Source organism: Vulpes vulpes, chromosome 12 (genome assembly GCF_048418805.1).
Source record: "Vulpes vulpes isolate BD-2025 chromosome 12, VulVul3, whole genome shotgun sequence".
In the NCBI taxonomy this organism is placed as follows: Eukaryota; Metazoa; Chordata; class Mammalia; order Carnivora; family Canidae; genus Vulpes; species Vulpes vulpes.
Window position 1 is genome coordinate 130,377,327 of NC_132791.1, and position 118,813 is coordinate 130,496,139.

Sequence of the window (118,813 nt, forward strand, 5' to 3'; positions counted from 1 at the left end):
TGGTGATACCAGCAGGAACAGTGGAATTCTCGGCAGAAAAGGCAGAGTCTGTGTCTGAACTCTTTGGAGTTAGAAGCTTAATGATTAGCATGATCACTGGTACAGAGAAGTCACTTAATATACATTTGTTGAATGGTCAAATGAATGAATGAATGAATGAATGAATAAATATTAATTTGAGTTAACTTGCTCAATTAAAATTTTCATTTTAGACATCTTTCAGATGATGATATAAGTCAAGAGTGATAGGTAGAATACAGGCTACTTTAAATTTGAAATAGCTAAATGGTTTCTATTCAGCTTGATGAGAATTAATACTTGGAAGGATATTCATTAAAATTTACTTAGATAAATTTCCTCTGAACTTCATTTCTTTTGTGTCCAGACCAGAAAATGATGCCTTTTTAGTGAAACTCTAATATTCTGATTATCTTAATAACCATCACTTCACCAAAGACTAAAGGGTATCATTTTAATTACTTTCAGACAGGGAAGTTATCTGTTTTGTTCAGTACCTAGAAGAGCATGTGATAGAGAGTAGACACCCATTTAACATTTGTTGATGTTAATGAATGAATTAATTGACATATAAATGGTCTGGAAAAAGATCAAATGGAAATTGACTTTTTCCTGAATGAGAGCCCTTATGCTGGGCTCCCTGGGATACTGGAGTTCTGTCTTTTGAAGCAGACATGCTGCCAGGACACAGGATTCAAAATGAGGAAAACAAACTCCATTTCTCCATGGGAGAGCATGACAAAGAACATGAAACCACCTTCAATCCGCCCTACCTGCTGACATTCTAGGAATTACAGCTACCCTGAGAGGTAGGTAGTATCTCATCCACTTCATAAAAGAGGAAATTCTCGCAGCTGCCATGTGATAACTCTTGAGTTTGAAGACATGTTTGTGCATCTCCAGTCTTTTTTACTGCCTCTCTAATAAGATACCATTAAGGATGTGTACAAAATAAAACCAAACAAAATTACTTGATACCTACTTTATGTCTTGCTCACGTGTCTCATTCATGTACCTGAAAGCCATGTTATTTATAGAATTATCAATCAGGGCCTTGTGTTACTTTTTGGCTCCAAATACTATGCCTTTGGGATTTCCCGTCATTGTGTCCACAAAAAAGACATGCATTCCCTAAGCAGTCTGACATGACCCAGACAATGGTTCCTTCACCAGTGTGTGGCCAGTGCTCATTCTTTGAATGAGACTATGCTCACCTGAGTTGACCACACAGATTCCAACTCCAGGCTAACTTGACCTAATAACACTATCACTTTCTCTGCTGATGTGTCCTCTGAAAAAACAAAATAATGTTCAATAATGGCCTACCCTAGCAATCATAATTCCTCCCTACTCCCAAGTCCTGAAGATATTCCATATTTTCTTCCAGGAATCTTATTCTTCCATATTTAGCTTCTTACTTACTTTTAATATTTTGAGCTTCTTTTTCTATTTTGCCAGAGGTACAGATCTAATTTACTTTTTTTCCATATAGTGAACCAATTTTTCCTACAAAATGTTTAATTAACCCAAACTCTTATGGGCCTCTTTCTGAGTTCTATCCTGTTCCTTGGGCCGTTTGTATGATTCTATGTTCATACCGCGTTGTTTTTCCCCACTGTGGCTGGGTAATACGTCTGACTAGTTAGTAGAGTGAGTCTGTGTCCTTGTTGCTTTTCTTTTTTATGATTGTCTTAGGGATCAGGGAATTCCAGCCCATGGGCCAAAATCTGCCCACTGACTATTTTTGTAAATAAAGTTTTATTGGAACACAACAAAGTGTGCTTACATATTTTCTGTCAATGGCTGCTTTTGAGCATTACAGTAGAGTTGAGCAGCTGTATCCAGCCACCAAAGCTTAAAATGTTTAGTATTTTTATAGAAAAATTTTGCTGACTCCTGGTTTTAGTTACTCATAGTAGACTTGAATTCTTCCACATAAATTTCAGAAATATTTTGGCAAGATTCTCAGTTCCAAGTTCTTGATTACAAGCAACAGAAACTGTTTCTATCTGATTTAATGCAGAAACGAATTTGCTGCAGAAGGCATCAGAGTTCACTGGAGCTCTCAGGAAAAAGCCTAGAGAAACAGGCTCAAAAAATGGGCATGCACCAAAGAAGAACAGACGGCAGCATGACAGGGCTACTGCAGGGAGCACCTATTTGGGATGCCAGTGTGGCTGCTGCCATGGTGAAGTCTTCTGAACTCTCCCTGCATCCCTGTACCACTCAAGACTCAGAGCCCTGAGAAGGAGAGTTTTTTGTTCAAGCTAGGATCACATACTCATGTGCTAGCTTCCAAAGAGCAAGGAGTGAGATACCTGGGTGGTTCAGTGGTTGAGCATCTGCCTTCAGCTCAGGGCATGATCCTGGAATCCCAAGATCGAGTCCCGCATCAGGCTCCCCATGAGGGGCTTGCTTCTCCCTCTGCCTATGTCTCTGTCTCTTCTGTGTCTCTCATGAATAAATAAATACAATCTTTAAAAAAAAAAAAAGAGCAAAGAGTGTCTGGCCCTTCTTCCACTTCCACAGAGAGAGGTGGGAGGTGGGTTCCTGCCTTCTACCAGGACTTACTCAGTGAAAGGTTCATTCAAAATATGAGCAGGGCGGGATCTCTCCAAAGGTGGCTGTGACTTTGCTTGAAATTGCATTAAATTGAGGCAAAATTGTTATCCTTATATTCTGCATCCTCATTCATGAAGATGATTTATCTCACTTTTAACTCCGCTTTCTTCATGCCCTTTGCTAGAGTTTTAAATGTTCTTAATGGTCTTGTGAATTTTTGTCTCATAAGTCCTCGATATTTTACAGTTTTGTTATTGTTGTGTTGGATGTTTTGGTATTTTATTGTCTATTATCTTCTTGATTTTATTATTGCTGGTATTGAGAGATACCTCTGATTTTTGTATATTGATCTTATAGTATTTAAACTTTCTTATTACTTCTAAAAGTCTGTTAGTTTTCTTTAGTCTTCCATGTAAATGATCACAATACTTGCAAGTGACAATTTCATCTCTTTCCATCCAATCTGTACATTTCTTACTATTATTCCCTGTCTTATTACTTTGTCCTGAAACTTCAGTGATACTATGCAGAACATTCTGTTACCACCATGTATTCTGGTGTTTTCCTGGTCTTATGCATAGCCAATGCTTTTCAAGTTTTTCCAGGTAAAAAGACAAATACCTTTCTATCCCATTAGGGGAGTTTCTTTTTATTTCTAGTTTTCTACTAACTAAAATTGTAAATAAGGTGCTTTTTCTGCATCTGTTGAAATGTTCCTAAGTAGTTCCTTCTTTAGCTTATTAGTATGTGAATTTACATTAATAGATTTCTTTTCTAATGCAGAATTTTCTCCTTGTATTACTAAAAGTAAACCTTAATTTATCACTATATATTTTTCATCATTACTGAAATCAGTAAGCTAATATACATTAGGGTCCTTGCATCTGTATTCACAAATGAGACTGGACTGTAATCTACTTTTATTGTACTGTTTTTATCAAGTTTTGATATTAGGCTTAAATTGGCTTTTTATTTATTTTTTTAATAAATTTATTTTTATTGGTGTTCAATTTACAAACATACAGAATAACACCCAGTGCTCATCCCGTCAAGTGTCCCCCTCAGTGCCCGTCACCCATTCCCCCCCACCCCCCGCCCTCCTCCCCTTCCACCACCCCTAGTTCGTTTCCCAGAGTTAGGAGTCTTTTAAATTGGCTTTTTAAAAGGAGGTGGCAATCCTATCTTTCTTAAAGAAAAGAAATGATAAAACTAAGGTTATGGATCAATAATATGGGGAATTTTTAAAAGCAAAAATGATTTCTAAAATCACAATTTGTTCTTCAAAAAGGTTAATAAAAACAAAAAAATAACCAGGTGCCCATACTCCCCAATCTGCCCTGGAGGCCTCCATGTTACACCCTCTCCTAGCACAGTTATTCACTGCAGCCCCTTTTAGCCAGAAAATGTCACTGCTGGGCAGCAAAATATTCCCAGGGGTGAACCAGCCATGTGGACATGGGTTTGATGCTGCCTATTAGCTGGATCGTGTGGCGAAGTCACTGGCGTCTCTGAGTTTCAGGTTTTCCATCAGTAGAATAGAAATTGAAGAGTTGGAATAAAGCAAGTAAACTCTTAACTTCTAAACAAAAGTTAGTTGATTCCAGCACCAGGGATCACCAACCCAGAATCCAGAGTACGGAGCAAGGATCCCAGCACCCAGACTCAACCCAACAGAATTCCAGAGCTGTCTGGACTAGAGGCAGGGAAGTATATGAGGCCACACCGTAGTGAATGACTGTCTCTGCCCCAGTTCCTGGCACAGAGCACCTGAAACCCTTTTAATGTCCTAAGTGGCTAGAGCACGAGGAGCATCTTTTGTTCTAATATTTGGTCTTTGACCCCAGTGCATGATTCAGGGCTCCTAAAACTCTTGTACTTTCCTAGTGATGAGTGCATCTTTTACTCTTATGAGGTGATGCTGGGTGGGTGGGATCCACACAGAGACCAAGCCATGATTGGAAGCCCCCCATCATTGTCTTAAGAAGGGAGAAGGGATGAAAACGGAGTTAATGACCAATCACACCTACATGATGAAGCTTCTATTAAAAATATATATACAAAATAAGAACCTCTGGGAGCTTCCAGGTTGGTGCACAGATCCATATATTGGGATGGTGACACACCCCAAGTCCAGAAGCACCATGCTTGGGACCCTTGCAAACCTTGCCCCACACACCTGTCACCTGGCTGCTCATCTGTACCCTTTCTCATGTCCTTTAATAAACTGGTAAATGTGGTTCCCCAAGTTCTGTAAGCTGCTCTAGCAGGTGATTGACTCCAAGTAGGGTGATCATAGGAACACGAGATTGTGGCCAAGTTGGTGCCAAGTTGCAGCTAACTGGGAATCTGCGGCTGGAAACTAAAATGGGCAGTCTCTCAGGACTGAGCCCCTAATATGTGGGGTCTGAGGCAGCCTCAGAATTGAGTTAAATTGCAAGACAGGCAGCTGGTATGACCGAGAGCCAGAGTCAGAAGTGCTGTGTGTGGTCGTGGCAGAGAGACCCAGGAGGAAGCATGGCTGTTTTTCCCATGCCATCGCAGTGCCCACCGCCCCACCACCTCCCGCCCTCCCCACCACAGCCTTGAATACAGGCTCTTGCAACGCTCCATCCTGAGGACCAGGGAAGCCCAAGTGCAGAGACCCCACTCTCAGCTGCCACCTGCCCTGGGGCCTGGGGTCTTCCTTGCATGCACCATCTCCTCACCACCCATACAGGGTGTGATGTTCACACCACTTCAAAGCATCATCTCACCATGTTTGTTTTTCTCTCTTATCTTTGATGTACTAGAAAGTGGAATGGAAAATATTCTTTCTCATCTTTGGTAAAGTCAACCTTCCCTTCCCTAGAGCAAAGAGAACATGTTTTAGACCAGAGCAAGGTTTTTTTTTGTTTTTTTTAAGATTTCATTTCACTCAGCATAATACTCTCCAGTTCTATCCACGTTGAAGCAAATGGTGGGTATTTGTTGTTTCTAATGGCTGAGGAATATTCCATTGTATACATAGACCACATCTTCTTTATCCATTCATCTTCCGATGGACACTGAGGCTCCCTCCACAGTTTGGCTATTGTAGACATTGCTGCTATAGAGACTGGGGTGCAGGTGTCCTGCTGTTTCACTGCATCTGTATTTTTGGGGTAAATCCCCAGCAGTGCAATTGCTGGGTCGTAGGGCAGGTCTATTTTTAACTCTTTGAGGAACCTCCACACAGTTTTCCAGAGTGACTGCACCAGTTCACATTCCCACCAACAGTGCAAGAGGGTTTCCCTTTCTCCACATCCTCTCCAACATTTGTTGTTTCCTGTCTTGTTAATTTTCACCATTTTCACTGGTGTGAGGTGATATCTCATTGTGGTTTTGATTTGTGTTTCCCTTATGGCAAGTGATGCAGAGCAGAAAATAAAATATTTAAAACAACGGCAACAACAAAAGAATTAACAGAATCCATGTAAGTTGTAAGACAGGCTGCCCACCTGAGCCACAAAAGCCCATGTCGTTTCTTTTCTTTCATCCCCATGTGGCTAAATATAGAAGGAAGTAAACTACACCCATTTTTTTCAGAACAATTAGAGACCAACCAGTTCCACCCTATTTACCACTTCCTCTTTTCACCAAATGTCTTAGAAAAGAATATACAAAATCAAATAGAAAATGTCAACTTCTTCAGTAGACATTTATGTATTTCAAAAACATGAGCAATTACATTTTTTAAGGCATTTTGTCTTTTTAAAAAAAGATTTCATTTATTTATTCATGAGAGACATGGAGAGAGGCAGAGACACAGGCAGAGGGAGAAGCAGGCTCCCTGCAGGGAGCCCGATGTGGGACTCTTCCCAGGACCCCAGGATCACTCCCTGACCCAAAGGCAGAGGCTCAACCAGCCACCAGGTGTCCCTAAGGAATTCTGTCCTAACACTGACAGAGTGAAACAGTTAAAAAGCATATTCTAAGAGTTACTTTGCAGGTAGTACAATATCTAATTTGCAAAAAAAAGACAATTTGCAGATAATGCAGTTGAATTGCTGGTTTTCTAACCCATTTTCCTGAAATGGATCTGCTTCTTTGTTATTAGAAACTTCCTGGAAAATGGACAGTAAACACAGGTATTTTTTTTTTTTTTTTAAGATTTTGTATTTATTTATTTGAGAGGAAGAGAGAGTATGGAGGAGCAGGAGGGACAGAGGGAGAAGGAGAAGCAGGCTTCCCCGAGCAGGGAGTCTCCGACCCAGTACTCAATCCCAGGACCTGAGATCATGACCTGAGCCCAAGGCAGATGTTTCACTGACCCAGCCACCCAGGCCCCCTAAATATGTACGTTTTATTTTCATGTTAATTACAAACTTGTCAACAATCTGCACAAATCATAGTGGAGAGATTCTTCCTGTGAACTTCCCCAGGAAGAGTGGTCCCTTGAACCAGGAAAACACACAGGGTAGCCGTGTTGGGAGGGCACCAGGATTTCCATAGATACTAGAGATCTGTCTCCATGGAAGGCGCTAGACTTCTACCCTGGGAATGCGCTAACTGCAATAGGTCTTTCCTTCCCCGTAAACACCTCCTCTTTGATCCTCCCACTGACTCCAGTGGTTATCCAAGTGTGGCCTGGCAGCATCAGCAGCTCTTGGCGATGGGTGAGAAATGCAAATTCTTGAGGCCCACGCCAACCTACTAGAGCACAAACCCAGGGTGGAGCCCAGATGCCATGTCTGAACCAGCCTGCCTGAGATGCTGACCTGTGATGGTAACTCCTTACGGTTCAGAGGTATTTAACCTTTCACAATCCAGGTCCCCTCACGGAGCTGAGAAAGAAAGTAGGGCTGGGAGCTGGCCTGAACTCATGACATGGCCCTGGGGTACAACATGAACAATTTCACAGAACATCTTCAGACCAGGCCACTCTGTGACCTCATCTGAACACAGACAGGAACAGGAACACGTCCAAAGCACAAAAATAACCAAAATGTTTTCCATCCTAGCTAAAAATGAGTGCCATTGTCTCCTAGCCAACTAAAGCTGTAGATTCTGTTTCCCTCTGCCCCAGACCAACACTTAGTTCTGGAACTTGCTGACACCATCCAACCCCGGGGAAAACCCCAGGTCTCAGTAGGACTGAACACAGGCTGAAATCCCTCCTGAAAGGTCCTTTCTGATGAGTTCTGAAAGAAATGTTGCAGGCATGCAGCCTCCCTCACTGCACTAAGTGACGACCCCACTGTCTTAAGAACAAGTACATTCCTGGTGCTGTTTGACTGGATGGTGCTAACACGGGGATCACTGCACACACCCCCGGCCAGCGGGAACTGTGCCCCCCATGAAGCGTTCACCCCAGGCCACCCACAGTAAGTACAGGAAACACAATAATTTCAGAAAGTGGTTTTATGTCTGTTGAATCTAAAAATAGGTCATCGGGCTTGTATTGTGTATACCAGCTATTTAAATTTTATTTTTCTAGCCATTCATAATTGTGCCTTAAAAATGATCAACATTAAATTTTTTTTTTTGCTTGAAAACTGTCTTTATTACTCTTTGATGAACACAAGTCTACCAATGTAAGCCCAGATTAATGTAACTAATTACATGCTAATGATTAGGGACTAATTGCTCACCTCGGTACCCATTCTACAAGAATTAGACACATTTATTGCCACAGTTGTTCACTATGAGTTTTAGGAAGATATAGTTCAAGCAGATAAAGTGTTTTGTTTTGTTTTGTTTTGTTTTTACAGAGAAAAATCAAGCAAGACTTAAAACTGCAAAGTAAAGGGATAATGCCATTGTTTTCATATGTAGAAAGACATGAAATATTAAACACACCTACATTTAAATTAGGAAGAAAGGATAACACTATGTTGTGCCTATAACACACAGTTATCACAGAGACAGTAGGAACCAGGCCACCAGGCCTAGGACAGGATTTTTCCCTCTGCTACAAGGATCGACCTGCCCAGCAGATAGCACAGACGGTGATGGTCAGCTTTCTGTGTCAACCTGCCTGACTGGCCATGGGGTGCCACATTACGCCTTATTTCTGGACGCATCTGTGAGGGTGTTTGGACTCAGCAGACTGCTGTCCCCAGTACAGGCGGGCATCATCCAATCTGTGAGTGACCTGAATACAATCAAAAGTGGAGGGAAGAACTCACTTTGTTTCTTCCTGCCTCACTGCTGGAGCCGTCACATCTCATCTTCCCCGGTTCTCAGGCCTTCAGACTAGGACTGAATTACACATGGGCTTTCCTGGGTCTCCAGCTTGCAGACGGCAGGTAGGGGCACTTCTCAGCCTCTGTGATCACATGGACCAATCTGAACCATGGGCCATGGGCCCATGCCCCTCTGTGTGTATCTCCTATTGGTTTTACATCTCTGGAGAACAAGGACTAAAACACATATAGCCAGACACTCCCTCTAAGTGCGGAGAGAAACATCCTAAATTCTTGCAATACAACCCCCCCCCTCCATTTTCCAGGACAACTATCAAACTACTTACATGTTATTTTATCATCTCTTTCATTTCATTCATCATTATATACCTAGCACAGAGGCTCCTCTGGTAAGGGGTTAAATAGGTGCTGAAAGATAAGTGAATTTTAAAATATATCTGCTTTATTTACTAAAAAGTTTTATTTTTATAGGAAACTATAAAAAAAAAGCCAAAGAAATCATATATAAAGAAATTACATATAAGGCAGCTCCAGGAGTGGCCTCTATACCCTACAGTTGGCCAGACCATAAGGCTTCAGGTTATAACGTATCTGGTGAGGCCGCCCCCTCGGATCTCTGAAAGCCTCCGGCAATGTCGTAAGATATTCAGTATCACATGAAACCGCTTGTCGGCTTTCAAAGCTGTGAACTCTTTTATATCAGCTTCCACTATGAAATATTGACCTTTGGTATCCTTTGTTTCGTCGTCAATAAATCTGTGATAAAGATTTCTGGCCACGGAACTCATAGACTTTTTTGGTTGATGTAGAATCTTGTATTTACTAACTACTGCCTTGTTGATTTCTTTAACAACATCATTAATTTGACAATAGGTTAAGCGGGATTTCACGTGCGCTGGAAGGCCATTAAATTCATCAGAAGTTATAAATGGCATTTCTTTAATACTTCTTTGTTCTTTGGGGGGCTTCTTTGTGGGTGCAGGTTCCTCAACTTTGACTGGTTCTTCAGGGTCAAGGTCTGACACATTAGCTAGGTTCTGGCTGACTGTTATTTGAGGTAAATGGGGAGGAATGTTTTCCTTGAGATGTTCCACATCTTCATAATCCTCTTCAAGAGATTCACAGAGTTCCTTGAGTGAACGGTTGGTTTGCTCTTGATACTGAATCTCCGATTCCAATTTATTTAGAAGTTCATTTACTACGATGATCTCATCTCCTATTTTATCTAACATAGTCTTCAAGGTAGGTTCCTGACCACAGTTTCTCAGGGACAACATTCTCTTGATGTTGCCAATCTTCTCATTGATGTAAGAGCACAACTGTTCCAGATCTGACGATGCCATGGCTTCAAGCCTCTGCAAAGCCGAGGATCGCGACGCGCCACTCCGGGGGCCAGATTCCAAGAGCCCGCCCGGACGCGGCGCCGCAACATTAAATCTTCAAAAGAAAACGGGCACTTTGGTGGCTCAGTCGGTGAAGCGTCTGCCTTGGGCTCAGGTTGTGATCCTGGGTCCTGGGATCAAGCTCATGTGGGGCTCCCTGCTCAGCAAGGAGTCAGCTTTTTCCTTTCCCTTTGTCCCTCCCCTTGTGTGCTCTCTCTCTCTCTCTCAAATAAATCAATAAGATCTTTTTCTTAAAAGGTTTTATCTTTGAATCTTGAGCCACCCATGCATCCCAATCAATAAAATCTTTAAAAAAGAAAAACCAACCGAGTGCCTGGGTGCCTCAGGAGGTTAAGCATGCAACTGTTGATTTTGGCTCAGGCTGAAATCTTGGAGTTCTAGGATTCAGCCCTGCATGTGGCTGCATGTGGCTCCCTCCCCCTCAGTCTCCCCACCCCTGCTTCCACACAGGCACTCTCCCTCCTAAATAAATAAATAAATAAATAAATAAATAAATAAATAAATAAAATCTTTTAAAAAATAAAAAAAAACCACATTGGCTCTTCATCTCCAATTTTTGGAGCTCAATCCCAAAGGGTCCTCTAATACTTTCTCAACACTGCTCTCCCAGTAATCATCTTAAAGTTAAACCCTTTCTCAGTTATCTTCAGCATAGTCTCCTCTGTTTTCGTGTTGCAAAGGAAGCTAACATATTTTGAGCACCTACCATATACTAGTAATTATGCAAATTTAAATACACCCAATACCTAGGAAAGAATTTTTTTTTAATTTTTAAAAAATTTTATTTGAGGCGTGGGAGAGGGAGAGAGAATCTCAAGCAGACTCCTCAGTGCAGGGCTCGATCTCAGTACACCAAGATCATAACCTGAGCAGAAATCAAGAATCAGATGCTTAGCCAAGGCACTCTAAGAATTTTATTTTTAAATTTTCATTTATTTTTAAGTAATCTCTGTGCCCAGAGTAGGGCTTGATCTTACAACCCCAAGATTGAGAGTTGCATGTTCTCCCAACTGAGCCAGCCAGACACCTCACCAGGAAAGAATTCCAAATAAATATTAGCATCCTCTTCCAAAACCTACTTCCCAGTGTTTTTATGGGTAAATTCTTTTAGACATCAAGGAACATATATCTCAAATGTTATTTAGAGAAGAATAAAACAGGACAGGCTTCCTGATTAATTTTTTTAGAGACCATCCTAGTACAGCAAACCTGATCAACATAGCATTTGAATGTTAGCATGCAGCATCGTTAGAACTGATGCTACAGTGATGTGCTAGACCCTTCCTAGAATCTGTTCCTGGGCTGACGTTGGCAGGTGCTTGCTGAGTGTTGGATTGTCCATGCTCATCAGCAGCCACATTCCTACCGCCTCCCCTTCTTTCGATAATAAGCCATCATCCGTGGCTACAGGAGCAGGTAAGTGACACAGGCAGCACTGGTCAGAATTCCTCATACCTCTGGCCTCACTGATGGACCGAGAGGTGTGCCCATGACCCACAGTGAGTAAACCCGTGTTCCCCAGAATGGTTCTAACTACAGGTCACAGCAAAGTGCCTTCTGTCCTTTGTTGTGAGCTGTTAGGCCAGTAACTGCACTCGCCAGTACAGGGAGAAGATCTATCTGACACGGAAAAAATAAATCCAAAATGCAGAGACACTAGAACAAGGGTGAGAGCAGGAGTGCGTGGGAGACTCTCAACCCTGTGGGATCCCTGGGGCTAGGGTGGCCCTGACGCCAGCACCTTCTCTTCCCCACCCAGTGCTTGGCTTCAGTCCAAATGCCAAAATTCCTTCTTTAGTATGAGATAGTTGGATTTCCTTTTCTGTCACTTGGAACCCCAAAGCCCTCCTGAACACAAATCTTCAGGGAGTGGCAGTGGGCAGAGGAGCGAGTGCTGAAGACAGACAAATACACTTGTCCCCACCTTGCAGGTCTGGGAGCACTGGTCCCTGAGCCTCTCTGGGCTTTGTTTGCTGTGTTTGTTTTCAGGGATGGAAAACAGCCAGTCCTTAGACTTACCCGACAACCTTTGGAAAGACAGGGGGTACATCTTATCTTCTTTGCTGTGTCCTCAATACTTAACCAATTCTCACAAATTAGGCCCTTAGTAAGTGTTTACTGAATAAAATGACAAATGAGAGCATAAATCAAGAGCCTAAACACAACACCACCAAGGCTCCCAGCAGGATGGATGGCGTGTTGGAAGCGCTCACCTATCTTGCCCCGTGGAGGCAGAAGCATCTGTCCTCAGGTCCTGGGTGCCCTGTCCCTCCTAGATGAGCTGCCTCACTCACCTTTCCCCCAAAGCATGGTGACCAGGGTGAGGATGGGGGGGGGGGGGTAGGGCCTGCAGTGGTCAACTAGGAAGCTGCCTGCATTCAGGGGCTGCTGGCCACCGAGGGACTGCCAGTGGCTAGGGGTTCAAGGCCAGGAGTGAAGATGGGTGCTTCCAGGAGGGAAGGACAAGGGAGAAATCCAAGAAGACGCCAGGATGACAGGCATCCCTCCCACTGCCACCACTTGCTCATGCCCCTTCAGCTCCAAATAGTCAACCCACCAAGATGTCATCATCTGGGGCCGTGAGCCTATCACTTGAAAACCAGAGTGTGGTGCAGCCAACATCCTCACGGCAATAGTCAGCTCTATGACCTTTCCATACTTTTACTCTCACTTACTTGTTCATCTTTGAAACTTCATAACTTCATCCATTTGTCCAAATCTTGTTTTCTAAATGTCCTTCTATCCTTGATCAGGCGTGTGCATGCATCTCGCTGTGATGGTTCCCCAAGGTCGCTGGCCCTACACCACTGACCAGCAGGTCTGCCCGGCTTTTCTCATGGAGCTCCATCCACTGATTTCATTTTGAAAACAGCCCCCTTGCTTGCATTCTGTCTTTAGTATCACAGAATATGGTCACATCTTAGCCCCGTTGGTCTTTCTTCTCACAGCTCCTCACTAATTTGTCCAGGGTTTCCCAGACTCAAGACTATCTAACCTTTAAAGCGAATAGGTGCTCAAGATTATATGCAATTTTTATAAAATGATCAGTAAAGCAAAGCAGCTAAGAGCATGAATTCTGGATCCAAATGTCCTGGCTTCAAACATTCACTGCCGCTTAGCTGTGTGAACAGTGCTGCTTCCTCGAGGAAAAATGGGGTGATGGTACCAGCACTCTCCTCCTCGGGGACTGAAGGGGCATCTGTGTAAAGTTCTTGTAATGTGGCCACATAATAAGTGCTAGACTGTGTTTATTTCATTAAAATCGTAATTCTGATTAAATGATTGAAATTGTTATTGCTACCCGGCACATGTCAGTGACAGCATTTAGAAATTAGTAACTTTTTAAAAAGGATTTTATTTATTTATTTGAAAAAGAGATTGGTAAATTGAACTCCAATAAAAAAAATATACGAAAGAAAGAAAGAAAGAAAGAAAGAAAGAAAGAAAGAAAGAAAAAGAGAGAGAACACATGAGTAGTGGGAGGGCAGGGAGAAGCAGACACTTCATTGAGCAGGGAGATAGACGACGCAGAACTCCATCTCACGACCCTGAGAACATGATCTGAACCCAAGACAGATGTGGTTGGACGGAGCCCCCAGGCACCCCTAATCAGTAAGTTTTTTGCATAATCCTGGAGGCTTGTGCTTCCTCCGGCTGGAAAAATCTTAGAGAGCCTGCTCACACTCAGGGGGACCTCAGAGAAGCTGGACGTTAGTGCTTCAGAGAGAGAGAATTAATGGTGGACACCCGCTGGGCTGGGCACAACTGTGGGGCCTTCAGTGCACTCCCTCATTTCTCCTCTCCTACGACACGGTGACAAAGGTACCCATGTTGTCCTCCTGTCCTCATTGAAGAAGTGGACGTTCTGGGGCCTCCCTTACGCTGGCACAGGAAGGAAGGACAGACAGACAAGAGGTGGCAGGTGGCACCATGAGTGTGTCTAACTTGGTGGGTGGCAGCCTTGAGTCTCTGGGGTCAGCACACATGCACGTACCCTGAATTCACAGGGGTGGTTCCACGCTGCCATCATCACATCAATCCTCCTAATGTCACCTAAGGGGACAATCGGGCCACCAGGGCTCCAGGGCCACCAGGAGGCTGACCTCCCGACTGTTACACGGAGTCATCCACGGCGACTTCCTTAACCTTGAAGCCGCCTGGTTTCCCTGGTGTTTTATAAAGTATCAGATTTATCTGATGTGGGGAAAATACAAATTTTGTTAACATAGACATTCAGCGAGTTGAAAATTTTATTAGTTTATTATGGTTACATTTATGATTTATAACAAGCATTAAAACAAGACAACATTATATGGTCTCATTCATTTGGGGAATATAAAAAATAGTGAAAGGGAATAAAGGGGAAAGGAGAAAAAATAAGTGGGAAATATCAGAAAGGGAGATGGAACATGAAAGACTCCTAACTCCGGGAAACGAACTAGGGGTGGTATAAAGGGAGGTGGGTGGGGGGTGGGGGTGACTGGGTGGCAGGCACTGAGGTGGGCACTTGACGGGATGAGCACTGGGTGTTGTTCTATTTGTTGGCAAATTGAACACCAATAAAAAATAAATGTATTAAAAAAAACAACAGGACAATACAGAACCAAACAATTGGAACAAAATTACCTTCAAAGAAGTAGCTGGTGTTTATGTTAGACTATAATGCCTCTGTCAGAGCCACACCACGTTTCTCATATGCTGGACAGTCACATAAGCCATCTAATTAACAAGAAATCAGTATTTTAGGCTTCAGTGAAACTTCCCTTTTCTTCTGAAGCGCACTCACTATCTGTGAACAGATACAGAGAAATGTGTGTGATGACCAGGAAGGCTGCCCCCAGTGGGAATGAGGAGCACCACCTCCTTGGGAGCTGCCCCAGGCCTGGCTGGCCCATCAGTGGCTCCCAGCTCCCCATCCCCGCCCCCAGCACGGGCAGCTCAGTGCAGAGCAAAGACCTGCAGGCCCCGCAGCTGACTTAGGTCGGGACGCACCGCCAACACGGGGACGCTGCCGGCAGCTGAGCTTGGGCTGGGAACTGGATGTGCTCATCTCAGCCTCCCGAGCACGCCGCCCGGTCCTGATGCCTGGGGTGGGCAATCCTGCTTCAGAAGGTCATAGGGATGAATGAAGACTTGGTAAGTTCGTGGACATGCTGGGACTGAAGGTCACAGACAGAGGCTCCGATGTGGCCTCTACCTCCTGCGCTCACAGGCAAGGTTCCTGCAGAAGCACAGAAGGTCACCTCAACTCACACGAGCCTCACATGAACCAGCCATGAGACGTGGCTGATGAAACAATTTTAATGCAACCTCAAGACTGAGTTAGCAGCAGTTCAATGCTCGAGGGAAAGCCAGCTGATATGGGATTCTTCCTGCTGCAACCATGTCTCCAACATCCCAAAGGCCATGCCCAATTCCAAGGGAAGTGATCTTTCCCACACAGAGCCTCTCCCTTTTGTTCTGTTGACAGGGTTTTCTCCCACCACAAAAATTCTTCCCATCTCCACTGTCCTCCTGGGGATCCTCCCTGTCCCATGTGCCAGTCCCCTCAACCCCAACATATTTCTATTTCCCCCAAATCCCTATTACAATATATTGTACTTACATTTTTTACCCAATATTTCCATTATTTATTTACATGTCTTATTTATCAAAGAATGTCAGCTGCAAAGCACTGATCAGAGGCAAGTGGTTTTCATGATTTTTGTTGTACTTGCTTCCTTGCACATTTCACAGGCTTCGATTATCATCTTCTAAAGGCCAGTGAGAAACCAAAGTTGTTTCTTTTCTTTCCTCTGACATTATGCACTACGCCCAGCTAGTTGCTCTGGGAAAAGAGCAGAAGTCACTTGTCCACGGCTGACTCAGACATGTACAAGCCACAACAGGAGGAAGGAGACAGACTGGCAAGGAGCAGGAGCCAGCATGCTCTCCAGGCCAGGGGCTGGGCGTTGAAACAACTCTGAGTATATAGATTCATGTACATAGCTCGCATGAGAATTAAGCAACCAAAAATATAAACAAATAATTCCCAGAACAGGAAATACAAATGCCCAAGAAAATAACCAAAGCTGTGCCATCTCCCTTAATAGGAAGGAAAATGCAAATTGAGCAAAATGAGCCTCCATCATTCATTTATCACCCTAGCAAAAGACAAACGGGTCATGTTCAGTGTTGGCAAGAGCAGGAACATACATTTTAAAATGCATTTTACAATACTGATCAGAATTTTTGAAACATATATGCCCTAAGTACTCACATTTCTAAGAATATGCTCCTCAAAATTACTTTTTCCATGTTGCCAGATTTTGGCTGAAGGATGCTCACAGTGCCATGAATTTTTATTAGTAGAAATCAGAGATGACCTACATCTCTGTCAAAATAAGTATGTTTACATAAACAACACATCTATGCTCTGATGCTTCATAGTCATCACACAGATGAAGTATATCTCTTTCTGTGGATATGGAAAAATAACCCACAATATATTGTCAAATTTAAAAAGCAAGTTGCAAAACAGTAACTAGGGTATAATTCCTTTTTTCTGTGGAAAAAAAAGACATATGTTCTAGGTTTCCACATTCATATAAATGCACATGCAAATTTCTACATAACTACGTGTGCAAAGACAAAAACAAACATATAAACAAAAACAGGTCTGAGGGGCAGCCCCAGTGGCCCAGCGGTTTAGCGCCACCTTCGGCCCGAGGTGTGATCCTGGAGACCCAGGATCGAGTCCCACGTCAGGCTCCCTGCATGGAGCCTGCTTCTCTCTCTGCCCCCCTCTCTCTCTCTCTCTGTCTGTCATGAATAAATAAATAAAATCTTCAAAAAAATAAAATAAAATATTTTTAAAAAAACAGGTCTGAGAAGAAAACCCCCCACACCTGTGGTTTCCCCTAGGGAGGTAAAACAGGAAGGGACTTTTTACGCACCTCTGTGTATTGTTTAAGTTTCCTTCCAGCCTTTATGTAAAACTTATGGCTTTTTTCAAATAGAAAATAAGCCCAACAAAAGTAGAGGCTTTTAAAAGTTGTTATAAAATGTTTGAGTATTTGCGGAAGCAGTCATCAAACTTCAGAGACTGCATGCATGAATAATCTCTTTATTTTAAGTATTCTTTAGAACTCTATGCTCACAAAATTATTCACATATATTTGTGTCAGTTACAGAAACCTGAAATCCTGTGTGGTTGCCCAGAACAGTCACTTCCATGTTGTAGATGTGATAAGAAAGGAACTAAAAGAAAAATAAATGTCTCTGACACTTTGCTTTTAAAAAATTGACACCCCAAGCATAGGGCTCTCAAAACAATTCACCTGATGGCTGATTGATGCTCTAGGAGTTGCACATTCATGTGCCACTGGACAGGGAAGTAACCAGGTGAGAAGATTGGTGCAGCCAGTTAGAATGAGCAGGTGAGCAGGTGAGCGCCCTGGGACGTTGGGAGGTGTGCTGCCCACAGCTAGCTAAGAGCTCTTCCCGCCTCCAGCCTGACTGACAGGACAGACGGGTTATCCTGGATCTCCTAGCATTTCTAGAGAAAGCAGACATCAGAATTTTTCGTTGCAATACCCCCAGCTTTTACATTTTAACAACTAATTATTTAAAATAGTAAGTGCTATGCTGGTAAATTGCAAAGGCCAAACAAGACCTGTCTCCCACAGGATTTGACCAGCTGGATTTCCCACTTGCCATATTTGGGTTCCACTGTCCTCACGGAGTTTCAGGGGACTCATTCCAACACATCTTAATGACCCCACATCAGTCCACTCTTCTTTCATCAGCCTTTGGCCATGGAACTCTAGGACATCAGAGTTCAGAGATGGTTTAAAAATATCTCATTGGAAAAAAAAAAAAAAGAAATATCTCATTGGGGGCACCTGGCTCAGTGTGTTAAGTTTTTTACTTCAGCTCAGGTCACAACCCCGGGGTCCTGGGATTGAGCCACAGGTAGTGTGAGTCTGCTTCTCCCTCTCCTGCTGCCCCTCCCCTGCTTATGATCTCTCTCTCTCTCTCTCTCTCTCTCTCTCTCTCTCTCACACACACACACACACACACACACACACACACACACAAAATTTAAAAAATAAATATCTCATTAAAAATCTTTAATTAATCTAATCTCTCATTAAAAATCATTTTGGGAAGCACCCATGTGGCTCAGTGGTTGAGCATCTGCCTTCAGCTCAGGTCATGATCCTGGGATCCTGGGATTGAGTCCCACAATGGCTTCCCTGCAAGGAGCCTGCTTCTCCCTCTGCCTGTGTCTGCCTCTCTCTGTGTCTCTCATGAATAAATAAATAAAATCTTTTTAAAAAATCTCTCATTTTTCATTGTAGTCAAATATAAGATAAAACAATTTTATGTGTACAATGCAGTGGCATTAATTACATTCACAGGGTTGTACAACCATCACTACCAGCTATTTCCAAAAATTTTTAATACCCCAACAGAAACTCTGTACTCCTTATACCCCCACCACCTTGTAACCTCCAGCCTGTTCAAGGCACCTCAACTGTCTGCAGTCACCTATTTGCCTTTTGCATCTGGCTTATTTCACTTCACATGATGTTTCCAGAGTCCATCCACATGGTACCATGCATCAGAGCTTCATTCCCTTTGCTGGCTGAAGCATACTCCACTGTATACCGTCTATCGTGATTTTTTTGTTTTTAGGTGGGCTCCACACTCAATGTGGAGCTTGAACTCATGACCCCAAGATTGAGAGTCACACGCTCCACCAATTGAGCCAGCCAGGTGCCCCAGTATTGTGGTTATAGTAAGAAACAAACATATATTTGGTCTTCATTTCCCTTTCAGGCATGAGAGCTTCTAAACCCTCAGAATTTCCCGAACTGTCAGAACAGTCAAGGTGTCTTTTGTTATGTTAGTGAGTGGCTTTTGGGTAAGCCCCTTGGTCACCTGAGGATGAGAACTAGTTGCCAGGGCAACCAACCAGGAGATTTGGGGTTGGAAATTGCAGTCCCACCCCCTGATGTCAGGGAGAGAGGGTCTGTAGGACCTGTAGGTAAAAATGCCCACCTGCGGCCAATGGTTACATCAACCATGCCTACGTAATGAAGTATGAAGTATCCATCAATAACCAAAGAGGACAGGTTCATAGAGCATCCAGGGTGACACTGTGGGGATCAGGGCGATAGCCATGTCCCGAGATGGTATAGCTCCGTGCCCTCCCCCACCATTCCCACTGATCCTGAGTTCTGTCCTTTTATAATAAGCCAATAATTCAGTGAGTAAAAGGGTTTCCTGAGTTTAGTGAGCCAGTCTAGCAAATTAATCCAACCCAAGGACAGGCCGCGGGAACCTCTGGTTCACAGCCAGTAGGTCCAAGGCACAGCTAAGCTGACTGGCAGCTGGCCTCTTAAGTGTGTGTTTGTTGGGAAGCTGGGACTGAGCCCCTTACTTGTGCAGTCTGATGTTCTCTCCCCATAGACAATATCAGAAGTGAGTTAAATTGGACACCCCGCTGGTGTCTGAGCACTGCTTGTTGGTGTAGGAAATTGAGCTTAGAACATTTTCTATGTGTCTACCATGTTTGGTTTATCTGTTCCTCTGTTGATGGGTTGTTTCCACTTTTCAATGCTGTCAAAAATGCTATGAATATTGGCTTAAAAATATCTGAGTCCATGGGGAATCCCTGGGTGGCTCAGCGGTTTAGCGCCTGCCTTTGGCCCAGGGCGCGATTCTGGAGTCCCGGGATCAAGTCGTGCGTCAGGCTCCCTGCATGGAGCCTGCTTCTCCCTCCTCCTGTGTCTCTGCCTCTCTCTCTCTCTCTCTATGTCTGTCATAAATAAATAAATAAATAAATAAATAAATAAATAAATAAATAAATAAATTTTTTAAAAAAAATATCTGAGTCCATTTTTTATTCCTTCAGTCTATACCTAACAGTAAAATTGTTGGATTATAGAATAATTCTATATTTAACTTTTTGAGGAACTGCCAACCTGTTTCCCACCATTGGTACCATTTTACAAACCCACCAGCAATGCATGTAAATCCCTTATTTTTAAGGTGAAGAAATCAAGGGTAAAACTGGTTAAATAACTTGACCATATTTGACAGAAAGTCAACTGTAGAGCTGATTCCAGAAACAAATATCTTGAGTCCCAATACAATCCTCTTTCCAAGGTTAACACTGCTGAGATGTAAGTCAGATGATTAGGCAAATGGCAGTGATGTCTGCACAAAGACTGGACCATTGGAAAGAGACTCCTTAAAAAAATTTTTTTTCAAATAAAAAAAAAAAGGAAAGAGACTTCTTGGTATATTTGGGGAAAGAATTTGAATAAGCTCTAGATTTTGTTCCCCATATAGAATTTTTAGTCTCTTCTTCCTCAGGTCTAAGCTCTAAGAGAAGATTAAATCATGCTTGTCTCTTGCCTAGTACCTAATTGTAGTCATAGGCACATATTTGATCATTATTACATTTACAGTTCTAAAATAAGGGCTTAAAATATTAATTTAAATGCAATAAGTGTTCGTTTTAGAAAAAATGGCAAATTCACAAAAGTGGGGAAAAAAGATTACATACAGAACCATCTATCAGAAAAATTACTACTAAAGCCTGAGTACTTTTCCCCCCATTTTTTCCCTAAAAATGGTGGTTTTGTTTGATATATATAGTTGGAATTGCAAACTCTTAAAGTTTAAGAGAATTATTGCAATATGGGGGAGGCAAGCTTAAAAAATAGATTAAGGAAAAATAGATACTCAGTTCTAGGAAAGGGCCCAATATACCACTAGCGGTTCCTCCTACCAACTCAGCAGCCCTCCTAGTCTTTTGGCATCCCTTTTGGTGGTATGTTATTACTTAACTGTTTATAGAAAACTTTCATTTATCCAAATATAAGAGCCTCAGAAGCTTGGCCATATCTTATACTATTTTGTTCCTTCCTCCATGCTACAACTACAGTTGATGCTCAGCAAAGAAGTTTTGGATGATTTTCGCTGATTTCATATCACCCTCAAGGTCAACATTCCTCTGAGTCTTCAGTAAGGGGTAACTTCAGTAAGGGCCAACCCAGGCCCTACAGGGCTTCCCACTCCACATTCAAAAATTAGTTCAGCCATCAAAGGCCATTTAAATATCATTTGAGGGGCACCTGAGTCGCTTAGTCAATTGGGCATCTGACTTCTTATCTCAACTCAGGTTATGACCTCAGAGTCCTGAGAGTGAGCCCTGCATCAAGCCCTGCATCCAGCTGCAAACTTAGCAGAGAGTATACTTGAGGTTCTCCCTCTCCCTCTGCCCCTCCTCCTGCTTGCTCACTCTCTCTCTCTCTAAAATGAATAAATCTTCAAATGTCATGTGAATCTTTTGTTTGCCTAACTTGAAGAATACTGAATGGAATTCAACACATAACCCATAATAACACTTCTCCCCCCAGGCCCCAGCGCCCTCTCTCCAAGTCTCAAGGCTACAGGGGACTCAAAGCCCAGTCCCAAAATTATCGCCAAAAATTCTCTCTGAACTCCATCCTTTGTGGTTTTTGGTCTCACTTTTCTTTCCTATTCCTTTGATTTCTATTGCTTCTTCCTTCTAGCCATTAAAGACAGCCCTTTGAGTCTTGGTATGCGTTCTTGCTCTTCCGGGTGACCCTCACTCTTCTGGGCCACTGATCATGTGTTATGAGAGCCCGGGCATGGCGGTGGCACACTCAGCCACCCTCTTGGCAAGAGACACAGGAGTTAGGACTCGGGGGAATATGGGAGGGACTGGGAAAAATCACAAATGCCTGTAATGTATTATCCTGACTTTATTCTCATTACACGATGGAATTCTCACACATTATTTATTTGAGGTGGACTACAGAAAGGTCTTTGGAAAAAATTACTTGGCAAACTATAAGGGTAAGATGATGAGTTTTCTTTGAGGAAGAAGGTTCCTGCATATGTGTCCTCTGCTCTTCAGAGTGTCCACCTTGAGGACACAGCAGACTTGATACAAATGGTTTAACCCTTTGATCTTACCAAGCAAAGCCTTGGGCCTTCTGACCCTTGAAACTAAAAACTTCCTCTGGAGTCAGCTCAGAGGTCCATCTCTCGTGGGTATAATGAGGCCATCACAAGGTACACTCTCTTGTCTTCCACACAGAGAAGTTTTCATTTTCCTCTCTTCTACTTTCTGAATAATTTGTGTGACATTCTCTCCAAATTTTGTAGTCACTTTAGCTCACATCCATGTTATTATCACTGATAATACTTGCCCAATATTGAAATCATGTTGATATAGAGGGTCTTTTGTTGCACTCTTTCAATTTTATTTCCCCAACACTCCAAGGATCCTCCAAAAAACCAGTTTCATCTCTTCAACTATATTTCTTATTTTCCTCTCTGTCCAGTCAGGTAATAGCCACAGTGCACGACTTGTAGGTGAGAGGGCACTTCAGTAACACACAGAGCCACTCAGTGACCTCCTTGACCCAGGAAGACACCAACACAGGATCATGGAAATCTTTGGTTCCACCGGGGGGGCTCTCTGTGTGCCTTCTGGAGGGAGGCTGCTCTGAAGGGCTCAGAAATGACAGAGGGACAGTGAGATAGAGTTCAGAAAGTATGTGTGAATATTCTGGGCCACCGGGTGTGGAGCTACTGCCCACCCACTTACTGAAGCCACAAACTGAGGGCTCAGCCTTAATATCTCTTTCCCTCAAGTACCACATCCAGTTGAATCCACACCCCAAACCCATTTGCTGCTTCCATTGTCATTACATACATAACAGGCTCCTGACCAGACTCCCCGTTTCTACTCTTGCTCCTCATGAGCAGCCTGTGTAACCTTTCCTAAAAATATAAATCGTAATGTGTCGCTTTGTCAGTTCTCCAATGGCTTTCCATCTGCCCCGGTTCACTGGGCTTTGGCCACAGTGGCTTCCTTTCTTGTGCCTCAACACACCAAGCTTGGTTGAAATGTACTACCTCTGGTTTTTTCACATGGCTCCTTTTAAGGACTCAAGACTGTAAGTGTCCCCATTACCTCCTTAGAGAAGACTTCCTTGACTACTTATCCTGAACAACTACCCTGATGTTCCGCATCACACTATGGAGCACTCACTTCCAGGGCTTCCTTGTGGGGCTGAGTTCACTCAATGGCTCTAACTCCTGTTGAGCTAGTGGAGCATGAGCCCTCTTCCTCTCCTTCGAGATAGGAGGCAGGAAATACCCAGCAGGGATCAAGATGACAAGACCTTTATATCAGATCTTTTTGTACTTCCCCATAATGGCTCTTTTATCTTTTGTCGCTATGATTAGCCATGAGTCTTGCTACAGAATGTGCTCGTGGTCCAGGGCAGCTAGTGCTGCCGGGGACTTGCAGCCAGCTCCATGGGAAGGCTCACAGAAGTGAGGATGCTGCTGGGGGGGGGGGGGGGGGGTAGGGGGCAGGTGGCTTTCACTGACCGGGTCCCTGCAGCCTCCTCCAGAGAAGAGCCGAGGATGAGAGCAGGAGCTGACCTACAGCCTGGCACTAACAGCAGTGGAAGAGCCCAGCACCTTGGCCTTGGCCCCTGGGGCTTGTCTTCCTCCCATCCTCAAGGTACAACATAATCCTGTCCAGGTCACATATGGGAAACTAACCACCCCCCAGCTCCCCCACCTCCATCACCCTCACCTCCCCCCTCTCCCGCCAAATCCTTTGGATTCAGACACAGCTCCCTACTCCTTTTTTGTGAAGTCATTCCTTAGTAGTCCAGGAGGAACTCTCTCTAATCTGACTTCCTTGTTTGGGGAGAAAACTCCACCTGTGTAGGAGTCCATTGTTCCTGCTGGATCTTCCCCTTAACTTGTTTCTGGCTTGTTGTATTTTTGCTTATGCTGTTGCCTTAATGTGAGAATCCTACAGAGCACTGAATACAAAATCAATACCCAGTAATCTTTTTGGATTACTGGTACTCTGAGGGAAGAAACAAGAAGGAAAAACAAGAAGCAGAGGGAAGAAGGCCTGAGAAAAGCCGAGGCTTCCAAGCACAGGGAGAGGAAGCAGAGGTGCAGGAGAGGGAGGAAACCCAGGGAATCAGCTTTCACTGGGAACTCATAATCACCATGCATGACATGCTGCCCATCTGCCAGAATGGAAGGCGACAGGAAATTGGCAGGAACAGGGAAATGGCCACAGACCAACTCACACTTTCCTTACATCGTCCCGCTGCCTTGTCATGCTTGCTGCTCCCTCACGATCCCAAAGTCCCGCAAATTCTGATTCCTTCCTCGTGCAAATACTGACATCAACAGACCGGCTTGTACGTGGCTAGACCTGTGCACATCTAACCAGATGACCATTCCCTTATCACCTCTTTTTCTTTTGATGAATAAAAACTTACTGTGGGATATAAGCAAGTTTCAGTGATAAAACATGGAATCTCTATCTCTGTATCTCCTGTACAGTCATAACAGATGCATCATCTGCCACTCTTACTTCCCTCAATGGGATCTATCATTTCATGGGGCAGGTAAATCTGTATTATTTGCTATTTTCCAGCACCTAGCATCATGCCTGGTGTATGACATGTGTTCGATAAATTTTTGGATATCGATTACTTGAATGGATAATGGTTCTAGTCTCTGCTTCATGTTCGGGTGACCTTCAGTCTAAGACACAGACGTGTGGGAAATACAGAATGGACAGAACAGAATTGCTGAGCGAGAAGAGTAACAGAGGTTGGCTCTGCCTCTGTCTACCCAAAAAACCCACACATGTAAATTGAGTGCCTTCAATGTGATGGGACATGTGTTAGATTCTCAGATAGAGCCCTGCTTTTCCATGATCGCATCGTAGTGTCCATCACACTCTGTCAGCCACTAGACTGTGAACTCTGGCAGGACATTGGCCATTGTGTTGTAAGTGCTCAATAGTTGACAAGGCACCTAAATGGACGTGATAGCCTTCTGGGGGAAGAAGACATATCCCATTGTATAGAGTCAGGATCCTTAGTTGAGAGAAGAAAAGCTGACTGTTGCTGATGTAGCAGAGAAGGAGGGCGTTGAAGATACTGGGTGGCTCTCTAGATTGTTGGAAGTTGTAGAGAATCATGACCAAGGCTAAGTCCCAAACCCGGCAAAACTAGTCCAGTGAGAGACAGTTTCTACGGCAGCTCCCAGCCAATACTACACCTGCATCAGAAACTCAATCTTACCTCCACTGAGAAACTGCTGTTGCTGGGAGCACTGCCAACCAAGCCAGTCACCTCTCCTGCTATCCACATCAGCAACACAAGCAACTGCAGACAGGGCCTGTGTCCTCACTCAAACCCAGATTTAAGTTTCATGTGGATGAGCAGGATTGGCACAGCCTAGGTCACCTTCTGGAGCCCAGCTGCAAGGGAGGCTGGGGATTTAAGATCTAAAGCAAGACAAGCTATTCCAACAGTGATGAGTGACCAAAAATATGACCAGTGTCCACTGTATTACAGCAGTACAGATAGGAGAGAAATCTGAAATATGCTCTCAGAGATAGTGTCTGGTTCTCAGGGAACTTGCATCCTTGAGGAAGAGACTAACAATAAGCATATAAATGACCCTAATGACAGATAGTGCTAGATGCTACAAAGACACATAAAACTGTAAGGTGGGTGTCTAAGACAAGCTTTTCTGAGCTGAGTAAACACCTACATGGCATGAGGGGCAGTCAGCAGAGTCCCTGAGGTAGGAACTGATTTGTTATTTCTAAAAAAAATAAAGGCAGCTGGGGCTAAGTAAGTGAACAGGGAGAGGGTAGAAAACAGGGCTGAAAGAGCACTGGGGCCATATGGTGTAGGGCCACGATTCTGGCCTCTGGAAAGTGGCAGGGGAACAGCATGATCATTCAGTATTCTAGAACGATCATGCTGGCTGGCTGCTGTGAGAAGAGGGTGGAATCAGGTGAGCAAACAATCAAAGTATGGGTAAGTGGATCAGGTCCACCTGATTTCTGGGGAGAAGTGAGACATGGAGAGAATTTTGAGAGATGAGTGAAAAGTACCCAGGAAAGGAGGTCAGGAGGCATCCTGGCAAAGGGAAGAGCAGGAGCAAATGCACAACAGCATGGAAGGCCCTGGAATATCTGCAGAATGCTGAGGAGCCTGGTGAGGTTCCAGAGACAATAGACATCTAGGTCTCCTAGACTGCCAAGGCCTCCAGTGCTGCTCTATGTAACTCCTCACTCACCAAAGTAAAGGGCAGTGATGGGGGCAGAGCCAGACACGAAGCTGGGGACAGATCTTCCCCAGGGAGTCCAGGCCTCCCCTAGGACTTCCTACAAGTGCAGGAAGGTCATAGTTCCTTGTCCTTCTACCACTTCCTCCTTAGACTGGAGGAAACTGTGGGCCAACCCAGTCCTGTGCAAAGCTGGTAGTGTGGAAATCAGATAACAGGCAAGATCTAAGGGTGTCAATGTCATTCCCAGGAGAAAATGTCAAGTGACTTCTTGTTTTCTATACTTTCTCATCTCTCTTCTGGAGGCAAGTTATGTTCCAGTCCAGACTCCCAGGGACACATACCCTGAGCCCTAAAGGAAGCATTCGAAGTAGGCTGGCCAGAAGAATAAGAGGAGAGTATTTCAGAAGAGAGAACAATATGCAAGTGCCCAGGAACCAGAAGCACCCGCGTCCACGGTCAGGCGAACCAGGGCTAGAAAGGCCGGTTGGACTCAGGTTGTGAAATCCTTGGCTGATGGGCTAGACAATCACCTGAGCAACTGATTCTCAAACCAGATTCCCCACTTGGGTAAAGAAATCAAAACCTCAATGTGCAGTGTATGCTTTAGTCTGCGTGGATGCCAGGGAGTATGTGCTGGCTGGCTCCCATCCACAGATGGAAATCTTCAGATTGAGGGCAGATTGCCCCATTTAGTCTCTACCATCAATCCTGTTCTTACTGGTAGACTTATCTGAGGCCTAAAAGTCCTATCTGTCCTCAGTTTTGGGAATTTAGCTGCAATGATGTGGCCTTTATATCATAAAATCTGGGTCAGATGTCAAAGATCTGCACATGTAGAGGGTTGCAGGCAGGGGCTCACCGCCATTTCAAGCACCCTGCACCTCTGTCCTTCCGCCCAAAGCGGGACCTGGGCTGCTCTGCACCTCAGCTGTGGGTGTCTCACGTCCCTCCCCCGGTCTGAGCAATAACCAAACGCGGGCCTGGGAAGCACTGCAAGTGAGCAGGGGCTGCGAGGGCTTCGGAGGGACTTGGCCAAGCACTACCCAGGTCAGGTTCTGCCATGCGCGCAGGGCCCGGGGAAGGAGGCCCAGGTGCAGGAGCCGGGGCCGGGCATCAGGTGCACTGTGGGGTACAGGTGCCACTCTGTGCCGTCTGCCCTCAGCGGACAGCGGGTATGGGCACAGTGTCAGCCTCCCAACACCTTTAAGGAAACACCTACATCCATGCCCTCCAGGTCTTTTCCTGCAAGCAGATTCCTCGGGGGCGTTTGTTAGCAGGACAGGCCTTTCCCGAAAGCATCTGGCCGAGCGGGCTTCCCCAGAGGGGCCCACGGCTGTGCTCCGCGTGCACCGGAGCGGAGCGCTTACCGTGCACTTCCCCGCCCCAACTCGGCCTGGGTCACCACAGAGCTCCCGCGACCCCTGCGACCCTGCACAAGCCCCGCCCATCCGAGCTCTGCTCCTCTCAGCCCCGGCCCTCCCGCCACGATCAAAGACTTCCTTCCGGGCCTCGCGAGGCCCATCCCCAGGGCCGGGAGAGGCCGGGAGAGGCCGGGCTCCGGCTCGGCTCAGCTGCAACAGGACCGCGGCTTCCGACGAGAAAAGAAACCCCGCCACCCGCCTGGGGCCTGTCAGTCAGCCAGCCAGGCCCCGCCCCTTCCGGGCCTGGTCCTCCTCTCGGCCCCGCCCCGCCCCGCCCCCTTCCCGGACAAGTCCCGCCCCCGCCTCCTGGCCACGCCCCTCGCAGAGGCCAAGCCCCGCCTCCTCGCCTCGCGCCGGCTCCTCCTCCCCCCGCCCCGCGCTCCGCTTTGCCGCCCCACCTCAGCCCCGGCCCCCGCCGGCCCCGCCCCCCGCCGGCCCCGCCCCCGCCGGCCCCGCCCCCTCGCCGGCCCCGCCCCTCGCCGGCCCCGCCCCGCCCGTCGCCCCAGGCCGGCTCCCGCGCCCTATTTGGGCATCGGGGGGCCGGCGGCGGGAGGCGGCGCGGCGGACGCTGGGTCGGGGAGCCGCGAGGCGGCCGCGTCCTGCCGTCGGAACAATGGGAGTGGGCGCGCGCGGGGCCTGGGCGGCGCTGGTCCTGGGCGTGCTGCTGATGCTGGCGCTGCTCAAGGCGGCTGTGGACAGCGCGGGCCTGGACGGTAGGTGCGGGCGGGCGGGCGGGGAAGCTGAGGCTCCGGCGGGCAGGGAGCCACCTGCGGGTCCGCAGGGGCGGGCCCCCTCCCTAAACCCGCGTGTGGACCCGGGCCGGGGAGCCTCGGATGGGCCCCGGGGAGCCCGGACGCCCCAGGCGCGGGAAGGGGGAGCTGTGGGGCACTCCCCGCCCCGCCACGGGGGCACCTGCCGCGGCGCACCTGCGGCGCACCTGGGGTGGCGGCTGCCGGGGGTGCGCCCCGCGCGGTGGTGCAGCGGTTCCGGGAGCCGGGGGGGGGGGGGGCTCGGGGAAGAGTCTGGGGCGGGGGTTCTCGGGGAGGAGCCCGGGGGGCGGGCGGCTCGGGGAACAGTCTGGGGGGCTGTGAGCCTCATTTCCTTTGGTCAGCGACTGGAGCTGCTGGTCCCCATAATGGCCGGGAAACTACCGTAAGTTATTTTAAGTGACTCGAGTTTTCCCTACTTTTAAGTTCTGTCCACTGAACTGTTTGTTGAGCCTTAGAGGAGTTTTATCCAGGAAAAGATAAAGACCTCAGTTCAGGCACAGCACCCGCTTTGCTTAGAATAATCGGGGTGAAAGAGACAACAATTTTCCTTTGTTTTGCTCATTTTGTTGTTCTTTGGCTTTGTTGAATTGTGCACGTCAGAAGTCGGCTTTGCAGACCCGATTCTGAAATTAAGCAAATCACATCTATCCTATTTTCAACAGATTGTAAGGTGAACAATCTGGAACCAAATCAGTCTATTTTGGTGCTAATTTCAAACCAATATTTTTAGGGGAAAGTCTCCCTTTTTTGTTATTTTGTGAAAGTAAACCTTTTTCTTGTCTCTCTGATGAATTACTGATTAGAGAAACTAAGTGTCCTTGCTTTACTTTTTTTTTCCCTAATAACACAGATTTTTTTTTTTTTGCCCTATTTTAATACTCACTGTTATGTTTATTAAAGTCTCGCTAGAGGTTAATGCTATTTGGAAATCTTGGAATGAATGCTCCATTATAGGAGAGCCTTCATTTCATGAACGAATATAGCCAACATGAGCTGGGATCCATTTCTACCAACTCTAATGTCACTTTGAAATTAGGGTAGAAGGTTCTGTAGAGAATTTCTCAAAACAAGTATCATTATGAAATTCAGTGACTTTTAACAATAATACAAGGGCTTATACAGTATTTTTTACTAGACACTCTTCCTGTGTATTCCCCATTATGCTAATTTAGGCCCACATATCATGCCATTGGATCCTTGCAGTATTATTCTCACTTTATAAATGGAAAAAACTGAGGCTTAAAAATTGCCTAACTTTTTCAATGTAAAACAGCTATTACATGTTTGATTTCAGAGATTAAAATCCCAACTCTCAATTTGCCATTTTGCCACTCAAGCCATTTTAGGTGGTGTTGGCTATTCAAGTAGATAATGCTTAAATGTATAATCTGCTATTGCCCAGAATATTGTAGGAGAAGATAAGAACATGGAGATTCTTTTTTTTTTTTTAAATATCCTGCACAGTCTGCTGTGTAGCTTCAAAAATATCCTTAGCTGGAGGAGTGAGGGAGGTGATGAGCAGGTGAGCAAAGCAGTGAGCAGGATTGATATTGGCAGTGCAGGAAGACATGGTGTGGGGGTGGGGTTATTCAATCAGGACCTTTGGTGGCAAGTGGCCAAAACCCACCTGGAACAACCTTAGTGGAAAGCAGGGACTTTACTTGGTCTGCCACTGGAAGTCCAGGGTGACTTCAGAAATGCACTACCAAGTGTTCTAATAGGGCACCAGGAAAAAAGCCATTTCCACTCCCTTGATTACACCTGTCAGCTCCCAGGGGAGCTGAGCCATTGTCCAAGTGTTGTCAGCCTGTTGGTGGGGATGATCGTAGGGTTCAGGAAGGGACTTCAAGTAGCAGGGACTTTCTAAAGTGAGTCCCAGGCGCCAGGCACCATCACAGTGGGCAGTTAGGAGAGTAAATTAATCTCTAGTCGGTGCCACTTCATGAATGTAAGTTTCTTCTCTTCCATTTAGTGCATCGTTGTATGTTAATACTTAGTCTCTGTCAAGTAAAGCATCATCCTCTTTATAGTTGGATGTCCTGGTATTCTTTGTCTCCTAGGATACAAAACCAGTGCCTACCCACAGTAGGTGCATCGTAATTGATTTGAAAAGGAGAAAGGCTCTAAAAGAAGAAAGGTCCTAGAGCTACAAAGATCATCAGCTTTTGTCTCCTTTTTTCAAGCAAAAAAGGTTGCTGGGACATAATATATCCTGAGTGATGACAGCAGGGAGAGAGAAAGAGGAGGCTCCTGCTGTGGTCTAGGCAGAGGGCTGTGGCACATTGGCCCGTGTATAAGTGCATGGATTCCTTTTGTGTTTGGCGGGGGGGAGGGGTGGTGACACTGAACAATCACCTGCAAACGGACTGGAGGAGAGAATGGGGACACACAGGAATCGAGGATGACCTCTTGGTGTGGGGACTGAACAGTTGGTAATTCCACCACTGAGAAGCCTGGGAGAGAAGCAAGTCCAGGCTCTGTCCAAGTCCAGGCTCTGTCACATACTAGCTAGGTGGCCTTCTCTGGGCCTCACTATCCTGTCACTGCAAAGTGGTATATTCCTGTCTCAGAATTGTTGGCCAGGCTAAGTGAGCTAGTGCAAGTTACATGCTCCCCAGGAGGCCTGGTGTGGTGGAAGCTCTTTATAATACTGGCAAGTACTTGATGCCAGCTGTTGCATACAGCAGGTATGCACTCGATGCCAGCTGCTGCATATAGCAGGTATACACTCAATGCCTGCTTCTGCCTCCAGTAGGCTGGTACACAAAGCCTAGAGTCATCCCTTCACGAATCCCTAAAGTAAGGGTTGCCCTTAGAGGCATCAGTAAAGGGTCATCTCATTCTAGCAGAGTCATGACCTTGATCTTCTTCATGTTTAATCTTCACACCACATCCTTTGTGATAAATGGAATAATTGCATTAAGAGGAAGAAATTTGCACAGGGTAAAGATAGGTCCTTCAAAGTTGTTATTTCTTACCTTGTAGTTTGAGAGGCTTTTGGGTTAGGGAGTGCTACCTTTGTGAATAATACACTTATTCTCTTCCCATATGCTACATATATTCAATATCCCGTTATACAAAGACCCAGATTGAGTAAACCACTCTGAAAAGTTGCTTAACTGGGGCATAGAATTCTTCTGAAGTTTTTCCAAATCTTAAGGTACTAATCAAAAATTAAAAGAATCCTACTTCTATAAAAAGGCTTGCAATTAAAAATGAAAATATATAATGAATATATATTACGTATAAAGAATATAACATCACCATCAGGAAAATGAAAATCAAAACCACAAGGAAAGATCATTTCACACCTGTCAGAATGCTAGAATAAACAAGAAACAACAGGTGTTGGTGAGGATGTGGAGAAAGAGGAACTCTCTTACACTGTTAGGAATGCAGTGGTGCAGCCACTGTGGAGAACAGTGTGGAGGGTTCTCAGAAATAGAGCCACCTTGTGATCCGGCAGTTCTACTTCTGGATGTGTATTCAAAGAAAATGAGGACAGTTATTTGAAATGATATGTGCACCCATGTTTATTGCAGCATTATTTACAACGGCCCGAATATGGAAGCCACCGAGTGTCCCCTGGTAGGTGAGGGGGTCAGGGAACATTACTGGATTATAAAAGGAATGAAATCCTGCCATTTGCAACAATGTGGCTAGAGCTAAAGGGTATTATGCTAAGTGAAATAAGTCAGAGAAAGACAAACACCAGATGATTTCACTCAGATGTGGAGTTTAAGGAAAAATGAACAAACAGAGAAACAAACTCTAAAGTATAGATAACAAACTAGTGGTTGCCAGAGGGGAAGTAGGAAAGCAACAGAAAGTCCTACCCACTCATCTTGTGTCCATGGTATGAAGTTAAGGGTCTCCATGGTAAGAGGCCCCGGGTGCTGAGCATAGAAGGGGCCCTCACAGGTGGTCGGCTGTGCTCCCAGAGCGGAGCTGCCTGTGCAGCACGTGTCCTTGTGTGGGCGCGCGCACTGCAATAGCCAGCCCACGGGCAGTACCGCGTAGGCCCCGTGTGTTCTGCCCTGAAAACCCCGGTAAGATAGTCCCGTGCTCCCTGGCAGTTGAAGGTGTTTCCCAGCAGCAGTGGCCGAGGCAGAACCTGCGTGCAATGCTGTGCCTTCCCGCACGCCCCACCACACCCAGCGGCTGGCGTCCTTAGATGTTGGATGCTTTTTCATCACAGGATGTGTTTTGTTTTTATAAGATCTCTATTTTTTTTTTTATAGGATCTCTAAACACAAAGAATTCAATGCCTTCAGGAAACCACAGTGCTAACCCAACAGGTGAGTTTAAGAAGGTTTGAGCAATAGATGTCACCTGTCTAGGATGCAGCAGGTCGAAGAGGCTGGGCAGGTACAGGAAGCTGTGCCCCGACTTGTGGGCACCATGGCTGCTGGTTCCCGAAGCCCAGTGGCTTCCATCTGGGTGGCCGTCCCAGGCATCGTAAGAGCGGCTGCCGCGTGGATCATCGTTCTCCGCCTCACCCAGTGTGAGTAACTCTGAGTCTTTCTGTCTGAGCATCCTGGGCTTCCACCCTGAGTTTCCAAGCCCATTTTTAGGCGCAAAGTCTTTGTCCGCCGCATGTAGATTAGGAATAGGACTCCCGGCATCTGCCGGCCTATGGGTGGGACAGGCCACCCTCACTGGTCAGTGGGGGCCACCTCCAGGGAGCCTGCCAGAGTTTCGCCTACCGCGTGGCTCCCCTGCCTGCACAGTCTGGGACAGAGGGTGTCCCTTCGGGAGGCCTGAGGCCACAGGGGGAAGGAGGTCCGCAGTCAGCCACCGCATGCGTCTGCTCATCTCCTTCTCTGGGTGCTGAGCTGGACGTGAGGAAACGGCACACGTGCCTGTCACCAGCCCTGTTTGTCTGCCCAACACTCACCAAGTGTCCCTCATATGCCAAGGCATTGTAGGGCTGAGGTAACAAGTTGTCCTGGCCTGGCTCCTGGGAGTCGTCATGGGCTTTTTGTCTTATTTCTCTGTGGGAGAGTACACACAACAGGACACCAGCCAGGGAGCCTTCCGCAGTGCACATTTGGGCGGCAAGAGCACTCACAGTCCTGTGCCCCCTGTGCCACATTGTTGGCAGCATCTCACGCTCTGCCCACCTCACATTCTCACCCTCATCCCCACTTCTCAGCGTCTCTGCCATGGCTCCTGGCTTCCATCTGAATCGAGAACCTTCTATTTCATTCAGCTTTCCTGATTCTGCAGCAAAGTTTTCATCTGGGGAGAAGAGACTAGAGCGGTTGCTGCAAACTGTAATAATGATTATTGCTGGGCACATAAGGGAGGGTTTTTAAAAACATCTTGTTAGATTATTAGGTGTCTTTTACTGAGAGCCTACAATGTGGGAGAAACTTCTCACACATTTGCTAACTGAGCAGTGCTGAGCTGGGGATGGTTTTGCATCACACGGGTGGAGCGAGCAGACACCCAGACTGGTTAGGACCCTGCCCAACATCACACAGCATGCTCGGGATTTGATTCCAAACCTGTGCCCCTTCACCACGTTTCCTGAAACTGTGATATGGTCTTACCTTTGGAAATGTTTTTCAGTGGAGAAGTCCCACTGCTAGCAGTTGTCAACAGTTGTCAGAGATTAACACGGTACTTTGAGATCACCTCCAGGGTCCATGCGATGATTCCAGATGCCCCGTCTAGCACTCGGAAATTCACAGGAAACAAAAAAAAAGAAAGCATTGCCTCAAAACGTTTTCCTAAAGACAGCAGATAATACAGTAATAAAAACTTCGTGTAACACTTCCCACAACCGTTACAGTATTCTTCTTATATCCTCTTTGAATCTTGAAAATTCTTAGGTAACATGTTGAATGTGTGTATTTTTGTAGGACATGGTGCTTAGTATTTTGTCTTTTGTGGTAACAGGCCCTTCTTATGTGGAAACACTGTTTTTGAACATTACCAATTTGTTTGGTGCTGTTGGTCTAATGTGGTTTATTTGGCATCACTTCCAAAATGATAGTCACATTTTTCTTTGGCAAACTCCTATGCTCTGTTACTGGAGGCATACGGGCCTGGGAAGCATGCAAACCGCCCACAGTCCTGCTGGCAGCATTGTTGCTTATTGCTTTTATAGGGCTCACCACGTTGGGTTCGGCAAATGTTCTTTCCCTGTTTTGTTTAGTTTTTGGTCTCTATCTAATTTCCTTGAGAGTGGGACCCATGACTTACTCATCCTAACACTGGGCCTGGTACACAGGAGGGAATGCACGTGTTGGTTAAGCTGAACTGAGGAACCAAGTGCATATTTTACTCCCAACTCACTTTATGGACAAGCCACTATGTGTGGTTTGCAGACATACCTGGTCCATGCTCCAGTGTGACCCATTATTACAGCTGTTTTGTCGTCGTCATTGTTTGAACAGTAGGATGGATACTTGAGGTCAGAGAAGCAGGAGTTGAGGTCACCCTCCTGTTGTACCACTCTGTTATATGTAAGCGTTGTGTTTCCTTTTATGCCCTAATCGTTATCTGAGGATAGCCATATCTTTGACCTTCTATGCAGGGCCTTATTTAGTTTTAGTAATTATACAGAAATTTTTCCACTTGGGGGGTGGACAAAAAGACTACAGGATTACCCAAAATGTAATCATGATTATTGTTGGGTAGTTATGAGAGGAGTTTTTTAAAAATGTGTTTTACTAGACCATTTGCATATTTTCAGCTTATAGAGAAAATAATTTTTCCCACTTTAGATGTAGTCAGAGGGCTTCGATTTTAGGGTCTGTGGATGGATGAATTTATTTTTTACGGTGTAAGGATGTCACATACCCAGATTTTTTTTCATAACAGATTTGGGCAAAGATACAAGAGAATGTGACATGGTTCAGAATGGACAGCATTTCTCATCCGTAGCCAGAACTCTGAGCCAGTAGCTCAAATGCCCTCTCCTTGACCTCTTATCACTGATGCTTCCCAAGAAGAGGAATCCGAGAGGTGGAAGGGATGACTGTCTGGGGGGAAGGCCCTCTTCTCGGGCATAATTTGAACCAGGCCAGTTTCAGAGAAGTCCATTACCCTCAATGTCCCATGTGTACAGAATGGCTTCTGGCATGGTAGCCCACCCTTGGTTCCACCATTTTGGCCTCTTGTTGGTGTGGTTTTATCCACAGATGTGGCAGGACTATAGCAATTTTGAGCAGATGGACTTGGCTTGGGCTCAGACTTCAGCAACTTCCCTAACTGTTCTGAAAAACTCGCTTGTTCTTACAGAACCACATCTGTTTCTCCAGGACTGGTTGTTGTGTTCAACACATGTTTCTGGGATGGCATTTGAAAATGAATGGTAACTTTTAACATCATCAGATGTTGTCTTAAGGAATGCAGAGTGGAAAATCTTGTAATATTATGTTCATTGAACAGATGTTTGTTTTGTCTGCCCACTGCACCAGGCGCTGTTTTAGTCTCGGGCAGGAAGTGGTGAATAAGACAGGTGAGTCCCTACTCCCATAAAGGGTACCACACCAGCAGATACAGACTAAGGAGAGAAACAACTAAGGAACTCGGGGTCAGGTGGTGATTGACAAAAATAAATGGCGTAGACTGAAGATATACACAAGTCAACTGGGAAACGTGGCAAAAGCCTGGGAAGGGCTACTTCAGATGAGGCTGTTGGGGAGCAGCCGCCATCTGACAAGACTATGATGGGAGGGAGGACAGCCCTGTGGATACGGAGTGGAGGACACTGCAGGTAGACAGGTGCCCTGAAACAGGACTGGGCCTCTCGTGTGCAGGGACATGGGCAGGTCATGGGCTGGCACAGTGGTGGCACGAGTTACATCATTACATGTAGGAGAGGAGGAAGTGGAAACCATGTTTCAGATGCACTATGATATTTTGAGATGTCAAAAATATAATAGAGCAGGGGTGCCTTGGTGGCACCGTCAGTTCAGCGTCTGACTCTTGTGACTCTTGATTTCAGCACAGGTTGTGATCTCAGGGTCCTGGTATTGAGTCCTGCATTGGACTCCCTCTCAGTACAGTCAGCTTGGGACTCTCTCCCTCTCTCTCTCTGCCCCTCCCCCATCTCATGCATGCTCACTCTCACTCTTTCTCTGAAATGAATAAATAAATCTTAAATGTGCGTGTGTGTGTGTGTGTGTGTGTGTGTGTGTGTGTGTGTAGTAGAGGAGACCAGAAATGTGGATTCTGGCCACTATGTTCACTTTTCTGGGTCTTTCTTGTGCGAGGCGTAGTAGGGTAGTTAGCTCTCAGGCATTAAAATGCTCCAGTGTTTCTGGATCACTGTGCACCCCAAAGACTGCAGGTGCAATGGTGAGTTGGAACACTCTTGGTGTTTTCTTCACTGAAGCATGCCTCTGTCCTAAACTAGTTGTAGGAGCCAAATGAGATGCTCCCAGTTCACATCAGAAAGTGCTGCTCTATTTTATTGTGATGTGAATAAGAGAAAAAGAACAGTTTGAGGAATATTAGAATGCAAAGGCAGGAAGAACAAAAGACGGTATAGAAGACAAACTTGCACTTGTCTACCCTCCCAGCACCTGCCCCATGAAAGGGTTGACCCTGGGCAGAAGGCTGGCTCCCAGACTGCGGTGTCCCATCTGTAATGCCCGTGAAAGTCAGGGTCATGTACACTGGGGTGCAGGAGGGCCCTTCCAAGCCTGAGCTTGGGGATCCAGCCCATGGGAGCATTTACCTTTTTTGATCCATAGAAAGCTGGTAGGCTTGCTCCGGGCTCCCCCGACATCTGTCAGACTCATTGACGGCTCCCCCCTCGTGTGTGGCAGTACAAGGGGATTTCTCAAGAACGTTCCCAGGTGTACAAAGGTGTCTCTTCCAGAGACATGGATATGCTTCCTAGAGTGTCCCATAGGGGTGTCGGGCACTTACTTGGGCTTTGGCATCTCACCCTTTTGTTCATCTATTATCTTACTTTTTCTTACTATGTAATTTCTTCACAACTAATTATAAAATACAAGGAAGGCACATACGTGATGAAAAATTTCATGCAGTGCATAAACATACGCAATACGTGCTTCCAGCCTTCCTGTGGGCACTGAGCCCCACCCAGCCCTATTCCCAGGTGTGCTGTTACAGCTCAAAGCCCAATTCCTTACTTACACCCAGAGATCTTCTCCTGTGTTTATCCCCGTTAATGGAACCACCATCATATGGTGTCTATAGCCAGAAATGTCACCAGTTTCACATGGATCCTTCCAAAAATTCATGCAAGTATAATTCATCTATAGTATAGACGCTTGTTATTAACATAAATGTGTAATGCTGAGTGTACTATGCTCTGCCCAGCTGGTCTCACCTAAACCTCATTGCTCCTCAAGGCTGATTGCTCTTCCTCATCCTCAGCCACGTGCTCTTCCATGGAACAGATGCAGCATAACGCACTCACCCAGCCCCCTGTTGATGCACATGTAGGTTATTTGCAGCCTTCGCTGTGTCGAGTGGGGCTGCAGTGAGTGTCCTCCCTGGTCCACCTTGGTATACCTCTGCAAGGGCTCTTTTCTAGTGGTGGAGTTGCTGAGTCACATGGTGTATTATTTTAACTGGGTATGTTGCTAAATTTTCTTCCAAGAACATAACACATGTTTACTCCCACTGGCAGTAAAAGGGACCTGTTTCCTACAGACTCAGTGGCACTGGGAAATAGCAAGCACTTTACTATTTGCTAAACTGAGATGTGATTAATAAACATGTCCTATTTGGAGTTAGTCTCAACTCAGTTGAAGGAATCTATTTTCATATTGATTTGGAGGACTTTTGGGGGGTTCTTTTTTAAAAAACCACTTCTTTAAGATATATTTCACATACTGTACAATTTCAAGTGTACAATTTGGTGGTTTGTGGTATATTCACAGATATGTACGGCCATAATCACAGCCCATTTTAGAGCATTTTCATGTCTCAGAGACAGATCCTATAGTGGTGACCCCCTCATCCACCAGCCAAACCCCTGCCCTAAGCAACCACTGATCTGCCTCTGTCTCTGGATTTCCTCTCAGACTTTGATGGGTGTGGAATCCTGTGGTATGTGTCTTCAGTGGGCAAAGTTTCCAAGGTTCATCCACGTTGTAGTGCATCTTGTATGGCCGAATGCTATTGCTCCTGCATTCATTTGTCGATGGACACGTGGGCTGTTTCTGCATTTCAGCTCTTGTGCCACAGCTATAAACATTGGTGGACATGTTTTGGTGGAAGTCTGTGCTTGGGCATGTCACTTGGGAGAGTTGATGGGTCACAGGAAAGTACTGTGCTTAAGGACCTGCCAGGCTGTGCCCACCACTGCCACTGCACCTTCAGTTGTGCCGGCAGCGAATGACAGTGTTGCGATGGTTTGAGTCTGCCTGTCCTCGTGGGTATGGGCGATACTGAGATTTGTAAGAAGCATGTATTGGGTCATTCAGATGGCCAGAATATATTCCCCATGTGTATTTGGTCATCGTCTGTGGTTCCTGGCGGCCAGCTCCTAAACCCATGGAGTTTCCTAGAGTTTCCTAAGCCTTAAGAGTGGTCAAGTTGTTTTTTGTTACACTAATGAGGTGATCCTAGGGCACAGGGCAAAGGTGGGGCTGGACCAGCCACTGGGTTAAATGGTTGGTGCTCTGCCCACCCACAGCCCTCCAAACTCTGGGGGGAATGGGGGAGCTGGAGATTCAGTGGCCCATAGCTAATGACTTGGGCACAACTGTGTGGTGAAGCCTCCATAAAAACCCAGACAGCTTGGGGAGAGCTTCTCATTGGTCAACAGGTAGGGATGCGGGGAGAGTGGCACCTGCTGAGGGCCTGGAGGCTCTGCCCCTTCCCCCTGACTCATCCTTGTCCTCCAGCCCTCCCCCCCCCCCACTCCCCGCACCTGTTCTACATTTCCTCTGGCCGCTGCTTCATGTCCTTAGTCCCTGAGCTGTGAGCCACTCTAGCAAAGGAAGGTAACTCAGGTTACCTGAGGTCATTGGAACCTCTCAGCTGCAGCAGGTGCTCAGAAGCACAATGACTGGGGCACAGGAGGGGGCTTGTGGGTGTTATGGGGGCCCATGCCTTCAGCCCTGGGATCTGATGCTGTCTCCAGGTAGGTAAGTGAGGACAGTTCTCAGACATCCCGCTGCTGTCCCAACAGTTATAGGGACCCTCTCACCCTGAGTTGGGATTGGGAACCCATGTTAGTAGGAAACCACATCTCATTGTGGCTCTAATGGGCTTCTCCTCATGGACTAGTGGGGGTGAGCATCTTCTCACATGTTCATTGGTCAGTGGTACATCATGGAGAGAAGTCTGTTCGCATCCTTGCCCACTAGTTAACTAGGTTGTCCTTTCAGTACCTTGTCTGTGCTGCCTCATTTTTTTATAACTATGAAAATAGCACATAGTTTGGAAATATATTTTTTAAATCATTTAAATTAGTCTCACCGAGTATTTTTAGTTTTTTTAGAATTCAAACTTAACTACACGGACATCGTTTCTTAAAGAGGGAACTAACCCTCTTGTATAAAACCCAACACTGGGGAACAACTAGTTAAAAAATGACAAATTGAGTGTATTCCAAGTTTGGTTAAGAACAGGTTTGACTGCTTTCACCCTACAGTGAATTTGATTTGCTGGAGTTTTGTGCCCCCACCTCCTGGTTACATGTGCTCTCTGACATTTTGTGACATTTTGAAGAAGACAGAATTATTGCTTTGCTCTTCAGTGAACTCGGGCCAGTTATTTAACCTCTTTATGCCTCACTTCCTTCTAGAGGAAAAAAAGCTGGTAAAATACAGGTGTTTCCTGGGACAAATGAGATAATAGGTAGAGCACCTGCCTTTCATACAGCCCCTGGCACAAACTAAAAATTAAATGTGCTCCTCCTTGCTCTCTGGTCACAATGACCTTTTGTTGGTCCCTCCTGTGTCCACCTTCTTTGCCAAGGGGCCTTTGCACATGCTCTTCTGGTTCTCTGAAGAGCTCTTCCCTCTTGCCTCTGCCTGGTTAACACCCATTCAGCTTCCCATTTCTGTGCAAGCTTCTCTGGGTTCCAGACCCACAGAGGACCCTCTCTACCTGATGGTTTAAGTCTGCCTCAGCAAACAAGTCAGCTCTGCCAGGGGCTTGCTGGCTTCAGGTACCATCTCGTTCCCAGTGCTCTGGAGAGGAGAAACATGCTCGGGGAGGAGGAAGTCAGTTTCCAGTCTCCAGCCTCACCGGTGAGATTCCTGGCAGTTCCTTTGTCAAGGTAAATCATGCCCAGCACTCCCCCCAGTGTGCTGGGAATTGGAAGCAGGGCCTTTCCCTCCACGGTGATGAGGAACAGGGCTTCAGTGTTAATGGGAGACTTGCTGCACTTGTGTAACTGTGACCCAGGGGAATGCTGTTTTCTTGGCTTGTGTTCTGATGAAGCCTCCCAGCAAAGCCTGATGTGATGAGCAGGGAAGTAGTCAGATGGACCGCTCAGATTGAAGAGGATGGCAGGGACCTGGCCTGGCTTACCAGGGCCGTGATGCTGAGCTGGGGGTACTGGGGTTCAGCCCGGTGACCTTGTGGCTGTGCCCTGACCTGAAGGAGTGGCATGAAGGTGATTGGGGGCTGGGGGTTTGGGGTTTAATAGCGCCGTGGGAAGCCACTGCAGCTTTTGAAACAAATCTGCCCAAGTGGGATACAGGTCTGGATGGCAGTGACAGAGATGGAGAGGAGGTGCTGGCTGGCTGGACGCAGCAGGTGTGCAGAGGGGGCAGCTGGCAGCTGGGTATTGAGGTTGGTGCTCAAGTGGCTTTTTGGCCAGTAACACCAGACACCTGACACTGTGGGCCTCAGGTTTATCACAAGTGGAGAAGTGAGGCCTGAGGACAGCAGAGAGATGCCTGCAGGATGGAAGGCAGGGGGGCAGTATCCCAGTGGGGACGGCCTCGTGAGGATGACAGGCCACAGGACTGCACTTAGGTCATGTGGGGAGTGAAAGGATGCCCCCGTATTATGCTTCCTGGTCCCAGAGCAAGATGGTGTGTCAGTGTGGAAATCCTGCAGTTTGAATGGTCGGCAGCCCACTTATCAGATATGAATCTGGGGGAATAAATCTCAGACAAGGTCATCTGTTGGTTACATTATTCCATTTTTATTTTATTTATTTTTCTCATTAAACTTTTGTTTTAGTGGGTCTCAAAATTCTGTGACAGATTTTTGGTCAAATTGTTTCCATTAAAAAGTACTGATTTAAAAAACTAATAACTTAAAACTGCCACACACGCACAGAAAAAAACAAATGGGCCACAAAACATTCTCCTTTCCTTCTGAAGGTTTTACGATGCATTATCATTAACCAGTCTTTACTATTAAACTTAAATGGCCAATTGACACACAGTTCTTTTTTTTAAAATTTTTTTGAAGAGTTTATTTATTTATTCATGAGAGACACAGAGCCATAGGCAGAGGGAGAAGCAGGCTTCATGGAGGGAGCCCTATGTGGGACTTGATCCTGGGACTCCAGGATCACACCCTGCGCCAAAGGCAGATGCTCAACCACTGAGACACCCAGGTGTCCCTTGACACAGAGTTCTGAGACCATTCTTCCCCCACTGATTAAGACTGGGGTGGCAGGTATTGGGGATAATATTCATTTAGCCTTCTGAGCTTTCTGGGCAGACTTGGTGACTTTGCCAGCTCCAGCTGCCTTCCGGTCCACTGCTTTGATGACACCCACAGCAACCATCTGTCTCACATCACGAACAGCAAAACAGCCCAGAGGAGGATAGTCAGAGAAGCTCTCAACACACATAGGTTTGCCAGGAACCATATCAGCAATGGCAGCATCCCTAGATTTCAAGAACTTGGGACCATCTTCCAGCTTTTTTCCAGAACGACGATCTATCTTCTCCTTCAGCTCAGCAAGCTTGCAAGCCATGAGCTGTGACAATCCAGCACAGGTGCGTATCCAGCACTGATTTGGCCTGGATGGTTCAGGATACTCACCTGAGCCATGAAGCCAGCTGCTTCCATTGGTGGGTCATTTTTGCTGTCACCAGACACGTTGCCACGACGAACATCTTTGACAGATACGTTCTTGACATTGAAGCCCACATTGTCCCCAAGAAGAGCCTCACTCAAAGCTTCATGGTGCAGCGTTAAAGCACTGTCATCCCAAGGGAATTAATCTCCGTTAACTGTTTACCCCATAGTCTGATAAAGAGAAAACCAGCAGTAGCTTTATAGGTAACAGAATCATTATTGTGAATCATTTATGACTTTCTCCAGAGAAAACAGACTTAATACTGTGTCCTACAGAAACTCCAGTAGCTTTTACCATAGAAATGTATGTATTAAGATCGCCTGTTTCACAGAGACATGAGGACACTCTTTTTTAAATAATTGTAATGCTAGTACTACACTTAAAAGTTAACTTTTTTTATGGCTTTAATGAGGAATAATTGACATTGTGTAAATTTAAGGTGTGAGCATAACTGCTTGACTTACACTGTGAAGTGATGGCCACTCAACACCCATCATCTCATAGATAGAAAAAAAAAGGAAATAATAAAAAGAAAAAATGCTTTTTTTGTTCATATGAAAGAACTTTGAGGATTTCCTCTTAATTTTCCTGCATCTCATACTGTGGTGTTAACCAAGGTACCGTGTGGTGTATTACATCTCTGGTACTTACCTTACACCTGGAAGTCTCCTCCTGGCACACCTTCATTCACCTCCCCCTCCCTCACCCCTGCCATGACCACAAAGCCGATTTCTTTTTCTGTGAACTTGGTTGGTTTCTTTGTCTTAAATTCCACGTGTAAGTGACATCATGTAGTATGTGGCTTTGTCTCAGTTTTCTTAACATGATGCCTTCAAGGGCTATTCATGTTGCTGAAAATGGTGGGAATTCTAACTTTTTTATGGTTGGTAATACTCCATTGTATATATTAACTCGCTCTTCCACTGATGGGCATAGATAATGCTGCTGTAAACGTGGGGCACAGGTATCTTTTGGGCACAGTGATCTCATTTCCTTTGCATAAATATCCAGCAGTGGACTTGCTGGATCTCATGGTACACCTATTCTTCATTTTTTGAGGAATCTCCATACTGTTTCTCCAGTGGCTGGACCACTTCACAGTTCTGCCAACAGTGCTCAAGATTTCCCTTTTATCCACATCCATGTCTTTTTTATCTTACCCATTCTAACAAGCATGAGAGGACGCCTCCTCACAGTTTGATTTGCATTTTATTTTACTGAGTGATTATGAGCATCTTTTAATGTACTTGCTGACCATTTGTATATCTGGTTTGGAAAAATGACCATTTTAACTGGATTAAGGATGTTTTGCTATGGAGTTGTAGGAGTTCTTTTAATAATCTTTTTAAAACGATAGTTGGCATACAAACTTAGCTTCGGGTGTTCAACATAGTGATTTGACAGTCATGTACATTACAAACTGCTCACCACAGTAAGTCTGGTTACCATCTGTCATCAGTTATTACCTTATTCACTATACTCCCTCTGCTGTACTTTAAATCTCTGTGACTTCTTTATTTTATAGTTGGAAACTTGAACGTCTTAATCCCCTTCACCTGTTTTACCCATCTTCCCATCCTCCACCCTGATGGCAATCATGAGCTCTTTCTTATATTTGAGTCTCTTTTGTTTTTTCATTTGGTTTTTTAGATTCCACATTTAAGTGAGATCATAAGGTATTTCATTTCTCTTTCTCTGACTTACTTCATTTAACATAGTACCACTAAGGCCATCCATGTGGTGGTGGATGGCAAAGTTTCACTCCTTATGGGCAAGCAATATTCCACTGAACAATCTATGCTCATTATATATCCTCTATTCATTGATCTATTGATGGACACATAGACTGCTTCCATAATCTTGGCTGTTGTAAATACTGTGGCAGTAAATAGGGATGCAGTACCTTTTTGAGTTATGGTTTGCATTTTCTTCAGATAAATACCTGTAAGTGGAATTGCTAGATCATATGGTAGTTTTACTTTTAGTGTTTTGAGGGACCTCTGTACTGTTTTCCAGAGTGGCTGCACCAATTTACATCACTAGCAATAGTGCATGAGGTTTGCTTTTCTCCATATCCCCACCAACACTTGCAATTCTTTTTGATAATAGCCATCCTGACAAGTATGAGGTGATAGTTCATCGTGGTTTTGATTTGCATTTGCCTGATGATAAGTGACGTTGAGCATCTTTTCATGTGTGTGTTGGCCATTTCTATGTCTTCCTTGGGGAAAAAAGTTTTTTCAAGTCCTCTGCCCATTTTTTATTCAGATTGTTTTTTGTGTTGACTTGAACAAGTTCTTTATATATGTTAGATATTAGCTCTGTACCAGAGATATCATTTACAAATGTCTTCTCCCATTGATGGTTTTCTTTGCTGTATAAAAGCAAATAGTTTGGTACAGCCATGATTGATTATTTTTGCTTTGTTTTATCCTTGCCTGAGGAGACAAATACAGAAAATACTACTAAGACTGTTTTCTCCTGGGAGTTTTATGATCTCAGGCCTTATATTTAGGTTTTTAATCCAGTTTGAGTTTATTTTTATCTGTGTAAGAAAGTGGTCTAGTTTCATTTTTTTGCACGTAGCTGTCCAGTTTTCCAAATACCATTTATTGAGGAGATATCTTTTCCCCATTGTATATTTGCCTACTGTATCTTAGATTAATGGATCATTTAAGCATGTTTTTTTTTTTTTCTGGGCTCTGTGTTGGGCTCCACTGATCTATGTCTGCCTATATTCAGTGCCATACTATTTTGATTGCTGTAGCTTTGTCATATAGGTTGAAATCTGAATGTGGTACATCCAGCTTTATTCTTAGGATTGCTTTGGCTTTTCAGGGTCTTTTATGGTTCCCTACACATTTTAGGATTATTTTAGTTCTATGGAAGATGTCACTGGTATTTGATAGGGATTGCATTAAATCCATAGTTTGCTTCAGGCTGTTTGAGTATCTTGACAATGCAGTATACATCAGAAGATTACAGGTTTGGTTCCAGACCATCGCAGTAAAGCAAGTCATGAATTTTATGGTTTCCCAGTACATGTAAAGTTGTTTACACTATAGTCTATTAAGTGTACAATTGGATTATGTCTTTAAAAATGTACATACCTTAATTTAAAAATATTTTATTACAAAAAGAATGCTAACCATTATGAGCTTTCCAGGAGTTTTAATCATGGATCACTGTAACAACAACAACAAAAAGAGAATGTTTTAACTATTCTGAGAATAACCAAAATGTGACAGACACGAAGTGAGCCAGTGCTATTGGAAAAATGGCACCAGTGGAATTACTTGATGATGTAGTATTGCCACAACCTTCACTTTGTGGAAAAAATTCATTATCTATGAAGTAGATAAAGCAAAGTGCAGTAAAACAAGATATAAATTATTCTCTTCCATGAGCATGGCATATCTTTCCATTTATTTGTGTCATATTTAGTTTCTTCCATTATTGTCTTTGGTTTTCAGAGTACAGTGATTTGGTTAAAGGGATAGTTTATTCTTTTTTTATTAGTAGGATTGTTTTGCTTTTCCATTTATAACTGCTGTATAGGTACACAACCAATTCAGGAATACAAATTTTGTATCCTGCAACTTTATTGAATTCATTTATTTTAATAGTTCTTGGGTAGATTCTTTAGAATTTTCTAAGGATAGTACCCTGTCATCTGCAAATAGTGAAAGTTTACTTCTTCATTACCACTTTGGACACCTTTTATTTCTTGCCTGACTGTCATGACTAGGGCTTCTAGTTGAATGAAAGTAGTGAGAGTGGGCCTCTTTATCTTGTTCCAGATCTTAAAAAGCTCTTAGCTTTTTTACCCATCAGTGTGATGTTAGCTGTGAATTAGTCATATATGGCCAATATTACGTTGAGATTTGCTCCCTTATTACCACTTTGTTGAGAATTTTTTATCATGAATGGATGTTGATTTTTTTTTTGTCCAGTGCTTTTTCTGCATTTGTTGAGATATTTTTATCCATCATTTTGTTAATGTAGTGTACCACGTTGATTTGTAGGTAGGGAAACATCCTTGTATCCCTGGAATAAATCTCACTTTGTTGTGGAGAATGATCCTTTTGATGTATTGCTGAATGCTGTTTGCTCATGTTTTGTGGAGGATTTTTACATCCATGTTCATCAGAGATATTGGCCTGTAGTTCTCTTTTTTATTGGTGTCTTTGGCTTTAGAATCAGGGTAATGCTGGCTTTATTGAATGATATTACAAACATAACTGCCTCTGCAGTTTTTTGGACTAGTTGGTAGGGTGGGTATTAATACATTTTCAGATGTTTGGTAGAATTGGCCTGTGTATCCCTCTGGTCCTAGACTTTAGTTTGTTGGGAGTTTTTTACTGCCAGCTCAACTTCTTTTCTGGTCATTGATTTGTTCAAATTTTTCATTTTCTTCTTGGTTTCTAGGTTGCCCAGTTGTTGGCATAATTATTCACAGGGGTCTCTTACCCCTTGTGGTTTTGTATTATTGGTTGTAACTTGTCCTGAGTTTCTGATTTTGACTTCTTCCTTTTTCTTGATGAATTTGGCTAAAGGTTTTCAAAGAATCGTTCTTGGTTTCAGTGATTTTCTTTTGGTATTTTTTGTTTTTCAGCTTCTCTAAGTATCTGTGTTGATTTGAAATTTCTCCTGCATCTTAAGGTAGGCCTGTATCTGTAAGCTTCCCCCTTAGAAAAGTGTTGACTGTGCCACAGATTTGGGGATGTTTTCCTTTGCATTTGCCTCAGGGTGTTTTTTTATTGCATCTTAGATTTCTTCCTTGACCCACTGATTGTAGTGACATGTTGCTGAGCCTCTACCTGTGTTGTTTCCAGTTTTTCTTGTAATTGACTTCTGGTTTCATACTCTTGTGTTTGGAAAAGGTGCTTGATAGGATTTGTCTTAAACTTACTGAGATTTGTTTTGTGACCCCACATGTGCTCTGTTTCCTGTGCCCTTGAAAGACAGTGTGTCTTCTGTTGTGTTTGGCTGGAAGGTTCTGTCCACATCTGTCCGGCCCATCCATCTGGTGTGTCGTTTACAGCTACTGCTTCCTTGACGATAGTCTGTCTGGGCAATTGATGTAAATGGGGTTGAAAGTCCCCTGCTGTTGCCAGTTTCTCCTTTATTTATCTCAGGAATGTAGATACTAAAATTGCTATAGCCCCTTATGGAGTTGATGCCTTTATCATTATGTAACACCTTTCTTTTGTGTAACACCTTTCTTTTCTTTCAGTCTGTTTTGTGTGATATGAGTATTGTTTCCCCAGCTTTCTTGTTATTTCCATTTGTGAGGACTATTCTTTTCCCACCCTCATGCGCTCAGTGTGTGTGTGTCATTGAGTCTGCAGTGAGTCTCTGAAAGGCAGCATGTGGATGGGTCTCTTCTCCCTTCAGTCACCCTGTCTTTGGACTAGAGTGTTAAGTCCATTTACATTTAAGGAAATTATTGATATGGCAGTACTTGCTGCCATTTGGTTGCTTCCTGATTTTTGTAGTTCTTTGTTCCTTTTTTCTCTTGCTCTTCCCTTGTGATTTGATGAATTTCTTCAGTATTTGGATTTCTTTTTCTTTGGTTTTTGTGAACCGGCATACCTTGAAGGTATAGCAGTTTCAATTTCAGTCTGCCACAATAAAACGAGTTAAATTAATATTTTCATTTCCCAGTGTACTTAAAAGTTATGTTTACACTGTAGTCTATTAAGTATGTAATAGTATTATGTCTAAAAAACTACATATCTTAATTGTAAAGGCTTATTGGTTAAAATACTAGTATCATCTGAGCCTGCAGTGAATCCCGATCCTCTTGCTAGTGGAGGGTCCTGCCTCAATGTTGGTGGCTGCCAGTGGGTTAGTGTGGGGCTGCTGAAGGTTGGGGTGGCTGTGGATTTATTAAAATAAGAAAACAGGGGGATCCCTGCATGGCTCAGCGGTTTAGCGCCTGCCTTTGGTCCAGGGCGTGATCCTGGAGTCCCGGGATCAAGTCCCACATCGGGCTCCCTGCATGGAGCCTGCTTCTCCCTCTGCCTGTCTCTCTCTCTCTCTCTCTCTCATGAATAAATAAATAAAATCTTTAAAAAAAAGTAAAATAAGAAAACAAATTTTGCCAAATTGTTTGACTTTTTTTGCATGAACGATTTCTGTGCCATGCAATGCATTAGATAGCTTTTTATACATATTACACTTTTTAAAAGTGGAATCAGTCCTCCCAAACTTTCTGTTGCTTTATCAACCAAGTCTATGTGATACTCTGAGTTATTCTGAATGTAATATTCTGAAATATTCTGTAATACTTTGTTGTCATTTCAACAGTCTTCACAGCATCTTCATCAGGAGTAGATTCTATCTCAAGAAACCACTTCCTTTGCTAAGAGGCAACCCCTCCTCCATTCAAGTTTGATCATGAGATTGCAGCCCATCAGCCCCATCCTCAGGCTCCACTTATTTCTGATTCTCGTTCTGCAGCTATTTCCACCCTATCTGCACTGACTTCCTCCCCTGAGGTCCTGAACCCTTCAGGGTGCTCTGAAACTCTCCTTAATGTTGGTATTTTGACTTCTTACCATGAGTCAATACTCTTATTGGCATCTAGAATGAGAATCCTTTCCAGACGGTTTTCAGTTTACTTTGCCCATATCCATCAGAGGAATCCATGTCTGGCATAGCCATGGCCTTGTGAAATATATTTCTTAAGTAATAAGTCTTGAAAATAGAAGTTTGTTCTTGATCCATAAGGTGCAAGGTGTATATTGTATTAATAGGTATAAGAACATTAATCTCACTGGACATCTGCATTGGAGCTCTTGGGTGACCAGATATATTGTAAATGAATATTTTTTTAAAGATTTTATTTTTAAGTAATCTTTACACCCAATGTGGGGCTTGAACGTACAACACCAAGTTTAAGAGTCACATGCTCTGCCAACTGAGACAATCAGGTGCTCTAGCACCAATATTTTTAAAGAAAATGGTTTTTCTGAGCACAAGATCTCAGCAGTGCACTTAAAAGAATACAACATGGCCTTTGGATCTGTTCCCCCATCTTCCAGTCATTCGCCAAGATGACCACCACAAAGGAAAAGAGAAAAGACACCTGCTGTGTATTCTTTAGGCCTCTTAGAAAACATGGCATTGTTCCTTTAGCCACATACATGTGAGTCTTCAGGAAGGGGATGCTGTTGATGGGGAGGGAATGGGCACAGTTCAAACAGGAGCACCCCACAGTGTTAGCAACACAAAACTGGAAGAGCCTACAGAGGTTCTTACTGCTGGTGCTGCTGGGAATAGGCACGTTAAGGGAAGATTCTTGCCAAGAGAAGTAATGTACATACTGAGTGGAGACAATTTCCTGAAGTGAGTGAAGGAAAATTATCAGGGAAAAGGAGGAGGCCAAAGAACAGGGTGTCTGGGTTCAACCATAGCACCAGCCTGCTCCACTCTGAAAAGAACACTTTGCAAAAACCAGTAGAATGGAGCCTGAGCTGCTAGAACCAGTTCCCTATGATCATGGCATAATAGGGGTTAAAAAAAAAAAAAAGACCTAGACTATCAAAGGATTTTAAAACTTAAAAATTAAAAGGGTGCCTGAGAGGCTCAGTCAGTGAAGCATCTGCCTTCAGCTCAGGTCACGATCTCAGGGTCCTGTGATCGAGCCCTATGTCAGGGTCCCTGCCCAGTGAGGAGTCTGCTTCTCCCTCTCCCTCTGCCCCTCCCTGCTTGTGCTTGCTTGTGCTCTCTCAAATAAATAAAAATCTTAAAAAAGAAAAAAAAAATTAAAATGATGTAAACAGTTGTGCTCTCATCTAGGCTTTGTTCAACTTCTAGAGTACATGCAGAGTAGATAGAGGATAATTTTCAAGGGCTGGGGATTTTCCCAATCCTCAATGAGCATTGGCCTCAACATAGCCTCACCTTTGCCTTTATCTTAACAAAAGTGGCAGCCTGTCCTTTCAAGCTCTAAAGCCCAGCATGATCTCTCTCCAGCTGTGAAAGTTCTGGATGGGGTCTTCAGTGAAGGCCATTTGTCTATACTGGTAATCCGTTTTGTTCAGTGTAGCGGTCTCCATCAGTTATCTTAGGCAGATTTTCTGAGTAACTTGTACAGCTTTGACATCTGTGCCTGCTGCTCTGCCTGGACTCAGATGCTATGGAGACGGCTTCTTTTCCGAAGCCTCACCAGCCCACCTCTTCCAGCCTCCAATTTCTGCACCTTCCTCAGCCCTCAGACTTTGGATTAGCCTTTGACTTACAGGAGCATTGTGGCTGGCTTGATCTTCCCTTCACACCCTTAGAACTTTCTCCGTATCGACGACGAGATTGCCTTGCTGACTTTCTTACTCATGAGCTCGCTAGAGGAACACTTGTTACTTTTCTGGGGAACTTTCCCTTTGCATTCACAATGTCACTGTGAGGCTGAAAGTAAGGCGTCTTGTGCCAGTCTCCACTTTCAATATTCTTTCCTTATAAGGTGTAGTCACTTCTAGCTTTGGATTTAAAGTGTGAGACCTGAGACCCTTCCTTGCACTTGAATACTTCAGAGCTGTTAGGCAGCAAGAACATTCTGTCTCCTTGAGGTTATTCTAGCTAGAGTGAGAACCAAGTGGACCAGAGATGGATTAACAGGAAATCACATTCAATAACGTCCATATGAAGAATCCACACAGACGGGGAAGTTCCCAGACTGGCACAATGAGGCATACATGTCCTCCTCAACTAAGGAGAAAGGAGTGGGGGTCTGAGTCTTCAAAGGAATGAATGCCATCCTCTGAAGAGGGAAAGTGTGCTGGGCCCCTGCCAGTCCACCATCCCTTGTTCATACCAACATGTAAGCATCTCTGGTGACTGCTCTCTTCCCTAAATGGGCCCTCCAGGTGGATTCTTCTGGCAGTTATGGAGGAGGTCGAGAGCTTTTCCTGCATCTGCTGAGTCTTGATGGCTTTTAACACAAAATAGGCTTCATGGCAGAGCGGCCCATCTTGGGGCAGCTGCCCTGTGGCCCTACAAGGCCACTGTAGTATTACAAACTGGTCTACTGCCAGTACTGTTGTGTCTCAGGGAAGAGGGAGGTTGAGGGGAGGGAGAGATGAGGACAGCCAGTCAGTGCAGCAGTCAGCCCACACACAGGTGCACTCTGTGGTGTCCGAAAAGAGCTAAGACGTAACCTCAAAGATGATCACCATAACAAATATATGGAAGTGTGAAATAATGTGAGAATTACCCATGTGTGGCACAGACACTCAGCGACTGTGTTGGAAAAATGGGACTTAATAGGCTTGTTTGGTGCAGGGTTGCTGTAAACCTTCATTTTGTAAAAAAAATAAAAATAAAAATAAAATAAAAGTCACACTTATAAAGCACAGTAAAGTGAGGTACAATAAAGGAGGCTTGCCTGCATTTGTTAGAGGTTCTGGAAGTTCATGTATAAGACCATGAGTACAGAACAGTCAGTTTCTAGTTGATGTTCTCTGAAGTTGGAACATATTTGAAAAACACTACATTTTTACTCCCTCCACATTTTACATATTTCACATTATATCTTACATCTTTTGTTTTGTATACCTTTGGACTATCCTAGAGTTTATTTTACTACTTTTCTCTATTAACCTTCATGCTAGCTTTTGAAGCAGTTAATTCACTACCTTTATTCTATGTGTGCTTTTGCCAGTGAGGTGTTCTTATTCTGAACTTTTCTCTAGTTATGGCCTTTCCATTCCTGCTTTCAAAAGTCCCTTTAACATTTCTTATAAGGTTGGTTTAGTGGTGATGAACTCCTCTAAAAAAGGTTTTCATATGAGAAACTCATGATCTCTGCTTCAGTTCTGAATAATAATCTTTCTAGGTGGAGTATTCTTGCTTGTAGTTTTTCTTAAAGCACTTTGAATATATTCCTCTCCCTTGTGACCTGAAAAGTTTGTGCTGAAAAATCAGCTGGTGGTTTTTGGAGTATTCCCTTTTATGTGACTAGTTGCTTTACTCTTCCTACTTTGAAGATTTCCCTCTTTATCTTTAAATTTTGACATTTTAATTACTTGTCTTGTTGCGGACCTCTTTGAGTTTATCTTGTTTGGGGCTTTCTGTGTTTCCTGGGCCTGGATATCTGTTTCCTCCCCCAGGATAGAAAACTTAATTATTTCCTCAAATATATTTTCTGCCCTTTCTGTCTCCTCCTTCTGGGACACCTGTAATGCAAATGTTGGTGTACTTGATGCTGTCCCAGAAGTCACTTAAACTGTCCTCATTTTTATAATTCCTTTTTGCTGTTGAGCTTGAGTGATTACCACCACCCCGTCTTCCAGATCTCTGATCCATTCTTAGCTCCGATTGGTCCTATATTTTCATATTTTCTGTTTCTTTGAAGTTCTCTGTGTGTTTATCCAATCTCCTAATTTTGGTGATTATCTTTTGACTCTCACTTTGAACTCTCAGATGGATTGCTCATCTGTTTCATTCAGTTATTCTTCCTGAGGTTCGGTCTTGTTCTTTTGCTTAGAACATATTCCTGCATGTCCTAATTTTGCCTAACTCTGTGTTTACTGCTTGTATTAGGTCAATTAGGTACATCCCCTGATCCTGAGGGAGTGGCCTTATGGAGAAGGCATCCTCAGGGCCCAGAAGCACAATGTGTCAGGCTGTCAAAACCAGGCCCTCGAGAGCTATCCCCAGTGTGGGCCTCATGTACTGCCCCCACTGTGGCTAGGGGTGAGCTGATGGGCAAGGCAGGAGCTGCTTTGGAGGCTGCTGGTCCCAAGGCCCCCCGCTGTCTATGGTGGGTGGGGGACACCCTGAGAGGGTGCTGGTCCTGTCTGAAGCCATGCACTGATGCCTATTACTTCATTACACTCCCTAAAAATAGTCAGCAAACTTCCTGCATGTAGAGCCGGGTGCTTTTCAAAGTGTTGCTTCTGTGCTAGGTCTCCAGATGAGTAAGTCTGAGTGCAGGCTCCTTAAGAGTGGAGTCTTGATTTCCTGTCACCCTCTGCTCTCCTGGGGTTAAGCCCTGCTGATTTTCAGAGCTCCCAGAGTGAAGCCCCCCATTCTGCAAAGCCAGACATGACCAGGCCTCCCTCTCTTGTTGCAGGCCCCCAGGGCCCTGCCAGTGCAGGGCTGCCATCCTTGATCTCAGGAAGAACATCTGCATCTGTGACCTCCTGTTTGGTGGTTGCCACACAAGGGTTGTGAGTTCTGACCAGACTGTGTCTCTGTCCCATTTCCCTTTTTCAACATTTCAACTTTTTAAATGTTACTTTTTATCTTTAGATGTGAAAGAAGTGTTCTGCTTCTCTTTGGGTTGTCCTCAGAGAGTTACTCTGTATCTAGCTGCAGCCTTGGTCTGTCTGTGGGAGGAGGTCAGTTCAGGAGCCCTGTACTCTGCCATCTTCATTGGGATCCCTATGTAGTATTTATTTTTGAATAGTAAACCTTTATCAGATATTTGGTGATACATATTTTTTTTCCCCATTACACAGATTGTTTTTCATTTTGTTGTTTCCTTTTTGTACAAGGTTTCTAAAAAAAGATTTTATTTATTTGAGAGAGAGGAAGCACAAGCAGGGACAGAGGGAGATGGAGAAGCAGACTCCCTGCTGAGCAGGGAGCCTGACATGGGGGCTCGATCCCAGGACCCTGAGCCGATGGCAGATGCTCAACCGACTGAGCCACCCAGGCACCTCTATTTCTTTGTTTCTTAATGTAGACATTTATTGCTATAAACTTTCCTCTTTGAAATGCTTTTGTTGTATCCCATAAGTTTTGATACATTGTAGTTCCATTTTCATTTGTATACTTAAATTATACTTAATTTCCCCTTTAATTTCTTCTTTGATCTATTAGTTGTTCAGGAGAGTGTTGTTTAATTTCATTTCTTCATGAATTTTTCAGTTTTACTGCTGTTATTTATTTGTAATTTCATTGCTTTATGGAAAGAGAAGATGCCTGTAGCTTTTGTCTTCTTGAATTTGCTAAGAGTTGTTTTGTGGCTTAACATACGGTTTATGCTAGAAAATGTGCATGTGCTTTTGAGAAGAACATGTATTTTTGTTGTCAGAATGTTTTGTACATGTCTGTCGGGTCCCCTTGGTGTATCATGTTCAAATCTGCTGCTACCTTGTTCAATCCATCTGATCTATCCCTTATTGAAAGGTGGGGAATTAGAATCTTCCACTACTGTATTACTGTTTCTCCTTCTGCCTGTTAGTTTTGCTTTATATTTTCAGGTGCCCTGATGTTTGGTACATAAATTATTACAACTGTTACATCTTTTTAATGGACTGACCCTTTTATCATTACCTAATGGCTTTCTTTTTGTATTTTTACAACTTTCAGTTTATTTATTTATTTTTAAAGATTTTATTTATTTAATTCATGAGAGACACAGAGAGAGAAGCAGAAACACAGGCAGAGGGAGAAGCAGGCTCTGTGCAGGGAGCCGGATGTGGGACTTGATCCTGGGACTCCAGGATCATGCCCTGAGCCAAAGGCAGATGCTCAACCGCTGAGCCACCCAGGCCTCCCTACTTTCAGTTTAAAGTGTATTTTTGTTTACTATAAGTGTAGTAACACCACTAATTATTTGTAGACCACTGGCTTGAAATAACTTTTCTCATCCTTTCACTTTCAGTAGGTGTGTTGTAAGCAGCATATCACAGATCTTGGATTTTTTAAACCCATTCAGCCATTCTGTGTCTTCTGATTGGAGAATTTAATGCATTTCTATTAAAAGTTTATTACTAGGTAAAGATTTACTTTTGCCTTTTCGTTGATTTCTAGCTGTTTTGTAGATCCATTGTTTTTTCATTTCCTGCTTTTCTTTGTTGTGTTTCTTGGTGTCACATATGCTTTGACTTCTTTATCATGTTCTTTTGTGTAATTATAGGTTTTACTTTGTAGTTATTATGAGGCTTACATAAAATATCTTACAATTTAACACCCTGTTTTGAACTGATACAACTTCAATAGAATTCCTAAACTTTACAATTCTACTTCTGCTACCTCTTATATTTGAGGTTATTAATGTTAGTTTACATATGCTTTTTGCATGGTGTAACTTGTAACAGATCTATGGAGTTTTTTGGTGAATTTTTAGAGTAGGATTCTAAATGAATTATGCATCACCCTTACCACAATATAGAATACAATGGCCTATGTTTATTGTCAGATTCTATAAGCATAGACCATTATCATTGAGTTTTATGCTACTTTATGTTTTGGTGATACCTAGCATCTTTTAAATTCCATTTGAACTCCCTTTAGCTTTCCTCACAAGATAGGTCTAGTAGTAATGAATTTGCCAAGCTTTTGTTGGTTCTAGAAATCTTTTTCTCTCTCCTTCATTAATGAAGGTCCACTCTGTCAGGTATAGAATTCTTGGTTGACAGCTTTTTTTTTTTTCTATCAATATTTTGAATATGTCATCCTCTTCCCTTCTGACCTGAAACACCATTGTTGAGAAACCTGCCTGCAATCCTGTGGGCGTTCCCTTGTATCTAATTTCTCTTTTCCTTTGTTTTTGTTTTTTGTGTTTTTTTTTTTAAGATTTTGTTTATTTATTCATAAGAGAGAGGGGGCAGAGACATAGGCAGAGGGAGAAGCAGGCTCCTCACAGGGAGCCTGATGCAGGACTCAGTCCTGGAACCCTGGGATCATGCCCTGAGTTAAAAACCGACACTCACCCACTGAACCACTCAGGCGTCCCTCCTTTGTTTTTTTAAAGAAATCATTCTTTATCTTAGACTTTTGACAACTTAATTAAAGTGTATCTTGGTATAGCCCTGTTAGAGTTTGACCTTTTAGGGCTCCCCAGGGCCTGATGAAACTGGATATTCACTTGTCTCCTCAGGTTTGGAAAGTTTGAAAGCTGTTATTTTGTTTCCTTTGGTGACAAATCAGTAGATTTTTCATGATTCTTGATTTTTTACATGGGTTCTGTGCATTTCAGCCAACAGTCTCCTCTCCTAGTCTTTGCAGGTTGGCAGAGACAACTCCTGATCATTCAGCTCCATCTAGGTTTGTGGAGGCATCTGCTGTTAACCTGCCTTGGGCAGGTGGGACTTGCTGTCTGGGTCTGCCGTGGGTGGGGCCACTGCCCTGGTTCTGCTGTCTTAGAAGGCCGCGTGCCTCTGGTGGGGACAAATGGACAGGACTGCCCCTGGGTTCCCTTCCCAGGTGAGACCACAGTGGGACAGGCTCTGTAGGCGCCTGGCTACTCTGGGTTCTGGGCAGCTTACCGTCTATGCTAATGGTGTAAGCAGCAGTAGATGGGGCTCCAGGCTAGTTTCTCTGCTCTGGGTATGGTAGCAGGACCGTCTCCAGGGCCTGTGCTGAATCAGGCAGGTCATGGAGTGCCCTCACCCGAGGGGCCAGTTTTTCTCTACAGACAGGTGAAACCACCAGCCTTGCTTTTTCCTAGCACCCCTGGAAGCAAGGCCTTTGCAGAGATGATGCAGCTTCCTGTGTCTTCTGTCTGATGTCCCAGGGCAGGTGCACGCGGCTATGAGTTCGTGTTCCAAACTAGTAGAGAACTAGCTCCACTGCCAGTGAGGCCTATGTCCCAAGCTTTCTAGTTGAACAGGGCCACTGCTTCATCTGCTGCTATGCAGATTCCTGGCGTTCTTGTAAGCCTGTTTGGGCTGTCAGAGCTATGCTGTGACTCGGCTCCGCCGCCTCAGCAGGACTGGAGTACCAGTCCTGGGCTGCCCGCAGGAGCCTCCGGCTGCACTCCACAGCACCCTGGGGTAGGATCCTGCTTCCTTGCCCTGGAGGCAGAGCAAGCTCCAGGGCCAGCCAGGGTCTTCATTTGAGGATCCAGAGAAGGCAGAGCTGTACACAGCACATCCCCTGGGGGTACCCTGACTGCTGGAAGTGACCGCCTGGAGGTGGGTAAGCCTACAGGGAGCCTGCAGGTAGGAAATCAGCTTGCCAAGATGCCTGCTAGGCAGAACCTGGGCGGGGGTCCCAGAAAACCCCCTACAAAGCCGGGGAGCTAGATATCCACCCTGGGTCCTTTCCCGCCTGTGGGAGCCTGTGCGGGCCTGGGATGGGGTGATGCACTTCTCTTGCCTGTGTCCTGGGCTCCGCCATAGGCTGTGGTGCAGGGGCTCCTTCGGCCTCACTCTAGTGTTCTAGACTCTGGCAGTGGTGTTTTGTATGTGAACAGTTGTTAGTGGTCGTTCTGGGAGAGCAGTCAGAAGGCCCCTGCCACCACCCTGGAACCCTCGTTCCATAATTTCACACACACAGACACACGGGCAGTGCTGTTTGAATTACTTTTCTGCGATCTGTACTTTAGAAATTTTAGGAAAAGGAGTAATACAGTATTTATAAGTAAAGGAGTAGATTTCGGAAGTCTTTAAAATGAGAATGTCCCTGATCTACCTCCTTTCTTGATGAGAATCCCTGTTTGAGTGAGTAAAGTAATACGTGGCTCCGGCTCCTGTGCAGAAGGAATAGCGGTGGGCTCGTGACATAGCACTGAAGGCCCCATGAATTCTGGGAATCTGGCTGTGTCTGACATTTGTGCCAGTCACGGGCCCTGGGTAGAACGTGAAACTTCTACCTCCGAGAATGCTTTGATTTTCACAGTTTATTTTTGAACCAAAAATAGTCTAGTTGGCTTCAGTATAGTAACACTGCAGCAAACAGACATGGGCATTTATGTTTGCATGCTTATTAGTTTGAGGAAATGTCTTCTCAGGGCCAGAGTGAAAGATTCATGGAGGAGTGTGACCATTTCCAGGAGAGACATCTCACGTTAGAAGCTGCGCACATCTGTCCTGCGGGCATAGTTGAAATGTGCATTCTGTTGGAAGGAAAAATGTTTTAAAAACTGAAGAGAAACCATAAACATGATGACAAAGAACAGGAAAACACAAGAAAGTAGACCTCACCCGAGTTATGATGGTTAGGGTCAGGAAAGAACCGAATATCTCTTGGTGCCTTTTACTCAGATTCCCAGGAGGCCCCGACCAGCCTGGCTGTAGTTCCAACACCCCACGCTGAGCAGTGAGCAAATGAGGTCCCTGCAGGAGGGAGAGGGAGACAAAGTGGCCATTCAGGGCTCGGCTTACACGGCTGTGGGCGCAGCAGGGGCTCTGTCTGGCCTGGAGCCGGTGGTTCCCAGCTGCTGGCCTTCACTCCTTTGCACATGAGCAGCCAAGCCATTGGTGCGCTTCAGGCTGGTGATCGGTCACGTCCCATGAACCCAGAATGTCTCTTTCAGTAGCTTTGTGAACTGTCTTGATAACCAAGAGTTTTCCACATGGGGCAAACATGCAAGAATGAGCAGCCCATCCCCCCATGAGTGTGTTCCCTGGAAACACTAGCTCTCAGCAGCTGTGTGTGCACCTTACATCTCAGCAGAGATTGTCCCTATCTTCCTGCTGAGCTGGCAGGACCGCTGTATCTCACATCTCCTGAGAACCCACTGCCCTGTGGCAGCTCTGTGATGGCCATGGGCCGGTGCCAGCCACCTCCTGTGAAACCCCCATTGTCCGCAGAAGCCGGCGAACAACACCTGACTTAAGTGTGTGTGGGAATGGAGGCTGCATCTGACGCGAGAAGACCTGCGTTAGTCTCTGGGCCGCCCCACAGCCACGAGTGCCTGCAAGAGTGAGGGCGTGCCCAAGGCCAGCAAGTGCGCAACACAGCCCAGAACTGCAGAACCTCCAGTAGGTGCAGGATGCCTGGGGCCAGCAGGGGCTCCAGGGATGGGGGCACCCTCGAGTGCACTGGGGAAGGGTGGGAACACATATCCGCATGGAGGAAGAGGGAGGAGCCGCCACTGGGGAAGGAGCACCCAGCAAGGAGGAGCCTCCCTCTCTGTGCATAGGAAGGTCTTCCAAGGGAACAGGAAGGAACATCCTTCAGGAAATTTTAAAAAGCCAGCCGTGAACAATAGTGTTGGTCAGTGAGTTACTGGATGGCAGGGGTGGATACGTGTGAGTTCCCATCACACAGAACAGTTGTAAACAGAACACATAAAACAAAACCACCAGACCCTGGCCACTGAACTCTAGGGCTCCATCCCCTGCCGGATGGTGAAGCGTTGGCTCCTGGAAGACTCCATGGTGCCTCCTCGGGGAGGGTGCATCAGGGCCTGTGAGGGACATCCCTGACACCCTGGAGGGCCACAATGCCAGCAGGTCAAACATAAGTTCTTGAATGGTGACTGGAGTCACTTGTCTAGGACTCGATCAGGAAACGAGGAACCAAACTGCCTCTGTCCCCGGGAGGCCACGTGCTCATTCCATCTTGATGTTTATGGTGAGTGAGTCTGCTTTCACGGGACACAGCAGCGACAAGAGACCCTGAAATCCCTGCCCGTCTCATTAATTGTGAACTGGCTGATTTTTCCATGATTATGAAGTTAAGACACTTTGTATAACTTCCCTGAGTAGCTGAAACTTCTGAAGTTTTCCTCTTTCGGCAGAAAGCTGACATAAAAAAATTGACCCTAAGTCACCTTGCACCCAAAACACAGTTTTACTTAGATAGGTTTTTTTGGTTTGCTTCTTTAAAATCCTCCTGTATTCAGTTTGTTAATGTGCTAGTTACTGCAAAGCAGCATCCAGCGGGCAGAGCCTTGGAGAAGCTGCCACCCACAATGCCAGCGGTGCTGGATTAGAGTAGGGGGTAGGTCATGGCCGGCAGCAGGAACTTCGTTTCCTGGGGGCTAAGCATGAATAGCCATTAAAACACGAATGGGGGGGACATAAAACAGGCCTGATTTTAACCCACACGGATTTTATGAAGTTTTTGGGGGCAAACTGTAGAGTGTTGTGATGCTTGGTGGCTCATCCCATGCCCTGATGGCACGTTCAAACCATTGGCTCCCATGGACTGCTGTGAGCTTCCTCAGCCTGCTTATCTTACATGGTTTATATGAGCTGACACACGTCCGTGCCTCGGTCTCCCTGCCAAAGCACACAGGTGGCGGTGTGGGGGGCTGCACACATGCACATCACAGGTGCTGTGTGAGCACTGCAGTTGCAAGCTCTCCTGGGGCCTGCAGGTGCTCAGCCTATGCCCAGGAACATCGATGGAACTGGGCCCAGGGGAGGCCAATTTCAGTGAAAAGGCAACAAGAACAGAAGCAGCTCTAATGGACAATGAGCATGCTGGCTGCAGAGCCTGCAGGGTGCTCAGAGCGGGAGGGGGCTTCCAGCTAGCGGGTAGCTGAAGGATGAGGGGAGGGGATGTGGTAGTCAGAGATGGGGCAAGGGAGGCCAGACGTGTCACTGGAGTCACAATGTGAGGGCAGGAAGAGGAACTGGGTCTGTGCTACAGAGGAGGGGCAGGCCGTCCTTACATGCATGTCCTCTGGGAAATGGCGGGGATGGGGGGCCATGTCAGTGGTGGGTTCGATGCTTAGGCCAGGCCTGGGATGGGCACTGCCCATGTCTCTGACCACCATGCAGAAACCGATGCAGGCTCATGTCTTCACTCCCACCTGGGCTCAGCAAACACACTTCGTGCCTCCAGCATTTGCCAGAAACCTGAGTTTCTGAGAAGAGAACTCATGAGCACAGAGCAGAGCCGGGCGGCTCCACACTCACCCTCTCCCTTTTCCATGTAAGCTGGAGGGTGCAATCTGATGACGAAGTCTGAATTCCGAGCACGGGATTCAAGGTCTTCTGTGCCCCAGGTTTGTTTCCAAATCTGTAAAATTACAGTAAAAATATTGCATAGGTCTCAAGGTTTCTTGTGGGTAAAAAAATATTGTCTGTGGAATACTTAGCTTATACATGCTGGCTTATACATGCTATACTCATAATCCCAGTCCTGTGAAACCGTTACATCCTCAGGGGCTTCTAGTCACATGGGGGTCTTTGCTCATAGGCTCGTGGGCTCCGTTGGCTATGCTCTGATGGCCTGGATGGTGGGTCTTACGTTGGCATCAGGCCTCCCTCCAGGGGCCCCACCTCCCTCCATCTGCTGCTTTGAATCAGCAGTCAGCTAGAAAACCACATAACAACTTGTTACCAGTGTGTCTAGAATTAAAGAAATTTTCTTCTGTAGGGGCTGAGAAGTTTTTTAAATCTCAAATGATTCAAGTTTTTAAATTTTTCTTTTATTGTGAATGGGCTTTGAAAAAAAAAACGCAGAATAGGTGCACGTAGTCTTTCAAGCAGTGTAGGAGCACATAAAATCTAAAGACGAACTGGTCCCTTCCTTCCTAGTAATTCCCCAGGAATATTACTAGTGCACATATACCAACAAGTATATACATAGAGTCCCGAAGCTTGCTTCTGTGACTAGAAGGCAGATGTATTGTGTGGTACTGGTTATTGCTGCAGACAGAGCCTGGACTCAGTGCACAGAGACCATGCTGTTCCTGGCCCCTGCGTCAGGAGTTGGGCAGTAGCCAGGTGCTTCTCTGGGGTGGGCCTGGGGTGGCAGTCAGGAGGACGTGAGCTGGGCTCAGGGACTTTCTCCTTAGGTGGCTGGCTGTTGGCAGGCCTCCGTTCCTCTCCTTCTCGTGTTGTTGGAGCATCTTCATGACATGGGGGCACACGCCCCCTAAAGTGAGCAGTACCAGAGATCCCTAAATCCTTAAGAGCCAGACAGAAGCTCTCCTTCACTTAGAAAGAGATCCCTAAGTCAGGTCTCTGTGCAAGGGAAGTGGAGTGGGCCTCACCTTGCAAAGGAAGACCCATCGGAGAACCGCGGATGCACGGTAACCCCATCACATGTGCAGCCCATGTCTTTCGTGCCCATCTCTGCTATGTTTCATGAATAGATGTACCGTGACCTTCTCAGCCCTGCCCTCCTCAGCATGCACCTCCTTGTGATAAGTCTGCAGTGAATGCACACTTGCTGGGGTGGCCATATTCTCAGACACCGAATGGTGGGCTCATCATGGGGTTCCATGCAAGGCCCACAAAGATGGACTCTCTCACACTCGAGAGCCTGGACACACTCTGCCCTTGAGCCTTGTTCTGGGCAGACTGGAGTTAGTCCTTGCACATCATCAAGCACAGAGACAGCATTGCCAAACTAAAGTCCTAAGGCAAAGTTAAATCCTGCAAGAAATGAAGCAGAGGAGTAGGTCTCAGTGAGAATGGACCGGTTAACTTAGTGCTGAGTACAGAAAGCAAGAGCAGAGCCTCTGGCCTGAGGCCACTGGTAGAAAACTTAGACACATGGTCAACTGTGTGACTTGGCTCAGAAATCATGTGAAGTGAGAACATGAAGAAACCAGGACACGTTCAGGATAGTGGTGACTCCAGGGACCGCATCCAGGAGAGCGCTCCTTTCGGGAATCCCTCAGTCAGCAGATTTTCATTCATCAATTCATCAGGATGGTGAGGATGCAGATGGTCCTGTTGTTATCTGTAGCTTTCTGCATGCCTTAGTTTTAGTTACTTAGCTTCTTGCTTGCTTGTTTGCTTAAAAAAATTAAGAGGCCATTTGGTATTAAATACAAAGATGTGTTTATTGATAGTGATTCAGTGCTGTGAGAGTGGTTGGTGGTGGAACAACTGAGGGAAATGCAGGGCTGGGGTTCTAATGGATCCTCATCAGGGAATGAGGCACGAATGCCAGTGGAAAGGTCACCACGGCCCTGCGAAGGTTTGCTTACTGCCTCCTGCAGCAATTTGGGGCATTTCCCTCACCTTGGAGTCCATGTTCTCCTCTGTGAATTGCAGGGAACAAACCTACTTTTTGGTGCTCTTACACAGATCACATGATATTTTTAAAATATTAAACCTGTGCAAAGCACCTGTACGCAGTGACTGGATGCCACAAATGTTCAGCATTTTCTCCCTGTTCAGTTACTGCCTTGGTGGTCCCAAGGCCATATCTAGCATTTGAACAAATAGGTATTTTTAATAAGTGAAAAGTTGATGTTTTTCTTTAGTCTTGCAAGAAAAAAATGTTCATATTAAATATTTTCGAATGCCTTTCTCTAGTGAATTAAAATTATTTGCTAAGTGGCTAGTGGACTGTAAGGTTGTCATGTCTGGAAATTTCTTTTTGCTGACATTTGAGCAGATCACTTTTTCACTCCATGAATCAATCTCTCTTTGTGGTTGCACCTTAAGCTCATTAATGACCAGATTCTCTTGTGGAAGCTGCACGTTGCAGGTGCATGTTCTCCGTGTTTAGAGAGTGAATCTTCCATAACAATGACAGCTCCACTGCACAGCATTCTGGGACTGCAAATAAGGTCATTTCAGAATATTTCAGACAAGGAAATGATTCATCTGGGTGCAAGAAGCTTGTGACCATGATGTGTGTTGATGATGGGGATGTGCTGGTGCTGTGTCCTGGCTGTCAGCTTGTAGGTCAGAACATCAGGACTCTTTGGTGCGTGCCCAGCTGAGGATGGTTAAATATGTGGTGAATTCTGAGAATGTTATTTTTCTGTCTATGATCTATTTGCCAGCATGCTCTTCACCAGCTACTTGATGAAGGCCAACAGCGAGGCAGGGACAGTTACTGACCCTGACCGAAGATTTTCGACTTGGTGACACTGCTTTCCACATGGCTGGCAGCCAAATACAGGGGCCAAGAGAACCGACTCGTAAGCTGGGCTGTCCAAGTCCCAGTTGTCGTGGCCTCTCTCCCTAGTTATGCTCACACTACTGAACCTCCGTGCCTCAGTTTACATCTGCCTCCTGCAGGAATTAGGACTGTGCCCGCTCAGAACGAATACTGGTACATATGCTCTCAAGCTCACACACTGGGCTCAGCTTGGAGAGCTGATTCCCAGTTGGATCCGTGCCCACATAGCGAAGGGGGAATACAAAGCAGTAGCATATGGTGCTTTCTTTCTCTTTGACCAAACCAGAAGCTGTGGAGCCGAGGAGCCTCGTGTAGCTCCGAGGGCCTTCTCAGGGCAGAGAGTAGGCAGGAGACACTGGGGACAGGGTCTGGAGGGACAGGCAGGCACTATCCATCACAGGTATTGAGCCAGTGTCTTCAGGTGTATTTATATATAGTGCACACATGATATGTATTCCTGTACTTATTTCTATATAAAGTTATTCTCTTCCTATAAATGTTTTCTAATTTACTACAGAAAGAAATTTAATTTTGGCACTTAACTGGGAGGAAAACTAAAATGATCGTAGTCACTTAAAATGATTGGAATTGGTCTGATGCTCAGACGGGAATGTGTGCGTGTGACACAGGCGTGCCTCTCGCCCCATACTCCCCTTTTCTCTTCTCGCTCTGTGCCTTCCTCACTTTGCGCTAAGTGGGAGGAGGTAGATGTATGCTTCCCACTCCAGCACACAGACATGTGACACCTGCAGGTCCGCCTTGCAGCTAGCTCATCTCAGGCTTGGGGGGAGGGAGTACCATTATGCCCCCAAGGCTGGACCCGCTGCAGGTGCTTGCCTGAGGAAGAACGTTGACAGCCAGCATGTCCATTCGAACAAAACAGGTCACCGTCATGCTTTATGGTGTGAAAGTATGAGTTCTCCTGTTAGTGCCTTCACAAACTGTTAACACTTAATGGACCAACAAGCAATGTGCAGAGTTAGAGCCTGTGTCCCATGGGGGGCCAGAGTAAGTACTCGGGCTTCAGAACTGCACGGTGTCTCTCTGTGCTCTGCTCACTGTGTCCCCTGTGTGCTGGCAGCCACACACAGCATGGAGACAGACATGTGGCCACATTCCAGGCACACTTGGCTTACAGAACAGGTGGCTGGCTGATGGTGGCCTGTGAGCCACTCATCCACAGGGTTTCTGAGCAGGGAATTAAGCCTCTAGAGTGCAGTGTCCAGTGGGGCAGCAGATCCCAGGAGTGCTCACGGGTGCCTGGGGATGTTGGGGCTCTATGAGGGGTCACCTTCTCCTTGCCCCTGCCCCACCACCTGAGCCCTCACCTCCCAAGCCTTCTGTCCCTGGTGTGTCCTAAATGCTGCTCATGGCACAGCCACTCTCTACCCAGAAAAGCAGGTCCTCTGTGCGGTGACCCTGAACCACCTGTGCGGCCCCCTTTCCCATCCATGGTGTCAGCACACACCCTGCACTCCACTGTGTACTCTGCACACGTGTGTCCTGGTGCACACCCCCCACCCCCATCCCAGGAATAACCTGCTCGGTACTTGCGTCCTCCTGCCCCAGACCCGGTGAACATCCCTCCTTCCTGCCCTCCCTTCTTTCACACTTGAGCTCTTTCTGTTCCCACTGCATCTGTTCTCTGTAGAATAAAATATCGTCCATACTGTGTTTGAATAATAGAAAATACATATCTGATATTCCGTACTAGGTTAAATGTCCTTAGAGGAGTTTTTCTTTGTAACACTTGTAATATTTACCATGTCTTATATAAAACAGGCAACCAGTAAACACGCATGTTTATTCTATAATTAGGCAAAATTTGTAGACTCAAATATTGCCGAATTTAACCAAATTCAGCTTTAAGTAGATAGCATTCTGTTCCTTTATTTTAGGGCTCACTATGAAAGGCTCATTTGTGGCCACTGGTCTATCTGTCCACCTGACCAGTCCACCTTACCATACGCTTGGGAAATGTATTAGCGTGTGTCAGTGCCCAATGCATAGTAGGATGCTCAATGTTCAGTGAATCAGTGGGTGATTGAAATTCTGTAGGAATACGTGAAGATCAAAGTGGTTTTTTCGTATGATGTATACTTTAATTTTTAAGAACAATGAACAAGAAAGCTGAAAAAGCCATCGACTTGAATGCACAAACTTACAATAAACTGTGTCCAGAAGAATCATCTTGAGATGCTTTTCACAGCCGAGCTGTAATGAAGCCGGATGTCCCCAGGTTCATTCTCCTGGTCCAGGTGAGCACCTGCCTTGCAGGAAGCCTCTGGAAGTAGACTTTCAACTTTGCAACCTTCCAAAGTTCTTATGGTCCCCCCCCCCCACCCCCCCAAGGAGACATCTGGGGAAGTTCCTGCAAGGTTGTGTGTGCTCTGAGCTGATGAGATCTCAGAAGTCTGTGTGAACCTACATTCCTATAATGGGTTGCATTTCAATGGCAAACTCCTCTCTGTGCATCCCTTGAGTTTAGCTCACAAGGTGTGACACACCATAGGTTCATTATCAAAAAGTTTTAAATTTTATATTGTGATTTTTAAAATTTAATCTATGGGTAATTGATAAGTGTAAATTTTCTAATGCTTTAGGAACTGACTATCTTCTTAATGTTGATTTTAGCTTAAATTCACAATGGCCAGAACTCATATTCTAATTCTTTAAATCCTTGAAAGTCATTGACTCTTGTTTTGTGATGAAAGTCAGGTTCCTATGTGCTAAATGAACCCTGTGCTCTTGAAAAGTACATGAATTTTAGTTAGATAGAAATGTATGTATTGATTAAGTCAAATTTGTTAGTATTATAAATTCTTACTGATTTTTTAAAAATATCTGCTCATTCTTTTCCCTCAAGTTGTCAAAATTCCAGGTACATAGGTTGTTTGTTTTTCCCTATTGGGTCATTCATTTTTTGCTTCATATATTTTTTCTGATATATATAAAATATACATCCTGCTAGGCTGATCCTTCTATGAAATGTCCTTTCTTAAAACATTTCTGGTTATGACTTAAAGACTATTGCATATGATTATTTATAGTTTCATCACTGTATTTTTTTTTTTTTACGATAGTCACACAGAGAGAGAGAGAGAGAGAGAGAGGCAGAGACATAGGCAGAGGGAGAAGCAGGCTCCATGCACCGGGAGCCTGATATGGGATTCGATCCCGGGTCTCCAGGATTGCGCCCTGGGCCAAAGGCAGGCGCTAAACCGCTGTGCCACCCCGGTATCCCTCATCACTGTATTTTGAAGTATAATTGGTAAACATTATTTGCAGGTGTAGAGTGCAAATTGCAGGTGTAGAGTGCAAATTTGGCATTTGTACAGTGAAATGATCACAATGACTCTCGTTAACATTTGCCATCATTTGTAGTTAAAAATTCGCATCCCAAGAGGAAACTGTAAGATTGAGTCTTGCACCTTTCAGATATTCAGTACAGTATTAACTGCAGCTGCCATGCTGTGCATCACATCCCCTTGACTTCCTTACTTTATAACTGGAAGTTTGTACCATTTGACCCCCTTCATTCATTTTGCCTCCCAAACTCCACTCCTGCCTCTTGCAGCCACCAAAGTATCATGTCTGTGAGCTTATTTTTTTCAATTTCACATGTAAGTGAAATCATACAGTATTGTCAAAAGGCAAGATTTTATTTCTGTTGGCTGAGAAATATTCCATTGCATGTATGGACCACATCTTCCTTATCCATTCCTCTGTCCATGGACACTTAGGTTGCCTCCATATCTTGGCTACTATCAATAATGCTGTGATAAATACAGCAGTGCAGATAGTTTTCAAGGTAGTGTTTTTGTTATCTTAAGATAAATAACCAGAAATGGAATTTCTGGATTATAGGATATTTCTACTTTTAATTTTCTGAGGAACCTTCATATTGTTCTCCAGAGTGGCTGCACCTGTTTGCATTCCCACCAACAGTGCACGAGGGTTCCACTTTCTCCTCATCCTTACCAACATGTGTTGTTTCCTGACTTATTGATTTTATAGCCATTCTGACAGGTGTGAGGTGGTATCTCATTGTGGTTTTGATTTGCATTTCCCTGATGGTTGGCAATGTTGAGTGTCTTTTCTTTTCATGTGTCCGTTGGCCTGTCTATGTCTATGGAAAATTGACTCTTCAGATCCTCTGTTTTTTTAAGTGGATTCCTTCTGCTTTTCCTTCCTGCTGCTTCTTCTGCTGTTGAGTTGAATGACTTCTTTACATATTTTGAATGTTAACCCCTTATCAGGTGATCTGCAAGTAACTTCTCCTATTCATCAGGTTGCCTTTTCATTTTGTTGAAAGTACTTTGCTGTGCAGAGGCTTTTTAGTTTGATGTAGTCCCATTTGTTTATTTTTGCTTTTTTGTTGTCTTTGCTTTTGGTGTCAAATCAAAAAAAAAAAAAAAAAAGCTGTGACTAACATCAGGAAGCTTACTGCCTATGTTTTCTGCTAGGCATTTTATGATTTAAGTCTTAACATTTAAGTCATTAATCCATTTCAAGTGAATTTTTTTAAAATTTTTTTTAAAATTTTATGATAGTCACATAGAGAGAGGCAGAGAGAGATAGGCAGAGGGAGAAGCAGGCTCCATGCACCGGGAGCCCAACGTGGGATTCGATCCCGGGTCTCCAGGATCGCACCCTGGGCCAAAGGCAGGCGCCAAACCGCTGCGCCACCCAGGGATCCCTCAAGTGAATTTTTATGTGTGATGTAAAACACTGGTTCAGTTTGCCCAGCACCATTTATGGAAGACTCTGTTTTCCCTGTTGTATAATCTTGAAGTCTTTGTCATAAGTTAATTGACTGCATGTACATGGGCTTATTTCTGGGCTATCTCTTCAATTGATCTGTGTGTCTGCTTTTTTTTTTTTAATTTTTTTTTTTTAAGATTTATTTATTTACTTATGATAGACAGAGAAAGAAAGGCAGAGACACAGGTAGAGGCAGAAGCAGGCTCCATTGGGAGCCCAACGTGGGAGCCCGACGTGGGATTCCATCCCGGGACTCCAGGATCGCGCCCTGGGCCAAAGGCAGGCACCAACCGCTGAGCCACCCAGGGATCCCCATGTGTGTCTGCTTTTATGACAGTAACCTACTGTCTGGATTAGTACGGATTTGTAATATAGTTGGAAATTAGGGAGCATGATGTCTCCAACTTTGTTCCTTTTGTCAAGATTACTTTGCCTATTTGAGGTCTTTTGTGATTCCATACAAATTTCAGAATTTCGTATCTCTGTGAGGCTTTTGATTGGGATTGTACTGAATTATAGGAAGCTTTAGGTGGTTTGGATTTTTAGGAGTATTAATTCTTCCAGTACATGAGCATGGAATATTTTTCCATTTGTGTCCTCTTCAATTACTTTTGCCAGTGTTTTAAGGTTTCCAATATACAGGTCATTCATTCTCTTAGTTAAGTTTATTCCCAGGTATTTTATTTTTCTTGATGCATTGTAAATAGGATTGTTTTCTTAACCTTGTTTTCTGCAGGTTCCTTATGAGTGTTCAGAAATACAACAAATTTTGTATACTGATGTCTATATCCTGAAACTTAATTGATTTCATTTATTAGTTCCAACAGTTGATTTGGTGGTGTCCTTAGGATTTTCTGTGTATATTATCTTGTCATTTGCAGATGGCAACAGTTTTACTTTTTACTTTTCAATTTGTATTTTATTTTTCTTGCCTAATTGCTCTGGCTGGGACTGGTAATACTATGTTGAAGAAAAGTGGCAAGAGGCGGTATCCTTGCTTTGTTCCTGAGCTTATAGGAATAGTTTTCAGTTTTTCACCATTGAATAGGATGCTTGCTCTGGGTTTGTCATATACAGCTTTTATTATGTTTAGCTGTATTCCCTCCAAATCCACTTTGTTGAGAGTTTTTATTGTGAACAGATACTGAATTTTATCAAGTGTGTTTTCTGCATTTGTTGAGGTATGATCATAAGATTTCTAACCTTTGTTTTGTTCATATGGTGGATAACACTGACTTGCAGATGCTGAACCATCCTTGCATCCTTGGAATAAATCCCCCTTGATCATGGTAAAGGATGCTTTTAATAGATTGATGAATAAAGTTTGTTAATACTTTGTTGGGGATTTTTGCATCTATGTTCATCAAGGATATTGGGCATTACATTTCTTTGCTTGTGGCATCCTGATCTCGTTCTGTTAATCAGGGTAATGCTGGCCTGGTAAAATGTGTCTAGAAGTGTTCCCTTCTCTTCTATTTCTGAAAGAGTTTGAGAAAGATTGTTGTTATTTCTTTGAATGTTGAGCAGAGCTTACCAGTGAAGCTATCTGGTCGTGGACTTTGGTTTATTGGAAGGTTTTTGTTTACTGATTCAATCTCCTTAGTAATAATAGGCCTAGTCTGTTCAGATTCTCTTATTTCTTCATGATTCAGTCTTAGAAAGTTGTATGTTTTTAGGAATTTGTCCATTTCTTTCAGGTTGGCATATAATTGTTCTTAGTATTCTCTCATGGTGATTTGTAATTTTGTGGTATATATTGTGACATTTTTTCATTTCTGATTTTCAGTTCTTTTTCTCTTGGTGATTCTAGCTAAAGATTTGTCCGTTTTGTTCATCCCTTCAAAAAATTAGTTCTTTGTTTCATTGATCTTTTGGGTTTCTTTCATTTTTTATTTCCACTATGATCTTTGTTGTTTCCATTTTTCTATTAACTTGGGGCTTTTTCTCTAGTTTCTTGAGGTATAAGGTTAGGTTGTTTGAGATTTTTCTTGTCTCTAGAGGTAGACATCTCTAAACTTTTCTGGTAGAGCTACTTTGGCTGCATCTCATAAGTCTCGGTATGTTTTACTTCCATTTGTCTCATGGTATATTTTGATTTCCCTCTTGATTTCTTCTTTCAACCATTGGTTAAGTATCATGTTATTTAAACTTCACATATTTGTGAATTCTCTGGTTTTCTTCTAATTGATATCTGATTTCATACCATTGCTGGAAAATATGCTTGGTATGTTTTTTTTAATTTATTAAGACTAGTTTTATAGTCTAATATAGTATCTATTCTGGAAAATGTCCCATGTGCACTTGAGGAGAATGTGTATTCTGTTGCCTTAGGATGGAATGTTCTATGTATGTCTGTGAAATCCATCTGATGTGTGTTATTTAAGGTCAATATTTTTTTTAATTTTTCTGTCTAGTAACTTTTTTTTTTTAAGATTTATTTACTTGAGAGAGAGAACGGGGTGGGGGAAAGGTGGGAAGAGGGAGAGAGAATCTCCAGCAGACTCCCCACTGAGCACAGAGCCTGACACAGGGCTCAGTCCCACAACCCCAAGATCATGACCTGAGCTGAAACCAAGAGTCAGACACTCAACCAACTGAGCCACCCAGGTGTCCCTCTAACAATTTGTCTTAATGAAAATAGGGTTTTAAAGTCCCTGGTATTATTTTCTATTTCTCCCTTTTGGTTTATTAATATTTGTTTTATACATTTCGGTTTTCTATGTTGGATGCCAAAATATATACAAATGTTTTATCCTACTGTTGGATTGACCTCTTTATTTAATGCCCTTTTTGTGTTTTATTACACTGTTTGTTTTAGAGTCTATTTTGGGAGCCCCTGGCTGGCTCAGTTGGTAGAGAATGTGACTCTTCATCTCCGGGTTGTGAGTTCAAGCTCCACATTGGATGTGGAGCCTACTTTAAAAAAAATCCAGTGAAATCTATTTTGTCTGATAGAAGTATTGCTCTCCTGGCCCTCTTTTGCTTCCCATTTACATAAAGTATCTTTTCCACCCTATCACTCCGAATCTGTGTCTTTGGGTCTGAAGTCTCTTTTGGCAACATATGGATGGGTCTTGTTATTTTATCCATATAGTCACTCTTTTCTTTTGTAGAATTCAGTCCACTTGCATTTAAAGTAATTATTGATAGGGGTGTACTTACTGCCATTTTTCTCATTTTTTTTCTGGCTGTTTTGCTGTTCCTCTATTCCTTTCTTCTCCTAATCATACCATGGTATGATGAGTTTTAGTGGTGTGCTTAGATTCCTTTCTCATTGTGTCTGTGCATCTGCTATAGGATGCTGCTGTGTGGTTACCATGAGACTTGGATAGGATATAACAACTTATATTTATGACAGTCTTTTTTAAGTTGATTACATAGTTTGAATAAATTCTAAAGCTCTACATTTTTATTCTCCCTTCCCCCAGTGCTTTATGACTTCATCATATTACATTTTCTATATCCTATACCCCTTAATTACTATAGTTATACTTTTACTGCTTTTGTATTTTTTTTAAAGATTTTATTTATTTATTTAACAGAGAACATGAAGCAAGCACGAGCAGGGGAACAGCAGAGGGAGAAGGAGAAGCAGGTTCTGTCCCAGGATTCTGAGATCATGACCTGAGCTGCAGACAGACGCTTCACCGACTGAGACACCCAGGCGCCCCATATTGCTTTTGTCTTTTAACCTTTGTATGCCTTTATAAGTGATGAATCTACCACCTTTACAACATTAAATTCATCTGAATTGTACCTTTATTCTTTCATATGTTTGCCTGTTACTCATCAGCACCTTCTTCTTTTGGCTTAAAAAAATCCCTTTAATATTTCTTGTGGCCAGTCTGGCTGTGATGAACTACTTGAACTTATGCTTTTCTGGAAAACTCTTCATTTCCAAATGACAACTTTGCCAGATGGAGTATTCCTGTTTGAAAGTTTTTCTTTGAGCACTTAGAATAGATTGTGCCACTCTCTTCTGGCCTGCAGAGTTTATACTGAAAAAATCTGATCATCTCATGGGGGCTTCTCTTGATCATAAGCAGTTGTTTTTCTCTTCCTGCTCTTAAGATTCTTTCCTTTCTCTAATGTTTCATGTTTTAATTATAATTTGTCTTGGTGTGGGTCTCTATGGTTTCATCTTATTTGGAGCTCTGTGTGCTTCCTAAATCTGGATGTCTGTTTCCTACCCCAGGTTAGGGAAGTTTTCAGCCATGATTTCTTCCAGTTTTCTCTCCTTTCTCTCTCTGTCCTGGGGTTCCTGTAATGTCAATGTTGCTCGTTTGATGTTGCCCCATGAGTCCCTTAAGCTGTCTTCACTTTTTTCCATTCTTTTGTGTTTTTGCTGCTCCAATGGGGTGAGTTCCATTGATCTGTCTCCTGCTCAATCTAGTTGGCTGTTGAGCCCCATCTGGTGCATTGTTCAGACCACTTGCTGTGTTCTTCAGCATTTTGGATTCTTCCTGGCACTTTATTATATTCTTTCTCTATTGAAGTTCCCACTGTGTTCATCCATTCCTCTGCCAAGTTCAGGGAGCATCTTTTTAGTATATGTACTGCTGAAGCGAGCGCAGGGAGCATCTTTTTGACCATTATTGTGAACTTTTTATCAGGTAAATTATCTCTATTCCATTAAGAACTTTTTCTGAGGTTTTCTTGTTTAATTTGGAGTATCTTCCTATTTCTTCATTTTCCTTTACTTTCTGTGTCGGTCTATGCATTAGATGAAACAGGCACCTCTTATTCTTGAATGGGTGGCCTAATGTAGCAGAAGAACCGTACCATCTATCCTGCCCTAGCTTGGTTGTCTTTCATAACTCTGACTATTAACCACCATATTTTATGTCTAAAGACTCCCAGGAATTGAGAGTGTGCCAAGCCCTGTAAGTGTAGGGGATAGTCCCAGCACCTGGACTCGGGCTGATTATAAGCCATGTCCTCAGGTACCAGCATTGGAAGCATGCCAGCACACACAGGGACTGTATGCATAAGTCCTGCTGCCCACCAGTCAGGCCATCTGGAGGTGTCCCCTGGGCAACAATTTCAAAAATGTGGGAGCCAGGCAAGTGTTCAAGTTCCTTTCCATGAGATGCCAGTGAGAGTGTGTGCCTGGAGAGAGGCACACAGTGTATAAAGGTGCCCAAGCCCAAGGGAATGGGCCTCCCCCACAGAAGGATGAGTTGTGCTTCCATCTGCTATGTGTGCAGTGCCTTGGGGTGGCAGTCTGTCCAAAGTGCCTTTCCAGTTGTCACAGTCCATGGGACCCAGGAATGCAATCACCCTGGCTACCAGAGCCAGGCCAACACCAGGGGGGCAGAGGCTCCTCTCCTGGAGATACTGGGGAGCTGGAGTGGGGCAGAGGGAGAGAGCAAAGATGCCCATATCCATCTCTAGAGAGGACCCGTCAGGCCCCTAGATGTGTGTTAAATTCCATGTCTGCCATTCAAGCCAACACCTGGACATTAGCAGAGGAGCCTCTGACATAAAGCATAGGCACCTATCACTTGGCTGCCTCTGTGCTTAGTCCCTGGAGTGAGCAAGACTGAGCACATGAGCCCCTTTCAGTCAGGTCCCTGTAGCCAGTGAGTCTGCTGGGCCTGAGCCCCGTCATGCTGGAGGGCCCATGGGCTCGTCTCCCAGGCATAGGTGTAGAGGTGGGGGTACCTGATGTGTGGTTCAAGGAGAGGGCTGTGAGCTCCCTTGTGACTGTGGGTCATAGTGCTGGGGTGGAGTTTATGGTGGGATTGTGTGTCAGCCTCTCCCCCTGCTTCCCTGGGAAGGTTTCAGCTTTGCTCCATGTGTAGGCCTTGCTCACCAAGGTAGTGGTTTCTTCCTGGAGGTCACTGCAGATCCAGTATTGTGGTAGGAGGTGACTGTAGGATCTGCTGCATTGCCATGCAGAGCCTGTTTTCTGGTCAGTAACTGGTTTGTGGTAACCTCTACGCTTTTGCCCTCTGTACTTTCCAAGTTTGCTGTGTCTCATATAAAGATAAGTCGCTTGTAAACAAAGCAGTTCATGGAGATTTTCTTACTGTTGGATAATCTTCACCTTAATGTACCTTCAGTGTGACCTCTAGGCTGGGCCTTGAACAGAAACAGAACTTCACTAGACTGAGATGGGGGGAGGCACTGTAGGTCTCAGGAAGGAGGAGCGACAAACACAGAAATGGACTGGCCGTGAGGGGCAAGGGAGCAAACGCCTCTGTTGCTGGACAGTCTAGAGCACAGGCCAGAAATGATTATGTTCACCCACAACCATGCCTGGCACTATGAGTAAAATGAAAATCCAGGTGTGTAGTTTGCACAGTTAATAACCAGCTAAATGTTTTTTTCTATTGAAAAACAAAATAAGGTATGTTAATTTGGGGGGGCACCTGAGTAGCTTAGTTGGTTAAGTGTCAGACTCTTGATTTCTGCTCAGGTCATGATCTTAGGGTCATGAGTTCGAGCCCCTGTTGGGCTCCCCACTCAGCAGGGAGCATGCTTGAGATTCTCTCCCCCACTTCGTGTGCATTCTCTCCTTAAAAAATAAAGATACACTAATTTTTATTTAATAATACAATGAAGAGTTCAAAATAAATGAAAACCAGATGTTTGATGAAAAGGGAAATGCCTGGGAAGGAGTTGGAAGTGGAATAATGTGACTGTGCTGTTTGGATGTTGCTTGGACTGTGAGCTCCTTGCAGGTAAGAACTGCATTGTCTGTGTGTTTGCAGAGCCTGGGAGCATACTTTCAAGTGGGGCAGGAGTGCGTGGGGGGCAGGGAGCATGTGTGCATGGGACAGGTGTGCGGAGCCTGCACAAGCAAGGCTGGAGCATGCTGGGGACAGCAGGGAGTGAGTTCTGTGCTATGGAGAGCAAGAATCTTGGGGATGAGAGGCATGGCCAGTTTTGAGCAACAAGAGAAGGAAGTTAACTGTTCTTGCAGATGCCCTTGTGACCATGATCCAGGCCTTCTTTGTCATTAGCCAGGGTTACTAATTAATTGGGAGTTGAGCGTGTGGTAACAGAACAAAGTGGGCAGGAACTCAGGTGAAGGCACCGGCACAGCAGGTCATAGTCTGGTGGCCAGGAAGGTGGTGCCCACTCCTGGCTCTGCTCAGCCCCCTGCAGCTCTGGGCCAAGCAGACCCTGGTGGAATGTATTGTGGATATACGAGACCTTAGTCCAAACACCCTGGTTATTTTTCTGCATTTATATAGTTGGCTTTCCTTTTTGGAATTTTATTTTTTTTATTTTTTTATTTTTTTCCTTTTTGGAATTTTAATTTTGAACTTAAGATGTTTAGGAGCTTGCAAAATATATTGGATTTTCAGACAAAGCACAGTTCTTTATGATTATAATAGTTTTCGAATTTTTTTAAGGCCAGTTTCCTCTTAGATCCTATTTTAATCTAGAGTTTTCAGTTCTGTGGATTTTTGGTCCTCGGGTCATGAGAATTCAGACTTTTAAGAACCAGTCTCCCGTGTGTGCACGGGGAGGGAAGACCTCTGCTCTCTAAGAGCACAGCCGGGAGAGAGCTGTGGTTTTGCTGTGTTCCAGAGGACAGAGGTTCTCCGGGGGCCACACGCACGGTTTTCTCATCATTTGCTCAGGCTGCGGGTCGTGTTCGGAATCCCACACACTCAGAGTAACGTATGGCACCACAAACTCATGACCGGTAACTGTCATAGGAAATGAAAAGGTACTCCTATCCTATTTAAAAATAACTGCGATTTAAAAAACCTCATGTGTATTTTCAACTCCAGTTTGAGCGTGTATTTGATGCCCTGATGAAAGAACTGTCACCTTTAACCTTGGAATTTTTAGGTTAAAGGGGAAAGCGGTGTTTTGAGGCTCGAGGCTATCGGGCAGGAAAGTTACTTAACACAGACCTGTAGCGAGCAGCAGGACTCTGTGCAGGGTCAGGACCTGTACTTGGTGTCGGGGAAACAGGCCTCGCTTCTTTGGAAAATTGCCTCAACGAACCAAAGAACCGATGGCCACAGAGCCTGGTCTTCCCGGTGATGCCGCCGTGCTGACCTCAGGCCAGGAGAGCTGCCGGCACCTGCCCCTCAGCTTCCCTTGGGGACCTCCGGGTGCAGCTCCTGAGAGGAAGTGCATTTCCCAAAACTGATGCTCTGGGAGGGAAGAAAAGTCACCGAAGGTCTCTGTGTGGCAGATGCTGTGTGGCATACACCGCCCCCTGGCTCTGTTTGCTAGCCGTGCCCATGCGTTCCCAGTTTCTTTTTTCTTTTTTTAAAGATTTTATTTATTCCTGAGAGACACAGAGAGAGGCAGAGACACAGGCAGAGGGAGAAGCAGGCTCCTGTGGGGAGCCCGACGCGGGACTCGATCCCAGGTCTCCAGGATCATGCCCTGGGCTGAAGGCGGTGCTAAACCGCTGAGCCACCCGGGGATCCCATCATTCCCACTTTCCAGACGAGGCAGGAGCATGAGCGTCCGGTTCAGTGAGGTGTGTGAGGTAACCCGCAGGGAAGGGGCTGAGCGCCCGAGGGGAGCGCAGTGCATGGCTCACCCAGACAACACCCAGCACCCAGCACCCAGCACCGTAGAGTCTCATCCCTTCTGCAAACTTTGTCCTGAGGATTGTGCTCTTACCGCCAACCAGTGACCGAGGGCCGATGGCCCTGGCAAAGCGCACTCCTCTCAGGCGCCATCAGTACCCCCTTCCTTTCCCCTGAACTCGGCACCTGGCGGGAAGCCGAGTGCGTGGACACATCCCCGCCACCCCTCACCCGCCGTCCGCTCACCGTGTCCTCCGACAACAGCAGCCGAGAATTTCTCGTGTCTGATTGAAGCCCTTCCATGGCCTCATTTCATCCATGGGAGTTCTGTGTTTTTGGACAGATGCTCAGAGGAGCCAGCTCCGCCCGGGCGCCACATGGGTGTACGTGACTGTGGGTGACCTGAACCCGGCCCCACTGGCTAGCAGTGCTGGCCCCAACACGTCCTGCCCTCCTGCCCCCTGCCCCCTGTCCCCTAACCCCTCTCCCTCCATCCCCTCTCCCCCCCTTCCCCTGCCCCCGCTGCCCCCCTGCCCATTTCCCTATCTGTAAGGTCCCTCCTGGTGACTCGTTTTAAGTTGATTCCTACGGAAAGATCCATCTCTCAGTTAACATCACACCCTAAGGTACTGGGGATACCGTGGATTAGGATTTCAGCATGCGCCTGGAGGACGCAGTTCATCCCAGAACCTAAGCCCCGACCGCTGTGTGGGCCACGCCCCTTCCCAGCAGCCAAGGTGCTGGGCTGCCTCATGTCCACCTGCTGGAAGAGTCCTTGTAGGTCCGTCTGCTGCCTGGAATGATGCCAGACGCTGACACTCTGTGGTCACCCAAGCTCGGGGATTCTCCCCTCTGCCAGCCAGGGCCTGCTTCAGGATTGGAGGGTCGCTGTGGGCGTGCAGGTGTGGCCGTGGGGATGAGGGGTGGCAGTGGGGACACGGGTGTTCCCAGCTCCTTCCTGGCTCCTTCCCAGCTCTGCCCTGTCCCCCTCACTCCTGCTGATTCTGAGCTGACGGGTAGAGGGTCTGGGGGAGGAAAGCCAGTAGCAGGAAGGCTGGGACTACATGTGGCGTTGGCACACATGCGGTTCCCCCAAGTGATTCCTGGGGTTCCTGCAGCAGGAGCTTCCCCCCTGCCCACCCCCGTCACCCACCCAGCGCCCTGGTGTTGGGGATTGGCTCCCTGCTGGTCACCCTTCTGTGCAGAGCTATGTCCTGAGGCTGCGGACTTGGTGCGGGAAACATGTGCCTCTGCCATCTGCATGTGCAGCCCCAGACCCCTCCAAACGGCTTGTCAGGCCCCCGTCACTGGTGGTGTCCATTTCTTGTCACGTCCAGGGGCTCCGCATGCTGCTGCAACCTGAGGGCAGCCTCCTCTGTCCTCTGCAGACCCTCTCCAGGCACAGACCCTCTCTGTGCCTTGACAGTGGCTGCGAGCTTCTCGGTGACAGCACAGTGTCAGGTATTTGCACGAGTCAGCATTTGCATTGACTGTGAAGGACCACAAGGAGTCCAGTAAACACCGGGGACCGTCCTCGGCATAATTTTCCCTTCGTGATGACAACTTTTAAGTGTTACCCTCGGCCACCCTCATGCACTGTGGCATCGACTCCTTTCCCCTCGCCACCTGTTCCATCCCCCATGACTTAGGAAACCTGTACCTGTGGACCACCCCCGCCCTGCCTCCCGCACCTGCACAGCACTGGTCCCCCAGGGACCCAACCCTCGGGGCCCAGACAAGGACACTGATCTTGGGCGAACTTCCCGGGATTGCCGTGGACGCATTTACACCTCGTGACTCTGTTTGATACAGAACTTGCCTGTTTGGTCAATTTATAGAAATGTTCAGCTGCTTGTTTCTCTAACACACTGGGATTTTCCTAGTTGGATGAACCCACTCCGGCTCCCTACCTCACCCCTGTGGCTCCGTTCAGTGTCTCTGACAAAGGGCAGGAAGTTCACGAGTGGGCTGCCGCCAGAAGCTGGACATGTTTGTTGTTTTACTCTGCGAAGCCCTCTGTTCTGAAGATGTGACATGAACACTGGTCCTTTGCTGTATTTAATTCCACTACAATAGCATTCATGCACGACTTCTTTAAACAAAGGGGAATATTTCCACTCTAAGTGTATTATCTCTACATGGAGAGCATTCAGAGTAGTTCATTTTTATCGTTTGTATCCTCTACTTGGAATAACTGTAATTTGTTGGTCTCTATAGTACAAAAGTTTTCATTTGGCCTTTATTAAAAATTACATAAGACTCTGGGTGAGACCACACAGCAGGGACCCAGAGTTGAGAAAATGTACTAGGAGTTGGAATGGGAAAAGCTGAGAGGCAAATAAGCAGCACCATTAAAATCAGCCTGTACAGTTAAACTGGAAAAAAAAAAGTATTGTAAGTCTTCCAAGAAAAAGTCCAAAGTGACTAGAAGACGGGATGGGGATGTTGGTATAGGATGCAAGGATTGCGGGTGCGGTACAGCACTGTGGGGGCCGAGACCCCCTGGGGAAGGGGAAGGCGGGCGGGGTCACTCCTTCACCCAGAGGTACGGCATCCCCAGGTGGTGGATGGGAGCAGGAAGCCTGCAGTAAGCTCGGAGCCTCAAGACAAATGCAGGAATCCATTCATTCCCAGTAAAAAGACCGAATGAGGGCAGCCCGGGTGGCTCAGTGGTTTAGCGCTGTCTTCAGCCCAGGGCGTGATCCTGGAGGCCGGTGCTCGGGTCCCCCATCGGGCTCCCTGCATGGAGCCTGCTTCTCCCTCTGCCTGTGTCTCTCGTGATTAAATAAACAAAATCTTAAAAAAAAAAAAAAAAAAAAAAAGACTGAATGATAGCAAGACTTCAGTCCCTGGACAGCACATACTACAACAACTGGGGCTCCTGTGGGCTTCCAGGGAGGTCCTGTGGGAGGCAAGCAGGTGTAGTTAGAACCACAGCACAGTTCACGTATACACATGTCTAGCACAAAGGCTTTTTCTGAATGGGAAACAAGCTTTCTTTTTTTTTTTTAATAAATTTTTATTTATTTATGATAGTCACAGAGAGAGAGAGAGGCAGAGACATAGGCAGAGGGAGAAGCAGGCCCCATGCACCGGGAGCCCGACGTGGGATTCGATTCTGGGTCCCCAGGATTGCACCCTGGGCCAAAGGCAGGCGCCAAACCGCTGCACCACCCAGGGATCCCGGAAACAAGCTTTCTTGTTTGGCATTTCGGGGAGTAGTGACATGATGAGTACCTGCTCCTTTCCATGAGACCCCCATGTCAGGTGTGAACCGAGTTGCTGGTTCAGGTGTTGGATTTCTGAAGCCTTCAGAACCGGGTTTAGAAGTGTCCCCCCTAATGATGGGAAATTCTTCCCAAGCAGCCACACTGGGCACCAGCAGGTGGCATCCTATCAAGGGATAGCCTTCACCTCCCAAAGCAGTGTGGGCTCCTCCCCACATCCCACATGGGGGGTTAAGGCACGCCTGCTGGGAACGAGGTAGCTAGAAACCGCATCTTTAAAATCCTTCCCTCCTCCACCCACCAGTCCCATCCTCCACTCACCTGATCCTTGGGACAGGACATAGGTATGAGGTTCAGACAGCATCAGTTTAAGACACAGTTCTTGTCCTGAAGAAACTCTGCCCTCAGGGGTCTTATTTCCTATCTTCACCAAGCTCTTAGCTTCACAGGCAGGCAGGCGGGATCCCACACAGTCGTTCATGGTCTGAGATACTGGCTGCCACGATGGGCTGGCTGGTGGTGGGCTCGGGATCTTCCATGCTGTTCCACCTGTCTGACCAGGAAGGCCACAAAGAGTGGGTACTAATTCCCTGAGTCACTGTTCAGGGGTAACATTTCTTGGATATTCCTGCAGAGAATGTCACCTTTCTGACCTCCAACTATACGAGCCAGTCCACCACCAGCTCCACGAAACTGCTGACCACGCCACTGTCTCCTGTCTCCAAGACGGCCACAGCTACAGCCAGAATCACAACAGCTGGGGTCTCGGCCAACAGGATCTCTACCAGCTCAGGTTCCCAGAACACAACCCAGGCGACGCTGGCCACAGAGACCATCGCCCACAACAGTTCAGCCACAGCCCTTTCTTTATCAGCAACAAGTACGTATCAAAGCTGCCCTGTTTCTGTACTGAAAATAGGTGTCAAATGCCACATTTCTAGTTTCCTGTTGTGCAAAAAATAGAAATGTGGACAGTGGTGTCATATTACACAATCCGTGGCATCAATCCTGGTGGTCTTGTTCTTGTAGAAAAATGAGTTTCTGATTTAATCAGGTCCAAGAGGACTGTAAGGGATGTGCTTTGAAAATGTGTCCTGCTTGGAACTCCTGGTCCCTCGCCACAGACCAGAATTAGGCAGCCTCATCCACTGGGCTCTAAACCCCAATCACCAATTCATGGAGGTTTTACTTCCTTTCTGCTTCCAGTGTTCTGATACAGAACCTGAATGTTAACTTTTAACATATTAAGAGTTCGCTAGTGACTGCACATATCCACACAAAGAGCAGACTTCACAGTTTCCTCTGTTTTTGTAGGTTTCTCTCCATTGTTTTATTAATATGGTTTATGTTCTGAAATCAACTGTAATGTCTCCAGGGCTGTTGATGTGATAAAGCCAAAATAGTTTGAATCCCCTATTTATTCAAAAGGAGAAATTTCAGTTAGAACCATTCATTCAGACTGGATCCATGGTGCCAACACCTACCGTTAGGCCTGAACTCTCCCAGGACCAACAAGGAAACAAACTCCCCAAATCCTGTGGCCTTGGAGGCTGTGGTCAAAGGTTGGGGTCCAGCAGCAGAAAGACCCTGAGATACTAAGGGGCAACCCTGGGGGTGGTGGGGGGTGAGATGTGGGCCTGCAGGTCCTGGGGGGGGCGGTCAGCCCCGGGGTTGGGAGGGGGAGAAGACCTGCAGGTCCTGGGTGGGGGGCGGTCAGCCCTAGGGGCAGGGAGAAGACCTGCAGGTCTTGGAGGGGTCAGCCCTGGGGTGGGGAGACCTGCAGGTAGGTCCTGAGGGGGGGTCAGCCCCGGGGTTGGGAGGGGGAGAAGACCTGCAGGTCCTGGGGGGGCGGTCAGCCCTGGGGTTGGGGGGGAAGAAGACCTGCAGGTGCTGGGGGTGGTCAGCCCTGGGCACAGGAGAGAAGTAGATAGAAATTCAGATTGGCAGCTTATTATGATAATGTTGAAAAGCAACTAAAGCATATTTTTTGTTCTAGTCACACCAACTATTAATTCTAAAGGAAATCCAGGATCAAAATTTGATACTGGCAGCTTTCTTGGCGGTATTGTGTTGACACTGGGTATCCTGTCGATTCTTTACATCGGATGCAGAATGTATTATTCAAGAAGAGGCATTCGATACAGAACCATGTGAGTTTTGCTGGCCAGCACTGGTTATTTCTGTTTTTCCTTAAATACCACAACAAAATGCCAGAACAGGGCCACAGGTTTATGAATTACATTCCCATTAATCCTCAGTGCCCAACATTACCTGCAAACACAAACAATGCCCATGACTGTGAAAGTGCTGCACTGACTCATGTCCCTTTCACGTACCTCCAGCTGTAAGCAGCACCTGTTCAGGAGGCTGTAGAGCTGGTACATCCGGCACTTGTCGGGAGCACGGAGGTACATCCTGGGTAGGAACATGGATTTACAGAAATTCTTCTGCAGTCTCATTTTCTCTGATAACTCATTGTATCAAATATCCTATCATTCTAACAAGGCCCCTTTGTAGGCCTGTAGGTCCTGTGCTGTTTGCAGGGGTCACCCTTAGCTTTTAGTCCTCAGAGGCCTTTGGGGGTTTTGACTCTTACTGGAGCACAAGAGCCAGTTTATTCTTTTGATTGTTGAGGTGTTGTAGGGTGACTCCTGTCCAGAGGACACACATGTGTGTCCCACATGGACCTGACATGTCAAGTGCATTTGAGCTGATTTAACAAACTGAAACAGAACAGGTTCCTTGACCATAGAAGTCACTAACGCTTGGATATGTTATTGCACATTGAGTTTCCAGAAGGGAACACAGCATGAAAGTATTTCTCAAATTTTTCATTGAACTGCGAAACTTTAATAAACTCCCTTTCAAAGAATATCAAGGTTTTGCCAAACTAAAAGCATATTCAGAAACATTCTTTAGATCATGAAGGAAACAGACTAGAGTCAACTTGTTTTTTTGTTTTTGTTTTTGCTTTTTTAAAAAAAGATTTTATTTATTTATTCATGAGAGGGAGACAGAGAGAGACAGAGAGAGAGAGAGAGAGAGGCTGAGACACAGGCAGAGGGAGAAGCAGGCTCCATGCAGGAAGCCCGATGTGGGACTCCGGCCCCGGTCTCCAGGATCACGCCCTGGGCTGAAGACAGCGCTAAACCGCTGAGCCACCCGGGCTGCCCCTCAACTTGTTTTTGATATACTTCTGTGCTTGTAGAAATATTTATAATGTGCTTTTGGTAAATTTCACCAGTTGAGCAGAAGGGATGTTTGATCAGTGTATTTTCATAGTTGATCAGTTTTCATTGATGTAAATGAAGCTGTGAAATAGTGAAGCAGTTCCATTGTTTTCATTTTAGCTTGCCTTCACTACAGAGCATGCTGTCCTGTGTGTGCCTGTGGCATCCTGCTGCCTTCCCCTGGCTTCAGGGGCCCAGCAGCAACCCCTCGGCAAAGGGCGGCAGACCTAGGGGACCTAGGCCCCCACAGGCCCAGTACATGTGGCTCTTCCTGTTCCCCACATTTTAGCATGTCTGAAGTTAGGATGTATCTTAGTCTGTGGCTGAAAAAACAGTGTTGCAGTTTATTTGGCCGTTTTTCTTACTGCATCTGAAAGCCAGTAGTTGCTTTGAAGTTGTGAGGTTCCTATGCAGGGCAGTATTTGATGTCTAGTGGTGAGCACTACCAGGTTATGCGGGGGCAGGTGGGGAGGGTCTGTGGGTGCAGGGATGCTGCTGACTCCGCACGGGACCTGCCTTGGCCCCTTGGCTTCTGGTCCCTGTGAGATGAGCTGATTAGATGAGACAGGCAGAGTCATCAGCACAGCGCCTCATACATAGTCTGTGTTTGAGGAGTTGTGGGTGCGTGATTTAGCACAGCCACTAAGAGGCCAAGCAGAGACTGCCTGAATCCTTAACCATATAGTAAACCAGGCACTTAAGATTTTACAGAAAGAAATGACAATGTGGATTCTAGGGCCTGACATTATTTATTTAAAAATAAGAACCCAAACTGTTTTGACATAAATACAAAACAAAGTAATTTTAACTTTTGATATATTACAGTGATGAACATGACGCCATCATCTAAGGAAGTCAAGGACCAATGGAAGAAGATTGATACAGCCCTGTCAATTAATTTCAGTTATTAGGCCATGCATATAATATACAATGTGCTGTATAAACATGTAGAGATTCCTCCTGGTTACTAAAGGTAAAACAGGTTTGGTTTGGGTTTTTTAAAGGAGTATTTGGAACATATAGTTAATACAATGGTTATAGTCACTTTTAAAAAATGCACAGTAAGACAAGGCCTGCCCTTTCCTTGTATGGCACTGGTCACAGCGGGGGAGTAATTGGCAGACATGGTCCCTGATGGGCGCTGTGCCATCCCAGCATATAAATAAGGGCCTCAGGATGATAACAGAAATGCCACACAGCAAAAATTATAGGAGTTAACCAGCTTGCAAGCATAACTTTAAAGCTTTGTACCTGGTGCACTGCCCCCAGGCCCCAATCAAACTAGAAATGATATCTGGGCTTTGCCCTACTAGGGAGAGCCTGAACTGTCAATGATAGTTAATCTAAGTATTTTTTCCTCTGTGTATTTCAGTAAATTGCAACACTGAACAGTGTTGTAAAGATTTAGTTAGGCTATTGCTGCTGTGAGACTAGCATCACTACTGGAAATTGCTTTATTTCATATGGAACAGTTATTTTCTGTTTAGTGAATATTTTTAAGAGGTGTAAAGCTTTCTGTTCCTAGAATCGCTTAATGTCCTGTAAACTTCCCTAACATAGGCTCCTCCTGTGATTTCCAAACCCACCCCACAAGCTAAGGCTGTGCCAGTCCGTCCAGGGGCCGTAGGACGGCACTACCTACACAACCCCTCGGGCTCCCACCTACATGACCAAATGCTGCATTTTTGTGCACTGTTGATTTTACTCAGATTTGGGGAAATAGCATTTTTATACTAAAAAAACTTTGGATTAAATTTTTAAGACTTTTTAAGATAAGCTTTTATTATTCTTCAGGCCACTCGTCTCCTGGGGGCGGGCATGTGGCTATATTATGGTAGCAGAGAAAGCACCGTGTTGTAAGGACCCCAGGGCCGGTCAATGTAGTTCCTGTTACAAACAGCCAAAACTCGGTCATGTTTGGCAAAAAAAATGGTATTTAGTCCGACTGTATGACCATCTGAGAGAGTATTTCTATCTTAGTAAATTTCTGCTAATCCAGAAATACACTAAAATGTCCTAATGTCCCTCATCTGCACTGAAAAGTATTTAAATGTGACTTGTGATCAGCTTTTGTGTTTCAGAGGATGCTAGGAATTTTTATGTAAAAGCATCACTTCTGCTCACTGTGCATTACGGCCTAGTCTGCTGAGGACCAGGTGATGCCGCAGGCCTGAGATGTGTATTGTAGAGGGAATCCAAGAAAGCCTGGGTGGGTGGAGTTAGTAACAGACCACATACTTGCCTGGTCAGGACCCCACCATTTCTATTTCTTTGCAAAATGATGTGTGTGGGGGGGAGGGGGGGAGGTGTTTCAATTTTACCTTTTTCATCTCCTGTGTTCTTTGTGCTTCTCGGCTTGAGGTCCATTAGAACAATGTAGGCAGGCCTGATTTTGAGCACTCGGAAGATAGGAAACCACTTCATGTCCCTGAATGCCTTTTCTGTGGCGTGAAGACTGTCTTCTCTGTGTGGAAGCTGCACTGCTCACTTCCAGGCCAACCACTGCTCCCCCTAGTGCACATTTCACAGGCATAAACTCACCCTTGTCCTGTTCACTTCGGCAAATACTTGCTTTTGTTTGCGTTGAGAAATGTATTCACTTGAAGATACATTAGAATCCAATCCAGAACTTTAGATAATCCAAAACATGAATATTCCCATTCAGATAAATGAGAGTTGACAATATATTAGTGAGAATTTTGTATTTTTAAGGAGAAAAATTTAAAGCAAATTCCTTTAACTCTTTTTTCCCTTTATTATAATGACCAGCTTTTGGTATTTCATTGTCACTGAGATCTATTTTTAGAATAAAATTTTGTTCTTCATCTAAGAGTTTTGTGTGTGTGGTTTTGCTTCATTTCTTCAAACTCAAGAGAAATGAAAAACCCCAAATAAAGAGGCATATTTTAGGGGTAACACGACACTAGTTAAGTGTGGTTGGCTGGACCAGCAGTACCACCGGGAAACCTGGTGGAAGAGGAAATTCATCAGCGCCACTCTAGACCTTCTGAATCAGTGTTTCAATGATCCTACCTGGGGGTCCTTCAGAGCATCACACCCCTTCTTTATTCTATTGGGTAGAATTATACAAATATCCGCCACAAATGCCTCAAAGTACAGACCAGCACAGTAACATGCTGAGGGCTCTCTCCCAAGCCCACAGCCCCCCAGCATGGTCTGGACCCCTGGGAACCTATGACAGAGCAGCAGGAGACTTGCAAGAAGCAGCTCTTGGTCTGAAGACATCAGACGGATGCTCTACCTGCAGTGCCCAAGCTGTTGTCCAACCAGCACCTCTGCTCGCCTACAGAAGCAGAGGCAGCAGTGCTCTCTGTTCAGGGAACCAGCTGTAGGTCCGCCTCGTTCTGATCTAGAAAAGAACCTCACCACCACAATCTGGCCAGAGCTGAGAAAAGCCCTAAAAGAAAGAGACACATGAGGAACCTACAACTTACCAAGAATGAATCTAGAAGGAATAGAAAATCTCCGGCAGTCTGTGGGCGCTCAGCGGTTTAGTGCCACCTTCGGCCCAGGGCGTGATCCTGGAGACAGGGGATTGAGTCTCACATGGGCTCCCTGCATGGAGCCTGCTCCTCCCTCTATCTGGGTCTCTGCCTCTCTCATGAATAAATAAATAAAATCTTTTAAAAAAAAAATCTCAACAGACCAATTAGGAGTAAGGAGATTAAATCACTTGTCAAAAATCTCCCCATAAAGAAAAGCTCAGGACCAGATGACTTCATTGGTAAATTTAACCAAAGAAAATTAATGCTAATCCTTCCCAAACTCTTCCAACAAATAAAGGAAGGAACACTCCCAGTTTTGTTTTGTTTTTTTTAAAGTGACCTCTACACCCAACATGGGGCTTGAACTCATGACATCAAGAGTCGGATGCTCTACTGACTGAGCCAGCCAGGGCATTCCCCCACCCCTGAAACCATTTTTAAAAGCCAGCATTACACTAATGTACACTACACCAAAGCCAGAAAAGGACACCACCAGAAAACTAGAAGATAAAGTCCCTGATGAATATAAACTCAAACATTTTTTTCTACTACCAGAATTCCGCCTAAAGGATCACTCACCATGCTCACCAGGGATTTATCCCTGGGATGCAGGGATGGTTTGACATAGGCAGATAAGTGTGATGCACAACACTTGTAGACTGCAACCATGAAGTTTAGGTTCTTTCAGAAGAAAGGAAAGCATTTGACAAAATTCAACACCCGTATTTGATTTAAGGTTTTACCATGAGAACAGAAGGGATGTCCTTCTGTACAGTAAAGTCCACATAGGACAGGCCTATAGCCATCATCAGGAGTCAGTGATGGCAGGGGCAGGAGGGAGGCAGAGGGTACCACTCCACACAGCATGAGAAAGCCTAGCCAGACGGTTAATGAGGTAAACAGCATCAGAACTGGTACAGAGGAAGTAAATTTTTTATTCGCACACATGTTTTCATAAACAGAAAATCCTAACAACTCCACCAAAACCTTTTAGAGCTAATGGATACACTCAGGAAAGTTGCAAGATACAAAATCAACATTCCAAGAGCAGTAGTATTTCTATATACTGACAACAAAGTTCCTGAAAAATAGACAATCCTATATACGGCAGCATCAAAAACAAAATACTGGGGATTAAATTTAATCAAAGAACTGAAAGATCTCTGCTGAAAATCACAAGATACTGATGAAAGACACTGAAGACATAAATGGAAAGATAGCCTGTGTTCATGGAATGCTACAGTTCATACTAGCAGAGCCCGTAATCTGTGGTCCTCTTAAACCTGGTGCCCAATGATATGGAACAGTTCATGGAGGAGATGAGAGAGCTAAGGAGGAAAATTAGGGAGCTTCAGTTGATGTACAGTTTGCGCATTCTTATAGGGGATCCCCCTCACCATGACCATCATGACGAGTTTTGCCTTAGGCCTTGAATGCTGAGGTTAGTAATAATAAACTCCCTGCCTCCCAAAGTTGCATTTTCTTTATGTACCCTTTACTGTGAATCTGTGATGTTCTGTCATTTTTCTGATTGGAGAATTCATTTGACTTAGTCTGAAAGTTTTTCTGTCAGTGGGGGAGTTTCACCAACTTGCATGGAAAGATGTTTAGTACATAGTGTGAAGGTAATAAAGCAGTTTAAAAAACAAAAACAAAAACAAAAAACAAAAAAAACCCTGGTGCCCATCCTACCTTTCCAAACTTGTTTCCCATTATTCACCTTCTTTTTCCAAAAATGCTTCATGCATTTTTGTCTTCATATTTCTCACTCTGGAAAATACTTCCCAATATCTCTGTTCTCCAACTCTGCATACTCTAATCCTATTTAATTTTCAATACCCAATTGTAGACACATAGAACAGTGGAAGAGAATAGAGAACCCAGAAATGGATACTTAATTCTATGGTCAACTCTTCAACAAAGCAGGAAAGAATATCCGGTGGAAAAAGGACAGTCTATCCAATACGTGCTGTAAGGAAAATTGGACAGCCACATGCAGAAGAATGAAACTGGACCATTCTCTTACACCAGACACAAAGGTAAACTCAAAATGAATGAAAGATCTAAATGTAAGACAGGAATCCATCAAAATCCTAGAGAACACAGGCAAAAACCTCTTTGACCTTGGCCGCAGCAACTTCTTACTAGTCACATCTCCAGAGACAAGAGAAACAAAGGCAAAAAATGAACTGTTGGGACTTCATCAAGATAAAAAGTTTCTGCACAGCAAACAGTCAACAAAACTAAAAGGCAACCTACAGAATGGGAGAAGATATTTGCAAACATCACTCATCATCAAGGAAATACAAATCAAAACCACCATGAGATTCTACCTCACACCAGTAAGAATGGCTGAAATTAACACCATAAGAAACCACAAATGTTGGAGAGGATGTGGAGAAGGGGGAACCCTCTTGCACTGTTGGTGGGAATGTGAACTGGTGCAGCCACTCTGGGATTCCTCAGAAAGTTAAAAACAGAGCTACTCCAGGCACCTGGGTAGCTGTCGGTTAAGTGTCCAACTCAGATCATGATCTCAGAGTCATGACATCAAGTCTCACGTTGGGCTGTGGGCTCCATGCTCAAGCAGTCAGTGTACTTGAAGATTTCTCTCCCTCTCCCACTACCCCTTGCCCTGCTCACACACACTCATAAATAAATAAATTTTTTAAAAAATAAATAGAACTATCCCATAATCCAGCAATTGCACAAATAGGTACTGACCTGAAGGATACAAAAATACTGATTCAAAGAATACCTGCACCCCAATGTTTATAGCAGCAATATCCACAATAGCCAAGATACGGAAGCAGCCCAAGTATCCACTGATATATGAATGGGTAAAGAAGAGGTGGTGTATATCCAATGGGATATTACTCAGCATTAAAAATGAAATCTTGCCATTTGCAACAACATGGGTGGAGCTGGAGCTATAGAATACTATCCTGAGTGAAATAAGTCAGAGAAAGACAAACACCATGATTTCACTCATTTAGGAAACAAAATAAATGAGCAAAGAGAAGAGAAAAAAAAAAAGACAAACCAAGAACAGACTCTGAACTACAGAGAACACACTGAAGTCACCAGAGGGGAGGTGTAGGTGGGGATGGGGGAAACGAGATGGGGATGAAGGAGCACACCTGTCAAGATGAGCACCAGGTGATGTAGGGAAGTGCTGAATCACTATATTGCATACATACCTGAAAGTATTATCACACTGTATGTTAACTGGAATTTTAAATAACTGACTACTTACTTTTATTACATTATTTGAACAATCCACACAGCACTTAACCTGAGCTTCTATTATGGCTTGGATTAAAATCTGCCTCTCAGAGCTTCAGTATTCCATATCATGCTTTACTTTATAAGACTTCTGCTTGCTCTGACAATGATTATTTTTTTGCACCTCCTATGCCATCCCAAACCCTTCACTAATTAATCCCCATACCTGCCTTCATGCTTTTTCACCTTTAGTGTCTGTAAAATATACCCTAATTGCTCCAAATTCTGCTATAGTATGAGTTATATTCACAACAGGCTCAAAATGGAAAAGTTTCCTCAAAAGACAGTAGATTCTGGTGGAAACACAGACTGTCTGGACCCATCTCGAATGTGGCAGAGATTATATACCAGATTAGGACAGAGAAGAATCTTTAGTTTCCTTGTAACTTTGGAATAGCTATTATGATTTCTGGTTTTATAGAAAAATCATTGGGTATTTACCTATGGACTTGGAAATAAGATCTTCAAGGCCTACGGTCAAGTGACAAAGCACCTGGCCTGTGCACACACATGTGGGATACACTGGCACGCACAGAATACGGGGTGGATTAGCAGGGATTACCACAGGGCAGATTCAAAATCCTGGTGGGGAGAAACAAGATTTCAACATCTCACTTTATATACTTACCCTGGATCTTCTACATGTCCTAATTCTACCTGGCCTTTAAAAAAACAGCAAAAACAGCAACACATGCTCGGACTCCGTTGCAGCTACTTGGGGATCGGACCTCTAGCCCTGCCATTAGCACAGCCCCGGAGAAAACAGACATGCTTGTGTGCAGTCCCTGGTCAGGTCCCACTTCACCTTGTGACCAACAGATGGGAGACACTGACTCTCAGAGAAAAGCTAGGGGGGCAAGGTTGTAAGGGCTTGCCAGAAACCTTAGGACTTGGAGGGGAGTCCCTGGGTCTGGGATCCCGGGCTCTCACCGAACATGTGGAGCAGCACCACCATGTGGCTTACGAGATGCTGCCCACTGTCCTTTATTGCCACCACTGCAGAGGACTCAAAGCTCCAAGGATTCACAGCTGGAGACCTGTCTGGACACTGTTATCACAGAGAGACCACAGGATCTAGCATACAGATCAGCTGTTGTCATGGTTTTCCCATCTCTAAGCTAATCACACACATCCCAGGACACCAACTAGACAGCGTGATCCATGGTGGGTTTGTGGGGCCCAATAAATAACACCCATGTTACCCAAGTTCAGGACCAGTAAGGGATGAAAGCAGTCACCACACACAGATGAAAACATCACCCTTATTACTGATGAAGATGTCTGACAATGACAGACGTGGAAGTCTGAACACCAAACCCCAGAAGGAAACCTCCTCCTTGATGACTGAGCCCCAAGGAGGCCGCAATCACAGAGCAGAGCAGACTGCAGGCACACCGATCCCACGGGAACACCAGGGGCAAGACATGGCTGAACGAATCTCACACCAACCCATCTACCTCCCAAAAGCACCGGGACCGTAAGTGCTGGAGAGATGAGAAGTCTGCGATGGAAGAAACTCCAAGGAGAATACGTGTCCTCCTCCCCTGTCCAGTTCTTCCTGAACCGTTACTAGTCGCCAGTGGTTCTTACATGGGACGGTGGAGCTCCGAGGGTCCTGGACACTCTGGGGGTCCTAAACACTCACATGGGTTGTCTGCCACTCTTACAGGTGTGCAAACACAGGAGTGCAGTCACTGTGGACAGCACGGCCTGCGTCCGCGTGCTGGGCTCACGGGGCCAGCAGCCACAGCCGCCCTGCCCTGCTTGCCTCCAGCACGTTGGAGTGGAGATACGGTCACTTAAACCTGGCCCCCGAGCAGCCGTCGCTTTCATCCTATGGGACGAGATGTGAAGCACATCCAGGTACTTCTGCTACAGACCCAACTGCATTGCTGACGAGCTGCCTTTTTCCCAACAAAGCATATTTACTTTGGGAAAAAAAGAAAAAAACCACTGGCAGCTATAAGTGGCATTTTCTCCGAGGGAGATGAAAACCAACAGTGTTCATAGTTGATGGTAAAAATCAAATTTCTAAGCAAAAATTAAAATTCTATAGAAGCTATATTCTGTGAGCTTGAGAACTTCCCAATTCTTAACCTTGCCCTGATAATACTAATGGGGACATTCATAGATGTGACTTAAGATTTTATTTTATTTATTCATGAGAGGCAGAGAGAGAGGTGCAAAGACACAGGCAGAGGGAGAAGCAGGCTTCGTGCAGGGAGCCTGATGTGGGACTCGATCCCAGGTCTCCAGGATCACACCCCGGGCTGAAGGCAGCGCTAAACCGCTGGGCCACCCGGGCTGCCCTAGCTGTGACTTTTTGACAATGAGTCATGAAATGTGCTAACATGAAACATCTGCACAACTCAGTAAACGAGTGTTTTCCAAATGACTAAGCTTAAGGGGTCGTGCCCACACGTGAGTTAAAGATCCATTAAAAGTGCAAGGTTCAGGGATCTCTGGGTGGCTCAGCAGTTTGGCACCTGCCTTTGGCCCAGGGCGCGATCCTGGAGTCCCGGGATCAGGTCCCACGTCGGGCTCCCAGCATGGAGCCTGCTTTTCCCTCCTCCTGTGTCTCTGCCTCTATCATAAATCAATCAATCAATCTTAAAAAAAAAAAAAAAAACACAAAGTGCAAGGTTCACCACTTAGAATGTGGATGTTTTCAATGATTATATAAATTTACAGTATAAGTACAGCAGTGAAAATGTATTTTCCTTATGGTTTTTAAAAAACACTTTCTTTGCCCTCATATGCCTTAAGAATTTAACACATAATACACATAACATACAAAATATGTACTGTTTATGAGTAAGGCTCCAGTCAATAGTGGACCATTAGTAAAGTTATGGGGGAGTCAATAATTATACAGATTTTTGCCTGTGTTGGGGGACTGGTGCCCCTAACCCTCATGTCATTGAAAGGGTCAACTATGAAAGAGAAAATTAAAAGATCACTGAACAGTTAAAGGATCCCAGGGGCTAGTGGGGAGGAAGGGATGAAGGGGAGGGACAGAATTTAAGGGCAGTGAAACTCTTCTGTGTATTACACTCTCACAACCCTGAGACCATAAGCTGAGCTGAAAATCAAGAGTTGGACGCTTAACTGAGCCACCCAGGCACCCCAGGAACTCTGTACTTTCCATTTCACTGAGAACCTAAAATAGCTCTTTAAAAATATATAAATTTTTTAAATTTAAACTTAAAATTTTAAGACCACTGGCATGATTTTAGATTCCACATTCCAACTACCTTTCAGAAACTACCATTTGTCAAGTTTCCATGTAATACCAAAAAGAATATCCACAATTACCTGAAAAATTCTCCTTCCTTTTCTAAATACATACTCCAGAGGCTGAATTTTCTTCATGTTCTGTAACCAAAGCCAACATATTAAAAAAGATTAGCTGCAGTAGCTGATCTAAGAATCCAGCTGTTTTCTATTAAGCCAGACATCAAAGGGCTTTGCTAAAATGTAAATCGATGCCATTCTTCTAAAGCGTTGACTTGTTCCATGAGAAGTGCTATATTAACATGCACTGCGCAGGGACGCCTGGGTGGCTCAGCGGTTGAGTGTCTGCCTTTGGTTCAGGGTGTGATCCAGGGGGCCCTGGGATCGAGTCCCACATCGGGCTTCCTACATGGAGCCTGCTTCTTCTCCCTCTGCCTGTCTCTGATGAATAAATAAAATCTTTTTTAAAAATTGAAAAATAAAAAAAACATGCACTGTGCATTGCTTTAACGGAGTATTTCACTTTTAACTGAATTAATATTTTAAAAATTTGCTGTAATCTCTAACGTGGTTAAGTATCAGCAGATGCAACCCACATGAACAGAAGCTCTGAGGTCCTCAATATTTAGGACTGTAAATGTTGAAGAGCTGCTACTATGCATTAGCTTTATTTCATGGAGAATAAGGGTACTGTCTGAAATATTACACTTCTAGAAAAAACTTTAGATCTGTCTTCAAGACTACCAGCAGCTAGCTGTCCTTGACTTCTGGGATGGTGGTTGACAAGGGAAGGGCCTGAGCTGCTGACACAGGAAGGCTCTGTTCAGCCCCGGACGTGGTCTCCACGGAGAACGTGGGAAACTGCCAGGGCAGACGCAAGAGCCTCACAATCCCATTTATATTAAGATCAAGAAATAGAGCCATATATTATTTTCAAACATACATTAAAACCCCAAAAGTGTAGTTTAGTAAGAGATTAAAATTTTCAAAAGGTAAGTATTCTAGACTCCCCTCCATCTAAACCAAACGGCTAACCAGGGAATCACCCCCTCCCTAGGGTCTGAAGTCTGCCCCTAACTCCCAACTCCCCCATAACTTTACTAATAGCCAACTGCCAACCAGAAGTCTCACTGATATCACTTAACACATCATTTTACATATCTACTACTATATCCTGTATCACTAAAATACCTTTTTCTTAATTTATTTTTTGGTATTTCTAGACTACACAGTTTGTTTTTTCAAATTGTCACAAATCTCAAATTTCCCCATATATTTAGTTTAAAAATCCAAGTATAGTGACCCCACACTGTTCAACCCCATGTTGTCTGAGGTCCAACCATATTACTCCTAGACCGCCACCTAGATCTCCAGCAACCTACATCCTGTCACTCAGCCTAAATCTGCACATTTACAAAACACGAGTAACACCAATCCTAGGGTCTTAAGGATTAAACACAATAAATACACCTAACAGTGCATCTGACATTCACCCATTGGTTCAACACCACAAATACCTCTTGCAACAGATTCTCATTATTAGAGCAAAAAGAACAAGAGACTGAAACCCTAATCTCTGATCTAGGCAGACAGGACTCGGCAAGGGGATAAAATGTTAATTACATTGCCGTACTTAAGATTCCATGCAATATTTTCACGGAATGTAAAAAACACAGAAATTCTTACACATTATGAAAACTGACTAGGCTGAACAAAGCCTAATAAGGTTAACTTTCAAATAAGCAAAATTAAGATAGTTATTGTTCTTAAGCTGGATGACAGCCCATGCGATTTTTAGAAATATTAATACAGCTTACTGGAACAGCGTGTCCAACCAGCTAAGGAGTTGGGTAGACCCAAGTTCTGATGTTACTTCGTCATCGTTGAAAGGATCGGGGTAATGTGTTTCAAGCAGCTAGCACCTGGGGGCTGTTAGGGCTGCCATAACAAAGCACAGGCTGACTTAAGCAGCAATTTATTTTCTATTTCTGGTGGCTGGAAGTTAAGCGCTGAGATGAAGATGCTGGGGCATACGGTTTCTTCTGAGGCTTCTCACTGCAGCCTGATGCCCATCTCCCTCTGGGTGTGTCTATGAGCTCATCTCTCCTTAGAGAGACACCAGTCCTCTTACATTTGGACTTAGAGAACCTCCTTTTGCTTTGACTCTTCAAAGGCCCTATCTAGAAATACAGTCACACTCTGAGGTACTCAGGAGATCAGGACCTCAACACACAGATCTGGGGGCACAGTGTGGCCCATAACCACAGTGGATCCTCAATATATAGTAGCTATCAATCAAAAAGAAAACAGTTCCTGAGATGATTTAATACCCTCTCTGAATTCCGTCTCTAACGGCAGGGAGATACCTCCCACCAACACAAGGTTGTGCTGGCAACAGCCTGGACGATGCAGAAATCTCCACTCTTCCCGATGTCTTCTCTATATAATGGGACCTAAGGGAGTTTCAGGATATGAAGACACATGGAGTTTGTACTATTTGCTCTTTCTACTGGGCCTCAGAAGTCTGCCATGGACCCAGATCTGGTAAAGGCAGGGATGCTCGGGCCCAAAGAGACACTGACCAGTTAGCCATATCCCATCTTCTCTTCCCACCAACATCAATGCATAAAAACCACTGCACTCTTTTTTTTAAATCCCAATGCAGATTTACCTAATTTTTAAAATGGATTTTAATTACAACGCACGAAGCAACTAGACAGGTATCGCGTCATCTAAAACAATTTCACATTATTCAAGAACACTTCTCAGTAATTTGTTTCATGAATTCCATTTTTTATTTAGCAGCTAACATCTGCGGGCTTATAATGGACAGATACTGCACTTAAGACCATGAACTCATTTAAGGCATGGAGAAAATACTTTGAGTCAGGAAAAAAAAAAGTTTGATGGTACAGTCTCTTTAAAGAACTTTATTGAGATGTTTCTCACAAATTAGAGAAAAGCTTATTTACCAGTAAGAAAATATCTTTACTTTAAAACACAAGTGGAAATATCCCAGAGAATTTGGCACTGTGACCCAGAGTTCCTGGTGTCCAGCTTTTGTCAACTGCACTCTCAAGTCATACTCCAAGCTTCCAGAAACAACACCAAGCCCAGGCACTTGGGACGTGACACTGCAGGGAGCTGGGGCTCCTCCTGTATTGGCACTTGCACACTAACACAGCTTGACAAACCCAAGTCAGTCTTCTCTTTCATAGAAACAAGGGTTAAATAGGACATAGGATACTATGGTTTAGAAACAAGATCACTCATAGCAAAGCAGAATACAACACAATTGTCACAATTAAAGAACCAATAACTTTTTATACTTCAGATGGCTTCAAAGGTTCAACAATATCCTAAAGACTTTTATACAGAAGCTAACATATAGCTGACTTTTATGAGAGAAAGGTACGAACAGTACCCTTAATTATACCCCTGCAGATAGGACACTTTCTTAGAGAAGGGGCGCATTCCTGGCACACCACCAGGTGACCACAAGGAATGAACACGATGGACACTTCTTTGTCCATGCACACTTTACACGTTCTCTCTTCTTGCAACCTCCTCAACTGCTCCTCCAGCGACAGACCTATAGGGAGAACAAACTTCAGTGAAATTCAGTTTCTATTTTAACTCCCATTAAAAAAAAAGGGTAATATTTCCTGTTGTTCTTAAATCTTAGTTTTGTTTTACCTGAAACATCTTCTGTTGGAATATACTTCATGTTCTTGTCCACTGAGGAAAGAAAAATACACAAAAAGTATTTTCTACCATATTCTACCAAATATAAGACTGCTTCACCTTCTATTCATTTTCTTTTCACCTGCTATCTGCTGAACACCACAGATGCTACCTACAGATCAGGAATTACACGGTCATACTAACTGGGCAATAAGACGACTTCCCTTTTTTAGGACTAGTTAAATGTACGGACAGACTATAGTTTGCTAACCAGATTTACCTTGTTTGTCAAACATCAACATGAACATAATCTCAAAGATTTCTGAAATAATTTTACCAAAAACTCACCAAATAAGTTCTTATATAATGTAGAGTCGATTTCTTTTAAACAACTTTTGAAGATGTTGGCAGCAGAGTTTCCTTTAACTAAGACAGTATCAATCAGTTCTCTCGCTTGCAAAGGTATCTGTGTTTTTTGTTTAATGATATCATGTTCCTGTTTATTAATTACATTGGCCTTTAAAAGATTATCCAGGATAGGAAGCACACAAGTCAACTGTTGAAAAAGAGCCATTCTATTCCTCCGAATTAATGACAAATCATCTTCATTTAAAAGAAAGAAGAAAAAAAATCCATTAGATCTTAAAGTGTTCCAACGATACTCACATAGTCACTAACAACCAAACCTACCAACAATTTAGACACTAAATAAATAGGTGCTTGAAAAAGCACAAAATTACTTGTTTGCACTTAAATTTAGAAAACTTCTGGAAGATTCAGCTAAAGCATATCATATAGTACACACAACACACAGGGTCTCTGTTTTTGTCACTTCGAAAAGTGGAGATATTTACATTTAGAACCCTGCTATTCCACAGAAAGAAAGCAGAGAATTTTAAAGACCAGTAAAAAATAAATAAATAATAAATAAATAAATACATAAATACATAAATACATAAATAAATACATAAATAAATAATTTTATAATAAAATTTTATAATAAATTTTATAATAAAATTTTATAATAAATACATAAATAAATAAATAAATAAATACATAAATACATAAATAAATACATGAATAAATACATACATAAATACATAAATACATAAATATGATCTTGTTTCTAAACCATAGTATCCTATGTCCTATTTAACCCTTGTTTCTATGAAAGAGAAGACTGACTTGGGTTTGTCAAGCTGTGTTAGTGTGCAAGTGCCAATACCAGTAAAAACCTTCCACCTCTGTACTTTCTCCCCTATGAAATTAATAATACTGACTCCTATTTGCATCATACCACTTTAGTTATATAAGGGCTTTCGTATAAACTCCCTTATTTGATACAAAAGATCCTGTCAATTAAACAAGGCAGGTAAGACTACTTCTCATTTTCAAATATGGAGGAAAAGAAACTCAGAAGATGAGTGACCTCCCCAAAGTCAGAGAAAGAATCCGTTGCAGAACCAGTGCCCTGGATGAGTGTCCTTTTCACCCTGGGCTTCACCACTGCAGGAGGAGGGGAGGACAGTAGTGGTACTCATCCCGCCAGGCAGGCCTAGGATCCCATGCCACCCAGGCTGCTTCCTGGCCCTGTGCCCTCAGGCCTGTCACTTCCTACATCAATCTACTTAACAAAAAAATGTTTTCAGGTCTTGCACTATGCTAAAATGTTTTGTTTGCAACTTATTTAATTCTCACAGTAACTTTGTGCAATTTGTACTATGATCTCCACTTCATAGAATCGCAACCTTCATAGAACCTGTTTTCTTCTGACAGAGCCAGGATTAAAACACGAATCTGTTTCAATATCACAATCAGACTTTGCATTTTTCTACACGACCACACAATGAGGTTCTCTTAAACCATTTCTATCATTACTTACCAGGTTCAACACAAAATGTCTTCCAGCCTGAACTCCCAATCCACACTGTCTACACACCTCTCACCTCTGCTGGTTCTTTTGTGTACTAGACTCCACACTTCATCCACAGTCCCCAGAGGTAAGCACCATAGTTACCACTACAGCACAGTATCTGACAGGTGTTCATGCTCCATTTGTATTTGCTGAAGGAATGATTTCTCAAGAGACTTGTTTAGGAAGTCTAAAGCTTAACAGGACCTGCATGAACACCACAATCACCTCCCTGATTGGCTCCCCACTGTCTCTGGGCTGGGCAGGGGCTTCTCAAGCCCTAGGACTTCACCACCAGTTCCATTTTTGTATAAGGACCACTTAGCAAGGATCAGGGAGTCAAACACCATGGTGAGGATAAGATTTCAAGGAAATTTTTTAAAACACTGAAAGAAGACCTCCAATCAACTTTAAAGTCTTCCTTTCTTCTCATATATAACAATTTAAATTTGTTACATAGGAGAAGAAAAGCAATATACTTCAAGAAGTTAGGCTAAAATCCGGACTGGCATAAATCACAGATCTTGTTGGAAAATAAACATATTCTAGAAAGCTACAGTCCAGTCTGAGCACTGCCCACGGTGCAGAAGGGGATGTGTGTCGGAGGCTCCTGGCACTGCTGCCAGGAGTTAGTGGACAGACACTGGTGCTCCTGCAATGGGCCACCCAGGCCCATGACCCTCACGGAAATAGGGCGGGTAATTAACATTCCCAAGTACCTGATGCCATTTCTTCAGTTTGCCTTTCCTTCTCTTCCTCCCGGGTCTCATCTTCAGCATTAAGAAGTGCTAACACGATCTCATTAACTGTTCTGTAGTTCTCCCCAGTGCTCAGGATCTTACTCTGCACGGTCTGCCTCACCAGGATCCTACTGAAGCCCATCTCCAAGGCGGCCTTCACGACCGGGGTGTTCATCATGACTGTGTCTTCTGAATGGTTTTCTCCAGGTCCAAAATGGACAACTATTTGAAAAGACATGTACCAATGTTAAATCCCACAAATGTAAAACTACAGAGAAAAATGATGACTATGGCACAATCTTTCCTCTCCTGCTGCTCATATCCTGGTATGGCACATAAGCTTTATGCACCAATTACCTATAATTCCAACAAAAGTATGAATGCAAGAGGATCAAATAAGAATGTAAGAATATGTTATCCTTTTTTAAAATTCCACTTCCCACACTACACCCTGGAACCTACTTAATGAGCGACTCAAAGCACAGGGCTTAGGAATCCATGTTTTTTTTAAATTTCTGAAATGATTCCAACATATGGTCATTTTCAGGAACCAATATGCTACACAACTGTAGGAATGCTACAAGAAAGCAGGGAAACCAACAAAGACTTCATTAAAGGTGGCGTCAGAGTCTGGACTTGCCAGGATACATGAGATCTAGAGAGGTGGACAGATGAATCCGAGAGTAACATAGATGGAAGGAGAGTTAAGACTAGTTCATGCAAAATATGTCTAATGACATAAAAATATGACTGAAGAAGTCATTTGATTTCAGACCATGATATAAAGAAAATCAAGCTGTGAAAAGTGATTAAAATAACCCAGGAGGGAAGAAAACAACTGACATGGTGGAGCAGGGAAGCACTTGCTAGAAACAGGGTCAGCGCTGACCAATTTGACACTTTGGTGGAAATGACAAGAAAACATCATTCTACATGATGCATGACAGCCACCTGCTGGCAAAGTGTTCTAATAATCATGTTTCTCCAAAGCCGCCTGCAGGTGGTCACACTCACACACACACACACACACAGAAAGCCAGTCTGAAGCCACAACATCAGAACAAGCATGTGAATGAATAAAGAGGAGTTATGGGAGTATCTCAAAGAAATCCTGACACATTCAAGAACTAGAGACACAATGGTGAAAGGCAGTCAGAGATGAGATGAGGATAATCCCCAGATCGCATAGTAAAGCCTCGCCAGCTTATCTTTTACTCTACATGTACTAGAATGTTTTCTATACATCTTAAGTGAAGGATGTTAAGACCTGATTTGTTTTCTCAGATGATGATTCTGGCAGCTCTGTGATAAACTTTAATGAGCTAAGATGGAATGAGGAGACCCGCCAGGAAAGCACGACAGACAGTGATGGCAGTTTGCACTGGACTGATAGTGCCAGATGGACATGGAGAGAGGCACACAGATTCAGGCATGTTAGGAAGGCAGGGATGAAAGGAGAGCCAACAGATGGAACACACAAAGAGGAGCTCGGGTGACACCCAACTTGAGTCAACTTTCTGACCTCAGTAGGTGGGTACCACAAACTGAAATGGGCAGACCAGACAAGAAACACGTCTGAGGGAGCAAAGACAGGAGAAGAGGTCTGCTTTGTTCATATTAACTCTGAAACACCCGTTATAGTCAAGTAAAGATTTAAACACAAAGTTGGACATGCCAGCCTGGAGCTTAGGAAATGAAGAAATAAATCTGGGCTAAGTGTTGAGAAGTACTCCATCATTTATGGTTTGAAAAAGGAGCCACCAAAGGAGATTATTCATGATCAACCAGAGAAATAGAGAAAAACCAAGAATATTGTGTCCGGGAAGCCAAGCAAAGAAGGGGTCTTAAAATGGATGCAGGAGAATAATGTTGGCAAGACTACCAAATGAGACGTCTCCCGCTGCATTCTAATGCAACAGCAATTTGGAATCCACCTACAAACGACAGTGCTTTTGTGAAAGCTTTGAGATATAGGTAGAAGATTATGAAACCCCAATGGAACCCAATACCAAGGAGAACTGCTTCAACAAGACAGGCCTGCACTCAAAGGGCTGACTCACCAACCCTGGGCCTGGCCACAGACCCATGAACAGCCCCATATCCTCAGGACTTGGCCACAAACCCTTTCGGCTTGATCCTGTCACCAGCACCCTACACAAAAGAATGAGGGGGACCCACGCATACCTGTGCTCTGGCACACAGACATACCTGTGAGCTGGATCCAGCCACAGTCCAGGAACCACTCGAGGTAAATCCCCCAAATTCAGTCAGAATGTAGAATCTTGAAAGGACCAACCTATCTCCACCGCAATCTGCAAACAGTCCCGCTAGCACAGGGATCCAGGAAGTAACACTCCCCAGGGCACACCTGGAGCTCCTCAAAGGGCCCTCTTAGCCCTGGGTCCCTCAGCCGCAATACAACCAGCAAAGAGACCCAGGGAGGGACACTCATGTCCACACCTACAGCTCCAGCCTCTCCAAACTCAATCAGGAAGCAGTCCTGCCCATCAAGGAACCTAGCAGAGGACACGTCCACCTGTGCCTCCACAGCCAGCTATGCAGACCTCAATCTGGGCTGGAGAACCTCCAACGGCCCTCAGTTCCAGATGCTCTTAGCCACGATCCACGGCCCGTCCTGCTAACCAAGGGACCCATCAGACTCATCTTTTCCCTCAAACTTAACTAAATAGCTATCACATCAGCCTAAATACCCCAGAAATCAACCTGAAGACTGACAGAACAAACTCCACCACTAAAGGGAGAGAAGCAACTACACTGAAGAAGGTAGGAAGTGTGAAGATGTGGGTTGGGGGAGAAACGGGCTGTGGGGAGGAGGACAGGGAGCCCTGGTTGCAAAGAAGGGGGAGAGAGAGGAGCATGGGAACCCACAAGGAGAATGCTTCCCCAAAGTCATGTCTGGGAAAATGAGAGCGGCTGAATTTCTGGAGTTCTTGCAACCAGCTGGGATTAACACCAGGAGTTTTAAAGGTCAGCAGGCTTGGATGGGGTACAGCCTGGGGGGCACTGCCCTACCACTGGAGAGGAGGCAGGCAGCACACAAACAGTGATCTGAAAACCCTGAAAAATGCCTGGAGCAGATGGGGGAAATTATTCCTCTTCTTGGAGAGGCAGTTCTCACACGATGCCTCTCCAGGTACAAAGGAGCCAGCTGGCCCCATTTCCCTCTCCCCGCCCCTCAGCATCATCAAGGAGCGACCTGTGGTAAACAGCGCAGCACCCACACTGGCTGCCTAACCTGCTCTCACCAGGTCCCACACCCCTGCACTCTGCCGGTAAGACCTTTCTCAGTCAGGCTTGCCCCAGTCCCAGAGCAGCAGGCCCTTTACCCTGATGACAAACAGAAACCCTTGCCCACACCACACCTCTCGACAGGGGAGTTCTGCAGGCTCTCAGTTCCAGTGGAGTTAGGGTCAGGTCTCATTTTACAAGCAGAGCAGGGCACACCTCGTTACAAGTCGCCACATTCAGGCCAGGGACCAAACACTGCCCACAGCGGGCAAGCAGAGCCCTGCAAATGACCAGCCTGAAGGATTAAGCAGCCAGAACACAGCAGCAGAGTGCATGGAGCACATACCCGAGACACTCCCTGAATGCCAGGCCCTGGGCACTGCAGGACCTCTTCTTCATTAGACCATTACTCTTGGGAATGGGCAATAGAACAGGCTTTTCTAACACAGAGAAGGCAGAGACAGACAAAAATGCCAAGACAGAGGAATTCCTCTCAAATCAAAGAACAAGTAAGGCCACAGCCAGAGATCTAAGCAAACATGCCTGATGGAGAATTTAAAGCAATGATTATAACGATCTTCACTGGACTTGAGAAAGGAATGGAAGACTTCAGGGAGGCCCTTATTGCAGAGATAAAGTAATACAACAGCATGAGTCAGACATGAAGAATGCAATAACTGATAATGGAAACAGGCTCAATGCAATGCACAACAGGCTGGAAGAAGCAGAGGAATGAATTAGTGATCTAGAAGACAAAGCAATAGAAAATAATGACACTAAATAAAGGAGAATAATCATGGAACACGAGAATATGCTTAGGAAACTCAAGTGACTCCATCAAACATCACAGCATTAGTATGATAGGAGTCCCAGAAAAAGAGGAAAGGGAGCAGAAGGTTTATCTAAGGAAATAACAGCTGGAAATTTCCCTAATCTGGGGAAGGAAACAGGCATCCAGATTCAGGAGGCAGAGAACTCCCAACAAAATCAACAGAAGCAGGCCAACACCAAGACATATTGTAATTAAATTTGCAAACTATAGTGACAAAGAAAAAAACCTTCAAAGCAGTAGGACAAAAGAAGTCCCTAACCTAGAAGGGAAGATCCACACGGCAAGTCACAGATCTCCCCACAGACACCTGGCAGGCCAGAAGGGAGTGGTACGAGATATTCAACATGCATATGGGCAAAATCTGCAGCCAAGCATACTCCACCCAGCAAAGGTATCATTCAGGGTAGGAGAGTTTCCCAGACAAACAAAAGGAAAGAAGTTCATGACCACTACACAGGCCCTACAAGAAATACTATAGAGCACTCTGTGAGTGGAAAGGAGAGACCAAGTAACAAAGACAAGAAAGGATCACAGAAAATCTCCAGGAATAAAGACAAAACAAGTAATAAAATGGCAATAAACACACATCCATCAATAATTACTCTGAATATAAATGGACACTCCCAGTCAAAAGATATAGGGTGTCAAAATGGATTTAAAAAAAAAATCAAGATCCATCTATATGCAGCCTACCAAGGACATCTTTTAGACATAAAGACACCCACAGATTGATAGTAAGGGGATGGAGAACCAACTATCACACAAATGGATATCAAAAGAAAGCCAGAGTTGCCATACTTACATCAGACAAACCAGATTTTAAACCAAAGACTGTAACAAGAGATAAAGTCACTACATCATTATTAATGGTTCTATCCAACAAGATCTCACAATTGTAAATATTTATGCCCCCAACTTGGGAGCACCAGAATACATAAAACAAGTCATAGCAAACAAAAAAACTCACTGATAACAATACAGTAAGAGGAAGAGTTTTTTTGTTTTTTTTTTTAAGAGTAACAGTTTTAATCCCCACTCACAGCAATGGGCAGGTCATCTAAGCAGAAAATCAATGAGGAAACAAAGGCTTTGAACGACACACGAGACCAGATGGACTTACACACATTGCAAGCATTTTTTTTTTTTAAGATTTTATTTATTTATTCATGAGAGACACAGAGAGAGAAGAGGCAGAGACACAGGCAGAGGGAGAAGCAGGCTCCTTGCAGGGAGCCGGATGTGGGACTTGATCCCAGGACTCCAGGATCACGCCCTAGGCCGAAGGCAGGTGCTAAAACCACTGAGCCACCCAGGTGTCCCAAGACAGCATTTCATCTTAAAGCAGAATACACTTTCTTCTCAAGTGCACATGGGACATTCTCCAGAATAGATTATATACTGGGTCACAAACCAGCCCTCAACAAGTATAAAAAGACTGAGATCATACCCTGCATATTATCAGACCACAACACAAAGAAACTTGAAGTCAACCATAAGAAAAAATTTTGAAAGACTACAAGTACAGGGACATTAAACAACATGCTACTAAGGAAAGAACGGGTCAATCAGGAAATCAAAGAAGAAATAAAAGACTACACAGAAACAAATGAAAATGAATACACAGTGGTCTAAAACCTTTGGTATGCAGGAAGGGCAGTCCTAAGAGGGCAGTATATAGCAATACAGGCCTTCCTCATGAAACAAGAAAAATCTCAAATACACAACCTAACCTTATACCTACAGGAGCTGCAGAAAGAACAGCAAGAAGTCTAAAGAGAACATAATTTGCAAATGACTTATCTGATAAAGAGTTAATTTCTAAAACTCAACTCTCAAAAAACCAATAACCCAATTAAGCAATGGGCAGAAGACATGAATAACATTTTCCCAAAGAAGACATCCAGATGGCCAAAAAACACATGAAAACATGTTCAATATCACTCACCATGAGGGAGATGCAAATCAAAACAATGAGATATCACCTCAGACCTGTAAGAATGGCTAAAATCAACCACCTGATAAATAAGTGTCAGTGAGGATGTGAAGAAAGGGTGAATGCTCTTACACTGCTGGTGGAAATGTAAACTAGTACAGCTATTGTGGAAAAGAGTATGGAGATTCCTCAAAACATTAAAAGTAGGACTTCCCAGGGTACCTAGTCAGTTGAGCATCTGACTCTTAGTTTCAGCTCAGGTCACCATGCAGGAGTCACGATGCAGAGATCGTGAGATCTCCTGCACTCAGCAGGAGTGTGCTTGAGATTCTCTGCCTCTCCCTCTCTCTTCTGTAATTCCTCCCACTTGTGAGCACGCTCTCCCACTCTCTAAAACAAATTTAAAAATCTTTAAAAAAAGAAAAAAAATAGAATTTCCCTATGATCTAGCAATCCCACTTCTGTGTATTTATCACATGGAAACGAAATCACTTTCTGAAAAATTTACCTGCACTCCCACATTCATTGCAGCATGATTCACAACAGCCAAGACATGAGTACAACCTATAAGTGTTCATCAGCACGTCTGAATAAAGAAAATGTGGTAATATATGCAGTAGAGTATTATTTACCCATAAAAAAGAAGGAAACCTTGCCATCTGCAATAATATGGATGGACTTTATCAGATGAGTAAGTTCTGAGAATCTAATATAAAGTGTACTGCCTACAGTTGACAATACTGTGTTACATACTTGGAAGCTACTAAAAGAATAAATCTTAAATACTCTTACCACACAAAAAAAACTATGTGAGGGGACGGATGCATTAATGTTACTGTGGTAATCATTTAGCAATGTATGTGTATCAGCCATGCCGCTTTTTACCTTAAACTTAGATAGTGTCATATGTAAATCCTATCCCGACAAAGTTGGGGGAGAAAGGGATGAAGCACTCGACTCTTTCAAATGCTGGTAACAGGTCAAGTGGTAGATTTACAAAGACGGTGGTTCTTGGTGACCCTGACAAGAGTAGTCTGCAGTAGAGTAAGTTCAAGAAGAATGGAAAAGAGCAGAGTAAGCACAGATAAATCTTTCTACACATTTTGTTGTGAAGGGTAGTGAAGCGAGACTACAGCTAGAAAATGATGTCAGCTAGATGTCATCTTAGGAAAAGTCTTCTTAGAACTGATTATGATACATTAAGTTTATATATATCTTGAAGATAGAAAAATTGATGCTATGAGATAGAAGGGGAAGATCACTGGCAAAGCAAAGTTCTTAACAGTGGCAGTAGGTTTGAGATTTGGATGACAAAGGACAAGAAGAGTTGGCCTCAGTTCCTTCATAGAAAGAACATGAAGGAGAGTGTTAAAGATACATCTCAGACTGGTGGCTTGGCTGGGAAGAAATGGTAGTAGTTCTCTTTTGACCATGTTTATTTCCTTGGTGACATAAGATTATGAGCTGTGGGTAAATTAGGGAATAGAGTGTAGAAACTTACAGAGAGAGAATATTAAAGTAATTTTATTAGGGAGCTGCAAAGGGTAGCAGGGTGGTAAGAAAGCTATAGTTATAAATTTAAAGCAAGAGCAGTCAGCCCTGCTATCTTTCCCAGTTCCAATATACAGGAGGTGGTTAAGTACTGATTCCAAATCCTCAACAACCCTCTTGAGTCCTGGTATGTGCTAAGAAATAGTACATGGTTATCTTCATTATTTTGGACACCCTAACATATGTAAATTACATACATGAACTTAATGCCAGATATGACCAATACTAAGCTCTTATCAGATTTATTTCCTGTCCTTACAACTAAAATACTACACACTTGGGACGCCTGGGTGGCTCACTGGTTGAGCATCTGCCTTTGACTCAGGGCATGATCCTGGGGTCCCGGGATCAAGTCCCACATCAGGCTCCTTGCATAGAGCATGCTTTTCCCTCTGCCTGTGTCTCTGCCTCTCTGTGTCTCTCATGAATAAATAAGAAAAAAAATAAATAAATAAATAAATAAATAAATAAATAAATGCCACACACCTAATAAATAACTAGTATCTAGACCAATTCTTAAATCATATATCAACTGGCCCTTTCCAAACATACTAGCTTATAGCAAACTTTTCTTCCTTGGAGGGCTTATTATTAACACTTCTCATGTGGTATTCTTTGAGCTAATCTGTGATGGTTATTTCTCTTCTGCATATGTCCTGTGTCCCCAGTTGGAAGCAACTTTAAGAACAAAGAGTAGTATACTTGCTAGAATACTCTAAAAATGTCATGAATCTTAGCAGATACATAATATTTATTAGTTAACTTCTCAGCATTTTTTTCTATGTCCTCAGGACTCAAAACATAGCTCTATTTATATACTTCTGTGTTTAACATTCTTATAAAAATTCCCATTCTATATCTGGAATATTTCCATACATACTTGGTGGATCAGCATTTTCATCTCCAGGAGTATCTGATGTTGACAAAAGCTATGGAACAGGAGAAAAATTAAGAGGTAAAATAAAAAATCTCAAACAACCTTAAACAGAACAATAATAAGATAAGTTTACCTTAAGTAATGCACACACACTTCGGAAAACTAGGTAATTTATATACTTATTTTGCTCTGTTTTATTTTAATCATCATAAAAATCCCCTTAAAATTTACCTACTTCCAAATTATAGTTCAAGCATTTCTTAGTTTCAGGAAAGGAGGAAAAAATATTAATGGTTTCTCATTCCACTTAAAAGATATTTCAGCTAGATCACTTTCAGGTTCCCAATTCTTAACAAGTTGCTTTTTTTTTTTTTTTCCTGCAAAAGATGGAGGAGGCACTACAGATCCTCCTCCAATTCCACCACAAATTTGTACAGTGGGAGACTGATTTTTCAGAAACTTAAAAGCAAATCTTTTTTTTTTTTTTTTAAGATTTATTTACTTTAGAAAGAGAGCTAACAAGCATGAGCAGGAGGAGGGGAAGAGGGAGACAGAGAATCCTAAACAGACTTCCTGCTGAGTGCAGGAACACTGGCTCAATCCCACAACTCTGAGATCATAACCTGAGCTAAAACCAAGAGTCAGATGCTCAACTAAGTCACCCAGGCACCCCCCCAAAATTTTTTAAAAGCCCTGAACAAGTAAAGTAGTAACAAAAATAAAAATTAAGGTGTCATTAATTGGGTATAATGCAATTAACCATAATCAATAACAAATGTAAATATTACTCTTAATAATATTCTCTGTCATTATTATTCACGAGAATTCAGCATTGCCAAATATAAAAACTTACCTGCTCAAGAAGGTGAGGGTATCGAGCTTGAATCTCATCCACAAATTCCTGCCCTTTCATGCGTATCAAGAACTCACACCTATAAAAGACAAAAGTTGGGATCACTGGGTGGCTCAGCGGTTTAGCGCCTGCCTTTGGCTCAGGGAGTGATCCTGGAGTCCCAGGATCGAGTCCCATGTCAGGCTCCCTGCGTGGAGCGGGCTTCTCCCCCTGCCTGTCTCTGCCTCTCTCTGTCTCTCATGAATAAATAAAAATCTTTTAAAAATAATTTTTAAAAAACTTGTTTAAAAAAAAAAGACAAAAGTTACTTTTAAAAAGTGTTCTATACCAAAAAATATGACCTAATCTTCTAGAAAAGTGGCTTTCAAACTCTCTGATTGCACCCCACAATATAAACATTTTACATCACAGCCTATCAAGCAGGAAAAAAGACTCCTTGTGAAACACTACTCTATTGTGACACATTGTGTTATTTTCTGTTTATCACATAAACGCTTAACAATAAAAGGGTTTAGCCCTCAAAGGGGCACAAGCTAAGACTTGAAAAATGCTGTCCTGGGCAATTAACTTTTGGGGTTTCACATAGTTTCAGAAGCTGTAATTAATATTCCTAAAACATGATCTTTCACAACAATTGCTAATCTTTCTCAGGGGTCCCCTCTTCCATTATCTGTGAAGCACAAACCTTCTCTCTGAAACATATCTATATGCAATATGATGGTGTTTCCCAAAAACTGGTTCACAAACTCCTAGAGCTGCTCAAAAGCCTTCCAAGCAGCTCACCTACAGCTACTTCCATTTTACCCCATCAGTGTCTCTCAGTAAACAGTCCAGCACCCACCCAGAAAAACAATGAGCCTCCACCTACGTTACACTGCATGCAAAAATTCACTAGGAATAAATCAGAGGCCGAGATGTTAAATCTAACACGATGCAACTTCTAGAAGACAGTAGAAAATCTTTTTGTCCTTGGGCCAGTTAAGATTTCCTAGCTAAGAGACCAAAAGCATAATCCATACAAGATAAAACTGATAAAATGACATCCTCAAAAGCTACTGCTAAAACCATGAAAAGACAAGCCACACATGGAAAGTTGGCAAAACATACCTAATAAAAACTTTTACCCAAAATGCATTAAGAACTCTCAAAACTTAGTAATTAAAAAAAAAAACTTTAAAATGGGCAGAAGATATGCAGAAGGCAAATTAGCTCACCATCATTAATCATTAAGGAAATGCTAATTAAAACCTCAGAGAAATATCATGATACACCCACCAGGATGGTGATACCAATTACAGTAACTACTGTGGAACACCTGGAGGTCTCACACACCTCTGGGGGGAATCCAAATCAGCGCAGCCACTTAAACAACACAGCAGCCCTGAGGAAAACTTGCCATACAACCCACAAATCCCAAGCCTAGAGATTCACCCAAGCAAAATGAAAACACATGCCCATGGATGTTTATTAATATTGACAGACGCTTTGCTGCTTATTACTCCAAACTGGAAACAACCCAAATGTCCTTCAACAGGTTACTGAGCAGAATTAGCAGAGATCATTTAAGCACACTCAAGACTTAAGTCTGTCACGGAGATAAGACCGATAGTTCTCACAATGTTCTCTATTATCCTATAGTTTTATTTTTCTACCAGGACTGATTAATTTACATACATAATGATTAAAGCAGCAAGTATAATGAACCCCGGCTCACAGATCTGCCCCCTTTTCTAACAAGGTCACTAAGGACAGAGATTTTGGGATGCCTGGGTGGCTCAGTGATTGAGCATCTGCCTTTGGCTCAGGGCATGATCCTGGATTCTCAGGATTGAGTCCCATATTAGGCTCCTCGCATGGAGCCTGCTTCTCCTTCTGTGTCTCTGCCTCTCTTTCTGTGTCTCTCATGTATAAATTAAAATCTTTAAAGAAAAAAAAGAGATTTTGTTTTCATCACTGCTACAGCTGCAATAGCGGAACTATCATCCACCAGGGACTCAAATATGTGACAAATGAACTGTTACAAAATAGTGATAACTGTGATCCATTTTTGTTTTCCATTTACTGAGATTTAAAGTTATCCATAATTGAAATTTGCTGTTTTCTGAAGTGTTTACACAAAGCACCCTAAGCCTTTCCCCTTAACTATCTAAAACAAAACACAAATTACATAAATAAACCAAGATTTTGTTTTGTTTTATAAAGGGCAAAATGAAGTAAATCAAACATCAGAATTGGAAAGCTATTTTTGTCTTTTTAATAATCATTAAGTTTCAAATTATATGTATACAATCCCATAAAGCCAAGCATAATGGTCATTTAAAATTCTGATAATAAAACACTTTTCCTAAATAATTTAAACACAACTTCACTTTTGAGAATTAGAACGTCAGATTTTTTTCATGTTATGTTATGAATATTAAAGATAAAATTTTAAAACACAATTTTTTTTTAAAGATTTTATTTATTTATTCATGAGAGACAGAGAGAAAGAGAGAGAGAGAGAGAGGCAGAGACACAGGTAGAGGGAGAAGCAGGATCCATGCAGGGAGCCTGATGTGGGTGGGATTCAATCCCAGGACCCCAGGACCACGCCCTGAGCCAAAGGCAGATACTCAACCGCTGAGCCACCCAGGCGCTCAGCCACCCAGGCGTTCCAAAACACAACTTTTAACAATGTACTGACTCATAATAAAATAGTTCTTACTTCAAGTTCCTTTATCTTAAATCATAAAAAAAAAAAAAAAAGACAAAAGGATGTTTTAATTTCCTGAAGGTGTTCAAGAGATTCCTCATTCTTATGAAAGGCACTCAGGTCAGGACATTGTCCTGCTCAACCGCACTCCTATGAGGCACCTGGTGAAATGCAGAAGAACCATGGCTGTGGGGGTGATGGGGAACCATGTGAGGAGTACAAGCTATGCTTGGGATGACAGGAAAGTCTGGTGGTGATGACTGAGGAACAATGTGAATGCAGAGAAGTACATACAGAAGGAGAAATTTAAAAATGGTTAAAACGGTAAATTTTGTTAGGTATTTTTTACCACAATTTTAAAAATTACCTAGTCTAACCCCCTCACTATACAAAGGAGGACAGAGTTTCAAATGGGTCACATGACATGTCCAAGTTCACAAAGCTTCTCAAAAATGAATTTCTAATTCTACTTCCACAAACAATACTGCCTCTCAATTCTTTGTGGGGTACAGCAGAAAACAGGACCTACTGCTAGAGACACAGTGACTAAGAAAAGATGAGTGACAATCACAAGATAAATACAGAAAAAATACAGAAAAAATAACTTATAATTATAATCAGACTTAATCAGCTTTCATTATATGCATTTTTGTATTTGCCTTTTCCTAGATCATTTTATGTCGCTTTTTCTCCTCTTCCCTTTTTTCCAATGTACTTTTTTTTTTTTTTTTTATTCATGCGAGACAGAGAGAGACAGAGAGAGAGGCAGAGACACAGGCAGTGCGAGAAGCAGGATCAATTGCAGGGAGCCTGACCTGGGACCCAATCCCGGTCTGCAAGATCACACCCTGGGCTGAAGGGGGCACTAAACCGCCGAGCTACCCGGGCTGCCCTCCAATGTATGTTCTTTCATGTTATTTTACACACCTTTGTAATCCTTACAATTTCTTTAAGGCAAAAGGGGAACCCTACAGATAAAACATATGGCCATAATTGTAAATAAATATCAATAAATTAATTAGCCACCTGGGTGGCTCAGTCAGTTAAGTATCTGACTGTGATCAGGTCATGATCTCGGGGTCCTGAGATCCAGCTCCACATCAAGTCTGCTTGTCCCCGCCCCATCTAGTGCGCTCTCTCTCAAATAAATAAATCTTAAAAATAAATAAATTAAATTATATCCTGAATACATGGCTTACAAAAGAAAAGAGAATACTAAAACATTTTTATCAAAATAAAAATTCAGTGTATTTTTTTCAGTTTTTATCTTAAAGAATAACCTCTACACCCAATGTGGGGTTCAAACTCACAACCCCGAGAGCAAGAGTCACAATCTCCTCCAACTGAGCCAGCCAGATGCCCCAGATTTGGTGTTTTAAAAGACCAGGTCCCCACAGGCATAAAAGCATCTTTGCTACACAGAGATGTAAACATGAACCCTGCAAGCACACCTACTTTTGGAAGGCAGTTTTGTGTGGAAATACCTTTCAAAACAATTACCTGGGAAACCACTTGGCGTGCTCCACCCATGGGTCGTCTCCAGACTCCCAACACCGCAGTCCACCATCACAGCAAAAGCATTTGACATCATCATTGCGACCTAAAGAAAACAAGACTGAACTGAAATACATGTTCCGATATGTTCAACAAAGTGAACCTGATAAATCATACACTACACCTTAGTTTCTTACCCACATAATAGAATCCAGCACTTGCGAGCTGCTCAGGCCGCACGGGGACACTAGATGGCCAGTACACGAAAGTTCTCAACCGGGCCGCATGGGTCTGCATGCTCAAATTTGAAATGCTAAATCTCAGGGTCTCCAGAGAATTTTCCAAAAACGGGCAGTTGGGGAAATGTCTCCGGTGTTCGGACATCGCGTCATCCTTTGGTTCCCAGTTACTCAGGGTCCCACCGCAGGCAAAGCAGGCCACCTTATCTCCAGGTCCTATATAATAAAAGCCTGCCCTTGCCAAGTCTGACGGGGACAGAAAGGTTAGCGGCCACATGTGGTAAGTAAGAAATCTGGCTTCCTCGGTGCTCATGGCGTAACTGTAGGGGTTAGTGCTCAGTGCGGAGAAGTCTTCACCTGCTCTGGAACTCACAGGGTTTGCTGCGAGGTTGGAATGAGAACCACTAAATGAGCCATGTTCCAAAGTGGGAGATATCGAATGTGTAAAACTGTTTCTCATTGCAGAAATGTTCTTAGAGGTGGAATCCCGGCTGGTGAGAGAAACCAGACTGTGAATAAAACTACAGCTTGGATAGAGCTGTTTATGCTTTTCAACAGGATTGTCTCCAGGCTTCCAGTTGTCCAGCATCAGGCCACAGCAGAAGCATTTGACCTTGTCATTCACACCCGTGTAATAGAAGCCTGCGCGGGCCAGGCTCCTCTCTGAGACGGGAACACCCGCCGGGAATGTGGAGTATGTAGACATTCTATAGAGTTCACATGAAAAGTCATATTTTATTTTTTGTTTGTTGCCAATTGTCTGGTTTCGTAAGATGGTGCTATCCTCCATTGTCCTCTTAATCCTCTGATATGAACCTGGGACAAGTCTTTGGGAAGTAGTTTTGTGCATGAGTGATTTTTTTTTGATGGCTAAAAACCTTCACATGAAACTTCTATCTTCACAAAAAATTAGTTTTTATCATATAAAAGAATCAAATGACAGGTTCCTACTTCTGTAAAACTCACTACACCTTCTTTATGGGATTTATGCCTGAGTTTACACTGAGGTGAGATAATACCTGGAATCCAGGATATTAAATTACCAGGATACTACTTAGTACTATTTCAGATTAACTCTTATGTAACAAGTGCTAACTGCTCATTATTTGGTGTAATATTAACATAAAGACCTGAAAAGATATTGGCACACTTATGGAAATATGTTAAAACTGCCTTATTCTTCAGAAGGTTGATGTTCCCAAAATTCTAAATAAGGTACCTAAATTATACCGTTAATATGTTTTTAGTTACAAGTTCCAAAACCTGTTTATTAAGCCAATCACAATTATGCTTCAAGTGGGAAAAAGTGTACGCAGGTCTCTTCCAAGCACCTCAATATATTTTTAAAACCCTTGGCTTTATTCCAGCAAACAAGAATTAAACTCTTCATATGGTCACAATATCTAAAGGCTAATTTCACATAGGTTATCACCACAGTATTTATGTGAGGGTATCAACACTCACCAGCTTTCTAGACCTAACCTTGCCTGTTTTAGCATGTATGATGTCATATGAATTTTGCTTAAAGCTAACTGCTAACTCTTCCACCTTTGTCTGTACTTGTTTCCATTTCCTGCAGCATCACGATTTGTTTCTTCCTCACTCTGCATATCAACTACACTTGGTCAACTGAAGGTATTTTCTCCATCAACTACTTAACCATAAAATTTCCACAACAGAAACTTTAACACTGCATTTAAAAATCAAACAACCTATCTTTCACTTAAAAATCATGTTTCTATAACATCATTCATTTTGTAAAGATTAATCAACTTATCAAGACAGCTTACTCTTTCTAGTGTTATCTAGTGTTATCACACACGTATAATAATATATCATAAGCCTGTCTCTACACAATGTACCAGTAATTAATCCTACTAGCCTTCCTTATGAAAACCCTTGATACTTTATAATTCATACACAAAATTACACTCCATAAAATTCAAGCTATATCCCTTTATAAAGCTTCTGGTTCTCCATAACGGGGTTGATTTCTGCCGAGGAAAGAAATCAGAGGGAAAAAAGTGGATTCTTCAAAGTGGACCCTCTGTTAATCTGAAAAGAGAAAAACAAAAGCTGTTTTAGAAAACTGACTTTTCACAGTAAAGAGAACTTACATTTCCAAGTGTTCACTACAGTCTAAAAATGCTCTACAGTTTAGGTAACACACCTCAAGTCCAGAAACTTGTCACCGAGATCGTCTAACTGGAAGTAAAACAAATGCAGAAACGGCCCTTGGCACCATAGTTTTTCAAGAGCGAACCACCTCCAAGGCACAGGGATTTGTCAGCGCTTTGTTGCTGGTCCCCCTGCCCCGGGACAATGTCAACAGCCTAACGGGAGTCCCTGGCGCGGTGGGGGTGTGGTGCGGGGAGAGCACCCGGAGTGGGGAGGAGCGGGGGGGGGGGTGAGGGGGTGAGTGATATCGAGGGAGCACCTGGAGCCGGTGGGGGGCCGGTGCGGGAGGAGTGATGTGGGGGAGCACCCGGAGTGGGGGGGCGCGGTGCGGGGGAGTGATCCGGTGGGAGCCCCGGAGCGGCGCGGGGGCAGGACCTGGAGCGGGGCGGGAGCAGCGGCTGGGGGAGCCCCTCGAGCAGCGCGGGGAGGAGCAGCCGCACCCCGCAGACCGCGGCCGGCAGGAAGCAGGCGCAGGGACCGGGAGGGAAGTGCATCGCCCGCGGCCGCAGGAGAGCCCCGGGCCGCGCAGAGGCCCCGCTCCCACCGGCCCGCCGCGCAGAGCGAAAGCGGAAAAAAAGGCAGCCCCGGCCCTTCCCCGGGCCCGGGCCCGGGCCCCTGCTCCCCGGCGCGGACGCCGCCACAGCTCGGCCCGCACTGCCGCCGTCGCCGGGGGTCCGAGGGCGAGGAATTCCCGCGGACGCGGACGCGGAGCTGGGAGCGCCCGCCGCCACCCCCGCGCCCGGCCGAAGGACCGCGGGCTGCCCGGCCTCCCTCCCTCAGACACGCCCGCGCCCCGACAGGGCCTGACCCGGCCCGCGGACGGCCGCACTCACCGCGGCCCGGCGCAGCAGGCGCGGAAGCCTGTCGGCGCCCCGGCGTCCTCCCGCAAGCCCGGCCGGCGGCGCCCCCCGTCAACGAGGCTCCCCAGCCCCCGCCCAGGCGGGGCCCGCGCTGACGCACGCTAACGTCACTGCCGCGACGGGGCGCCGGGGGCCGCGTCAGAGCGCAGCGCGACGGCCTCCTCCTGCGGGCGGGGCCGTCCCGTGGAGGGCGCTGTGGCGGGCCCTGTGGCGGGTTCTGTGGCGGGCCCTGCGGCTGCCTTTCTCCCTCCGCGCCTGTCGCCCTCCGGAGGCGCGGGGCACGCGCCGGACTGCGGAGTCCTGCCGTCCGGAAGCCGGCGGAAACGCCCCGCCGCGCGGAGTCCCTCCGGGGTGGCGCTGGCGTCTGCGCCTGCGCCATGGCGCCTGCACGCGAAGGTCGCGCGGCCTGCGCGCCCTCTGGCCCTGGGGGCAGGGCCGGGAGAGCCGCCGGACGCTTGTCAGAGATCGACTACGGACTGGCCTGCGTAGTCGCCTGCGAATCCTGTGTACTGTACGGTCGTGCAGTGTGCCACTCATCATAAGCTGTCAGTGTCCGTCCTAGGGCAGGGACAGTGCGAGGGGAGGGTCCTGGCCCCAAGGCTGCGGGCTGGGGCCTGGAGGAGCGATGCTGCCTCCCCGGGGGAGCTCCCGGGGCAATTGTGTCGGAGCCACTCGGTGAGGCGGCCTGGGGAATTTCAGGACCTGGACCCCTGGGGCTCTGCCCGCCGGCCGGCCGGCCTCCGAACGAGGGCCTCGCCCCGGCTGACAGCTGCGGGGAGGCCCGGAGGCCCGGAGGCCCGGAGGCCCGGAGGCCGGGTCTGCCCAGTGACTCAGACCTTCCCAACAGGACGCACGCTCGGGTGGTTGTCCCGCTCGGAGCTCCGGCCTGCTTCTCGGAAAGCTGCAGAACCTCCCTACATAGGTGGGAAAACACACAGCAAGAACTGTTCATTCTAAAGTCAAGACTATTTCTCCTTTTCAGTTCTTGTCCTGACGAGAAAAGTAAGATAATGAGTATACTTCCCTTTAGGGAAAATTTCACATTTTAAAAACGCAAAAGCCTTAAATACCTTTCCCAAAAAAAGCATGTAATAACATTCAAGTCTGATAAATAACTACTTTTTAACTTTTAATCTTGTATAACCTTGTAGTTTAGTGTTAAATGTATGCAGTTACCCATTTATTCAATTTGTCTTCGTATTTCCAGTTTAGAGTTGCTGGTCATTTTTAAAAAGAAGGATGTATATTTCTGCTGAGGTTGCATTCTAATACTTTTCACATTTATGTAGAAAAAATACAGGATCCAAGACCATTTGAGGAAGAATTAGATTGAAGGGACTGGTCTACCAGATAGCAACTTATATAATGAAGCCATAGCTATGAAAACTACTGTATTAGCATACAGATGAACAAAGCAACAAGATAAAGAGCCCAGAAAAAGAGACATATTTATGTATTATGTATATGTATTTGATGCAACATTGGTATTACATATTAGAAAACGATTAACTGGTCAATAAGTAGTGCTAAACAAATAGTTATTTCAAAGGAAAGTAAAATTACACTGTGACCTATTAAAAAACTATTTTAAAAAATTCTGTGGATAAAAACACTGAAAGTGAATAGCTATTGTTATGAATCTGGGGATTAAACATATTTTGTGTCATTATTGGTGCTGCAGGGAACAAAGATAATTTCTCCTCTACCCTTCTAGGTTCTTGGCTGAGACGTCTCTGCAGCAAAAAGATTAAACACAGAAAAACAAACACTTTAATAACATTAAACAAACATGTAATAACATGTATGCCTCCCGTACACCATGGGAGAGAGCAGAATCCTGAGTGACCCTGTGAAATGGCTCAAGCCATCACCTCAAATTCCATCTTCAGCTAAAGACCTAAGGTGTTGGGGGTGGGGAATCTATTACGGGAAGTCACCAGAAAAGCACAGTGAAAAGGGTAAAGCTGCTATGCAGATTT

The 118,813-nt window shown here is 44.5% G+C and overlaps 3 protein-coding genes and 1 long non-coding RNA gene across 4 annotated transcripts; 2 read left to right on the forward strand and 2 right to left on the reverse strand.

Annotated features, from left to right (window-relative positions):
* Window positions 1–8,932: 8,932 nt before the first annotated feature.
* On the reverse strand, window positions 8,933–10,102 carry LOC112925869 (SKA complex subunit 1-like). The gene has a single exon (XM_072732049.1). The coding sequence runs from the start codon at window positions 10,085–10,087 to the stop codon at window positions 9,320–9,322; it is 768 nt and encodes a 255-aa protein (XP_072588150.1). The 5' UTR covers window positions 10,088–10,102; the 3' UTR covers window positions 8,933–9,319.
* An 18,106-nt stretch (window positions 10,103–28,208) lies between these two features.
* TMEM123 (transmembrane protein 123) lies at window positions 28,209–86,545 on the forward strand. The gene is made up of 5 exons (XM_072729943.1): window positions 28,209–28,439; window positions 32,738–32,794; window positions 81,120–81,365; window positions 82,482–82,635; window positions 84,541–86,545. The coding sequence occupies exons 1-5, from the start codon at window positions 28,340–28,342 to the stop codon at window positions 84,563–84,565; spliced, it is 582 nt and encodes a 193-aa protein (XP_072586044.1). The 5' UTR covers window positions 28,209–28,339; the 3' UTR covers window positions 84,566–86,545.
* Window positions 32,867–72,513, forward strand: LOC140594708 (uncharacterized). Its single transcript, XR_011995855.1, has 2 exons — window positions 32,867–33,000; window positions 72,294–72,513. It is a non-coding gene; the product is annotated as an uncharacterized lncRNA (long non-coding RNA).
* Window positions 86,546–96,512: 9,967 nt separating the features above from the next.
* Window positions 96,513–117,169, reverse strand: BIRC2 (baculoviral IAP repeat containing 2). The gene is made up of 9 exons (XM_026006751.2): window positions 116,808–117,169; window positions 113,755–115,851; window positions 113,564–113,663; window positions 109,372–109,450; window positions 108,522–108,570; window positions 100,056–100,298; window positions 97,773–98,027; window positions 97,437–97,478; window positions 96,513–97,332 (listed from the first exon to the last, which is right to left on the reverse strand). Exons 2-9 carry the CDS (start codon window positions 114,644–114,646, stop codon window positions 97,139–97,141), a joined length of 1,854 nt encoding a protein of 617 aa, XP_025862536.2. The 5' UTR covers window positions 114,647–115,851; window positions 116,808–117,169; the 3' UTR covers window positions 96,513–97,138.
* Window positions 117,170–118,813: the final 1,644 nt, after the last annotated feature.

What these genes read in the sequence shown, in the direction of transcription:
- LOC112925869 (XM_072732049.1), bottom strand. Translation starts at nt 10,087, where the DNA reads ATGGCATCGTCAGATCTGGAACAGTTGTGCTCTTACATCAATGAGAAG.
- TMEM123 (XM_072729943.1), top strand. Translation starts at nt 28,340, where the DNA reads ATGGGAGTGGGCGCGCGCGGGGCCTGGGCGGCGCTGGTCCTGGGCGTG. An exon ending in CCTTTCTTTATCAGCAACAA is followed by an intron (nt 81,366 to 82,481) that starts GTACGTATCAAA and finishes TTTTTGTTCTAG; the next exon opens with TCACACCAACTATTAATTCT. An exon ending in GGCATTCGATACAGAACCAT is followed by an intron (nt 82,636 to 84,540) that starts GTGAGTTTTGCT and finishes GATATATTACAG; the next exon opens with TGATGAACATGACGCCATCA.
- BIRC2 (XM_026006751.2), bottom strand. Translation starts at nt 114,646, where the DNA reads ATGCACAAAACTACTTCCCAAAGACTTGTCCCAGGTTCATATCAGAGG. An exon ending in CACGCCAAGTGGTTTCCCAG is followed by an intron (nt 109,451 to 113,563) that starts GTAATTGTTTTG and finishes TGTCTTTTATAG; the next exon opens with GTGTGAGTTCTTGATACGCA. An exon ending in ATTATATAAGAACTTATTTG is followed by an intron (nt 97,479 to 97,772) that starts GTGAGTTTTTGG and finishes TTCTTTCCTCAG; the next exon opens with TGGACAAGAACATGAAGTAT.